The sequence below is a fragment of the Pan troglodytes genome, chromosome 10 (genome assembly GCF_028858775.2).
Source record: "Pan troglodytes isolate AG18354 chromosome 10, NHGRI_mPanTro3-v2.0_pri, whole genome shotgun sequence".
Lineage (NCBI taxonomy): Eukaryota > Metazoa > Chordata > Mammalia > Primates > Hominidae > Pan > Pan troglodytes.
The window spans coordinates 95,303,369-95,447,547 of NC_072408.2; the positions used below are offsets into that span (position 1 = coordinate 95,303,369).

The 144,179-nt window shown below is 36.7% G+C and overlaps 1 protein-coding gene across 4 annotated transcripts; it reads right to left on the reverse strand.

Moving 5' to 3' along the window:
• Positions 1-22,815: 22,815 nt before the first annotated feature.
• On the reverse strand, positions 22,816-110,670 carry KITLG (KIT ligand). 4 transcript variants are annotated; one of them, XM_509255.9, is made up of 10 exons: positions 110,145-110,352; positions 75,658-75,771; positions 62,357-62,419; positions 48,624-48,794; positions 46,265-46,421; positions 45,464-45,547; positions 36,928-37,037; positions 36,211-36,278; positions 35,060-35,136; positions 22,816-27,070 (listed from the first exon to the last, which is right to left on the reverse strand). In XM_509255.9, the coding sequence occupies exons 1-9, from the start codon at positions 110,157-110,159 to the stop codon at positions 35,097-35,099; spliced, it is 822 nt and encodes a 273-aa protein (XP_509255.2). In that variant the 5' UTR covers positions 110,160-110,352; the 3' UTR covers positions 22,816-27,070; positions 35,060-35,096. The 4 variants fall into 4 exon arrangements, with proteins under 4 accessions (XP_509255.2, XP_003313887.1, XP_016779442.1 ...); XM_003313839.7 differs by lacking the exon at positions 45,464-45,547 and having other exon boundaries at positions 110,145-110,670; XM_016923953.4 differs by lacking the exon at positions 36,211-36,278 and having other exon boundaries at positions 24,869-27,070; positions 110,145-110,347.
• Between the last annotated feature and the right edge of the window lie 33,509 nt (positions 110,671-144,179).

A 144,179-nucleotide genomic window follows, 5' to 3' on the forward strand; every position in this document is an offset into this window, starting at 1 on the left:
TATGCTGCAACTCTGAAAAATTGGCCATTTTTCATAGGGTTGTGTCAAACAGCAGCATAGACAAATCACCAAATAAGTATCCCACAGTTAAATAAATGTGTATCCCGAATCTAACTCAAATTATGTGTTTGGGTCTTGTATGTTACTTCCAAATACAAACTGCGACTTCATTGATTTTTCAGACAATTCACAGGTTTCACTGAACTTATTCTTTTGCACCAATTTTCTGGCATTTGAAAGGCTGTATTCATAAGTTTAGCTAGAAAATATTTATAAGCCCTATGGTGCCAGGCACTGGCAAATGTCCTCCCCTGGACATGTACTGAAGGGAACAAGCCACACAACTCCTTTCCCTCCCACATAATCCCTATGATTCACTGGAATTGGATGACCTTCCTGGGAACTCTTTACTGTGGCCTCTATGGGTGCCAAAAGCCCAAGAAAGCTTGCTGAGTTGTTCTCATTCAAATACTGCGCTTGCTGGGTTCTTATTCAGGCCTCTTTAGACACACTTCCTTCTTGCTCAGGAAAACTGCTAATTGGCACAGAAAATATCCTAGCTTTGTCCATTTTCTATAGAAGTTGAAAATGCTTCTACCTGACTGTGCTGACAGAATTATATTTTCAATGGTATGAATACTCCAGACATTTCAATGACAACTTTGGGAACAAAATAATACATATAATACAGTTGGTTGGTCTTAAACAGCCTCATGCCTCAGTATAAGTGACCAGAAGCAAAAATCCTCCAAAATTAGGGGCTAAGACATGAGCGTTTGGGATATAATCATTTACATTTGACAAAGGCTGCACATAGTGCCTTTCTGTTTCTGTGATTTTTACCTTAATTGGTTCATTTTCACTATTATACATTTAATCTGTTTGTCACTAGTAATAAATAAGCAGGACTGTTGTGATTGGTTGCCAATAATTATTTTTCCATCAGCTCAAGAAAGCATGTTGCAATGCCAGGAGTAAAGAAAATTCTCCTTGTATTTGTCATTGGCCAGGAGCCCAAGTCTCATATATGTCTTGGTGAGGGTGCTGTGGGGAGACCCTTTAATTCATATTTTTAGGTCCTGCCTCCTTCTCACGGACTTGTGTAGAGGGAAAAAAGAGCTATAATTACTTGTAAGAGCACTTGGATCAGGTGACAAAATTATTGAAAACCTTTTAAGCCATGATTAGCCATTTGAATGTTTACTTATGTCCACTTCCAAGAACTACCTTAAATTATTTGCATATGTTTGTATGTATGCAACTTGTTTGAATTTATGGAGATGTATGAAGGTTTTGTTGAGTCTTCAGAAGACAGAGGATAATGATGCTCTTTAGCTGTGATATTTTATGCTCGTCAGATATATTGATACATACTGCATTCAGAAATATCATTAAAAACAGGAAAGTATTAATATTTTGCCTTGTATTTCTAATTGCATATTGTTAGGTTTTGGGCTATTCACTGACAAGATTGTAATTCATGACATCATTATCCTTGTGTTTAAAAGATCATGCCAACACAATGACTAACCAGGTAGATGGTTATATACGGAAAAATCCAGTCATTGGTATTCATTTCTGTACTCCATGTAAAAGAAGTTCATTTATTCTGTCCTGTTTTCAGTGCTAGAAGTTATTTGATTCCATGAAATTCTATGTGCTCACAATATGCCCGGAACTGTGGTATAAATACTTGAATGGACAAAAAAGAAGTCTCCCAGAGAACTTTTGTTTAGATCCTGTTTGAATTGTGATTCCTAATTCTTGGCAAGTTGTTTGTTGAAATTAACTTTTAAAGAACAGTTTCAAAGGGTAATAGTTTATTCTCTCCCCAACTTCCCCCAAATTAAAGAACCATTACTTTGTGAAGCAAAATTAAAAACAATTTTCAATAACACAGTGAGTCAAATGGATGGGTGCTTGAGTAGGAAAAAAGTGCCAGATAAAATAGAATTGACAGTTCTAGAAATAAACGCAAAATACACATGGGAATTTAGTGTGTGGCAGATCCGTTATTTCAAGTCAGTGGGGAAAGATCAATTAGTTAACAGGCATTGTTGAGACAGCTGGCTAGTCACTTGGATGAAGAGGAAGCTGGATCTGTATTTTAGAACCCAAATAAATTCCTGGTAAAGCAATGATTTAAAATAATAATAATAACAGTAATAATAATAATGCTAAAAGGAACCATAAAATTAGAAAAAATATTATTATAAAAAGAGCAAGGTCTTTTTAAAAAATATATTACCTATAGGATATAGAAAAAAGAAATGGCACAGTTGACTACAAAACTATTTTAAAATTCCATACAGAAAAATTATACAAAATACAGCAGAAAAATGTCCATATAGCAAAAATTACCAGAAAAATGTCAAAAGAAAAATCAGAAAATATTTGGTGAACATATAATAAGCAAAAGCAATAATTTTCTAGACATACAAAAACTTTCATAGACCTGTAAAAACATACCAGCTGAAAGAAAAATTGGCAAAAATGTAAAACAAAGAGTTCACAGAAAAAGAAGCATAAATAGTTAATAACCACTGATTTTACAAATATACCCTGAAAACCTACATATCCCAGGATTATTGAAGGTGCTTAGCATATATCAGAGAAAAAAACAGATAGAAATTTCTGTGCTTCAATACATTCTATTATAAGGGTGATGGTGGAGAAGACAATAAATAATGTACCTAATAAGTAACTAATTATACAATATGTTAGAACCGTGGTTCCCAAACTGTGTGCCAAAGCACCCTGGGATGTTACAGCAAAATTATAGATTCACTGCAGTTTATTTACATTTTTAAGGGAAACATAGTGCTATGGTCTAAATGTTGGTGTCATCCCAAAACGTATTTTGGAATTTAATCTGCAATGTGATAGTATTAACAGGTGCAGCCTTTTGGGAAGTGATAAAGTCATAAGTGTCCTGCCCTTAAGAATGGGATTAGTACCCTTATAAAAGCAGGTGAAGGGAGTGTGTTTGTCGTCTTCCCTATTTCTTTCTGCCATGTGAGGACAGAGCGAGAAGACATTGTCTACAAGCAATGGGCCTTTAACAGACACCAAATCTGCTGGCATGTTGGTCTTGGACTTCCCACCCACTAGAACAATAAGCAATAGATTTATTTTGTTTACAAGCTACTCAGTCTAAGGTATTTTGTTATAGCAGCAGGGACATACTAAGTCACACAGCAGTATCTGTCAGACAATACACAAATTACTAGCTGAGAAATCTCACATTTTCAACATTAGATTATACTAAATTTCTTTTAGTGACATCATATCTTTTCAAAGCCAGCTTTTTGGTGGTTGTGACAACAAGCAAGTAAATGCACAAAAAGCAATGTGCATTGGGAGATGAGGGCAGTGTTGTCCATTATGACTCCAAGCATTGACAAGCCATTTAGGGTTCAATAGGCATACACATCCCATTAATGAGTAATTGTTGTTATTTTCAAACAGCATATACATATCATTTTCTTTCAATTTATGTATATTATTTTTTTCAAATGACTATTAATTTGTTAGTACATAAATACTTATTGTTTGAACCTATGTAATAAATGAAATTATTAGATGTTTCTTTTGGCCAAAGGTGCTGTGAAAAATTATTGAAGGCATCATGAATTGATAAAGGGCATCATGAATTGATAAACTGGGGACCTCTGTGTTAGAGGGTGATAAGCGCTACCAAAAAAAAAAGCGTGGAACACATTAAATTGGTCTGCGAATGCTGAGGGTAAGAATAGGGTGGGTGGCTATTTTAAATAGGGTGTATAGGTTGTGTTTCACTGAGAAAGAGACATTTAAGCAAAGCCTGGAGGAAAGCGAGAATGTTCCAAGCAGAGGGCACAGCCAGTGTAAGAGCCCAAAGATGACAGTGTGCTTCAAACATCCAAGGAGGCCAGTGTCACTGGAACATAGTTGATATGGTTTGGCTCTGTGTCCCCACCCAATTCTCACCTCAAATTGTAATTCCCATAATCCCCACATGTCAAGGGTGAGACCAGGTGGCAATAATTGGATCATGGGGGCAGTTCCCCCATGTTGTTCTCATGATAGTGAGTGAGTTCTCACTAGATCTGATGGTTTTATGAGCATCTGGCATTTCCCCTGCTTGCACTCACTCCATCCTGCTGCCCTATGCAGAAGGTACCTGCTTCTCCTTTGCCTTTGCCATGATTGCAAGTTTTCCTGAGGCCCTCTAAGCAATGAGGAACTGTGAGTCCATTAAATCTCTTTCCTTTATAAATTACCCAGTCTCAAGTATTTCTTTATAGCACTGTGAGAACGGAATAATACAATAGTGATTCAAAAGGAAAGTGAGAGGAAGTAAAGTCAAGCAGGGGCCAGGGGGGCAAGTCACACATAGGCGAGTAAATAACTTTGGTTTTTGCTCTGGGAGACATACAGAATCATGGCATTTAAAAATAAGCTTTTATGAGGCTAGCATCACCCCAATACCAAAACCTGGCAGAGACACAACAAAAAAAGAAACTTTCAGGCCGATATCCCTGATGAATATTGATGCGAAAACCCTCAATAAAATACTGGCAAACTGAATCCAACAGCACATCAAAAAGCTTATCCACCATGATCAAGTTGGCTTCATCCCTGGGATGGAAGGCTGGTTCAACATACAATAATCAATAAACATAATCCATCACATAAACAGAACCAATGACAAAAATCACATGATTATGTCAATAGATGCAGAAAAGACCTTCAATAAAATTTAACATCCCTTCTTGCTAAAAACGCTCAATAAACTAGGTATTGATGGAACGTATCTCAAAATAGTAAGAGCTATTTATGACAAACCCACAGCCAATATCATACTGAATGGGCAAAAGCTGGAAGCATTCCCTTTGAAAACTGGCACAAGACAAGGATGTCCTCTCTCACCACTACTATTCAACATAGCATTGGAAGTTCTGGCCAGAGCAATCAGGCAAGAGTAAGAAATAAAGGGTATCAAACAGGAAGAGATGAAGTCAAATTGTCTCTGTTTGCAGATGACATGATTGTATATTTAGAAAACCCCATCGTCTCAGCCCGTAATCTTAAGCTGATAGCCACTTCTGCAAAGTCTCAGGATACAAAATCAATGTGCAAAAATCACAAGCATTCCTACACACCAATAACAGAGAGCCAAATCATGAGTGAACTCCCATTCACAATTGCTACAAAGATAATAAAATACCTAGAAATACAACTTACAAGAAATGTGAAGGATCTCTTCAAGGAGAACCACAAACCACTGCTCAAGGAAATAGGAGAGGACACAAACAAATGGAAAAACATTCCATGCTCATGGATAGGAAGAATCAATATCATAAAAATGGCCATACTGCTGAAAGTAATTTATAGATTCAATGTTATCCCCATTAAGCTACCATTGGCTTTCTTCACAGAATTAGAAAAAACTACTTTAAATTTCATATAAAGCCAAAAAAGAGCCCATATAGCCAAGACAATTTTAAGCAAAAAGAACAAAGCTGGAAGTATCATGCTACCTGACTTCACACTATACTACAAGGCTACAGTAACCAAAACAGCATGGTACTTGTACCAAAACAGATATGCAGACCAATGGAACAGAACAGAGGCCCCAGAAATAATGCCACACATCTATAACCATCTGATATTTGAAAAACCTGACAAAAACAAGCAATGGGGAAAGGATTCCCTATTTAATAAATGGTGTTGGAAAAACTGGCTAGCCATAGGCAAAAAACTGAAACAGGACTGCTTCCCTACACGTTATACAAAAATTAACTCAAGATGGATTAAACGCAAGACCTAAAACCATAAAAACCCTAGAAGAAAACCTAGGCAATACCATTCAGGACATAGGCATGGGCAAAGACTTCATGACTAAAATGCCAAAAGCAATTGCAACAAAAGCCAAAATTGACAAATGGGATTTAATTAAACTAAAGAGCTCCTGCACAGCAAAAGAAACTGTCATCAGAGTGAACAGGCAACCTACAGAATGGGAGAAAATTTTTGCAATCTATCCATCTGACAAAGAGCTAATATCCAGAATCTACAAAGAACTTAAACAAATTTACAAGAAAAAAAAACCAAACAACCCCATCAAAAAGTGGGCGAAGGATATGAGCAGACACTTCTCAAAAGAAGACATTTATGCAGCCAACAGACATAAGAAAAAATGCCCATCATCACTGGTCATTAGAGAAATGCAAATCAAAACCACAATGAGATACCATCTCCTGCCAGTTAGAATAGCAATCATTAAAAAGTCAGGAAACAACAGATGATGGAGAGGATGTGGAGAAATAGGAATGCTTTTACACTGTTGATGGGAGTGTGAATTAGTTCAGTCATTGTGGGAGACAGTGTGGTGATTCCTCAAGGATCTAGAACCAGAAATACCATTTGACCCAGTGATCCCATTACTGGGTACATACCCAAAGGATTATAAATCATTCTACCGTAAAGACACATGCACATGTATGTTTATTGCAGCACTGTTCACAATAGCAAAGACTTGGAACCAACCCAAATGCCCATCAACAATAGACTGGATAAAGAAAATGTGTCACATATACACCATGGAATACTATGCAGCCATAAAAAGGATCAGTTCATGTTCTTTGCAGGGACATGGATGAAGCTGGAAACCATCCTTCTTAGCAAACTAACACAGGAACGGGAGACCAAACAATGCATGTTCTTAGTCATAAGTGGGAGTTGAACAATGAGAACACATGGATACAGGGAGGGGAACATCACACACTGGGGCCTGTCTGGGGATGGGGGGCCAGGGGAGGGAAGGCATTAGGAGAAATACCTAATGTAGATGACGAGTTGATGAGTGCAGCAAACCCACCATGGCACGTGTATACCTATGTAACAAACCTGTACGTTCTGCACATGTATCCCAGAACTTAAAGTATATTAAAAAAAGATAACTTAAAAAAATAAGCTTTTTAATATACATAAATTCCAAAATAAATATTTTAGTTTAGTCTAAAAACACACTTATATTTGAATTTTCTCATATTTCAATAAACTCTACACCATGTAGAGTTGAAATACATAAAATTCCAACTACTATTATGTATGTTTCCAAATTCATATATATTTTAAAATAAACAAATGTAGCTATTATCTCAGAAAACAGCTTTCTACCTTAGAAGTGGATCATTTAATGACATCATTGCTTAAGATATAAAGTGGTCATACAGAATATAACAGGCTACAAACAAACGATTTGCTTGCCATTCCATTTTCACCTACAGAAAAAACCCTTCGGGTACTTTAGCAAAGTAGTGCTCAATCTTAAATTTAAAAACAATTGTGTGTATAGAATAGAGGGAGATAATATTATTTTACAATAGTTTTTCACCATCAAACATCTAAAGAATTATAAATAGTGAGCAAATTATTTTTAAACAGTAATCTTTAAGGTTACATTTTCTGAGAACTTTTGGAGGAATGTTATGCTAACACATTTTAAAATATTTTAAATGTCAAATATTCTATATTATATAAATATTCTCAATTACATACATGATCTCCTTTTGCCTGAGATTAAAATTTGATAGTCTTTGTGACCCCACATAAATACTATAACTTGAGTTCATTTCAGAATGAGAACTAGGCAAATTAGTATAGAGACAAATTAGTATTAATTACAGACAAATTAGTATTAAAGTTACTGTTTATATCCTGAAAAGAGCAATATACCATCAGATACACTTAAGTCACAGAACAAGTATTATTTGTGTAAATATTATTTTGTTGAATAATTTTTAATGTAGTAAACAATACTGGTAACTGAACATTTTTCAATTAATAGAAGTAGAGGAGCTGAGTGGAGCAAGATGGCCAAATAAAAACCTTCACCAATCACCTGCCCTGTAGGAACACCAAATTTGACAAGTATCTACACAAAAAGCACCTTCATAAGAAACAAAAATCAAGTGAGCAATCACAGTACCTGGTTTTAACTTCATATCTTTGAAAGACATACTAAACAGGGTAGGAAAGACAGTCTTCAGTTGTTGACGCCATCCTTCCCCCATTTGCTGGTAGCACCCACATGGCATAGAGAGAGAATCTAAGCGCTTGGGGAAAGGAAAATTCAGTGCCTATGGGACTGTGCATTGAATTCAGAGTTGCCTTGTCAGAGCAGAAAGCAAAACTAACCTGGCTGAACTCAGCAGATACCTGCCCACAGAAGGACCATTTAGACTAGCTCTAGCTAGAGGGGAATAACCCATCCCCGTGGTCAGAACTTGAGTTCCAGCAAGCCTCGCAACCACGGGCTAAAGTGATCTGGGGTCCGAAATAAAATTGAAAAGCTATCTGAGCCACAGGGACTGCAATTCTATTTTTTTTTTTTTTTTTTTTTTGACGGAGTCTCGCTCTGTTGCCCAGGCTGGAGTGCAGTGGTGTGGTCTTGGCTCACTGCAAGCTCCACTTCCTGGGTTCACGCCATTCTCCTGCCTCAGCCTCCTGAGTAGCTGGGACTACAGGCACCTGCCACCACACCCGGCTAATTTTTTGTATTTTTAGTAGAGACAGGGTTTCACCATGTTAGCAAGGATGGTCTCGATCTCCTGACCTCGTGATCTGCCTGCCTCGGTCCCCCAAAGTGCTGGGATTACAGGTGTGAGCCACTGCGCCCAGCCAGGGACTGCAATTCTTAGGCAAGTCCTTGTGCTTTGCTGGGCTCCAAGCCAGTGGACATAGGGGACACATGACCTAGTGAGACATCTGCTGGGGTGGCTAAGGGAATGTTTGTGCCACCCCTCCCTCAACCCCAGGCAGTACAACTCACAGCAACAAAAGTAATTCCTTCCTTCTGCTTGAGGAGAGGAGAAAGAAGAGTAAAGAGGATTTTGTCTTGCATCTTGTACCCACAGTAAGACAGGGCTACATCATCAGGCCCCCATTCCAGACTGTAGCTCTTGGACGACGTTTCCAGACACACCTTAGGCCATATGGGAACCCACTGTCTTGAAGGAAAGAACCTATTCCTGGCAGGTTTCATTACCTGCTGACTAAAGAGGCCTCGAGCCCTGAATAACCAGTGGTGATACCCAGGTAGCATGCCGTGGGCCTTGGGTACGACTCTGAGATATGCTGGCTTCAGGTGAGATCCAGCATGTTTGCTGGGGTGGTGGCTGTGGTGAGAGACTCCTTCTGCTTGAGAATAGCAGAGGGAAAAGAAAAAGGGACTTTGTCTTGCACCTTAGGTACGAGCTTGGTCACAGTGGGGTAGAGCACCAAGTAGGCTCTTGGGGATCCACTTTCAAGCCTTGGCTTTTGGATGGCATTTCTAGACCCACTGTGGGCCATAGGGGACCCCATGACCCTGAAAGGTGAGTCTCAGGCCTGGCAGCATTCACCACAAGCTGACTGAAGAGCCCTTGGGACTTAAATGAACACTGACAGTAGCCTGGCAGTACTTCCCTTGGGCCTTTGGTGGTGGTGGTCATGGGAAGAGGCTCCTCTGTCTGTGGAAAAGGGAGGAAAAAGTGGGAAGGACTCTGCCTTGTGATTTAAGCGCCAACTTAGCTTCAGTAGTACAGAGCAGCAAGTAGATTTCTAAGGTTTTTGATTCTAGCCCCTGGCTCCTGAACAACATCTCTGGATCGACCTGGGGCCTCAGAAAACTCACTGCCCTGAAGGAAAAGACACAAGCCTGGCTGGTTTCACTACCTGCAGATTGTAGATTCCTAGCACCTTGAACAAACATAGGCAGTAGCCAGATAGTGGTTATAGTGGACCTTGAACAAGACCTAGTGTTTTGCTGGATTCAGGTATGACCCAGTACAGTCTCAGTGGTGGTGACCACTGAATTGCCTGTGTCATCCCACCCACAGCTCCAGGTGGCTCAGCACAGACAGAGAGGGAGACAGAGAGAGAGAGAGAGAGAGAGAGAGAGAGAGAGACTACATTTGTTTTGGAGAAAGTGAAGAGAGTGAGAGTTTCTGCCTGGTAGTTCAGATAATTCTTCCAGATTTTATCCAAGACCACAAAGGCAATACCTTTACAATGCTGTAAGCACAACAGCATTACTGGGCTTGGGGTAATTAGGGGTGCTCCCTAATGCAGATATATCTTCGATCACAACACCCAAGTTCCTTCAAATACCTGGAAAGCCTTCCCAAGAGAGACAGGTACAAAGAAGCCCACACTGTGAAGACTACAAGAAATACCTGACTCTTCAATCCAGAGACACCAACATATATCCACAAGTATCAAGACTATCCAGGAAAACATGTCCTCACCAAATGAACTAAGCAGGGCACCAGGGATCAATCCTGGAGAAACACAGATACGTGACCTTTCAGACAAGAATGCAAAATAGCTGTTTTGAGGAAACCTAAAGAAATTCAAGATAACACAGAGAAGGAATTTAGTAATCTGTCAGATAAATTTAACAGAGATTTAAATAATCAGAAAGAATCAAGTAGAAATTCTGGAGCTGAAAAATGCAATTGACGTGTTTAAGAATGCATCAAAGTTTCCTAATAGCAGAATTGATCAATCAGAAGGAAGAATTAGTGAGCTGGAAGACAGGCTATTTGAAAATACACAGTCAGAGGAGACAAAATAAAAAACAATGAGAGAGAAAGAGAGAGAGAGGTAGAAAATTTCTTGAAAGAGACAATAACAAAGAACTTCCCAAACATAGAGAAAGATATTAATATCCAAGTACGAGAAGGGTATTGAATATCAAGAAGATTTAACCCAAAGAAGACTTCCTCAAGGCATTTAACAATCAAACTCTCAAAGGTCAAGGATAAAGAAAGGATCCTAAAAGCAGCAAGAGAAAAGAAACAAATAACAAACAACGGGGCTCCAATCTGTCTGGCAGCAGACATTTTAGTGGAAACCTTACAGGCCAGGAGAGAGTGGCAAGACATATTTAAAGTGCTGAAAGAAAAAAAAACTTTTACCCTAGAATAGTCGTTCGGGAAAAATATCCTTCAAACATGAAAAAGAAATAAAGACTTTCCCAGACAAACAAAAGCTGAGGAATTTCATCAACACCAGATCTGCCTTATAAGAAATGCTGAAGAGAATTCTTCAGTCTGAAAGAAAAGGAAGTTAATAAGCAGAAAGAAATCATCTGAAGGTATAAAACTCACTGGTAATAGTAATTACACAGACAAACACAGAATATTACAACACTGTAATTGTGGTGTATAAAATACTCATATCTTAAGTAGAAAGACACAAAGATGAACCAATCAAAAATAACAACTACAACTTTTCAAGAAATAAACAGCACAATAAGATATAAATAGAGACAACAAAAGTTAAAAAGCGCAGAGACCAAGTTAAAGTGTAGATTTTCATTAGTTTTTTTCTTGCTTGTTTGTTTATGAGATCAGTGTTAAATTGTCATCAATTTAAAATCATGGGTTGTAAGATATTATTCGCAAACATCATGATAACATCAAATCTAAAAACATACAATGGATACCCAAAAAATAAAAGGGAAGAAATTAAATTATACCAACAGAGAAAATCACCTTCAACAAAAGGAAGACAGAAAGGAAGTAAAGAAGTAAGAGAAGATCAGAAAACAACAAAATGACAGGAGTAAGTTCTTACTTATCAATAATAACATAGAGTGTAAATGAACTAAATTCTCCAATAATAAAAAATAGAGTGACTGAATAGATTTTAAAAAAATAGAGTGGCTGAATGGATAAAAAAGAAAACAGACCAAATGATCTGTTTCCTACAATAAACACACTCTACCTATAAAGATACATATTGACTGAAATTAAAGGGATGTAAATAGATATTCCATGCCAATGGAAATGGATAAAGGGCAGAAGTAGCTATACTTATATCAGACAAAATGGATTTCAAGACAACAATGGTAAGAAAAGACAAAGAAGGTCATTATAGAATAATAAGGGGGTCAACTCAGCAAGAGGATATGACAGTTGTAAATACATATGCACCCAACACTGGAGCACCCAGATATATAAAGCAAATATTATAAGAGCTAAAGAGAGAGGCCCCAATGCAATAATAGCTGGAGATTTCAACACCCCTCTTTCAGCATTGGATAGATCTCTGAGACAGAAAATCAAGAACACAATGTTGGACTTAATCTGCACTATAGAACAAGTAAACCTAATAGATACTTACAGAAAATTTTATCCAATGGCTGCAGAATACACATTTTTCTTAGCACACGGATCATTCTCAAAAATACACCATATGTTAGGTCACAAAACAAGTCTTAAAAGATTTAAAAAATTGAAATAATATCAAGCATCTTCTATGACCACGCTGGAATAAAACTACAAATCAATAACAAGAGGAATTTTGGAGACTATACAAGCACATGGAAATTAAACAGTGTGCTCCTGAATGACCAGTGGGTCAATGAAGAAATTAAGAAGGAAATAAAAAAAATTTCTTGAAACAAATGATAACAGGAACACAACATACCAAAACCTATGGGATACAGCAAAAGCAGTAGTAAGGGGGAAGTTTATAGCTATAAGTGCTTACATCAAAAAGGAAGAAAAACTTCAAATAAATAATCTAAAAATGCATTTTTAAAGAATTGGAAAAGAAGAGCAAACCAAACCCAAAATAAGTAGAAGAAAAGAAACAATAAAAGTCGGAGCAGAAATAAATGAAATTGAAATGACAAAAACAATACAAAAGATCATCGAAATGAAAAGTGGGGTTTTTTTTGAAAAGATAAACAAAATTGACAAACCTTTAGCCAGATTAAAAAAAAGAGAAGACCTAAATAAATAAAATCATAGACGAAAAAGGAGACATTACTGATATCACAGAAATTCAAAGGATCATTAATGACTACTGTGAGCAACTATATGCCCCAAATTGACAAATCTAGAATAAATGGGTAAATTTCTAGACACAACCTACTAAGATTGAACCATAAAGAAATCCAAAACCTGAACAGACCAATAAAATGTAACAAGATTTAAGCTGTAAAAAAAAAAACCTCCCAGCAAGAGAAACCTGGGACCTGATGGCTTCACTGCTGAATTCTACCAAACATTTAAAGAAAAGCTAATACCAATCCTACTCAAACTATTTTGAAAAATAGAAGAGGAGGAAATAATTCAAAACTCATTCTACAAGGCTGGTATCACCCTTATACCAAAACCAGACAAAGGCACACACACAAAAAGAAAACTACAGACCAATATCCCTAATGAATGATAACGCAAAAATCCTCAACAAAATCTTGCAAACTGAATTTATCAACACATTAAAAAGATCATTCATCATGACCAAGTAGGATTTACCCCAGTGATGCAAGGATGGTTCAAGGTTCAACATACACTTCATCTTCCATTGCTGATACCCTTTCTTCCAGTTGATCGGCTCCTGCACACGTATGTTTATTGCGGCATTATTCACAATAGCAAAGACTTGGAACCAACCCAAATGTCCAACAATGATAGACTGGATTAAGAAAATGTGGCACATATACACCATGGAATACTATGCAGCCATAAAAAATGATGAGTTCATATCCTTTGTAGGGACATGGATGAAATTGGAAACCATCATTCTCAGTAAACTATCGCAAGAACAAAAAACCAAACACCGCATATTCTCCCTCATAGGTGGGAATTGAACAATGAGATCACATGGACACAGGAAGGGGAATATCATACTCTGGGGACTGTGGTGGGGAGGGGGGAGGGGGGAGGGATAGCATTGGGAGATATACCTAATGCTAGATGACGAGTTAGTGGGTGCAGCGCACCAGCATGGCACATGTATACATATGTAACTAACCTGCACAATGTGCACATGTACCCTAAAACTTAAAGTATAATAAAAAAAAAAAAATTTGGCAATAAGTTCTTAAAAAAAAAAAAAAAAAAAAAAAAAAAAGACTGATAGACAAATTATGATTATTCGGATTTGGGTAATTTGGAAGGCATTTTCTTGAAAATGAACAAAGTAAGCCTGACAATCCCATTCAAGAAAAACAACTGATGGTATTTGTGGTCAATGATACAAACTGAGCTTTCTTGTTAAAGTTGGAATTTTGGGAAACTTTTATCATCACTGATAACTTTGAGAGTTTTTTAATTCTTAAAGCTTTTCTGATGATACTGGTGGAAATATTAATGGGTAGGATTTTTTTATACTGTGTAATAAGATGTGTCAACATTTACATGATTTATGTAACTAAGTGAAACAATATTTTCCAAATGACCAATGTATGATGTTACAAAATCATATATGGGTAAAAGATCCATTCAAAGTACAAGACAGACCAATGGATTTTTATGAGTATAAAATGTGTTCTAGACTCCATACTGCAACTAACCTTTAAGAAATAACTTCCTTTTTAATGTGGGTATAGCATCAAAGAAGAATATACAAAATTATCTGAAAAAGCTATTAAAATAGACCTTTCTTTTACAATTGCATATCTGTTTGAGGCCGAGTTTTCCTCAAAAACATCAATGAAGACAACATATTATAAGAGAGGAAATATAGAAGCAAGTATAAGAATTCAGCTGCCTTCTATTAAGCCAGACATTAAAGAGATTTTCAAAAATGCAAAAAAAAAAAAAAAAAAAAAAAAAAAGGTTCAACATACACAAATCAATCAGTGTGATACATCATATCAACATACACAAATCAATCAGTGTGATACATCATATCATATCAGAATGAAGGATAAAAACCATATGATCATTTCAACTGATGCTGGAAGATGCATTTGCTAAAAGTCAACTTCTTTTCATAATAAAATCCTCAAAAAACTGGCTTTAAAAGGAACATGCTTCAACATAAGAAAAGCCATACATGACAGACCCACAGTTAGTATTATACTAAATGATGAAAAACTGAAAGCATTTCTTCTAACATATAGAACACGACAAGGATGCCTACTGTCACCACTGTTACTCAACAGTACTGGAAGTCCTAGCTTGAGCAATCAGAGAAGAGATGGATATAAAGGGCATCCAAATTGGAAAGGAATAAGTAAAATTATCCTTGTTTGCTGATGATATGATCTCATATTTGGAAAATCCTAAGGACTCCACAAGATAACCATTAGAACTAATAAACAAAGTCAATAAAGTTGCAGGATACAAAATCAACATCCAAAAATCAGTGGCATTTCTATAGGCCAACAGTGAACAATCTAAAAAAGAAATTAAGAAAGTAATCCTATTTACAATAGATAAAAATAAAATACAAATCTTAGGAATTAACTAAAGAAGTGAAAGATCTCTACAATAAAAACTATAAAAACATTGATGAAAGAAATTGAAGAAGACACACAAAAATAATGGAAAGATATTTCATATTATGTATTGGAAGAATTGTTATTGTTAAAATGTTCATGCTACCTGAAGCAAGCTACAGAGTCAATGCAATCCCTATGAAAATACCAATGACATTCTCCACAGAAGTAGAAAAAAGAATCCTAAAACTTATAGGGAACCACAAAAGACCCAGAATCGCCAAACCTGTCATGAACACAAAGAACAAAACTGGAGTAATCACATTACCTGACTTCAAATTAAACTACAGAGCTATAGTAACCAAAACAACATGATAATGGCATAGAAACAGACACATAGACCAATGGAACAGAATACAGGACCAAGAAGCAAATCCATACATCTATAGTAAACTCATTTTCAACAAAGCAAGAACATACATTGAGGGAAGGACAGTGTCTCTAAAGGTGCTGGGAAAATGACATCTATATGCAGAACAACGAAACTAGACCCCTATCTCTCATAATATACAAAAATCAAATCAAAATGGATTAAAGACAAATCTAAGACCTCAAACTATGAAACTACTCAAAGAAAATATTGGAGAAACCTTCCAGGATATTGGAGTGCGTAAAGATTTCTTGAGTAATACCCCTTAAGCACAGGAAACCAAAGCAAAAATGAACAAGTGGGATCACGTCAAGTTAAAAAACTTCTGCACAGGAAAAGAAACAGACAATCAACGAAGTGAAGAGACAATCCACAGAATGGGAGAAAATATTTGCAAACTACTTTTCTGACAAGGGATTAAAAAACAGAATATATAAGGCACTCGACAACTCAATAGGAAAATATTTAATAATTTGATTTAAAACTGGGCAAAAGATATGAATGGACATTTCTCGAATGAGGACATAGAAATGGCAAACAGGCATATGAAAAGGTGCTCAATATCATTGATCATCAGAGAAATGCAAATCAAAACTACAGTGAGATATCTATCATCTCCTCCCAGTTAAAATGGCTTGTATCGAAAAGACAGGCAATAACAAATGCTGGTGAGGTTGCAGGGAAAAGGGAACCCTCGTACACTGTTGGTGGGAATGTAAATTAATAAAATATATGATCTAGAAATCACACTGCTAGGTATGTACCCAAAAGAAAGCAAGTCAGTATATTGAAGAGATATCTGTACTCCCATGTTTATTGCAGCACTATTTGCAATAGCCAAGATTTAATAATCCATTTTAGTGGATCCAGTTTTTTGGGGGACTCAAAACTGATACATTTGGTGGATTCTTTAAGAAAAATAATATAGATATTATGACTATAGAAGTAGGTAGGAAAATAAATATTTTAAGAATGAAAGGATATAACAAAAACTGTGTTATAAGAAGTTGACAAATACAAACATTATGATAATTTTAAAAATAGTATTTTGATTAGTTAACTGCCATACATATACCTATAACAATTATTTTCCCTTTTGTGGTTACATACGTTTTTATCACTTCTTCATATGGAAATATGGGAATATGTTTTATAGAAATAAGTTAGTATTCCTACCACTATCACACTACCATGATTGATATGATTGATCAATTTTATTTACTTATTTTTTTACTATTGGTAATGTAGAAGTTTTCTTTCATCTTTACAGCTCATTTTGGCAATATCATGTAAATTTTTAGAATTGTCAAATTTGGTAAAAACTCTGTAAATTTTTTTTCTTATACATGAGCTCTGTAAGATTTGAGGACATTTTACATTTCTCTTTTGGTGTGATTAATTTTTAATGTTTTAGAAATTGATGACATTCATTAACCAGTTTATATCTGATACCCTTGTTGTGAAGATGTATTGTGTTTTAAGTTATTTTCATCAATATAGTATTTTGTATTAAATCAGCAAAAAATTAAAATCATTTGCCATTGTGTTCTAGTGACCCACTTTCTTTATTAATTTGATTGTAAAGCAGTCTAAGGGCCTATTTATAACTCCTATTGGAAAGTTATATTTTCCTGTTAACACATTACTGCTTTTGATGTGATACTGTTTTGTTACAGTTTGCTTCTCAAAATTAGAATAATTTAAATTTATTTTCTAAATTATTTATATTGATTTTTGTTTCATATCAGTTTATTTTGTATTTAAACATTCTCTCAGTTCTTTAACAAAATAAATACAAAGATGTCAGAAAGAGATCCTTTATGTTCATTTTATATGTTCGAATCAGGAGCCCATAATTTCATATTTGTTTTTATAAAACTTTTAAAGCATCTTTTAAAATCGGAGTTAAATGTACATGAATTCCACTAACTTTTTCCTTCTCATGTGTTGGAGCTTTTTAAGTCTTTAAAAATATAGTTCTAGCCTAGGTGACAATGAAACCCGGTCTCTAAAAACATAAGAAATAAAGATGAAAATATATTTTAGAAGTAATTAAAATATTGTTAATTATGTTGCAAGGTCTTATAATAAGAGAGCATTTCACTACACAAAAACTCTTAAAAATCCAAGTTTGCATGTATTTAAAATACTCCGTCAAAAAGAGAAACTTGAAAAGAAAATATGATATGTGCAAAATATCAAAGTAATCAACTTCAGGTACTGTGGAGACTGCTTTTTCTCTGTGATATTAGGGAATAAATCAATCAAGATACATATTCTGTTCTTACATTTTAAAAAAATGCTTGCAGCTGGTCTGTGACAAACAGGAGAATGAAAAGACAAACCATAGACTGGAATAAAATATGTGCAAAACACATACCTAACTTGTATAAAAATATACAAAGAACTCTTAAAACCCAACAATAAGTAAAAGAACAACCCAATTTAAAAATGGACAAAAGATTTGGACAGAAATCTCATCAAACAAGATACACAGATGGCAAATAAGCATATGAAAAGATGCTCAACATCATTTGTCATTAGGGACTTGCAAATTGAAACAATAATGATATAACATTACCCTCCTATTAGAATGGCTAAAATCCAAAAAACTGACAATAGCAATTGCTAGCCAAGATGAAGGACAGCGGGAACTCTCACTTATAGCTGCTGGAAATGCAAAATAGTAAAGTCACTTGGGAAAACAGGTTTGCAATTTCTTATAAATCTAAACATAGTCTTACCATATAATCTGGCAATGGTGCTCCTAGGTAGTTATCAAAATGAATTGAAAACATGTTCACACAAAAGGTTGCACACTAATGTTTACAGTAGCTTTATTAATAATCATCAAAAAGTGAAAGCAACCAAGATGTCTTTTCTTTTAGGTGAATCGATAAACAAACTGTGATACATCCTTACAATGAAACATTATTCATTGACAAAAAGAAATGAGCTATCAAGGCACAAACTACATAGATGAATCTTAAATGCATGTTGTTAAATGACAGAAGCCAGCCTGAAAATGTTCATACTGTAGGATTTTAATTATATGACATTCTGTAAAAGGTAAAAGACATTAAAACACCAGTGGTTCATGGAAGTTCAGGGAGAGGGAAGAATCACTGAATACATGAAGAACGAGGGATTTTTTTAAAGGGTATTTAAATAATTATGTATGATAATATAATGGTGGATACATGACATTATGCATTTGTCAAAATATGTATGTGAGGTCACTTGTTTTATGCTTCCAGTGTACTTTCAGGAGCATAAAACATGTGACCTGATGTACATATTTTTTAGCTTTGTAACTAAAACAGTTTTGTTAAATTCTATTGTGTTTCTTCATTATTAACAACCAAAAAAAGGTTTTTTATGGTTTGTTTATAACTGTATAGTCTACATTACTATTTTCCTGACAGGAGAAAATTTCTGTTTTTGTGAAGCACTAATAAAAGCTGAATTTCTACTTAGAATTTCACCCATCAGGGGACTGTTATGATTGTGAGAATTTTCCACAATGGGCTGCCGGGTCCATTCATTTCAAACCTTGTTTCTCCTCCATTACACACATACTTTTGATGCCAGGTCTATAGGACATGTTCACATCATGATACAGCCTCTGGCCACACACCTTTGGGTCATGATGCCCTGGTGAGCTGTTGCCATGATCAGTAGGAGTGTCGCTGAAAGCCATTCCCACACCAGAACAGCCACTGATAAATAGAAGTCGCTGCAAATTTTACAAAAACGTATTACAATGTGAACACATTCCTAGGTCCCCTCCTGGAACTTATAAATAACCTGGATAAGTAAGAGTTTTTGAAATGTAAGCTTCAGAAAATCAGCCTTTAGCTTCTAGGAGTCTTTGAAAGTTATCTTTTTTTTTTTCTTCAATATTCAAGGTGCCATAGTAGTCAAGATAATAAGCTAAGAGTGAGAATGGGAACAAGGTGCATGCTTTGGAAGAGAAAATAATGTATGAAATAGTCTGTTTTGAGAATAGAAAAGCAAATGGACTAGGGAAATATAGTACCTACTTGAAGTTCATGGGAAGGAATTTACAGAGAGACCAGTAGACCTGAAGGTGCATTGTGCTCTAGCCATGTTAGCCATACAAGTATAGACAAAGAGTGAGTAGAGAATGGGATTTGAGCCGGGCTATGGTTTACCAAACAAATACTAGAAAGTGAGAGGGACCAAGGGTGAAGAAGGTGTATGCAGGAGGACAATGATAATGCCGGACCACAGATTTTAATAACTGCCTAGGAAGGGAAGAGAGGGCATCAGAGATTGACAGTAGTAAAAAATGGTAGACTCAATAGGTTGACAGGCCCAGTGAGTTAAAGGATTGTTAGGATTGGGGTATATGAGGGAGCAAACTGGAAAGATACAAAGTCGTGCTCAGAGATGGAATGAATGCAATTGACATACGAATGGGTTGCAGTTAATGGCAACAGCAAGGTGTGTAGGAAGACCATGAGACCGATCGGTTAGAATAGTGTTGAAGGCAAGTTTCCTAGGAGGACAGAAATTCAATAACCTGAAAGTGAAGAATGTTTAAAGGCCCATTTATGGTTATAGTAACACCCTCAAGAATTAAAGCAATAGTATTATACAAATGAATCCAGTGACAGTTATCCACCTAGGTGCTAAACCCATCAAGAAACCAGGTGTAAAAACCTGGGAGTTAGTACATGAAAGCAGAAATGAGTGGCAGTGGGTATATAATCTGATAGCAGGAGATTCTAATCTACAAGGGTCTAAGGATGAGAAAAGAATGACCCAGAAGCTGCAATGAGGAGCAGGGAACCCACCTCCAGACCCAGTAACACCTGTAGGGGGAATAAAGCCACCAATTGAGAGTGCTGCTGAGGCTGATATGTCCTTGGAAGAGAGCTTCATTTTAATTTTGAGTTAGGTAATTAACAAAAAGTTCTGATAGTATGTTAGATTTTGCTGAGTACTGAAATTCCAAAGGGCACACATTATATTATAATCATAATGCCTATCTATAATTTCCTGGTTATTATGGTGCAGTGGGTAAAGATTTATCTAGGCTGATGTAGTGTTCTGCGTTCTCCTAATAAATGAAAGAGATAAGGTTAGAGACTAGTATTGCATATACATGTATATATAGTTTGTACATGCCAAAAAATTCTAGAAGTTAATGAGGAATAATTAGCAGTGTTTACCTCCAGGGAAACTAACTTTAACGTTCAAGGGGGACTTTTAACTGTATTTTATACCCTACTCTAGTGCAATACTGCAGTGTACAGTGTAAAAGAGTTAAAATGTAAATACTTGTTGGCTCCTTGGTATTAAGAAATTATTAATAACTTTTCTTAGGTATAACAAGGGTATCAGGGTTACGCTTTCTGAAAGTTAACAGAGATATACATAGAAATGTTTCCAGATCAAATACTTTTAAGTACTTTCCTGAAAATGATACAAAATGCGGAGTGGATAGGGAGGTTAGATAAAACAAGATTATTCAGGAGTTGAGTAAGGTTGAAGTAGGGTTATGGTTATATGAATTTATTACACTATCTTATCGACTTTTGCATATATTTCAAATTGTCCATAATAAAAATCTTAAAAAATAACTTCTCAATACAACAGATGATAGCTATTTAGATCACATTTTGTTTCAATTCCACTAATAATTTGCACTAAATTTTAGGACTGCAGTTATATTAGTATTTATGGGCCCAACCTTCATGTTGTTTATGGATTAAAGGCAAAAACAATCAGCAATCCAAAACAAAACAAAACAAAAAAGATGAGATGGCTCAAGTAGAGCCTTGTAGGCTGTGTTGAAGAGTTTGGGCTTTATCTAAAAAATAATGAGAAGCCATCCAAGTGTTTTAGCCAGAAACACACACACACACACCCACACACACACACACCCACACACACACACACCCACACACACACACACACCCACCCACCCACCCACCAGATGTCTCCCTATTATTGACTATAATGTGATGAACTGATTGAAAAAGGGTGAAAGTAGAATCATGTGATCAGTTAGGAGGCTATTCTAGTTATCTAGTCATATATTGGTCGAAGTTGGCAATATAAAAGGTAAACAGAGGAGAGAGAATCAGCAAATTCTGAAAAGAAATGGTGGGTGAATAAGTGTGGTGTCATATAGCAAGGGTATGTGCTTGAGAGTCAAATAGCAACCAGTGGTTAAGCAGGATGATTATCTACTGCCTAAATCACAGGATCCGTAGTGCGTTTTGATCTTGTCATTCCTCTTCTCAGAAACAAGCAAAGGAGTCTAGGCTTCTCAGGGACCCTAAGAATAGTGTCTGCACTCACTGTTACATTGAAGGGTCTGGTCTTATCTCTCTGTGTGTCTTTTTATTTGGTGTATGCTAAGGACATACCTGTTTGATTTGGTAAAATAAGCTTAGAAATTTTATAACTTCTTTCTATGGAAAATGCTGCCCTGACTGGGCATAATTCTCACTATAAAAATTTGTCTCATCCTTCTAAGTATTAGCCCAAACATCAATTCCTCCACAGTCTCCCTTATTCTGTATCCATTTCTCCTTCCTGCATGCCCTAAGCACATTAACTGGACCTCTGTTTTGCATGTAGGTATTTACTTCAGGGACTATACATATTATACTGCTTTTCTATATCTGTATCTATTTTCTGTATCTGTATCTATTATAGTGCTTTTCTATATATCTATTGCATTTCTTTTCTCCAAACAAGTTATAAATCTCTTGAAAGCAAACGTCGTGTTAATTCATTTTTTATTTTCCTTGATTACTTATTTTAGTAATCAATAAATATTTATTGAATTTAAATAATTTCTTATCCCCTTGTGTCCATATTTCAACAAAATCTAGATTAATGACAAAAGTTTCCATAGAAAATTTTGACTGTAGCTTAATAACATCTAGATTAATGACAAAAGTTTCCACAGAAAATTTTGACTGTAGCTTAATAAATGTTCAACCATGTTGTAGACATATGTGATAACCTTAAGATATAAAATGACAGGGTAAATTTATGAGAGTGCATAAAATTCTTTATTTAGAACAATAAAGTATATGTATATATAATGTAATTTTAAATTCAAACCTGTATAAAAAAGGGTTGGGACATACACCTATTTTAAAAAGTACACATACAGTATATACACATACACATCACATTTTACAACCTTTTTTATTTAATTAAATTTCAGTCATAATAGAACTATTTAGAATAGTGTTGACATACATTTACATTATTATATGCGAACTCCAATCTATGACTGAACTAAGGGTATATCTGCGCATCTATCTAAATTAATACTTTTCAAGTCCATTGATTTAAAAAAATGGTGGCAAGTGGACACTATAATCACATATTAACCCTTAGAATATAGAATAGAATATTTTGATTGGAAAATTATATTTAGTGAGTATTGTAGCTCAGAGATCAAGTACTGGAAAATGGTGTGGTTTTTAGTTTAACAGTTGTTTTAATTTTATTGTTAAAAACATCATAAGGATGTAGTTGGAGATGGCAGTTATAAATAAATTTACAATGCTTAGTAAACATTTCAGGATCACAAATATCCATTTTAGCATGGATTATTTCTTGAAAAAAACACCTTGTTATAAAATGAAAGTACCATTATTTTATTTTTACAAACAAAGGCATTTCAAGACTAGTTAATGGAAAGCAGCAACATTATGAATTGTGTGATCAAATTCCACAAATGAACTAATTAGAATTTCAATCTGAATGGTTTTATTTTAAAGCCAATTTCAAAATAATATTGTTTCAAAGATAAGCTGGTTTACTTTAGATTTCTTATCCCACTTTCCAATTTTAAAGTGTAATTAATGAATTACCCCTTTATAAATTGATTCTAAAATATCTTTTGGCATTCAAAACCTTCATGAGCATTTTACATTTTCTGCTCTTAGTTTTCAATAAAATGAGAAGATTTAAACGCCCACTTTGGTGCATTTCCAAATGTTACACACATCTTATAGTTTCTCATCCTGACTAATATGACTAAAACGTACTACTGGTTTTCATTCTTTGGAGGTGATCCAAAATGTTTATTCAAGCAAAGGAAAAAGCCATCTCTTGTGTAAATGGTGATCCAATTCACCCTACTTAAGACTGAATTTCACTTTTACTAATGGACACTATTTACATTAGAAACAAGAACAGCAATGACTTTTTATGGTCAAGATACTTATTCACAGAATCCAGAGTTGGATATTTTGTATGGGTTAGTTTCAATGCTATTTTGTCTTCTTTGTCGGTCATATTGCAATAGGACTCACCCCTAAGGAGTGATCTCTGAGTTTACCATATAGATAAATAAAAAATTGAGACCCAAAGAGGAGAAGTGATTTACCATATCAGTTAATGACAGACTGGAGGCTCCGGATATCTTTTGCAACATCCATCCCACCATGCCAAAATGCATTTTTGAAGAATATATTTTTAAAATATACATAATGCCTAAAAGCTCCAAACTGGAATTACATTTTGAAATGAAAACTTGGCTGCAGTAAAATATTTTTAAAATCCATGATTTCTGAATGAGTTTTTCTCTTTATTTATAACTTTAGTTGAATTAGAGTAGGAAAACGTGCCCCAAGGTTTCTCCAAAGTACTTTAAAGCTCAATGAAATGTATTTAATTCTTACTAAAACCAATACTTCATTAGGTATGCATAATTTTTCATAATTTTCTTTTCACATACTTTTTAGGAGAATAGGCTACTTGTTCTATTATTGTATTGAAGAAAAATCAATTTTTCTCTGACTCATTAAAATGTGGCAGTGTGGTAAGCACATTAAATTACAATACAATATCCAGGAACACTTCATTATCGCTCAGGAGGCAACATTTATCATAAAGCCATTTTCTAAATAGACCTGGTTTCTACCAAAGAGGTGCGAAGCTTTCAGTATCATTGAGAATCTACAGACTTCTGAGATCATTTTAAAAGGTAATTTTGAAACTTTCCAAGATGGAACTGTCAGATACATGGCACCAACTGAAAAGGCGATTTCCTGGTTTACTATCTCAGCAGTGAGTTTTCCATGATTTATGAAGAAGGATATTCAGAACACATCTGGGATAAAATAAGCAAAGATAAATATATATTTTCATCTCAAAGCAGAAATGACACAGTTAATGTCCAAGCAGCTAGCATCCAAAATAATGTTCAGCATTTTTCTATTGTTCATGCATTTTATTCAACTTTAGTGTTTTAAAAATTGGCAATCCATGTAACTTTCAATGGACCAACACATTTAATAAGCAGGACACATCTCCCCTCTCCTACCATGTCAGATTTAATAACTTGCTGAATTTGTTTATTTAACTCTATTGATTAAGACCATGTCCATGAGTGTTAAAACCCAGCTACTAGGTTTGAGGACAAAAGTACACATTTATTATACTCTTAAGCACATTAAGCAGGATTTTCATATGCTCAAGCAAACTGAAACCATTGGTTAAATAAATCAAACTACTAGATTGAGAAGTATCTATCTTCTCAATCTATACACAACCTACACGCATAACTCATATTAATCTGTATCTATTTTCCTGAAAACAGTCAATGCCACACACTGAGACAGGACCTATCAGCAATTTAAATTGATCTCTGGTTTTATTACTCATCAAGTGTACCATGTGATATCTGAGGGCCTGAACACCTTAATGCAGCTTCTCAAAGCACCTGGGTTATATCTTAGAGAAATTACTCATATTTAAGGAACCACAGCATGTTAGAGAAGAAAGGGACTGTAGGAATCATCTGGGCTCTTTGGTACAAAAAAGAGCAAAGGCCACTTACTGGAGTTGCATCTGGATTTGCTTTGAACAGAAGCTAAAATCCAAATATACTAGAAATTCTTGGACTTTTGAAATGAAAGGAAAGCCAGCAGTTAGTTTTTCATGCCCTTTTGTGTCACTACATTGAAAACTGTTATCTTACGGTTGTAGAACATGGCAATAACGTTATCACAAAGATTAAGTTAGAATGGAAAGCTTTGGATTCCTTTATGTGTACATTCAAGACATGTTAAAAGAACTTTCATCAAAATAAACCATAAGAAATCATTCTTTGACTTTAGTCAGATGTTTTCTTGATTATAAAAAAAATTGGCAAGGGATATTCACATAATGTCTTACAAGTTCTAGTTTAAAAGCACAATGTCCATCTTGGGAATTCCTGCCAAATTCACTCTTAATATGACAAACACTGTCACACATTTTAAATAGCAAACTGACATGCATAACTACATAAAGCTTTCTTTTTATTTTTAATTCATAAACCTTAATGAATATAGAGTGCCCGATTTTAACTAAATGGATCCTTTAAATAGATAATGGTGATTATACTATAAATAACTAAAGTTTCCTGATTCCTTGCATTCCAAGTAACCTAGTTTTCAACACCCATATTAGCATGTGGGCGTGGTTTTCTAACCTTAGATACTAAATGTCATAATTTATTTTTAGGCTCTCCCATGGCGGAAATTGAAATGGGACCATCTTACATTCAGCATTTTCTCCTAAGTCCCTTTACATAGCTCTGTAATAGTTTTAGAATATAAACACATCATAACACATTTTGCAAACACGATTTATACACCCTATAGTGGTCAAGGGAAAAGGCGGACTTTCCCAGGATGCCAATGTCCTTCTTGGCAGACTGTTCTGATGTTCGGTGTTCTTAACTTCTTCCTGCGATGACTCTTTTGGAGTCTCCCCTCTGCCAAGGCATAATTCAGTACTGGCTCCCTTGCATAAATGGAACCAGGCAACCATTTGCATTTGTATAGTGGGATATTGGTGAGCATGGTTTACATCAGGAAGAGATCGAAATCAGACCCATATCACTAATCGGCAACTATAAAGCTGACATGTTGCCAAATCCAATCACAGTTCCCACTGCTTTCTACACTGTACAGTGGCTGACACTACTGAGTTTTAAACATTTTTTCTAGATCCCTTTGAGAAAAATTGTTACCCTCACTATCCAAGCTGAAATCTACTTGCAGAGACCAGGATAACTACAGGCTGCAGTTTGTATCTGAAGAATAAAGCTAGGTGTTTTTTCAGCATTTAGACATTTCTGGAGCCATGCAAATGGTACATGCAGTCTGAGACACGTGCTTTCTCTTCCAACATCAGCTGCAAGTTCTAAATGAGACCCAAGTCCCGCAGTCCTTAAAATAGAGTCCTGCTCCATGCAAGTTCTTCTTTATAGATGATTAATTCAGTGCCAGTTTCACAGTAAAACATTCTGTTCCAATTTCTGAATCATCCATATAAAGTCATGGGTAGCAAGAACAGATAAAGATGTGGTCTGTCACTCCAGACAGAATATGAATTTGTTTAAAGCTGCTTCATTTATGAAGCAAACATGAACTGTTACCAGCCTAGAAAGGAAGGAAGAAAAGAGAGATTATGGTGTATCTGCCTTCTGCCTTTTTAAAAATCTCAATAGCTGAAATCATATATGACCACAGAATGAGTAACAGATTTGCAATGTATGCTTCACTTATATAGCAGAAAAGAACTTCATAAATATTTTCTTAGATGCAGTGATCAGTCATTTTCTTCGATCTCCTTGGTAACACATTATCTGAAACAATCTTACTTTTTGTTTATTATCTATGTCCTCCCATTAAAATGTAAGCTCCATGAGGGCAGGGAGCTTCTCTATCTCTTTTACTGCTGTACCTCCACTCTTATAATAATGTCTGGCACTTAATATACACTCAATAAATATTTCACCCTGTGACTTTCATACCTCCTGACATTCTACCAATGATCTCAGTTTGTGATAATATAATTATCAACTTAGTTAGCTTTGAATTTCTCTAGCAAGACTATAAAAGGTAGTAAACAGGGGTGAAGGGAGAAGGATTGACGAACAAAGTGTCTGGAGAGTGGAGATTAGAGAAATGGAGATAGATGGAGTAGCATGAAAGAGATCCCTAAGACAGGTGGAGAAGCTGGTCAATGGCCACCAACAAGTAATAGCCTCACATGGCCACTGAGCCGCTCTAGTATCTTGACTATCTAGTTAGGTTCTAGCAATCATTTCTTCCAGCTGAGGAAATAGCAGCAGAAAGATTTCATTCAATACTTCCAGCCAAAAAAAGAAAGACTGTAATCTTGGCACCGCATCCCAACAAAGTTCTGGGGAAAGTTCGTTTGGCCTCAGCATAGCTTATTGTACTTGTTGAAAGCATGAAAGCCATATTTTGTTTTAGTTATTCAGTACTTGTGTTAATCTACTAGCTTTCAGATGTTTCAACTTTCCAGTAAAGTATTTGTATTTCCTTCTCTACTTAAAAAATATATATATAGATGGTATCATCCCATCTTCAATCCCAGTCTCTAAATAAATGTGTTTTGCATTTCTCGTCTTCTCTGCTCAATCTCTTTCACTACTTTTGTCCTTGTTTATCAAACCAGCATCACAGATCACTGTTTTTAAAGTATTGAGATCATTACACAGATTAGCCATAAAATTCCATAGTGTAATAAGAATTGCAATATTTTTCCAGTCTCTCTAAATGTAATATATTAAAAACTGTCTTATACAACAATTTACCAAGCAGAGAACTCTAGAAGCTAGACAACCTGTATTTAGGAAATCAGAATTAAATCTAGAACAAAAATTAAGAGATACTAAGATAAAACTTCAGAAATCCAAAATATATAGAAGATATTTTAAAAGCATGGTTAGAAAGCAAAAGGGAATCACAAAAAGCAAAAGGATGTATTTTTTAAATGTATAAATAATTGGAAACACAAAGCTTAATGTAGAGAATTAAATGTAGGACAGGCATGGTGGCTCACACCTGTAATCCCAGCACTTTGAGAGGCTGAGGTAGGCGGATCATCTGAAGTCAGGAGTTTGAGACCAGCCTGGCTAACATGGTGAAACCCTGTCTCTACTAAAAATACAAAAATTAGCTGGGTGTGTTAGTGCACATCTGTAGTCCCAGCTACTCTGGGGGTGAGGCACAAAATCCCCTTCAACCCAGGAGGCGGAGGTTGCAGTGAGCTGAGATCACGCCACTGCACTCCAGCTTGGGCTACAGAGCAAGACTCTTAAGAAAGAAAGACTCTCAAGAAAGAAAGAGAGAGAGAGAGAATTAAATGTAGAGAAGATTGGAAATCTATTTTTGATTTTTGTCCCCGGGTCACTTAGCAAAGAAAATAAACGTAAAGACTGGCACCTGTTTTCCCATAGAACAAAACTACAATTTTTATAATGATAACCTGGGTTCTTGCAAGAACCCTTGTGAAATAAGAAGAGTAAATTTATCATTAACCCTCATTACACATGAAAAACCAGGGTTTAAAAGACATGAACTGATAACTGATATAAACTTATCTAGTATTCTACACCAAAGGGTCAAGGCTTGAATCCAAGCCTAATCCTTTCTAATCATCTGCTTTACAATGTATCTGCAGAAACCAAACTCCCAAAGCTTTGAAAGTCTTAGGAAACATCTGGCAAAGAATCACAGGTCTTGCTATTTGGTAACCAACCATTGCCAAGCCTTGAGGCCTAAATTTCCAAGCTTGTCTTCAGCTTGTCCTTTATTCCAATTCTAAGATTTATTTTCTTCCTCCTTAGCTCAGATATACCAAAATTTTGTTTGTATTTCTTTAGTGAACCTCTCCACAATCAAACCCATGCTATTTACTATCAACCACACGGGGCCATTTCTGTGACTAAGCAATTTCTCTTTCAAGGTCTCAAATAAGATTCTTTGCAGATAACTCTCAAATTGCAAATCATTCTTTCCAGGCCTGACTGTTATCTGAAGTTCCAGTCTAACATATTTGGCCACTGGTTAGTTTCAATAATATTTACCAACAGCTTCTTCTCCTGATTTTCCATTTCCTGTTAATGCCACCGCACTCTGGTAAGTCCCATAGTCTCCAAATCATTCTTGAGTTCTGCCTGTGATGCCAAGTCTCACATCCCATTAGTAACTAGGATTTGTTGATTCTTTTACTGCAATGTCTTCAAATGGTCTATGCTTTCTTATTTCCTGGCCCTGATGCTAATTCAGTTGTCATTCTCTCTCACATCTTATTTAAAGACTGGCCTGGTAAGTGGACTCAATTTCTCTAGTTAACCACTCCCGTACATCTTGCCATACCAACACCCGATTAGTTTTCTCACACCTCAGCTTTGATTGTCACCCACATCTTTCCTACACCATTTTCTCCCAATACCTCCTTATGTGACACAAGGCATTTAAGCCCCATTCCTGGAATTCAAACCCTTTCTCAAACCGATGCTCACCCTTTCTTCTCAGCATTTAACTCTTTATATGTGACTTCCACTGGAATCCAACTGTCCAAACTGACCCTTGAACACAGTTTCTACTTTGGGACTATACTGACTTAGTTTACACCATGTGCTCAGTACAGATGCTACCTCCACCACTTACAAAGTGAAGCTTTTCTCCTATTGTTAGTGATTTCTCTCTCCTTTCAAAAATAGGTAACTGTATTTGGGTGTGCTCAATTCTAAGATGTCATTCATTCCAGTATCTAGAACTGTGTTGAATTCACAACTTGTATGAACATATGCAGAGGCCTGGACTTTGATCAAAGTAACTCTGTAAACTTTTAGTTCACTTTTAAAAATTGGTTATTATGTATATGTCTGATTTCCTTTTGTAGGCTATAAACAATTTGAGGACACAACAAAGTTATATTAAGCTTTGCATCCATCAATGCACCTGCTAGAGTTTGTTGGAATCACATTTGTGGGAAGAGTAAAGAGCAAAAGTTTCCTGTAATGTATTAACATAAATAAAGTTTTTAATGTAATCCATCTGTTTTATTTATCTATCTTAATCTTTGCTATCCACAACCCAATATGAAAAAGGTTTTTGTAGGATGCTACTATGGATATTTGGCATAAGCTATGTGACCAAGTAAATTTTTAACTTTTCACATAGCTGTTCTCACGCATGGTGTCAAATAAACACACTTCAGTTAATTTTTTATTTTTATATTTTGAGACCAGGCCTTGCTCCATCACCCAGGTTGGAATGCTGTGATTTGATCATGGCTTATTACAGCCTCAACCTCTCGGGCTCAGGCAATCCTCCTGCCTCAGCCTCCTGAGTAGCTGAGACCACAGGTGCACACCACTATGCCCACCCAATTTTTAAATTATTTGTAGAGATGGGGTCTTCCTATGTTTCCCAGGCTGGTCTCGAACTCCTGGGCTCAAGTGATCCTCCCACCTCAGCCCCCGAAGGTACTGGGATTACAGGAATGAGCTACCACTCCTGGCCTATTTATTCCTAGGTGCAACTTTTTTTGTTGTTGTTTCTAGTTCAATACATTCCTTCCACGTTTGTCCCTTTAGTTAAGATATTAAACCCTCCTTCTTTTCATTTTCCAATTATAGGTTATTTCCTTAAGAGAACTAGCCCATATGTTCTCTATTCTAGTGTTCCAATATTTGTCTTGATTTAATTTGTTTTAGTTGGTGAAACTTCCATTTCAGGGAGAAATCCTTGCCATAAACCTGAGTCATTCCTTGTATTTTTCCCCTTCCTTGTTAACCAAGAAAATGATTATAATCCAAATTATATCTATTTTTTAAATGTATAATTGCAACTCCACATTTTATTTCTGTCTTGGCATTTTTTACTACAGTTATTCTTATTTTTTAGAAGATTTTCTCTCCAACCACATCACAGTTTGTTCTCCCAGACCTTCCCTCTACTACACACCTATCTAGGAACTAGACTTAAGAGTTCCTTGGAGGGTTTTCCATCTCTGCTGGTAGAAGGCCAAATGTAAGGGTTTACTTCATATAATGGGTAGTCAATAGATGATTACAAATGATATACACACATTTTTACTTTGGGGTTTTCAGATTCTGAGGACGAACTGGCCCTTTTCTACCTCTTTTCCTACTTTTCCCTCAGCATTTGAATTCTTATGTACTCATAGACACATACAAGTTTTTTTCTGTTTTTATTTTCATATATTTTATTCTCATCTTATTGTAATTCTGAGATATTCATTCATCTTTCCATTAATTTATTCAACAAATAGTTATTCATCATTTATATGTGCACAGTATAAGTGACATTGTTTAGTGGGGCTCCAAAACTAAATTAAGAAAAAAAAATCCTGCCCTCTAAGAGTTTATGGTTTTGAAAAGGGCACAAAATGTTCATTTAGGTGACTGTGATGTCCTACCAAGTGTCATATGAAATCTATTTAGAGGGCCAGAAATAGAGATTATTTTCATTTGGGAAGTCAGGTTTTTGTAGGTGGCAGTATGTGACCTGAGCCTTGGTGGAGCTTTGCAGAGATGACGAGTAAGGCACTTTGTGAAGGAGAATGAGTCATGTTTTCATTCATTCTGCCATCTATTTCCCATTGACTACGGAATAAGTGAGCTGGGTTTTTTTCTGGATAATTCTGGCTTCTTTAACCTGGCTAATGTGATTCATTTTATACATGAGTAATAATTCATACCTTAAGAAAAATAATTTATTAGTTAATTTCTCATGTGATTATATTCCCTCTTGATATGCATACCTTGCTGTCTCATTAATCCAACCCAATACATTAAATACACACATTCACACAAAAGATAAAAACAAACCCTACTTCAGAAGAACAATCTTCTTTGCCATTTGCTTAAACTTTCATTTAGGGCTGAGTCACTCACTCAGTCTCTCATTCAAGAAACATTTATAGAGAGCCAACAATGCACGGGCAGCAAGTTAGGTGTTGAGGGTACAGCAAGAAACAGAAAGACCTAACTCTTTTCTTGGAATGCTAACTGACTATTCAACACATGCATAAGTTGTTTGACTATGGTTGCTTTAAAATACCATCTTTTTTCCTCCTAAACAAATGGCCTGGGTTTCCGTATCCTAATCCACTCCCAAATGTCATGGGACGAATGTCGTAATTAAAACCACATGATTAAAGACCTGTGTGCCAAAACAGGATCCCAGCAATGCAATCCCAAACCAAACAACAGAGGACATTACTTGAGCATTTGAGCATTTAAGACTCAATTAACCATTTAATGTGTGGTTTGTGAATGCCACTTGAGAGAACTGAAATGGCTGTCAAGAAGAAGAAGAAAAGGAAGGAAAAAAAAAAGAAAACAGTGAATCTCATCTTATGGTTCAAAGGCAAAAAAATGAATTTCTAGGAAAAAGCATGGTTTCAGCTTGGGAAATATTGCTTCGGAAAATAAAAAGTGTCAAGCAAATGGTCTATCCATTTACATTATTTGACAGGAAGAATGAGCCTAGAAAGAAGTGGCAATGGGCAGCAGAAAATAGAGGGTGCTATTCATGCTACGGACATGTTAATCAAGAGTATGATTGAAGGTAAAAGTGACAGAGTGTGTAGAATAAAGTATTACGGTGTTAGAGAAATGTGCAACATAATTATATCATGTTATCTTGAGTTGTTAAAAAAATGTTGTTGTATAACCATAAAAGTAAGCTCATACAGGAGGCAAGATAATTTATGACTCAGTTCCACTGAAGAAGATTAAGTCTAGAGACAAATCTCTGAACCTGGGACAGGAGTTAAAGCTGGAAGGGCAGTGACTTGCAGGGTGAAGAAGGAATCCACCACAGACTATCTAGGTAATAAAGAGGAGAGTAAATAATCCTTTGACAATGAGGGAATGCACAGAAGAAATGAGGAATTTGAAAGAGGAGAGAATATTCGCATGCAACTGTGGTAAATGATCTCAGGATTCCATGCCAGTAACAAAAATAACAGCCAATTAGCAGAAGCAAAAGTGAGGGACAGCATGAATCAATACTGATTAAGTTAATGCAGCTGTGGGTCTTCCCGCAACAGTATCTGCAGCAAGGGAGCAGAGAAAGCAGACGGGACAGGAGATAATGATACCAGTACCTTCTAGCCACGTCTTACTCTCCTTTCTCCCACAATCCCTCCGCAGACCCACACAATCACAGCACCTGTCTGCCATGCATTTATGTTCCGTGCATCCTGGGCTCTGAACTATTATAATGCATAATTATTACTAGTCATGTGGAAGGTGGCAATTGACCTGGAAAATCTTACTCTCCTGACTCTAAGATATTTGGATGTTTTCTCTTTTTCCTGAAAATGGCAGGGAAACATTCTGGTTTTCTCTTGTTTCAGCATCTAACACATGGGATACAGTCATGTTATAGTGGTCACACCTAAATAAAATTGATTCCACATATTTTTATTCTATTAGTAATACTTAATTTTAGTCCTAATTTGCTATATTTCCCTTGTCTAATTAATTTTCTGGTCTCAAAAACAGTCTAAGTAAACATACAACTGTTAATTTTTGTGCATATCCCACACTAGATGAATCCACTAGTCAGGACAAACACTGCTTACCTTTCAAAACTGGAGAATACACAATGAATTAGATATGCACATTTCAATTATGTAACAGCTTCAGCCAACATACTGACATCTGCTTGATAGAAGACTTACTAATGAAGTTTGTTTCTAAATTTTGGCATCTCATATGCTGTATAGTTCTTGCTAAATATTTCAGTTTGAATTAAAATTTTTACAATCTACCCATCTGACAAAGGACTAATATCCAGAATCTGCAAAGAACTTAAACAAATTTACAAGAAAAAATCAAACAACCCCATCAAAAAGTGGGCGAAGGATATGAACAGACACTTCTCAAAAGAAGATATTTATGCAGCCAACAGACATGTGAAAAAATGCTCATCATCACTGGCCATCAGAGAAATGCAAATCAAAACCACAATGAGATAACCATCTCACACCAGTTAGAATGGTGATCATTAAAAAGTCAGGAAACAACAGGTGCTGCAGAGGATGTGGAGAAATAGGAACACTTTTACACTGTTGGTGGGACTGTAAAGTAGTTCAACCATTGTGGAAGTCAGTGTAGTGATTCCTCAGGGATCTAGAACTAGAAACACCATTTGACCCAGGCATCCCATTACTGGGTATATACCCAAAGGATTATAAAATTATAAATCATGCTGCTCTAAAGACACATGCACACGTATGACTGAGGCTGGAAACCATCATTCTGAGCAAACTATCGCAAGGACAGAAAACCAAACACCGCGTGTTCTCACTCATAGGTGGGAATTGAACAATGAGAACACTTGGACACAGGGTAGGGAACACCACACAATGGAGCCTGTCATGGGGTGGGGGGAGGGGGAAGGGATAGCATTAGGAGATATACCTAATGTAAATGACGAGTTAATGGGTGCAGCACACCAACATGGCACATGTAAACATACGTAACAAACCTGCACATTGTGCACATGTACCCTAGAACTTAAAGTATAATAAAAAAAAAAGGAAAAAAAAAAGGAAAGAAGAAAAAAACTTACCAATGTACGAAAGTAACAGTGTTGATACAAGCCACAATTACACTTCTTGAAACTCTCTCTCTTTCTCTTGCAACATACTGAAAAACAATAAGAAAAAATGCTTATTTGCTCTTGGTCAGAGATTCTGAGGTACACCATGATCTGGGCATTGTAAAAGGCAGCTTTTCTGTAAATATAGTAGCAGAAGATTGAAAATTGAATGGGGAGCCTACCTTCTTATTACTATAGGGAAGAGGGAAGACTTCATTTGTCTTAAGGTAGTCTTTCCAAGTAGTTAAAACATTTCTTTCTCTGTATATGCATATACACATACCAAGCATGCCTATATGCATTTCATATGTGTCTGTGTATACATACAGGCATGACACGAGAGAAGGCAACACACCAAATGAAAATTATAATCAAAGGTAAGGGAACATATGAGTGCTGGGCAGTATAGGGTAAGGTGAAAGAATGACAAGAGCCAGCTACAGTGAATGGAAAGTCATCTTACAGCAAATTTTGTATTCAGCTTTAGAGAAAACAACGAGTATGTTGAGAATAGTTAAGGGCTCTGAAAGCCAGAGTAAAATAAAAGATATATAAAATATACAAGAGAAAATCACTGAACGTATTTTGAATAAGAAGTCACACGATGAACCAGGGTTTACAGAAGAGTGTGACTAAAGGTTGAGTTTAGAAGGGCTAAAGAAAACATCAGTGGCAGCAACTCATGAGATCATAAAGATGTCAATGATGATAATGCTTCCTACCGAAAGAACTAAGCTTAGGAAGAGGCTCCAAGAGCTGAATCAGTATGTTTTGATAAATGTGTGGAAAAGACAGAACATGAGCAAATGTGCCTCCAGAGTTCCACAACCAGGAGTCTGAGAAGATTCTGCTGCCTTACTTAAATAAGAAAGCAGAGGTAACCCCTTTATAAACCCTAAGAAGAGTCATGAAGACAATTATGTGAAGGTATTCTGTAGGTGAATGGAGATGCAGCACTGAAGAGAGAGTGAGACATCAGAAACATGGATAGAGTTGGGACTCACTGGTTAGGAGCTACTGTCATGAGTGAAGGACTTCTTAAAGACATTATGGGCAGGTACACAGTGTGTGAAATGGCAATGCCATGCTTGATTGGGCACACATTTAGCAAAACAAAATACCTTATCTCATTATCCTCTTCATTAATTTGTATATTTTCAACTGCCCTTGTAAGACTTGGCTGTCTCTTCTGGAAAAAGAAGAAAGACATATACTGTAAAATAATCAATGAATGGTCTAATATTTAAGAGGTAAGTGGACTCCACTTTTATCTTTTATGTCAATAACTCCAATAATAGTTTTTTCAGCATGTAGCATGCAAAATATCTTTGTAATAAAAAATTATGAAAGCTGCATGGTACTATCAACTCAACATTTTTAGGATGTTGGGGGCTAAAGAGTAATAAAGAAGCTGACACTTAATCAAATTCAAAAGACATTTCAAGAAGCTGAGTCACAATGATTTTTGCACATTTTAAAATTTTAGACAGGCTTCAATAAGAACAGAACAAAAGAGTAGAAATCCAAAATAGCAGATAATACAAATGACATTTCTATTTGTCTTCTAAGTATATCATATGATTTTTGTCAGATCTTCCTCTTCATATTTAGTTCAGGCTATTAACACCAGTTCCTAATTCTTAAGCGTGAATTATCAGCTAGAGGGATTGTCTCCAGACATAATGAGAAACAGGAAACTTTATAAAATTTAAATTTTGTTTAGATTATAAGCTAAGGTAGAATTCACTGTTTTCTTAAAGGATCATTTCTTGAGGAAAAAAAGATAATAATTTATGTAAACATAGCATATTTTTAAAAAAAGGAATGGTACCACTTACCTTCCAGTATAAGGCTCCAAAAGCAAAGCCAATTATAAGAGAAAACAATGCTGGCAATGCCATGGCTGCCCAGTGTAGGCTGGAGTCTCCAGGGGGATTTTTGGCCTTCCCTATAATTTAAAGAACACACTGATGAATACAGCATATCCATTCTAGAAGTTTTGCTCTTATGCTGTGGTTCTTTTTAACTGTTTCTGTAACACATTCTGGACCTATATCTGTTTAAAGTATTCAAAAGATTGATTTTTCTGCTGAATATTGCTTTTGCAAGGCAATATAAATCCATGTAGTCTCCAAAAGATGAATGCATTAAAAAAGAAAGAAATCACAGAGACAGAAAGAGATCTGGCTTGGGTAATTCTGACACATATGGAACACAGACTTAATATATTTCTGGGGGGAAAATGACTTATACTATCAAGCAAATCTATCTCCCATGCCTTTATCTTCTAAAATCTTTTTGCTTTCTCACTCTTGACAGCTTGCTCAGAAATTTTAAACATGACATTTTACAACCTGGATCAAGATCTGTATGCATTCAGCTATGTTTGGACTGTTGAAAATATTAAATAATTGTATGTGCACTGTGGTTATAGTATTTTTAGGTATCTCATGCTTAGAATCATGGCTGTTTCCACATTCATATCTTCAACATATATTTATCGGATGCCACTGTGCAACGGACTAAGAGTTTGGACTTTTAATGTTGGAAAGCTTAAGACTAACACTAAGGGGAATGGTTGAAGGCACTAGTGTTGTCCCATACTACGTCTAAATAAGAAACTCAATGAGAGAGAACACATATGGAATTGGTTTGGGACACCTTTCTTGATCCTGCCTGGCTCTTCCATGAGAAGCAAAATGATTCATGAATTTAGGTTGGATGTGGTGGCTCACCCCTGTAATCCCAGCACTTTGGGAGGCCGAGTCAGGCAGATCACCTGAGATCCAGAGTTCAAGACCAGCCCAGCCAACACGGTAAAACCCCGTCTCTACTAAAAATACAAAAATTAGCTGGGTGTGGTGGCGCATGCCTGTAATCCCAGCTACTCCGGAGGCTGAGGCAGGAGAATCGCATGAACCCGGGAGGTGGAAGTCGTAATGAGCCGAGATCATGTCACTGCACTCCAGCCTGGGCAACAGAGCAAGACTCTGTCTTAAAAAAAAAAAAAAGGAGCAGAATGATTCACGAATTAAATAAACAAAACACATCTCCCACAAGGGTCTCTTCCAACATGAAACTTATTTTGACAGATTTTTCTATATACCTATACCTATTTAACATACAAAGTACCTAGAGTACATAATATAAAATAATAGATCTACTATGTGTGTATCAACATCTTACAGGGAAAAATTAATTCATAGATTTAACTTGATAAGTCAGAAATAGATTTTATCTACTATGGTGAGGACAGGAACAGCCCATTCCTCTACCATATGTGAACTGAGAGCAGGAAATTCCCTCATCCTATAAATGGTATGTTTCCAAGGAGACTCTAATGATGGGATGTATGGATGTGTGCTCACGTGTGTGTGTGTGTGTGTGTGTGTGTGTGTGTGTGTGTGTGTGTGTGTGTGTTGGGGGAGGAGACAGTGAGGGATGAACAATAAGGTGCTGGTGATCCCCACGCAGGGAGTTGTCAGAAATAGGGTCTTCCATTCACATAACCATGAATTTCCTCCTTAGGATTCCTCCTCCTGGCCCACCCCACATCCTATAGCCCCTTGGGAGATATGTTTTACCATCTCAAGTTGGAGCCCAATGTGAATTTTCTCACCAAAATAAATCTGAGTAATAAAATGGGATTTGGTATAATTAAAGTACTATCATTACAATAACAGAGCTATTTTAAGGATTATGTAAGATTACGTGGACTAGTTTGGGATTTAACTACTATCTATAAAAGTGCTCTCTATATGAAATGGATTCAGGGTTACAAACAATTCGCACCATTTGAGGAATTTTAATAATACTATTTGTAAATAAATCATTTGGCTGTTTTGGTTCTCCTTGAAGGCCAATCTGCTGTGGCCCCCATTATCTATTGGGATTGCTGGTATGTAATTACGATAGATTTACTAGGTAACCTCCTTAAGAGGCCATAATCAATGTACACAGAGAGAACAAATAAATTAATTAAGATTTTGTGCTTAAAATCCAATGGAAAACTCTAACAAGCTAGGAAGATGCTATGGAGAACTCCATTATCTACGTTGGGTCAGCCAGATGCCCTGTAATCAAGGTAGCCAAACACCATGTTCTTCTTGTTCTATACAAAGACCAAACCTAAGTCTTGAAATTCACCACTCAGACCAAAGGAAAGACCAGACTCAAAAGCAAAAAGCAGCTTACTAAAGAGTGAGATATTCTGGAATTTGCTACCTAAAACCTTTCTCAGGCAGAAGGATAGCATCTAAGGAAGGGGCTTCCAACAAAGCTGTGTGGGAGACCTCACTAAAGAAAGCTCAGACTTGCTCTCTGAGAGTGCGGTGACTACCATGTTGACACTTCCATCCCTAAGACTGTGAGCCAATACACAATCCTGGAATCTGACTAAGACACAGCAGCAATCTTCCTGCAGGAGACAGGGAGGGAGAGAAACAGCAAAGACTGGATGGCGGGGCAGCAGTGGAGAGGAGGGTTGGGGGAAGCGCCCATAGGTTACTGAGCTTCACCTCCCATAGAGGTCAATGTTACCTCACTTTCTTTATTTCACTTGTTCATGCGTGGGGCTTAAGAACCAGGCCTTTGGTCCATCAGGGATACTACTGTCCCTCTTGCAGGCAGACAAAAAGAACTTTATCAGAAGAGATTTGCTTATACCTCCAGGGAATGACTTTCAATACTTTCCACTGCAGCTATCGAGTAGGAATCAATGAGATTTGAATTGCATGCCTCAAGGCCCAAATGAAGGGTATTTGGGGACAAAACTTAAGCTGACAACAAAGTTTTGATTTTATGCAAAGATAGCCTGCAGAGAATTTATGTGGAGAGGAAGCTCATCTGGGCCGGATTTGAGTAATCCCAAATTCCTGGGTTATTACCATATTAATTATATCTCCTTATTACCAAAACTATTCACTGTCCAGAAATCTTGGGAACTGACTTGTTTCATTTGACTAATAATAACCAACATCTGTAGAAATATAGAACACAAAGAATTGTGCTATAATTTTGCTGAACTTCTTTTTAGAGTGAGCATTTTTAGGAGCACCATGCCTGTGACATGGTTATCTTGGTGCTTATGAAACAAGCAAATGAGTATTCTTCCTTGATTCAGATCCAGAGCTCACTAAAGGTTCAACATAATTACTGATCCAAAGTCTTATTGCATCTCATTGTTCTAGTACTTAATGATGAACTCTTATAAGACATCAGTTATGTCTCCAAGCACATGTGTACTAACTCACTTAAAACTCACAGAAACTCTGTGAAGGAGGTATTATGATCTTCCATTTGACCGAAGAGTCAAAAGAGTTTAACTTGACTGGTATATGAGTCCAGGAAGGTTGGGTCAAGACTATTTCTAGAAAATGTATAAGATAATGTCAAAGTTAGGATTTCTTTCTCTATCATTTATGTACTGTCTGCAAGAATCTCAAACATAAAACATCTTTTAAACATTCTCTTTGCTTATCATAAAGGATATTACTGTTATGCAATAAACATAATTCCCTTTGGATAACTAATAGGTTTGTATGTTATTCCATTCTCCCATGACTTTTCCTTACACACTCACATCTCTGTAATAAGTTTTCATATGCCCTGGTACTCTGACATGGCCAGCTTTTGAGTTATCCCTGAAAACTAGCATGCTTTCTTCAAATTTCCCTAACCCTTCTCCCAAAAAAGTCTTACCCCCTTTGTGCTACACCTAAAAACATTTGCATAATTCTATTATGATACATATTGTATACTGTACTATGAGTATTTTATTTACGTCTGTTTCTCTCTGAATGTTAGCACCACAAAATCTTGTCTTGTGCAGAGGTATCTAAGTGGCATATTCATGAGTGACATCACCTAGCTAAAAGCTGCTGACAATGCAAGACTCAAAATTTTTTAAAAAGGAAGAAAAAAGAAACAGTGAACAAAAAAGAAGGCTGTCCATTCATCTTGCAATTTAAAAAGTAATCTCAGATTCAGAGGCACGGGATTGAATAGGTATTTTATATTTAGTTTGTCTTTTAAAATTAGTAGGAAAGACTTTTGTTTCCAAATACAATGGTAGCAGACTAGCCTTTCCGACCTAAGTAATTATAATTCTAGACAAATTATGAGGCAACTCTTTTCAGAAATTAGTGAACAGCAGTACAAATGTGTAATTCACGAGACAGGGAATCCACACTAAGTGAGGCTCATGTTTGCCCTGGCTTTCTGGCTTTCAGCTCTCCTGTCTGGGGTGCACTTTCAGATTGAGGTGTGGAAGACAGAGTTCAAACAAGGACCAATGGCCTCACTAAGCTAGGGAGTCAGAGATTGAAGTTCAGGGCTGCCGATGCAGCTGGAGTTTCTAGATCTAGGTTATTTGGAAGAAGGGAGCTGTGCAAAGAAGGAGCATCAGAAATCCCTAGATGAATCTCCTTAAGTTACTGGTCCAATAATAAGCTGTATATGCACCAGTAGAGAAGTCACAAAACCTGACCAAAAAATAAAATTATAATAAAAAAAATAACCAAACACCAAACTCATGGGAAGCTATAATCTTAGTAGAGGCCCTAGCAGTCACAGAACAATGGGGACAAAATTGTTAAGACAAGCAATATTGGAGAGATTTTCTGAGCACTTTACAGATATCTCAGATATTCCAGGCCTTAGGAATAAGGCTACTTTCCCTTGTACCTAAGAAAGTTTAAAAACAAGGCTGGGAGAAAAGATAAACCTCATCTGCTACTATTCGAACCTCCTACCAAAACACAATTCAATAGCCTCTAAAGAACCGCTATAGAATCTGAAAGATATTCAACAGCATAGAATTCATAATATCCAGCATATATTAAACAATCACTAACCATTTAAAAGGAAATGTGACCCCTAATCAGAGAGGAAGAAGTCAATAGACATCAACTCTGAGATGACCTATGTGTTGAAATTTGGAGACAAGAACTTTAGAGCAGCTATTATAATTATGTTTAAGTGACAAAAAAGAATTTTTTTTCATAATGAGTATGCAGATGGAAAATTCCAGCAGAGAAATATAAAATTCATTAAACAATTAACTGGACATTCTAGAACAGAAAATATAAATTCATAAATAGAATAATTCACCGGATGAAAAATTCAGCAGATCAGAGATGGCAGAACAAAAGGTCAATGAACTTGAAAGCAGACAAGTAGAAGTTACTCAGAAGAACACAGAGAAAAGAGGATAAATAAATGAACAAAACTTCTGCGACCTATGACACACTAGCAATCTGCTAACATATATGCAAGTAGTATCTCAGAATGAGAGGATAGATAAAATGGATTAAAAAATTTGAAAAATTTATGACTATTTTTTCCCCAAATTTGAGGGAAAACAAATATATAGATCCAAAAGCTTGACAAATCTCAAGAAAGATAAATACAAAGAAAACCACTCATAGGCATATTCTAGCTCAACTGTTAAAAAGGAGAACACTTTGAAAGAACGCAGAGGAAGAAATGACCCTGTACATACAGGGTAAAAATAAGACAAATGGTGGCTACCTTTTTTATTTTTTTCAGAAACAATAACTGCAGGAATACTATAGTGATATTTTTAAAAGACTAAAAGAAAAAAAATCCTGTTTACCCAGACTTCAGTATCTAGTAAAAAGTACCTGCTACATGGAAGACAAAACAAAGATATTTTCCAATTAAAAAGAAAAAAGAATTTGTTGCCAGCAGATCTGTATTATAAGAGATGCTATAGAATGTTTTTCAGCCTGAAGGAAATTAATACCAAATGGAAACCTGGACTGACAAGAGGGAATGAAGGGTACAGGAAATAATAAATATGCAGATTAATATAAAAGACAATATATTTATTCTTCTCTTACTTTAAAATACGTATGACAGTTCAAAGAAATAATTGAACTGCATTGTGTATTGTAGACTGTATTGTGAAATTTATAACTGATGTAGATATGTTAATATATGTCAATGATGACACAAAAGATGGGTATGGGTAAATAAAACTACCCTGTTTCAAGGTTCTTGCATTTTTTTCTCAAGTGCTACAATAGTAACTCTAAGTAGAATATTACAAGTTAAAGTGTATACTTTAATTTCCAAAATAACCACAAAATAATGCAAAAGGGTGCTGTTGAAAATCCAACACTAATTAAACACTAGAAAAAAAAATTAACCAAAAAAAAAAGGGCTAGAAATAAGGAACAGAAGGTCAATACACAAATGGGACAGATAAAAAACAAGTAAGGAAATGGTGGATTAAAATCCAACTATACCAATGATTTATTACATAGAAATGGATGAAGCACTCTAATTAACAATCAGAGATACACTAAATAAAATAGTGAAGCCCAAGTGTATGTTGTCTACCAGAGATGTACTTTAAAAATACAGACAATAGACTGAAAATAAAGGAAAGCCAAACATATACCATGAAAACAGTAAGCATAAGAAAGATTTGCTCTAATATCAGACAAAATAAACTTCAAGACAAAAAGCACTATCAGAGATAATGAGGGATATTTCAGTAAGATTAAAAGGTCAATTAAACAGGGAAGATCTAACAATAATCAATGTATAAGCCCATAATAATAAAGCTTTAAAATATATGAAGCAAAAAACCCAAAACCAAAAGGAAAATCAGACAAATCCACAATCAAAAGTTAATATTTTCAATTCCCTTTTCTCAATAATTAATAAAAATTAGACAAAAAGCTTAATAAGGAAGGGAAGATACAAACAACACTATCAACCATTTTGGCCAAATTTGAGTGCTGCATTCAACAGTTAAATAACATACATAAAATAGTTTCAGTACATTTCAAAAAAATTATAGAGTATGTTTTCTGACAACAAAATTCATAGACTAGTAACAATAAGATATATAGGAAAATCTCAAACTTTTTGACATCAAACAACGCACTTTTATATTATCCATGAATCAAAGAAGAAATCACAGTTAACAAATATTTAGAAAAATAACAAAATCACAACACAAAAATGTGTGAGGTGCAGCTAAAGCAGTGTATTTAAGAAAATTTATACCTTTAAGTGCTTGTAATTAGCAAAAAGTTTAAAATCAATGATCTGATTTTTCCACTTCGAAAAGCTAGAAAAAGCGGAGTAAATGAAACACAAAGCAAATGGAAGGAAATAATAAAGATTAGAAATCAATGAAATATAAGCAGAGAATTTAAGAAGACAAAAGTTGCTCCTTTGAAAATGTTAATAAAATCCATAGTTGGTAAGAAAACCCTTAATTGACTAACACACAAACAGGGCTCTAGTCCCTTTTTGACACATTTTAGAACTGATATGCTACGTAATTTAGAATTTTAGGTTTTAGAAGATTCTGTCCTGCACATAATGTATAACATATACTATCCCCAGTGAATCCTGGGTAGCATTCTGTAATCAAATACATTAATATTTCATTAGTAAAATATATATTCACTTTTAGAAAGATAAATAAAGACTATAAATAGCCTCAAATCACTTCAGGTCAGGTTTTGGTGGCAAAAAATTCCAAAATAAGTAAATTGTATTTTAGAGTTTTTTTTAAATGTTCTGCATTGTAACAAGCTATTATGAATTAGTAATAAATTGATTACTTCTTTTCACAGATAGGTCTTCTAAGTCCCTGAACAAATGACAGTGCCCCATTTATAAATCCTAAGGGATGACTTTTTTAGCCTAGATCACAAGATGGTTTTTTTTCTTCCTGCACCTTCCATGAGGCTAGAGAGTATTTAGTAAATACAATAAACTTTATAATGACCTTTGCCTGGATTTTCAAAGAAAATTGGGTTCTTGGCAAAAGAGGGCAGAAATTTCAGAAAAATAAGCCTATTCTCACCAAGCATATAATTCTGTGGTAAAATAACAAAATCATCAAATTTCCAAATGCGCAATAGTAAATACTGATATACACAAATCTGAAAATATCTTTGGAATTCTATACAACCAGCATTTATAGACTTAAACTTCCGTTTTTGTCAGACACATTCCACACAGAATATATGTTAACAACCAGCATTTATACACTTAATTTTAAACTTCCGTTTTTGTCAGACACATTCCACACAGAATATATGTTAATGATTCAACAAAAGGCATAAATCATATTTCTAAAATTAATTTTATGTCTTATTTAAAATAACCTCAGCAGAAAATTTATTGGCCTAATTCTCTAAACATTATCTCCAGCTCTAGGGAAATTTAATTCTACAAACTTAAGTCTCAGGAAGACCATAAAAGGAATAACAGTAACAGAACAGTATCAATAATAATAAATGTAGAAGTTTCCTTGAAAGCCCATGCAATACTCCTATAGGTGCTAATTGGAGCCATGCATGCATTAAATCAGATATATGTACTTACTATTACTGCTACTGCTGTCATTCCTAAGGGAGCTGGCTGCAACAGGGGGTAACATAAATGGTTTTGTGACACTGACTCTGGAATCTAAATAGAAAGCAATAATGTGTCAGTGTTATATGGTGATTTGTATGAGTTATAGAGTCCCTGAAAGGTGAAGTGCAATACCAGATTACTTGCCAGGTCTGCTTCCCAAATCTAGAGTATTCAGATCCTATTTATTTCATACTGGGTCCTGCTATTCTATTTTACTAAGAAATCCACCATTATCACCTTGTAGAACAAATACTTATTGAATAAATATGTTAATAAATACAAATAATGACACATTGATGGTAATTTCTCATTAAAAAAAGAAAGCAATGAATCCAGGTTTGTATTATAGGGACCCAGTGAAGGGAAAAAAGAGTCTTAATACAGAGTAACTGGGGAGGATCAGAATTTGTGACTTAGAGTTAGATCCTTAAGAAAAAAATTTGAGAAGGAACATTAAGTAGACTGGAGGTACAGAATAATATAATTGTAATTACTGGCAAATATTAGATGAGAAAAGGTATGAGTGGCCATCTCATATATTGTTTACTCACAAACAGCTCACTAATTTGAAACTGATGAATATTGCTTTGGGTTAGAAACCCACAAATCTACAATCATTAGTTTCTTCTGTGCTATTGATATCTGCTTTTTTATTAGACGTACATGCATGTATCTTGCTACAGCTAAACACAGAGGTAGATTCTTACTACATAGGGAAGATTTAAGTTTGTTGTTTACATTTGAACTGGAAATGCTTACATGTCTTACCTTTCTCAGGACTTAATGTTGAAGAAACCACACAATCACTAGTTTCAGATGCCACTACAAAGTCCTTGAAGGCATCAATGGATCTATTAAAAATTCTAAAGAATTCTTCAGGAGTAAAGAGCCTGGGTTCTGGGCTCTTGAATGATTTTTTTAGATCCTAGAAGAAAAAATAGGATTACATTTTTCAAATAGTCTTTAGACTTAACTGAGGTGAAGATAATGGACTATAAATATGTCTCTCAAAGATTCAAGTATTTAGACTCTTACAACTAGCACTTTTAGATGGCTGTTTTAACGTATGTAATTCAGATTGGTAATGCAGGGTAGTGATCCCAGTGGGATCACAAGTTGAATCTGGGGCAGTGAACACAATGTCATGGCAAAAAATAAAATAAAATAAATAACCTTAAAAACAAGCTGGGGATATTTTTCTTTAGAGACGCTCATTAAAAACATGAGGGTTTATTTTAAAAAGACCCCTCCATTACAAGAACTTCCAGTCTTTAGAAAAAAAAAAAACCTCACCATAATGCATGCTCTAATATCCAAAAATTAGAAAGACAGATGATACTAAATATTGGCAAGGGAACTCTTACATACTGCTGAGATAATGTAAGTTGGTACATTTGATATTATCCAGTAAAGTTAGACATGTGACCATCCTGTGACTCAGAAATTCCATTCTCAGGTAAATAACCTACTGAAACTATTGCACATATATACCATCAGACATATAAAAAAGTTTTTTTGCAGCAATATCTGTATCACTTATGTCAATCCAGACAGAGTGGCTTAATAACTAGTGATACATTGAATTAGTGGAGTTCAATTCAAGAGAAGGTTAACTACAGCTATATGCTTTAAAGTGGATACATCTTCTAAACCTAAAGCTGAGTGAAAGAGGCAAGTCCCAAAATAATAAAAATGGTATGATTAATTGATATAAAATTAATATAAAATTCCCCAAAGCAAATCAAAGCTATGTTGTAGGGATACATAATGGATTATAAAGAAAAGTAGGTAACCAAAATAAACAACTATCTGTTACTTACTATGGACTATTCTAAGTGCTTTATATACATTAACTCAATCTCCAAAACAACTGAGAAATATAATTGGTAATCTCCTGGGTTCCCACCAAAGTGCCATGATTAGTAAATGCACATTCTTTGTTGTTTGCAGTGTTCTTCCCAACATCACCATTGACCTAACTCATTTACCTAACTCATCTTTAAGGCTCTAATGCACATGTTATTTCCTTTGTGACACCTTGTGTGATGCACTCTACTTTTTGTGATCTCTACTTCTTTTGAATGCCATTGGCACACTATATGCAGTAGTAATATGAAAGAGTGGTTAACACCACATTCTGACTTTGGAAATTAGAAAATAATACAAAGATTAAAGGTAGTGATTGGATTATTAGTATGGTAAGAATTATAAGATAGGATAGCACAAATGGGATTGAAGTTGGGTCTTACAGAATAGCTGGAATTTAGATGGGACACAGGAAAAAGCATTTAGGTATTAAGGTACAGAATCCTGCTTAAAACTTTGAATTTAAACTTACATAAGTCTCCTAAGCTAATCTTTGGCCATTTGAACTGTATACCAAATCAGGTGTCCTAAGCATGATTTTGCTATAGACACAGTGTGATGAAAAAACATCAAATTTTATTAATATTTATTTTGCTAGGTAGGGTGTTAAAGTACTCATGGCAAATAACCTAACGTCGACCCTGTTAGATGAATTCTGGCATTGCCCCCATTTTAAAGATAAAGAAAGTGAGGTACAAAGAAGTTACGCTCACAGAACTCATTAGCGACAGAGCCAGAATTTAAACTCCAATATCTCACTCTTATTTTCTGGAGTACATTGCCTATTCCATATGTCATGCCCATATCCTGAAGTTGGTGATGATCAGTTATCCAATGACTTTGAGGAGCCAAAATGTATTCCTTTGCTGTGACCTATGGGGTGATTACATTATGGATAAAAGGATATGTGTTTATTACAGACAATTTTCCATTTAAATGAACACTTGTAACTTAATAGAAAGGTTTCAAGGACTTCACTTATGAAAAATAAAGATAAAGGCAGGACTGATTTTGCATTGTAATGTAAATAAGTTTTATTTTTGTATTAGATGACAACATTTAAGTTTGAATGTGCACTTCAGTATTGCAGTATAACTGCAAATACTTGTTTTCTTTGCTCATCTGAACAAGATTTTTAAATTTGAAGTTTATACAATCAAAATATCATAAATAAAGGTGCCTCATTTTCCCCAACAGCACCAAGAAGCATGGGTTTTTAGAGAAGCGTAATGAAAAATAATCCCAATGAACACAAAGTTACCTTAGATGAGTTTTCTTTCACGCACTCCACAAGGTCATCCACTATATTCACAAGTTTGTCTATGATGGAATAATTACTCAAGCCTTCAGAAATATTTGAAAACTTGTCCAGAAGATCAGTCAAGCTGTCTGACAATTGTACTACCATCTCGCTTATCCAACAATGACTTGGCTGCAAGATATGAAAAAAGAGACAAAACAGCTATTTTAATAAGTGCCATAAAACTCGGAGTACTCTTCAAAGCTATCGTTTTAGTTACTCAAGTGATTCTCCTGCCTCAGCCTCTCGAGTAGCTCAGATTACAAGTGCCTGCCACCACGCCTGGCTACTTTTTTATTTTTAGTAGAGAGGAAGTTTCACCATGTTGGCCAGGCTGTCTCAAACTTCCTGACCTCAAATGATCCACCCGTCTCAGCTTCCCAATGTGCTGGGATTACAAGCATGAACCACCGTGCCTGGCCAGATTTTTAAAATTAATATTACATTACTTAAAATGTTGTAATAGGAGGACAGGGGTTATTGTAACAGGAAGAGAAGGGACTAGTGTGACAGGAGGAGGAGGGACTATTGTAATAGGAGGAGGGACTCGTAACAGGAGGAGGAGGTTGTAAGTTTGCAGGCTTTATATGATTTTAACGTGTTATCTTTTCTCTTATAAAGATCTTTTAAGTGGAAACTCTCATGTATTTTGAACTCTGCTGAAATGCTGCAGTGACAAAAATAACATTGTTTTTAAGAATAACATTGAATTGGCTCATTAAAAGCACAAATAATTTAATAAAACTTGTAACAAAAATATTGTACTCAGAGTAACTGATGTCATGGAAAATAAATCAAACTACTAAGCTTTATTTCTCTATTTACCAGCAGAATATCTCTGTGGGAAAAGTCAAGCCTTTTATTTGTTTATTTATGCTTTAATTTTTTACAGAGACAGGCTCTCTCTCTGAGTCCTGGGCTGTAGTACAGGCGTGCAATCATGGTTCACTGCAATGTTGAATTCCTGGGCCCAAGTGATCTTCCCACTTCAGCCTCCCAAGTAGCTGGCACTACAAGTCGCATGCTACCAAGTGTGGCTAATTTTTAATTTTTTTATATAAATAGGGTCTTGCTTTGTTGCTCAGGCTGCTCTTGAACTCCTGGCCTCAAGCAATCCTCCCTCCTCAGCATTCTAAAGTGCTGGGATTAGAGGCGTGAGTCACTGCATCTGGCTCAAGTCATTTATTTATTCTAAAGTATAGAAGGGACCACTTTATATTCATTTAACAGAACTGTTTTACTTAATATAATACAGCCAAAAAGGAAACAGGTTTATCTGCAGATAGGTAAGCCCCAATTCCTGGAACCATTAAATGTCACTCAAAACTTTTAGGATTGTTGGCTCTGGCTTCAGATAAGAAGGATAAACAAATCTCAACATGGGAATTTAGTTCAAGTGGCCATTTCAACTCGTCATAACCAAGTTCTCAAAGAATATGTGTTTCCAAAGTATGTGCAGAACAGAGTCCTTGTTTTGTTAAATCAGTGCTTACTTCAAGCACATGCAAGTTCCTACTTGCATCATTATCAGGTCTCTTTCAAAGCTGTCAGTCTTTCCTTGGATGCTGAATTGCTCTGCAAGTTTCTTTCCTTTTAGGGAGTGATAATTCCTTATAGACCGTCAGCCCTATCAACAATGAACAGATTTCCTAGGATATGGAACACAGCATACACTGTAAATTGCTATTTGAATAGTATTTATGTGATAGAGTAGCTTTCACCAATTCATTCCGTTGAAATTGTGCAAATTTTTCTAACAATGAAATTCCAGGTATTAATCTCTTAGGACTCTATTTCCTCACTTTATGAATATGCTTGCCTAGGATCTCTGGCAAGTAAGAACCAAAATCAAATTCCTTGTTTTGAATTAAGACATTCCTTTAGTTTCTGTGGTAGTTGTCTTATATGAATGGGTACTTTGTTCATTTTGCTTTTTTTTTTTGTGGTTAAAGTAGAAAATGTTTTGTTGATTTGTTTCTTACTTTTAAGCTGGGGAATTCTGGGGTACTTACTGCCACTTCTGTTGATCACTATTTTCAACTGAACTCTATATTTACATTTTATATTCTAGTTCCTATTTAGCTATTACCCTACCTCCTCCCATTTTCACATACCTAAATCAACAGTCTAAACAATCAACTCTTTCCAGTAAAATTTCCAACCCCAATCCTGTGTTTTCTTAGAGTTAAACCATGGAAATTCCACAATCTAATCCTACTCTAATGTTTGCCCTTCTAAAGTCATGAACAATTTGTTGATAGTTGATATAAACTACGTGCCTACACAGCTGAAAAATCGTGATTTCTAAAACCCTTGTAATCATGTTTCACTCATTTTTTATTTTTGCTTGTGCTATTGTTTCTTTGGAAAAGGCTGAATCATAAATTCAAAGTTCTATTTTTCAGTAATTTGTTTAACCATGTATATATTGGCTTTTTAAGATTCTTGAGTTTATTAAAGATAAAATGAAGGTAAACAAATAATATTAAGCAGTCAGTTTTGATCTGCCTGCTTGTAAGAGAGGAAACTAGTTTTGACTGGAATGTCTAGCAGTTTTGTAATTTTTAATTAAATATCGTCAATGATTTGCAAGGAGAATAAAACACAATGAACTAAGTATTTCATTTGTGAGGTGATAGCAGGTCTTTCTGTTTTTCAATTCCTCCACGATTATGATTATGAAATAAATGATTAAAGATTGTCAAATTTACAAACGTACTTTTTGTTTGCCTTAATAAATGATATTATCACTGTTTCTTATTTTTCAGAGATATTTTAAACTTAAATAGTTTTATATAAATATTTACTCAATGATATTCATTAGAAGAAAGTAAGATATAATGTTCTCTCTTTCACTAGAAAATATAAAGGATTAAGAAAATTGACAGTCATACAGGATGTCAAAGGTGACACAAATGATTGCTTTTAAATTCCTGATGTGCGTGGAATTTGATGCTTTATTCGCCTGTATGTATAGTTTCCAAAAGAAGAAACATATAGATTCTGCTTTGAGTGTAAAAACTTTTTTTTGACTCCATGCTCTCAATTTCTTACCTTCTTTCTTGATAGCTTCTGTCTTATGTTTTCTTGGTTAATTATAGCAGCTCTAGCTAGGAATACTAAAAACATGTGCTTTCTATCCCTATGTACTTATAACATGTATTATTCTAGAATCCAAACTGACTCAATGATATCGAATCAATATCCTTGGACTGCTAGCATCTCACTACCACTGACAATTCAGTTAAAAACTGTGAACTTCCTTAGGAATTTTAAAGTACCATGAACACCAGATCATGATCTCACTAAATGATTAAATGAAATATATAATTTAAAATGAATAAAATTAAAAGTATTCTAAACATAACTAGGAATATGACTGTTTCCAAAGACCAACAACAGAAATATATGCACATTCTAAGACTAAGCATAAATTTTTAAAAGGTAATATATTAATTCCACAGAATATGTGACACAGAATCTCTGTAGTTCCAGAGCCAGTAAATTTGAGAAACTGGCTGAAATAAACCATGTGTTTTAAAATCATCCTGAGGACTTGCTAATTCTGGCATGCTTTCTCCTCTCCATCTCCTGCCTCATTCAAGAAACTGTGGGGGTTTATTAGGTGAAGTAATTTGACACATTATTCCACATTGGTATTAGATGCACAGTCTTTTTTTTTTTTTTTTTTTTTTTTTTGAGACAGTCTTGCTCTTCTCGCCCATGCTGGAGTGCAATGGCGTGGTCTCAGCTCACTGCAACCTCTGCCTCCTGGGTTCAAGCGATTCTCCTGCTTCAGCCTCCCGAGTAGTTGGGATTACGGGCATCTGCCACCACGCCCAGCTAACTTTTGTTTTTTTAGTAGAGATGGGATTTCACCATGTTGGCTAGGCTAATCTTGAAGTCCTGACCCCAGGTGATCCACCCATCTCGGTCTCCCAAAGTGCTGGGATTACAGGAGTGAGCCACCGCGCCCACCCCACAGACAGTCTTTAAGAGCAGTCACGGTAAGATTTACGGATTAAGAAGCTGAAAGTAGACAAAATAATACTGTAACACTTCTTCACTGAGGCACTTTACTTTCCATTTGGTAGCTATTCACAGAGAGATATCTATGTTCTTTCTTACAGGGCCTAAAGCTAGTATCTACCCAGTGAGAATGTTCTTTTCACAGGAGTTGGTGAAATACCAATTAGAGATTCTCAGAGAGAAAAGCCTGGCTCATGAACTATGAGGTTTCTAAGAATATTCATAAGGAGTATTCACCCAGCCTTCTAATCTGATTAATCTAAATACCAGCATTACCACCCAGTTTGTTTTTGTTTTACTTTCTTTAATTCGTGTCAAACTTCAGTCTTGCTGGAATTAGACGTATGCAAGCCTAGGGCACCTTTCTGTTTGTGCTTTCAGCATCTACCTCTGGGATGTGCAATCAAAATCTAGAGCCATGTCATCAGAATCACCAGAATTCCAGACCTAGAAGGAATACTGAGGACCAGTCTCACCAATTGCATAAGCGGGAAAATCAAGGCTTAGAGTAGTGAAGTGTCTCGTTCCAGGTTACATAACAAATTTACACAGAAACGCGAGAAACCAGGACTCTCGATCACTCATTTTGTTCTAGTAGCCATGAGAATAGTGAAAGCACATAAAACTGAAGTGTTTTTTTCTGCTGAATTCACTATGACCCATGTGGTCTCACGTCTGGACCAGACACGATTCTTAGGCTCAATTAAGAAATCTCTTTGGAATAGAAATGGTTCTTTCTGTTTCATTTCAATTAATCCAGAGTCATACCAATGAAGGTAAATTTCTCCGAGGAATTGTGACAATTGCCATTTGTGGACTTTATTTACTGTTCTTTTGGTTTTTTTCGTTGTGGCTAGAAAGCTGACATTCTACTCTCAAACATTCCATGGGCAGGCAAATTTAAATGTTTCCTATAAAAGCACTTTGCAAAATATTGCATGTTCATGTTGCCAGTGTAGTCTCCGAAATCTTAACTTCTCTTCGGATTAGCTGGGTTTTGTAATGATTTATTTTAGTCCTCTCCCTAAACAATTAATTTGGGTCTTCAGTGTTCACTTTAGGCATCTAACTTTACATTTCTTGTTTGAATTAAAGTGCCGTACAAATCTCAATCTGATTAAGATGGTAATCAACCAAAGCACTCTAAATATGTGTTATTTCCCAGGGCAGACCTATAAATGGCCCCTAGGCCAGCCCTAAAATAGAACAGTGAAGGAACAGCACAGGGGTTTGGGGAGTGAGGGCAGCAACGATGAAGTAGAGGCCTAGTTTTTAGTCCCAACTCTGTCAATTCACTTTGTGATTTCAGGCAAGTCATTTAATCTATTCAGGGCTTCAGTTTCTCCATCTATAAAATAAATTCTAATCGATGCTGGCCAATATGGGAATCCCACTATCCATCTGCAGCTCCTCTCACTCAAAATGCATTGAATGTGACTACAGAGCTAAAATTTTCATTTTACTTAATTATAATTTCTTTAAATTGAAAAGTCAATAATATCACCCTATTTAGAGGCTGAAACTTTTAAGTATGTTTGGAAAACACAGAAATGTGACTATCTTCTCAATGGTAAATTTTATTAAAAAATCTAAATATGGAATAACTATTTCTAATGAAAATTTAGTGTATGAACTGTAATATGTTGCAGATGTAAAACACACTGTGGATTTTGAATAATATGAAACATATAAAACATTTCATTAATAATTTTTATATTGATTTTAAGGTGGAATGACAATATTTTGGATACATGGGGCTAAATAAATTTCATTATACTTAATTTCAGCTGCTCGTTTTTATTTATTTATTTTTTTAGTGTTGCTACCAGACAATTAAGATTATGAACGTGGCTTCCATTGTATTTCTATCAGACAATAATGGCCTAGATAATCTGAAAAGCATCTTAATATAATCACTTATTAGGAAGACGGGCCCCTGTGCTGTAGTACAGTATACAAAAGAACTACTTAAAATAGCATTTAATGTCATATTTTATTCATTCAACTAACATTTTACACTTATTCCTTTTAAATAAATACTTTCTTATTACATGGGAGATCGAGGCAGATAAATAGTTGACTACAAGTGTCTATTTGGCTGACGTCTATTTTTATAGAGAGAATGCCGCATCATAGGAGTGGAGCCTCAGAATCCATGCTTACAAACAGTGAACTTTCCCTGTAGCCACAGTTGGTTGGATGATGGTAGACACCTGACTTGGATAGGCCAACCAGAACGTTCCTCCCCAAAATTGGTATTGATCATTAGAAACTGATAATTAGTCTCTGAATAGGGCTGAAATTGAAATATGGAAACCTGGCAGCTCTTGGGCAGTTACATTCTACCAAGTGACTGGAACAAAGGAGAAAATATCTGCACAAATAGAATGAGGCGGAGAAACAGAGATTCAGAGATGGAGAAGGAAAAACTGATAGTTTCCAATCCTGGTTCCAGTCTTTTCATGAGGCCTGTTGCACCCATGCCCTTAGGTGACATGCTATTCTCTAGTGTCCTTATAATAATGGGACTTTTACTATTAGTGAAAACCACAGGAATCTAAACTAATAAGATGGGCTCCTTCAAGATTTGGAAATCTAGCATTTTTGCCAAGAGTTAAATGTTTATTCATAACTATTTTTTGAGGAGCGACTATATGCATTGGATTGTCTAAAGAATGGTGAGGAGATACACAGGAGTAAAAGATTTCAACCTTGCTCTGTAGATAGTCAAAATATAGTAAAAAGAGAACACAACAACAAAATAATAATGATGGTATCTGATGTTATTATATGCACACCACCACAACTCATATTTTTTGTATTTTAATTATTTCTCACAATAATACTTTGAGACAAATATATAACACTTAAAATATTAAGCTCTATGTAAGCAATATATGATCATGTACCCAAGATGAATAGCTTCTGGACAAATTCCATAGAAATCACAAGATAATAAACTAAAAGATAGGTTCCACATAGCAGGTGCAATGTTAGTATTGCTGACCACCAAGCCCCAGCATCAAGCAAAACACTCAGCACAGAGTAGATGTGATGCCAATTTCACCTGATCAAATGATACAAGGGAGAGAAAATGTGGGCTGAAAGAGCAGAAAATGTCCTTGTGTGAAAGAGAAATCTTAAACTGACCTTGGAGGAGATGACCACTAAGATGGGTTAAGCCCCAAGATATTGCATGATTCTGTGGGTAGAATTTGGATAAGTGGATGGGAGAAGAAAGGGCATCCTTTGAGAACAGGAGCATTATTTTAGGAGGCAGTGATGCATGTGGCTGAGGTGGCAAGTTTGTGTTGGGGAATAATGGGTATTCAGATGAGTTGGTTAGGGCAGGGAAGGATTACAGAGAGTCATGAACATTAGGTTCAGGAATTTGGCTCTCAGCCTTTAGTAAATGGGAACAATAAGCAGGTTCTTGAATGCAAAAATAACTCAATTAAAGCAGTAGAACAGAAGGCTTAAAGAAGCTGTGATTCCCCAAAATTGCATAATACAATTCTTACACCTAAAATATTTCAAAAAATTCACACGTATCTAAAAGAAGATAATAACGTTGCAGTGCAGATACTGTGTGATGAGTTATAGGCACTCACCTCATCATTATAACCTTGTGAACTAAGTTCAAATCTGTGCCTCAAGGAAATTACAAATGATTATATGGTAGGGAACTTTTCTTCTTCCTTCCTTTCTTCACTTTCTTTCAGCAAATATTCATTAAATGCATATGAGCATCCATGAGGCACTGAGAATCTAATGCAGAGCAAAAATAATATAGTTCCTACCTTCGTGAAGTTTACATGTTGGTGGAAGATTATCTATTAAATCATCCCACAAATACATCCAAAACTGCTACTCTGAGGAGTGCGATGAGAAGAGTTTCCAGTAGAACAATTTGGTTTCATCAAAAATCGAAACCGAAATCTAAAAGAATCAGGTGTTAGCTAGACAAAAGAACCAATCAGGATTCCAGGAATAGAGAAAGCCAGGTAAGAAGCTATGTGGCAGCAAGGAACTGGTAACGATAAAGGACTGAAAAAGGATGTGGAAAGGTGCCAGATCAGTATAGTCTTTTTTTTTTTTTTTTGAGACGGAGTCTCGCTCTGTCGCCCAGGCTGGAGTGCAGTGGAGTGATCTTGGCTCACTGCAAACTCCACCTCCCAGGTTCACGCCATTCTCCTGCCTCAGCCTCCTGAGTAGCTAGGACTACAGGCGCCCGCCACCACGCCCAGCTAATTTTCTGTATTTTTAGTATAGACGGGGTTTCACAGTGTTAACCAGGATGGTCTCGATCTCCTGACCTCATGATCCACCTGTCTCAGCCTCCCAAAATGCTGAGATTACAGGCGTGAGCCACTGTGCCCAGCTAGATCACTATAGTCTTGGAGGCCTTGTTGAAGCAGCTCCTTTTCCTGTTTCCTAAGAGCAACAAAAAGCCATTCAATGAATATAAAGAAACAGGAATGAAATGATTGGATGTATTTCTTTTTAAATCACTCTGTCTATTCAGGAAGAATCAAAACATCAAATAATAAATCCTGAGGTATCAAAGAAAATGGAAAGAGCCCAGAGGTAAGTAACAGGGCCAGGCAAAAAAAGATGAGAATAGCCAAGAAGTGAAATTATGCATACCTGAGGAAGGGTACTGAAGAGGGAAGAAGGTTGGAAGGCTTATTGTTAGAGTGGCATCACATGCTGCCAATCACTTCCATATTTAGCTGTGCCTTTAAAAAGTCTGAATGAAAAACTGACAATGATAGCAAAGATTGGTTCAGGCAAGTATCATCAATAGATGCTAAATCTGTGGGAGAAACTTTGATAAGGAGAAGGATTGCTTATATGGCCTTAAAGTGTCTCTCCCCAAATTGTGAATGAGTAAATATACATAAATAGTTGAACATCTTAACCAGATGATCAAAACAAACAGCACCATGAGGAGAGGATGGACTCTGTGTGCCTCTGGATGTGGTTACCTGAGCACAAATCATCACTTACGTAGCATTGTCACTTGAATTGCATAAGCTCCACAGAAGCATTAAGAAACATCAATCAAATGTTGCAAAGAGAAACACTTTTCTTAAAGGGGAGGACTGTCTCATTCAAAAATATCAGTGCCATAAAGACAAAGAAAGCCTGAGGAAATCTTAAAGGAGACTAGAGAGACAGGATGTAGTAGCTTATTATTGCTGCTATAACAAAGTACTACAAACTTGGTGGCTTAAAGCAGCACAAATTTGTTATTTTACAGTTCTGGAGGTCAGAAGTTTAAAATAGGTCTGAATAGGCTAATACCAAGGTATTCATTAGGGCTGTGTTTCTTTTGGATGCTCTAAAGGAAAAATCATTTTCTTTGCCTTTTCCAGCTTTCAGAGGCCATGTGCGTTCCTTGGCTTGTGAATCCCTCTTCCATCTTTGAAGCCAGCAGTGTAATATTTTCAAATCTCCCTCTCTGGCTCTGACACTCCTGCCTCCCTTTTATAAGAACTCATGTAAATCAGAGTGGGACCACCTGGATAATCCAAAATAACTTTTCCATCTATAAATCCTCAATTTAATTACATCTGCAAAGTCCTTTTTGCCATGTCAGGTAATATATTCCCCAAAACAAGGTATTTTTGGGAGTCATTATTTACATGGTATCAAAATGAAAATTCCAATCCTAGATAGGATCTTATACTGAAGGAAAAGAAATGCAAAAAAAAAAAAAAAAAAAAAAAAAAAAAAAAAAGCTAAATTGAAATGCAGACCTAGATTAAAGTACTATAATTATTGTAAAATTTGTTGAAGTTGCAAATGTACTGTGTTTAGGTAAGAAAATATCCTTCACATAGGAAATACACACTGAAGTATTTAAGAGTAAATGGACATGTATGCATCAGTATACAACTTATTCAAGAAGTTCAGAAACATAATAAAACACACATGCATACATAGAAAGAAAGCAACTGATAAGGCAAATGAGGCAGAATGTTAAAAATACTTGAAATAGCTGAATCTGGATTAAACGGCACATGGGTGTTCTTTAAATATTCTTGCAACTTTTTTGTAAATTTAAAATTATTTGCAAATAAAAAACTAAAAGAAAACTGATGAATATATACTTTAAGTAAAAATTGAAAAACGAATAAGATCCAGTGTTCAGTAGCAAAATAGGTGGCACAGTTAATAAAAATGTCTGTTTCAAAATAACTAAAAGTGGAATTGGAATGTTCCTAACACAAAGAAATTGTGAAGTTGAGCTGATGAATATTCCAGTTACTCTGATTTGATCATTACACACTGTATGCTTGTATCAAAATATCACGTGTACCCCATAAATATACACAACTCTTATGTATCCATAATAGCTAAAAATAAAAAAAATTTTTTTTAAATGAAGATTTTTAAACTCAAATTTTACAAGCAACCCACAGTTTATGTAATGCTATGGAAGTTCAAGTGAATGAAGGTGTGTGGCAACAATTCAGCAATGCCATTTTTATTCTTTCTACAATAACATTACCAGTAAATGTAAAAGACCAGAAATATCCAGGTATTCTTTAAGGTTAGGAAGTTAAAGGAAATTTTAACAGTCCGGCAATATAATAGTTTCAAGGAGTTTAAAATAGCATTGGTGATTATCGTTAGATTTAAATACTAAGTGGTTGATCACACCCTGCTATTTGTGAGACAGAATCTGCTAGGTAATTTTCTAAGAAGGACCTTGGAAAAGTGAACTCCCTTTTCTAGGAGAATTTAGCTGTTTTTTAAAATGAAGGCAAAATAAAAATAAAAATAAAAGTGTATTCTATTCTAGAGCTTTCTTCTGCCCAGTGCCCATGGGCAGAATTTTATTGCTTTGGCACCAGAGAATCTTTTTGGCACCCATTCCCACTCCACCCTCTATTGTTTAAAGACAAAAGATAAGGCAGCTGGGACTCTGACCACTCGCAAATAATCAGAGGCCTCCCCACTGGGAAACTCCTCTGGTCTTCGCAGAAACGAACATGTCAAAATGAAGGTAAAACAAAGGGTGAGACCCCTGGTTCTGTCCAATGCTCTAAACATGGCCTTGTTTTTCTTGCCCATGGTGGTGGCCAAGAAGAACAGTGTTTCTCCAGTTGTGCCCGTATAGCATGCCAGAATCAATAGTAGATTTTTCTCAATTACAGAAACAAGCACAAAATATGTGGCAGTGAATCAGCTTTATTTTCACAAGCTTGGCTCTTGCTATCACAAGCCGACATTGAAATCTATGATTTAGCATATTCTATGATTATACCAGCACAAAAAATTCTATTTAGTTGTTTTCAGTTTAGCATTTGTTTTTCAAAGAGCAGCAGGTTATCTTTGGGTGCTTGGCAATCACAATCCTAAATGCTGCTGCAGTCAGGAAGGATCTGGGGTGGGTCTTTATTACCTAGAGGCTTCCCTTCAAACACTTTCCCTAAGTGTTGTAATTATTTAGATCCTCACTTTCCGTAACCCAGGGTTAAGAGTCTGATGACCTAGGGGTTTCTTTTTAAGACTCTGTCACGTTCTAATTGTATAGCCTTGGGCAAAATACTTTTGAGCTGTAAAGCTCAATGTATCATTTGTAAAATAGGAATCATAATAGCTATTTTACCTTCCTCAGAGTTTTTCTAATCAGCCAAGGAAATTAATATGTGAAATCATTTTGCAAATGGAAAAGTGTTATAAAAAGGCCACATAATCCCCCCTGCCTGCCTTCCCAATTACTAAACTTTTTGAACTAAAGATCATTGCCTAATTGGTGTGTGTTTGTTTCTTCAAGTGTCTGCCAAAGTGCTGGCTCCTGGTTAGTTTTTCCTAACTAAATACTTGCTTAGTAATCAAATAATAAAATTAATTAACTTTCAGGCTGCTAATAATTTTCCATTTCTATTTCCAGAGAACTCCCCCTAACTCAATAGGATAGACATTGACATAGGCTTGAGGATAAATGGTTCGACATGAAGATACATGTTCTAAGGAATTCTAAAAAAAACTTTAGGTAGTTCATGCTAAAATGCTTACTAATAAAAAGAAATGTAGCTTTGACATTCTCTTGAAATGACAGCCTTGTAGTCTTTGAAATGCATTTTAAGCACAAGCACATAATGATGTGTTTAAATTGGTAACAACTTTGATGGACTGATCCACAAAAATTGGTCAAAACCTAAAACAACTTGCACAAAGTAGATGTATAATAAGTTTTGGTAGATTATGGAAAGATGAGAGTTGTAGAGAAGAGAGTAACTCAAATGGTTTTAAATTTACTCAAGAAACACAGTACAGTAGTTGAAATGAGTCAACATAAAACAACTTGTCAAAGCATGTTGAAAGATATAAGCGAACTTCAAAGTATAGAAGCTTAACATAAAATTATTAAATATTCAAAAAGTTCCATGTCTTATGTATGGGTGCATACACTGCAGTAAACATATAAGAGAATGCTCCTCCTGCTCTACATAACACTAGTGAATGCTGTCCACATTACAAGCCCTGAAAGCACACATTGGAATGAAAAAGTCCAGCTCAGAATAAGTGTTACCACTAAGAGACAAACTGGGGATTAATGAAGACAGAGAAGGAGCATACATGGGGCATTAGTTACATTTGTAATGTTTCATTATTAAAAATATATTTGAAGCAAATATTGCACAATGGTAAGGTTTGATAAGCTCTGTGATAGGTATACAGATATTACATTATTCTCTATGCTTGAAATATTTCTTAATGTATGAATTCTGATACTGTGTAATGAGAAAAATAATTAAAATTTCTTGGTTTCAGCAACAGAGTAGTACTTATAATAGTAAACACATACACTTGTTGTAAGGTTCTAAGAATCTATTGCACTGCTAGTAAATCAAATTGTGCTTTCAAATTAAACAAGTGAGATAGGTCAGCTGTGAAAAAGAATTTACATAAACTTACACTGAAGTCCTTTTTAGGGGGATGCTTAAGGAAAATGAGAAAATCTGTGGCTAGGTCTAAAGAAGATAATCGTATTTACTTTGGAAGTACAGATGGCCCTCTGTATCCATGGATTCAACCAACCAAAGATGGAAAATATTCAAACAATAAGAAAACATAAAGCAAATTTTAAAAGCAGAGTATAACAATGATTTATGTAATATAGGCATTATATTCAGTATTAGAATTAATTTAGAATTAATTTAGAAATAATTTAATTTAGTTCCAAATTCCTGGAACTAAACTCCTGGAACACACAGGAGTTCCAGTGTGCCTTCCATGGTGAAAAATAAAAATTTAAAAATAAAGTATACAGAAGAATGTGCATAGGTTATATGCAAATACTATGCCATTCATAGAAATGACTTGAGCATCCTAGGATTTGGGTATCCTGATGGTGGAGTGAGTGGGGAGGATGGAGGGTCGGAAGGTGTCCTGGAACCAATCCCCTAAGGATAGTGAAGAACAACTATACAGGTCTAGGATATATGTGCTGAAATGATCACTGATAAAGTTTAACAGTTGCTTAAGAGGGGGAAAAAAAAGCCTGCAAGTCAAATTCCAAAGATAAATTCTTCAAATCCTGACAATAAGCAAGCTCCTAAATAGCAGCTAGTGTACTATCTCAATATGAATGATCCCATTTCTTCTATGAGCTACTAAAATGAAACTCAGAAATGTAGTTTACATACCAAAACATCCATCCCGGGGACATATTTGAGGGTTATCATATAGTCTTTTGGAAGATTTGCCACCTACAGAGACAAAAAAAAAATTCCATAAGAAAATTCTTATACATCAATTAATCATATTTGTAGAACTTTGGAGAAAAGCAGACAAAACTGTTGTGCTTTTTAAAGTTACCAATGAATTTCAATATTTACATGTATATTGATTTTTAATCCTTGATTTCTCTCTGTAATCAAAGGCATCCTTCAAAATAAAAAATGATAATACAGATCTTTTAGACTCCAAATTCAGTTATGCCTGGCTAGGTATAACCTACTGAGTTTTGGAAACATGATCTGAATTTCAGCTTCCACCTGTGATCTTGGAATTCCCCTCAAGGACTATTTTCCTACTTGTTCCTCCATAGGATTAATCATAAAATACATGCTTTTTATGTCAGTGGTTCTCAAAATGTGGACCTCAAAGTGATGTGCCAGCAATAGGGAATCTGTCAGAAATGCATATTCTCAGGCCATACCAGAGCTACTGAATCTTACTTAACAAGTCATCCAGGTGATTCCGATGTGCACCCAAATTTGAGAACTATTTTATGTTGAACCTAAAAAATGATCAGTGAAACTTCAAAAAAAAAATGCTACTTATGAGATGCAAATGCTTTATAAGAAATAATTTAGAAAGATTCATTTTGTGATGTAACTTAATTCTCTTACCTTCGGCTGAACATTTGAGAAGTCTCAAATATTTGCCTAGGTTCTTTTGAAGCCTTTAAATAACGTCTGACTTACTTACATCAGTCATTCTAGCATAAGTGAATAAGCAATAGGTTTGGGACAAAGGAATCTGGGACAAATCTAAACTCTGTATGTTGGTTCCTCTCATTTATACAATGAAGATCAAGATACCTATGTCAAATGGTCATTTAGAATTAAGATAGATGAATGTGCCAAACACATTATAAACACTCAATCCATGTTCTTTACTGAGAGCTATACCGGCAACTGACTTTGGAGGCATATAACCCTAGTAAGTTACAGAGTTCTAGGTTCTCTTCCTTCCTACACACTGTACCAACTTTGCTGTCCGCAACCTTCTCTTATGTCACCATTAAAATTCCCAGATGAATAATTTAGCCAACAACTGACTTAGACCATTGGGTATTAAGATAACATATATTAAAAAGTAGTTTTGCACCATTACATCTTCAAGGGTCTATCTTGCTTTGTAGACTTATTTTTTCCTTCACCTTGTCTCTAAAAACTTTATCTTCCTTATAGAAAGCTAAGATCATGTGCATGTTTGCTAGACTAGGTCATCTCGCACAAGTTTACCATAACATTTTCTGTATGATTCTGCTTGGTCTTGTCAATAGCTTCTAGAATCTGAGAACAATTTATTGATAAATGAATTTAGGCATGGGCATAAGTAGTCACATGGGAGCTAAGATAGTAACTGATCTCATGGTGCTTACTACCATCCTACTTCCAGTAATGCCACCTGACACTCATTTCAGCTCTGAACTGAGGCACTTAGTATGGTTCCTTTTCCCAAAGTTCACATAATCATAAAATAGTAACAGTGTCTAACACGTATCAAATATTTACTATGTGCTAGGCACTGTGCTCACTATGGGCTTGGGCTGCATTATTACAATTTATCCTCAGATCCTGCTGACATATTACCTCTATTTAACAGATGAAGAAACTGAGGCTAGAAGGGGTCAAGTGCCTTGACTAAGGTCACACAGCCATCACATGTTAAGTCTAGACTAGAACTCAGGTCCCTGGAGAGAAGAGCCTCCCTTGTCTCTTAGCTCCACTACATATTTTCACACTCTACACCCTCTGGGCACTTGTTCTGGGTATTTTCCACTTGTGAATCTTCACCATCAACCTTCTTCATACCACCCTAAATAAAATATTAGAATCATTGCTGCTTTTTTTTTTCTTTTTTTGGTACAGAGTCTCACTCTGTCACCCAGGCTGGAGTGCAGTAGCACAATCCTGGCTTACTCCAACCTCCACCTCCTGGGCTTAAGGAATCCTCGCATGTGTCAGCCTCTGGGATTACAGGCACGCACCACTACACCTGGCTAATTTTTGTATTTTTAGCAGAGACGGGGTTTTGCTATGTTGGCCAGTCTGGTCTCAAACTCCTGGCCTCAAGTGATCTGCCTGCCTTGGCCTCCCAAAATGCTGGGATTACAGTCATGAGCCACCGTGTCCATTCCATTGCTGCTTATTGAAAACACACCTGAGCTGCCAGACATGACGGCATTTTTGTTCATTTATTTTTGGCGTTAACTCCCTTATTCTTTACACTTAACTTTCTTCCTCTCAAACTTTCCACCAAGCTTCCATAATTTCTTTTCTCTTCTTAATCTTCATCCTCATCTTTGAAAGGAAAAAGCGTCTAGTCATTTTATGTAAACCCTAGTGACAAAGACAGAGCAGACCTGCTGCAGATGTGAAAGCGATAAGTAAGCAGCAATATTCTATCTCATTTTGAATAAATCAGGTAAATTAAAGGCATTCCAGATAGAAAAATGCAGCAAGAAGTGGCAGGTATTCTGAACACAAGCTGCTTAACAATCCAGCCCTTTCTTAAGCATAATTTATATTATTTTAAAAATACAAAAATACAATCAACTAGATTAGTATTTACAAAGTGTGGGATCTGAGTATATGTCTAAAAAGCAAAGAAAATGTAAAGAGTATGGTGACCAATTCCATTTCATGAATAATTTATATACAAATATTGGTTCAAAGAAGGCTTATAGGAAGTTCCCTGATAAAAACACTGAAATCTACACTCTACCACTGGTGGTAGGGCAGTGTATAATAATAAAGTAATTTATTCGTTAAGCTGATTTACTGATATTCAATTTCTGGTGAGACTGAAAAATAATACTGTTTTTGAAACGTGCTTTATAATTTAAAACAAGTTTTCATATACAGTCTCTACCACAACCCCATGAGAGATTATATTAAGCTTATTTTACAAATGAGGTCATGGAAACTCAGAGAGGTTAACCGGTATCCCCAAGGTACACGCATTAGGAGTAACTGGTGCAGGTAGGATGAAAACCCTGGCTTTGTGTGCTGGGGCTCAGCACATCTACCTATAGCGCAGTCTCCCATTATTACGTCCTTGGTTTTCATTGGTTTCCTTCTAATTACATTTGGAAGAGAAATTAGAAAGTCAAGTTGTAGATATTTGTGGTCGCTTAATAAATTATTGTGTTAATATTACTTTCTAAGCATTTATACAGATTGAACATCTCTAATCTGAAATCTAAAATAAAGCTACATGCATACAAGCCATGTGATCTTTGACAGAGTCAACAAACATACACAATAGGGAAAGGACTCCCTATTCAATAAATGGTGCTGGGATAACTGGCTAGCTATATGCAGAAGAATGGAACTAGACCCCTACTATTCAACACATACAAAAATTAACTCAAAAGGAATTAAAGATTAAAATGTAAGGCCCCACACTGTAAAAATCCTGGAAGAAAACTTAGTAAACACCATTCTGGACATTGGCCTTGGGGAATAATTTATGACTAAGTCCTCAAAAGCAATTCCAACAGAAACAAAAAATGACAATTGGGAGCTAATTAAACTAAAGAGCTACTACACAGCAAAAGAAACTACTAACAGAGTAAATAGACAACCTACAGAATGGGGGAAAATATTTGTAAACTATGCATCCAACAAAGATCTAATATCCAGAATCTATAAGGAACTTAAACAATTCAACAAGCAAAAAATAACCCCATAAACAACAAGTAAGCAAAAGACACAGACATTTCTCAAAAGAAGATATGCAAGGGGCCAAGAAACATATGAAAAATTGCTCAACCTCACTAATCAACAGAGAAATGCAAATCAAAACCACAATAAGACACCATCTCATATGGGTTAGAATGGCTGTCATGTTGGTGGGAGTGTAAATTAGTTCAACCATTGTGGAAGATAGTGTAGCGATTCCTCAAGGATCTAGAACCAGAAATACCATTTGACCCAGCGATCCCATTACTGGGTATATACACAAAGGATTATAAATCATTCTACTATAAAGACACATTCACACGTATGTTTATTGCGGCACTATTCACAATAGCAAAGACTTGGAACCAACCCAAATGTCCATCAGTGATAGACTGGATAAAGAAAATGTGACACATATACAGCATGGAATAATATGCAGCCATAAAAAGGATGAGTTCATGTCCTTTGCAGAGACATGGATGAAGCTGGAAACAATCATTCTCAGTAAACTAACACAACAACAGAAAACCAAACACCACATATTCTCACTCATAAGTGGGAGTTGAACAATGAGAACACATGGACACAGGGAGGGAAACATCACACACCAGAGCCTGTTGGGTATTGGGGGGCTAGGGGAAGGATAGCACTAGGAGAAATACCTAATGTAGGTGACGGGTTGATGGCTGCAGCAAACCACCATGGCACGTGTATACCTATGTAACAAACTGCACGTTCTGCACTTGTACCCCAGAACTTAAAGTATAATTTTAAAAAATGTCAAAAAACAACAGATGCTGGTGTGGCTGCAGAGAAAAGGGAATGCATATACACTGTTCAGCCACTGTGGAAAGAAATTTGGGGATTTCTCAAAGAATTCAGAACTACCATTCAACCCAGCAATCCCATTGCTGGGTGTATATCCAAAATAAGTCCTTCTACCAAATAAACCCATGCATTTGTACGTTCATCACAGTACTATTCGCAATAGAAAGACATGGAATCGACCTATGTGCCTATCAACAATGGACTGAATAAAGACAATGTGATACATATACACCATGGAATACTATGCAGCCACAAAAAAAAAAACAATGAAATCATGTCTTTCGCAGGAATATGGATGCAGCTGGAGGCCATCATTGTCAGTGAATTAACACAGGAATAGAAAACCAAATATTGCATGTTCTCACTTACAAGTGGGGACTAAACACTGCATACTCATGGAAATAAAGATGGCAACAATAGATACCAGGGACAACTAGATAGGAAGCAGGAAGACAGGGTTAAAAAAACTACCTATTGGGTACCATGTTCACTACCTGGGTGATGGGATCAATCATACCCCAAACCTCAGCATCATACAATATACCCAAGTAATAAACCTTCAAATGTAGCTGCTGAATCAAAAATAATAGTTGAAAGTATATTAAAAAGAAAAAAACACAAATATTCTAAAATCTGAAAAAAAAAAAAGAAATCTGAAACACTTTTGGTCCCAAGCATTTTGGGTAGGAAATATTCAACCCCGTAGTATATTGACTCACCTTCCAGAAAGCACAGATAACCATGAAATAAATTCTGCTTCTCTGATATATATCACTGTGGAAAGTTTCACAGAGTAGAGGGAGCCTATGGCCTGCAACTTGGAAAATACTCCTTAGAGGCAGTGAATTTAATGTATGGATTAATAGCACAGGTTCTGGAGACAGACCACTCAGGTTGGATCCTGGCCCTGAAACCTACTAACTCAGAAGTCTTGGGCAAGTCACTTCATCTACTTCAGCCTAAATTTTTACATGTGTCACATGGGAATCATGTAGAATCTAGCTGATGGATTTATAAGGATTAAATAACTCATATAAAATACTAAGTGCTTAGTTAGGCATGGTATGTGAATGAGTATGAATTTCTATTAATACTAAATGCGAGGGAGTGGGACAGTCTAGATAGAGGAAGGGTCTTATGCAAAGGCAAAGAAATGGGAAAGCTCATAATGTGTTAGGGAGACCAGTTAAGAGATAAGAAATATTCCAGGAAAACTGCATTTGAGAGGGACCCTCCAAATGTTGAGCTAAGGAGGTCAAATGGCAGGTAGTAAGGTACAGTAGGAACAGTTCTACCATCAGAACTCCACAGCAAGTTGCTTCTGCTTAGACACATAGCATCATCTCTGTGGAAGTTCTACTCCTTGTCTGTAAGATAAAGAGGGCAAACTAGATAATTTCTATAAATTCAGTCTGGTTTGACTTACTTATGTAAGTGGTGATGCAACACTGAACGTGTTTCAGCAGAGAAGGAACCTGGTAGTAAAATACCAAGATTAGTATGGTAAGACAGTTTGGAGCAAAGAGAAAACAGAGACAGACAAAAGATTAGAAGACCACTAGGAATCTGAATATACATTAAATGTTTACATGCAAACTGGAAACTAGAAAAGCAGGAACCAGGTCTAGAGTCCAGGGAGGTATTCCCTATTGGTAGGGTTAAGTGGATAAGTAACCAAGGCTATGTATTTTAAAAAACAAATCTGTTCTACTAAAGAAATTCATGGCAAAAAAAAAATTAATTGACGGAAAATTTTACCAAAGGCCAACTCATTCTAATGAGCTCTGGTTTGGAGTGCAAGGATGTCAATACTATGCCAGATTGTAAAATAAAAAACTGCAAAAACAAGTTACTGGATGATGAGCTAACTGTGCTAGGTGGGAACCATTTACTGTCTTCTTTGGATGTCCTAACGATTGACCATGTCCAGTGACACTGGAAAAACATCCATGGGAGAACAGCATTTGGAAATGCTGGAGACTTGGCCAAGAAGAAGTCTTTGCAAGCCAAACTGGCACTGGCTGCATACCACACCCTGCAGGTATTTGGACTCAGAAGAAAAATAACTCAAAGTCAGAACACTTAACTTCCTCTCTAGATCACTGATCTAAAAACCTTTGGATCTCATGGTTCAAGGGTCACTGAGGTCCCTAAATCTCATGAGATCAGTGGCCACCTTGGACATCTTTGCAAGACCCTTACTTGTTATGCTGTCTCTCCCAAGTCCAAGGCAGGAATCAAAATTCAGTAGTTATCTATGACTCCCTTGACACTTTTATAAAATGCTGTGCATATGTCAACTTTTCTGGGGAAAGAGTCTATGATTTTCAGACCTAGCAAAGTTTAATAATCATGGCTGTAGAGGAAAAAAGCTCTACACTTCTATCATCGTTCACTCAGGTACAGTAGCTTACTATGTTAGTTGTTCAACCTTCAGAAATAACACCCACCAAAAAAGCTTTTTGCTTCTTTGTTTCTCCTAAAAAATTATCTACCACTAATATTGACTAAAAATCTAACCAACCAGGTGTATTACCTATAGTTTTCAAATGTAACTGGACTTTTTTAAAATGGTAACTCAATTAGTGATTAAAAATAAATTGGCAGGGCACAGTGGTTCATACCTGTAATCCTACTGCTTTAAGAAGCCAAGGTGAGAGGATTGCTTAAAGCCAGGAGTTTGAGATCAGACTTGGCAACAAAGTGAGAGTCCATCTCAAGAAAAAAATTTAAAAAATTAGTCAGGTATGGTGGCAACTACTCTGGAGTCCCAGCTACTAGAGAGGCTGAGGCAGGAGGATCACTTGAGCCCAGGAGTTTGAGGCTCCCGTGAGCCATGACTGCACCACTGTAACCCAGACTGGGTAATAGACACCCTGTCTCAAAAAAAAATTAAGATGACAACTTCAGGAGGCTTTTCAAGGTCATCTTTCCTCAGTAAAGAATATCTAAATAAAGATAGATAACAATTTTTTCTTTCAAATAGAAGAGATTATAAACTACAATATTTAGGGAGAGTATAATACCTCATGATGATGACATACCTTATGATGATGACACACCTTATGATGATGATTCCAATTAAGTAACTAACTGAGCTTCTACAATATGATAGCTTCCTAATCACAGTAAGATAAGGTGACTACTATTCAGGAAATAAAATTCAGTAGGTTACAATGATAATTCATTAATTGTAGTTGAAACTTACATCTTAAACTACTGGGAAGGCATTATAAATTATGAACTGCATTACTGTGCCTCAATGATAGGTAGTTAAGGGGTCAAACCTCTACTCAACTATTTCCCAAGTGATGATAATCAGATTACTAAATACCACTAGATCTCAGCTTTCTAACCAATATACTGGGCTAAAAATAGTTATCTTGTAAGGTTATGAAAAGTAAAGGAGACAATCCATGCAAAGTGTTTCTGCATGGTGTCTATGTACTCATAACTATTGTTCTAAAAAACCAAGGAGCAGGCTGCACATGGTGGCTTACACCTGTAATCCCAGAATTTTGGGAGGCAGAGGTGGGAGGATCTCTTGGGGCCAGGAGTTTGAGACCAGCCTGGGCAACATAATGGGACCCACATCTCTACAAAAGATAAAAATAAAAATTCAACGAGCAGAAGACATATTATCCAAGTAGTTTATTCTATAAAGGAAGAACATTGTTTTCCTAACAATAAGACTCATGCTTGATAATATAGCAATCTATCTAGAGTTTTAATAAATATTATTTCTAATAGTCCTTTTTTTAAAATACAAAATGTCCTAAATTTAGCTTTAAATAGAGAAAGAATTTTCTGCTGACCACAGAAGCAGAAATTAAAATGCTAAATATTGCAACCTAATAAAATAAAATTTGAAAACTATCTTTCAAACTATTATTTTTTGAAGGTCAAACAAAATTATGTGAAATCTTCACTATTAATGATATACCTAGGTCATCTGAAGAAAAGCTTAGAATTCATCCAGAAATGGGGACATTCAGAGACTCCAATTCTTCACTTTAATGCAGTGGTAATTCTACTTGAGGGACATAATATTTGAAGAAGAAAAATAATCAGAATTAATCAAAACTGTCTATTCAAAGTGTGAAAATGTGTTATCTGAGGATATTTTTATAATCTCTCATTACGATAATCTCCATGAATCATGTATAAATATAGCCAACTTGAAATAAGTGCCTATCACAAGACCAGGAAGACAATAGATTCCTTTGTTCTAATGCTATCTTACTAATTTGTAGACTGACCTTGAAAAGACAGAGTAATTTCACCTTTACGAGATGGAGATGGGACCTTAAGAAACATTTTGAGGAAGACAAGTTATTACCCAATAGAAAGTTAAAGACAAAACATTTTTTCTCTTTAGCAACAAAATCATATTGAGTTAAATTGCCTCAAATGAAGAAACAAAGTTGTCACAAACAAAGAGAAGAGTAGGGAGAATACACAGAGAAAACTAGTTTGAACTTTTTCAATATCTGGATTTCCTTCCTATATGAACAATTACAACTACTAAAATCTGCAACCTAACTATCCCATAGATACAAGTTATAAAAGCTTGATTCATCCTCTTCCCAGATACTTGACCCTTTCTTTAGGTAAGTCTGAGTTTGCCATTTAAAACAAATGTTGCAACATTTTTTTAGAAACAAAGCAAAATGTTCTGTAAATAGATGAACTATTATGCTTAGTAAACAGGCCAGAAGCATTTCGAATAAAAACCACGGGGACTGTAGGGGCAGTACAAAGTGTTCAAGAAGAAATTAAAAAAAAAAAAATTTGACATTAAAGTCATAAATCATGTGCTTCTGTGACATGAGAATCACTTCAAGCAAAAAAACTTCAAGTGTGTGGGCACAGTGCAGGTTGCCACCTAATGCAAAGATGAAACTGGTAGGGGCTGCAAAGGAATGATTTCCATTGAAGGAATAACTGTGAGCACAGGCAAAAATGGACTGTCAGGCCACTTTCTTTCCCTCACATAAAATGTAGCAAGGTTATGTCTGCAAAGCAAATTCCTCTTATCCTATATAACCTCCTTCAGTCGAGTCATTATTGAATTATTCCAAGAGGTGCAACCTGAAAAAACATCATTATGGAATAAAATAATTTCAAAGCTGAAAAGGGCCTCCAAGTTTCTCTAATTTAGTAGTTCTTATCTTCTTTGGTGTCTTAGATTTCTCTGAGAAATGATAAAAGCTACACACTCTCCTCAGAAATGAACATAAGGCATATGAAGGCAGCACAATTCTGAGCCTCATGTGTAAGCATTTGAAGTTTGTCAGCCCTAGATTAATAACTATTGATCATGTCCATGTTCCTCAATTGAAAAATTAGGAAATTGAATGCCAGAAAGATTCAGTGATTTGTCCAAGGCCACACAGCCAGGTAATAGTGGAGCTGGTATTAAAAAAACCTAGCATTCCCGACTTCCTTCAAGATGCTCTGCCCCACCATGTATAGAGAAAGGCTGTGATTATCTACATACATAAATCTCAACAGTCCCTCATGTTGCTGTTTGAATAAATGAAATTACTAAGTTAGGATAGGAACACTCCACTTCTTTTCAAACATTAAAATACACACACACACATGCACACACACACACACACACTCTATAAACATTACGGCCTAAGCAGTCCTGATACTTCTACATAAATAACTTTTATGTAGATGCTAGTTGGAAACATTAGGGTTCTTACACCCCATCTCCACAAGTTGAGATTCGGTATAGTGATGCCCTTAGAGCTGTACCTTAAATAAGTCCCTGAGAGACTACCAGTAGTGACCTACTTTAAACATATTTTGAAGATTTGTATTAATCTGGCATCCTTATAAGTCTATACAACACAGATGATAACTAGTCATAATAGGAATTGAGATTAAATAAGAGTCAAGACATTTTGGTTTCTAAACAATGACAGAAGAGACCATCGAGAGCAATTGCTCTTAAGCCTCCTTTCAGAATTTTGTTAAAAATATAGATGTTTGGATCCCTCTTTCAGACTTACCAAAGTAGTTTCTTGGTGTAGTCCCAGGCACCTGTAATTTTTATTATTATTATTATACTTTAAGTTCTAGGGTACATGTGCACAACGTGCAGGTTTGTTACATAGGTATACACATATCATGTTGCTTTGCTGCACCCATCAGCTCGTCATTTACATTAGGTATTTCTCCAAACGCTATCCCTCCTCCAGGCCCCCACCCCCCAACAGGCCCCAGTGTGTAATGTTCCCCTCCCTGTGTCCCTGTGTTCTCATTGTTCAACTCCCACTTATGAGTGAGAACATGCGGTGTTTGGTTTTCTGTTCTTGTGATATTTTGCTGAGAATAATTGTTTCCAGCTTCATCCATGTCCCTTCAAAGGACATGAACTCATCTTTTTTTATGGCTGCATAGTATTCCATGGTGTATATTTGTGAAATTTTCTTTATCCAGTCTTCTATTATTGATGGACATTTGGGTTGGTTCCAAGTCTTTGCTATTGTGAATAGAGGTACCCATAATTTTCATCAGCATGACAGGTGATTGTGATGCTCACTAAAGTAAAGTACATCATTTCCTCTTCTTCACTCACCCAGCAAACATTTAATGAACATCATCTACTTTGCTTTCCCCGCCCTTCTCATATCACCATTAAAATTCCCAGATGAAAAATTTAGCCAACAACTGACTTAGACCATTGGGTATTAAGATAACATACATTAAAAAGTAGTTTTGCACCATTACATCTTCAAGGGTCTATCTTGCTTTGTAGACTTATTTTTTTCCTTCATCTTGTCTCTAAAAACTTTATCTTCCTTATAGAAAGCTAAGATCATGTGCAGGTTTGCTAGACTAGGTCATCTCGCACAAGTTTACTATAACATTTTCTGTATGATTCTGCTTGGTCTTGTCAATAGCTTCTAGAATCTGAGAACAATTTATTGATAAATGAATTTAGGCATGGGCATAAGTAGTCAGATGGGAGCTAAGATAGTGACTGATCTCATGGTGCTTACTACCATCCTACTTCCAGTAATGCCACCTGACACTCATTTCAGCTCTGAACTGAGGCACTTAGTATGGTTCCTCTTCCCTAAGTTCACATAATCATAAAATAGTAACAGTGTCTAACACTATTTACTATGTGCTATGTGTCAAATATTTACTATGTGCTAGGCACTGTGCTCACTATGGGCTTAGGCTGCATTATTACAATTTATCCTCAGATCCCGCTGACATATTATCTCTATTTAACAGATGAAGAAACTGAGGCTAGAAGGGATCAAGTGCCTTGACTAAGATCACACAGCCATCACATGTTAAGTCTAGACTAGAATCCAGGTCATTCACAAAAGTTAGATTTTAAACACATACTGTCCTTTTAGTATTGTTTCTTGGGTCACAAACTAACAAGCAACTCAAGGAAAAAAAACATGATCTATTTTTAAACAGTATGTTTTTTTTAAAAAAAAAAGTACTCCCCCCTCACCCCCATCCCTATACACAATAGCTAACTGGGTATATAGCAGACAACTCTTGCATGGCTTTGCTCACAGTTCCCTCAAGTAAGACATACTGATACATCTGCTGCTGCTGCATGGAAGAATGCTTTTAAACCTGAACTCTCTGGGTCCTAAGGAATTTGTATAAATTGTGTCTGTGTGTTTCTAATTCTATATTGAGGCTAAGCCAGCAAGACTTCAACAGTGGCCTTAAACTTCTGTTTTGAAGTTCTATTATAAACCCAAAATAAGACATATACACCAGAAAATATATATCAAGAGGAGGGAAGATAAATAGAGCCCCTTCTACTCCTTATCCCAGTACCTCAAAAAATAAACTTTTCATCCTTTTCTCCATATCACAACCCTCATTTCTTACCTATTCTCGCATCACCTCGGTTCTCTAGTCAGTATTTAAATAACTAGGAATTTAAAAATTGCTTCTCAAGCTTTGTTCATCCTGAAATCATACATGGTTCAAAAAAGCATTAAGATCTCCCCTAGATCATGACGGTTGGGAAGGATGCATTCCAGATGTGTTATGCCCTCTCTGTGGCTTGATCTTGAGAGAAAGCATCTGGAGAAGCATAGCATGGAGCTGGCAGTGACTTGGGGAAGCAATGCAAATGCTTTCGCTGAGGGAAGAGTTCAATGTGACAAACCAGGGAGATGAGTCCCTTCAACATGTGGGCAATGAATCACCTCTCTATGTTCCCTGAAGGAGCAAACACCCACTGACATGTGACAGGGTCTTCCTGCTGATTGAATTAGGAGAATAGCCATTTCAGATTTCCTTTCATTAGGCTTTTTAAAGAAGAGTAGGAAGACATGTGAAGGGGAAATAGAACATGCTGGGAAACCCACTGGAGAGATTATGGGGAACAAGCTGGGGCAAGCCCATCAGCACACAGCGAACTCTCCAAGGTCCTTCACTGCCTATGAAGGATGGGGAGAAGACCAGCAAAGAAGCAGTCACAGCAGTGGTGTGCAACTAGCCAGTTTTACCAACAAATTATCCATGACCCTAAATATCTCACTACCTGCTTTCTATAAACCCTTTATTGTAACCCAGTGATTACTTTCCCCACTTTAGGAAAACATTACTTTGGGGCAAGAAAAATCTAAATCTTTTATCAACAAGCACAGGAAAAAGAGCCACAGCTCTTTTTTACACAGCACGGTAAAGCATTCCTTACTTACCAATTTAGTGACGTCTTTTACATTATTAGTCACACGATTCCTGCAGATCCCTTCAGTTTTGACGAGAGGATTAAATAGGAGCAGCTGAAGATAAATGCAAGTGAGAATCCAAGTCTAAATGAAAACAGAAAAATTGCTTGGTGATCATCAGTTAAAATCTGTAATCATTCAAACTTTTAACATCTAATGCCTTGATGCACAAAAAGATCAGTCTAATATATGATTGGCTTAAATGCAATTAAATATTACGCATTCAAGCTATGCTCACCAAAGTTTTTAAAAGCTTTTAGTTAAAATCCATTTTGAATTATTCTCTCAATGACAATATTGTTAACTTTTGTTAAAAACTTTCTTCAGCCAATTTCCCAATGGCAATTAGGAATAAACTTGTAGCAGCATGTTAAAGACTTAGCCCTTAGGGTATCTTCTAAAAACCAGAGAATGCATAAAATGTATACCTTATGGCACCAAAAGAAACATCTTATTTCTACTTTAAATGTAGACTGCTTGGCAAGAAGCAGCATAATCCCTGAGCAGTGCTTTAATCCAATAATCTACAATAGCACACCAAGTTAAAGTGAGAGAGATGTATATTTTTAGACCTAAGAGATTTCCACTGAATTTGTGAGACATCAAAAGAATATTTTGAAACACAGCTTTTTAGCCACTTAAGGAAAATATTTCCTAAGCCAATAGGAAGGCATTCTTGAACCCTAGCAGAAAGTAATCTGTCTTCTCTCTCTCTCTCTTGAACACACATAACCTACACATCGGCTTGAAAATAACATTTTCTATTATGTATTATAGTTGCTTTTATGCATGACTTATTTTTCCTTATTACACTGTAGAGTTTCAAGAACTTGTGCAACTGATTTATCTTTGTAGTATCTTCACAACACATAACACAGTGTCTTGCATATAAAAAGTCCTTAATAAATATTTGCTGGGTCAATCAGTGGTCAAGGTAAAAATATATCCTGATGCTCAAATTCAATAACCATTTATTGAATATATATTATGCAACAGGAACAACGCCAGTCACTAGGGTAACAAAGATGTTGAAGATGCCCTTGAAACTCAGAGGCAGGTAAATAAATAACACTCACATCTTGTGATAAACACTTTCGGAACACAGAAGAGGAAGCAATTAATCAATTAACCTTAAGGGGGAGAACCAGTTGCAGGAAGACAGTGCCAAGAAAAGCCAGAAAGAAAATGTGACTGTGGCTGGATTTAGGAGGACAAGGAGGATTTGCAAGGGCTGACAAAGAAAAGATGAACGTTCCAGGAAAAATAAACAGCATGACAAAACCATGCAGATGTGAAGACATCTTAAAATATGTGCACATTCTTTTATGAGATACCATTCTTCTGTAAAATCTTAAAATTACACAAGAGTCCAGATGCACATGGCTAGAAATCTTCTCTATTTACATAGCTAGCCATATTAAAAAGGAACTGGATTATTATTTTCAATTAATATCTGCATGCTAACTAGATATTATACTAGAACAAATAATGATTATTATTTGCTAAAATTTCTAAAACTACAATGCTAATTACATGGATATAGTGGTTTGTATTCAAGATTGAAATCCTTTTATTCCCTTACCACCATGGTCTATTTTAGCAGTAATCCTGCATAATTTTATTTAAGGCTACTTCTAGCATTGTGGGGTCACACTCTTCATAGTATCATCTTTCTTGGACCACAGTGAAGACTAAGTTGTATAAATTATTTCTGTTTGAGGATTCTTCTTTTTGGACAGACAACCCCTACATACAAACTGTCCCTTAATAACAGTCTTCCTTCACATGTGTAAATATAATTTATTAAAGTCAGCTTTCTTTTATATTGTCATTGCTAAGATGTAACCTCCCTGGAAATATATTTCTCTAAACCCCTCTTTCTGATGTGATTTGGGAACTTTCTCTAAGGATCTCTGTAATGGACCAATCTCAGAAATGACCATAATCATATCCTTTGCTCAAAGAAATGTAATGGCAGAAATTCTGTTACTGGTCTTCGCAATCCTTTACGCCTGGCTTTGAATAAATACTAAAGAAACATTTGTTTTCTCATTCATCTAGCAAGTATTTATTGAGTATCTGGTGTATACCAGGCATTGTCCTAGGTGCTAGGCCTATATAATGAACAAAATTCCTGCCCTCATAAGGCTTAATCAACAAACATAAGTAACTAGGTTATACAGTATGTCAAAAGGTGTCAAAAGCTATGGGAAAAATAAGATTAGAGCAAGGTAAAGGGGATCGGGATCATAATGTCTACTCTGCCTTACTGGTGATCTTGGGTTCAGAGTGACAATCACAGTCATGAGTCACAGGAGGCTTTGCCCAGCACCAAGTGTACTGCTGAGTTTTAAGAAAGGTTAGGTTGGCCGGGCGTGGTGGCTCATGCCTGTAATCCCAGCACTTTAGGAGGCCGAGGTGGGTGGATCATGAGGTCAGGAGATCGAGACCAGCCTGGCCAACATGGTGAATCCCCATCTCTACTAAAAATACAAAAATTAGCTGGGTGTGGCACTGCATGCCTGTAATCCCAGGTACTCAGGAGGCTGAGGCAGGAGAATCGTTTGAACCCGTGAGGCGGAGGTTGCAGTGAGCCAAGATTGCGCCACTGCACTCTAGCCTGGCGACAAAAGCTAGACTCCATCACCAAAAAAAAAAAAAAAAAAAAAAAGTTAGATAACAAAAGAGTACATACAGCACAAGCAGAGCAGACTCCCAGGCCATCTCTGATATCAGAAAGTCACTGAACACTCAAGATACGTGTGGCAATGATAGGTGATGTTGGGTAGGTAGAATCATTCCTTCTGCTTATACCTTGCTAGCTGAGCAGCTTTTTAGGGATATGGCATGAACTTCTATTCATTTTCTAGAGCAGCTACCCCCACCAGTACCAGTCTCAACAATAAAATATTAATACATATCAGTGCATGACATATGCTTGTAATAAAGCACACATCAGTGCCTGCTACCTAGTAACTTCAGCTGAATTCCCTTGGAGGAAGTATAGATGTACACCTAAAAGTTTCTTGAGTCCTTGTTGAAAGAAGACTTATAGGGAGGGTCAAATCACCAGGCATCTCTGAGTCTCGAGAAGAGCCATAGAACTAACTGTACTCTTTTCTTTCCAGAGATTGCAGTATGGGTGGAAACAGCTTGAAATTTTTAACAGGGTAATATTGATAAGTGTCTCATTAAGAAGATAAAATTTCACCAAAGATTGGACAAAGCTAAGGCAGTAATCCACGCAGACATCTGTGTGAAGAGTACTGCATACAGAGAGAAAAGCTGGTGCCAAGGTCCTAAGGTCTATTTAAGGCGTCTGTTATTTAAGACATAGCAAGAGTAAATTAGGGAGCAGTAGAAGATGATGATGTCAGAGAGACAATGGAGAGGACAGCTCATGTAGGGCGTTGAAGCCTATTGCCCAGACATTGACTCTTACTTGAATAAAATAGGATTTATTGCAAGATTTTGAGCAGAGGAGGGATATATACTTCAGAATAAAAATAAATTAATTAAATAAGATCAGTCTGATTGCTATAATAAAAATAGACTTTAGGGTGACAACAGGTAGAAAATGAAACCGACAAGTTGGGAGGTTGCTGCCGTAATCCAATCAAGAAAGGGTTATAGTAATACATTGACTGAAAGTGGTTAGATTCTGGACATCTTCTGAAGGCTGAACCATGAGAATTTCCTGATAGAGTACAATTTGAGAGAAAGAGTCAAAGATGACTATAAGAACTTTGGTATGAACAACTGGAAAGATGGTGTTGCCATCAACTGATATGGGGAAGACTGGGGGTAGAGAAGGTTTGGAGGGCAGATCAGGAGTTAAATTTTGAGTATGTTAAGTTTAAGATGTCTTTGAGATATTCTAGTGATAATGCCAGGTCAAGAGATTTAAATCTGGACTTAGGAGGGAAACTTGGGGTGCAGATATAAATATGATAGCCTTCCATATATAAGCAAGTGAGTGGATGAGATCACCAAGGGAGTGAGTAAAAGTATAAAAAAGAACAAAGAACTGAGCATGCTATGGTGTTCTAACCTTAAGGGATCTGACAGAAGAGTGAGAACCCACAAAAGAGTCCAAGAGAGCAAAGCAAAAAGATCATGGAAGGAAGCCAAGACTTTAAAAAAGTACTTTAAGGAAAATAGGGTCAAACTATGTCAAATGCCAGTTATAGGCCGAGTAAGACAAGGACTGATAACTGACCACTGGTTTGGCAACATTAAGGTCACTGGTAATATTAACAAGAGCAGTTTTATTGAAGTGGTATGGGAAAAAGCCAGTCTACAGTGGGTTTTAGAAAGCAGGAGACGAGATTAACCAGAAACAGTGAGTATGAACAGCTGTTTTGAAGAGTTTTCCTTCAAAGGAGAGCAACTGGATAAACAAACACATAAATAAATAAAACCAAGATGGGGAAGTAGCTGGCAAGAAATTGGGGGTGAAGAGAGTTTTATTTGTAAGAAGGTTGAAATGCCAGAATGAGTGTATGCCTATGGGAATGATCCAGTAGGAGGAAGCAATTGGCAATATAGGTCAGAAGAGAGGGGACTGCTTGGGCAACAGCCTTGAGCAGGAAAGAAGGGGTGAGATTCAGTTCTCAAGTAGAAATTGTGGCTTTAAATAGGAGTACAGGTAGTTCAATGCTATCAGGCAGAGCGCTGGAATGTGAATGCAGATGCTGGTGGTGTTTTGGGAACAATTCCATGAATAGAGCTAAAAGTTACTGAACATTTACTATATACCAAGCATCTTGGATATCTAATAAGGAAAAAAATAACTTTCGTATATCCTAATTTTAAAGATGAAGGAGTTGAGGTACAGGGTGGTTTGGTGACTTCTGAGTGGTGAAATCAGTAAGCCCAGGTCTGTCCAATTCTAACTCCTGTCCTTTTAGCCCCTCTACACTGTCCCAGAACTCCTGCAAATCTGTTAGATGATTTGTGAGAACTGTGATGCGATAGCAGATCTCTAAAACTTTAATACTTTTGCAAATATCAAGCATATGGAGACAAGTCTGTTCCATATTCCATGCCACAGCTGAATAGTCTACATTATTCAAGTCATCATAATTTTTAATATATGTCCTTTGATAGTTCCTTAAAATATATCAACACAGACTGCTATAATAATTGAAGAATGATTTGATCAGGGCAACATAAATTTTTTTTGCATCAGTTAAATTCAAATATCTTACAAAGACACGGTTTTGTTCATTTTATAAAAATCCACTGGGTCAATGCTAAAATTAAATCTATGTTAGCTTATGAACATTCAAATATCTCTGAAAAACCTATATTTCTTAAAGCCCTTTATTTTAAAGCCATTATAAATAAATTCATATTGTAATTTAATTTTGCATATACTTTGCATTAAAAATATCCACCTTTCATAAAATTAAAGAATTCATTCTGGCATAGCTAAACATTAGGACAGGGAGATAATCAAGTTAAAAATATTGAGATTTTTGCCAAGCAGTAATGACATCTCCTTCATCAGTATACTCAGGAGAGAGCTGAAATGCAGAGCTTACTTCTTTATATAAAAAAGAAATTTTTCAGTATTAACTTTTCTACACAGAAGTCTTTCTAATATTGTACACACACTTTGATTTCTTAAACAGTGAATTGAAATATTAAACTTTGCTTTTCTGTGACGGTTCAGGTTCATCAAATAAAAGGAAGACTTTCAAAGTATCTCAGTTATGTAGTTGTAGCTTCCCTTCTCCAAGTGGTTCCAAATTACTATACTTGTTTGTATAACTTTTAAAAATTTATTTTAGGTTTCATTTGTTTGTTCCTTAGTTTTCCTGTTTCCCCCAGATTGTCAGGTCATTACTTGCAACATATTGTTACTGCTAACATGCCTATTTCTAGTCTCCTGCACTCTTGATGATGAACACAACACATGTCCCATATGGGAGCTTACAGCAGGAAGTATAATGGCCCCAAAGATGTCCATGTCCTAATTCTTGGAACTTGTGAATATATCACCACACATGGCAAAATGGACTTTCCAGACATGATTACGTTAAGAACTAGAGATGAAGAGACTATCCTAGATTCCCTGGGTCCAATCTAATCCCCACGGTCCTTAAAAATGGAGACTATTTTCCAGCTCTGTTCAGAGAGAGGTGCAATGATGGAAGAAGGGTCGGGGAAATGTGACCTGAAAAGGACTCAACACGTCCTTGCTGGCATTGAAAATAGAGAGAAGGGACCAAGAGTCAAGAAATGTAGGCAGCTTCTAGAAGCTGCAAAAGAGAAAGAAATAGATTCTCCCCTAGAGCCTTTGGAAAGCAACATAGTCCAGCTGATACTTTGATGTAAGTGAGCCCTATTTTGAACATTTGATCTTCAAAATTATGATAATTTTTTTTTTTTTTTTTTTGACAGAGTCTCTCTCTGTTGCTCAGGCTGGGATGCAGTGGTGCAATCTCGGCTCACTGCAACCTCCGCCTCCCAGATTCAAGTGATTCTCCTGCCTCAGCCTCCCAAGTAGCTGGGATTATAGGTGCCTGCCACCATGGCTGGCCTTTTTCTTTTCTTTTTTTTTGTATTTTTGGTAGAGACGGAGTTTCACCATGTTGGCCAGGCTGGTCTTGAACTCCTGAGCTCAGGTAATCCACCCGCTTCAGCCTCCCAAAATGCTGAGATTACAGGCATGAGCCACCGCACCCAGCCAGTCACTAAATTTTTGGTAATTTATTACAGCAGCAATAGAAAAATAAAACACAGCTCAATTGAAATACTTTTGGAATGAATGAATGAATGAATGAATGAAAGGTGTAGTGTAGTGATGGTCAAGCTATTCCAAATGAGGAAAGTGAATTGCCTCTGCCAGAATTATTGGCCTGCACCCTTTATTTTAAGCAGAGCAGCTCAGCTTTTTTTGTTGTTTTATTTGTTCATGCCTCTGAGTAAGATTCTGTTTAAACAAAGGTTTCCAAGGGCAAGAAGAAATTTAAAAAAAAAAAAAAAAAAAAAACGCTTTTGGAAACCATGGGCAGAACATGGATCCAGAAAACCTCTCAGTCCCTTCCCATGTGACTTCAAACAAGTCAGCTAATCTCCCTGAGTATCCATTTATCAGCCTATAAAATGATAGTAAAAATAATTTTTGCCTTACCCATCTCATGAACTAGTAGTAAGAATCAAATGAGAAACTATTCAAACTATGGGTGTTATGCAATTATTTGTTGTGTGGTTTATGGGCTTTGCATTGGCTAGGAAACCAGGAGACAAGTACTTCAAAAATGTTTGAGTAAAACTTTCTGAGAAAAGACTTTATAGGGTAGATCTCCCATGTACAAAGAGTATGACCTTTAGCACATGAATATTTTGACACTGACTTTGAGTTCACACACCTTTTTCATTTATTTCTTAGTTCTGAACTGTGTTTAGAGTAGCTTCAGTTAACAGACAACTGACTTCCAATTAAATGACATGTTCCAATATATCAACAAAATATTTATCTTTGTTTTCTCTTCCTCTTCTTCCAATTTCTGGAAACTGAGGGAATACGGTGCCTAAATATGTGGGTGTGCACACACGCTCACACACACCCTAATGGAGATACACTGAAGCAAAATGTCCCTGTGTTTGTGACTTCTGCTCTAAAATGTATCTTTTCAGTTTGGGTAATCATCTATTTTTTTTTCTGTTAACATTCTCTGCAGCTGTATATGACATTTTTCTTTGGCTACTTTGTTTTATCATTGTACAACTTTTCTCTCTAGGTCAAGCTCTTTGTGTGATAACCCCTCATATCTGGATAGTCTTTCATTGTATAGACACATATCGTCCTGGGTAGTTCTCGATTTTTGTTTTTAGAAACATGCATCAAAAGTGTCCCCCGTGTATTCCCCACAACACACAATATTCCAATAATCCTTTCATTGCTAAATGTTGCCTTCAAATTATTTACATGATTAGGAAAAAAAATAATGAGAAATCTGTGCACACTGTTACAACCAAGGCATGCAGTAGAAACAGTTCTGGTAGAGGGAAGTAATACTGACTAAAATTTGTTAACATCAGTGACAGATGTGGCTGGTCCTTTTCTGGGAGCAGACAGTAGCAGACAGTACTAGAAAAGTACTTTAAAGAAGTCTAGGGTGGGAGGAATTTACAAGAAGATGAGGTTGAAGACCTCAAAGGCAAAGGTCTTGCTTAATTTTCATTTTTATTGAGAACAAACATCAGCAGACTCCAGTGGACTATTCACTCAATAACCAATCCCTCCTGAACACAGAGCTTTCCTTACAGTAAAAGGCCACATGCCAGGAAAAGGAGCTACAAACACCCAAAACAAACCACGGACTTAATCTGAACGTGTGTTGCAACACATAAGTCACACTGCAGATTCCTTTCCTTCAGTAGAAATTAAAATGCATGCAGCCTAAGAACATCAGGGAGACATATGCTGTTCAAGAAACCAGAAGATACCAATCCTCTAAACTTGGAAAAACAAAAAAATAAAATACAGAAAAAAAGCCTTTTTTTCTCTATGAATATGAGAAGTGATTTTAAAATATGCATTGTCAGGGTCCATATTACAGACGTCACAAAGTCAAAAAGAAAGTTAAGTGTTTGTGTAGCTCATTTTCTTTATGCACAGACCTACGAAATGGTATTAGAGCTGCCCTGAACAAAACAGCAGCTGCTGCCAAAAACAACATTCATCTTCTCTTTAATCCTGCATACCAGCTATTGAAGCAGGCAGTTCCCTTGTAGCCCAAATGTATTTTGGAAGAGAGCCAACTGGCTCAACTACCCAAAGACAGGAAAGCAAGTTACCAAGATACAGGTATGGTAACTGGTCCTGAGTTCAGGTCTTCTTAACTCATATGAACCATATCTTCCAAAAATAATCTATGTAAACCAACAACAGGATCCTCATTTGGTGAATAACCATTCAGTTCTATATGACTTCTTTTTTCAGATCTTTTTAATTGCTTAAAAATTTACCATTAAACATTATAAGGAAAATACCTAATCATCTTACACAGACTAAAATTCTTCTCTAAGCACTGTTAAGTAATCTCAAAGGGACAAATGAAACATTTAGGAGATTTGTTAGTTTTTGAAACTTAACTACTATCAATAAAACAGATGTTACCAGAGTAACTAATTGAAACTCAGACCAACTTGGAGTCCAAATTGGTGGGTGCCAAAATCTTGTAAAGATACTCTTCTAACTTCCCTTTTGTGAAGAAGTAAGCTAAAAATGTTTTAAAATATGGGTGATCATTAAAATATGTAATGAATATGCTCTTATAACAAAAAAAACTAGAAAGAAATTGCTTAATATGAAAAGGCAGACAATGTAATATAATAAGGGAATTTAATGTAACAGGGGAATTTAAAGATTTCAAGGTATTCAATGCATGAGAAAAATTTGGGGAAATTCACCCTTTAATAATCAGTCCTCGTTCTATATGTAAATACTACTTAAAGCGGAAATAACTCAAAATATATCGACTTCTAAGGGGCTGTGCATAGGACAAGCAGTTTGCAGATATTATTTCCTGTAATCCTCCCATCAACCAGGTAGATATTATTACCCTACTCTGCAGGTGAGCAAAACACAATTCGGGAGAGATTAGGTAACTTCCTTATGGCCACTTTGCTAGGAAATTGCTGGATTGGATATAAACCAAAACCTACACTATCTATGCTGGAAAGAAAAATACTAGGCCAGTTAGATAATAAAACTGACTTCATTTATATTTAATGAACTACTAAATTTTATTTAAAAGGGTCATGTTACAGAAGGCATATAGGTCTCTTTAACTCAATCAGTTTCAAATTGAAACTACATGTCAAGTTATTACCAGGTTGAATAAATGAGTCGCGCAGGTAAATCAAGTTACACTTAGCTATAGCTTAAACAAAAATTTACATAGCTAGAGGGAGGGGAGAAACCCAAAAAATAAAGCGATAAGTTGTTTCTTCTTATAAAAACAAAATTGGGTGCTTTCAGACTTCTAGTAACATTATCCCAGGGGCCACTTCTTCATTTAACAGACATGTATGGAGTATCTAATAAATACATAAGATAAAGACAGAAAGACTATGATCACTGGCCTCAGGAAGCTCAAGCTACTAGAGAACACAGCACAGTGGTGGGAGTCAGAGAGAAAAGGCCCAGCCCCTCCCTCAACTGCCCCCTGCCCCAAGTACAGCTAAACCTGACTTGGGGAGGGGGGCATTTGGGGGACAGGGGCATTTGAGGGAGGGGCTGATAGTTTCTGGGGGGAGAAGCTTCTCCAAAGGTGATCGGGGGCAGCCAACTCAAAGTTAGTGAGGGAGAAGACCCCTGACAGAGGAAGTAGCAGGTGCCCACAGAAGTGTGGAAACAAGGCATGTTCTTAGAATTCTGTGATTTTTTTACTCCATTGGAAAATAAGTTTCAAAGAATAAGCAAAAAAAAAAAAGGCAAGGCTAGAGAGATATGTAGAGGCCCTCCTTGCTAATTGATTTAGATTTCATTTTAAAAGCACTGGGGAGACCTGGAATGATTTCAAGCAAGGGAGTGTCAAGATCTGATTTATTGTTAAAAGGTTTATCAGGCATCAGAATGAAGGATGGACTGGGGGAGAGAGGGCAACAAACCTGGGGGCATGAGGCCCATTAGGAGGTCACTGAAGTAATCCAAAGCTGAGATGATAAGGGCCTTAACTAGGGCAGTGGCAGTGAGAATGGAGAGAAATGAACACGTTCAACAGGATATGGAAGTAGAACGGAAGATCTTGGTGACTAATGAAAAGAGGGTAGGGTCAAAAGGGGAAGAGGCACAAATGACTTCCAGGTTCCAGTTTGGGTGACTGTGTAAAAAGTGGTGCTATCTGCTGATCCAGATATGTAGGAAGAGAAGAGGCAGCAGGAGTCTGGGAGTTTATCACCAAAAACCTTAGTGAATACTACCATACCATAGATAGATACCATTCTATCATGAACTATCTGTGTAGGAGATGAGAGAATGTGAAGCCAAATACATGAGAGGGAAATCAGTTGATTGTGGAGTACAGCAGCCAATGGAAAAAAAAATACCAAAGGGAGAAGGCAATGAATAAAACAAGCACTAAAAGATGTCAATATGATGTTTACTAAAGAGTACTTAATGGAGCTGACCTTAATGAGGGCAGTTGCCATTGAGTTGATGGAATTAAAAGTCAATCACAGTGGATGGACTACAGGAGTGAATGAGTATGAGGGAATTTCAAGGGTATATTACTACAGTTTGCCAAAAAAGAAAGAAGAGAGTGAGTGATCATGGAAAGGGCTAGAAAAGTTCACTTCGGTCTTGGTAGAAGGGAACACACAGCCCTGAAAGAGTGGGACTAAAATAATAAACTCAGCATTTCTCTTTTTTAAATGGCCTAGGAATAGGGAACAACTCACCTGGGGTTAACAGAGCCAGGTGAGCTCAGAAGTTTTGACCCTGTGTAAAAATCCCTGATAAAAGACTGGTACCTCAGGCAAGAATATAGGGCCTGAGTGTTCAGGTTTTTACTGTGACTAATTTTAATAAAGATGTACATAATAGAGTAAGCATTTGTGACAGCAGTATAGACTATCTAATTAGTAACAATGGTTTAAAAAGTAGATCATTAGCTATTCATAAAGCTCTTTAGCAGTTATACAAAGCAGAGGGGAAAAAAATCCCCTACACAGTATAATCCACTTAATTTTAAGGAGATGCGAGCTAATGACTAATTCTAATTTCTGTGAGGATAATGATGTGTAACAGACTGAGCTAGTCTAGAAAACTGATGGGTACTAGTTTAATTCTCAACTATCACGTCTGGAAAGCTAAAAACGCCATTTCTCAGATGCCCTTTAAGTTAGCTAGGTTTATATATCTACTGCCAACTCTCTGCAATAAGTGTGTATTTTCAAAGAAATAAGACGAGCAGACCTCCCCCAACACCGGCCAAAATATGGAAACATAATTTTAAAAATTCATGAAGGTTCTGAAATCTGCATCTTCAGCACTCCATGGACACGGGCACCGTTTACTCTTATGCCAACTAGCTGCTCTTAAAATTGAACTACCCTGATGTACAAGAATCTGAGGGTTGTACATCACCCTGATGTACAAGAATCTGAGGGCTGTAGCTCTCTAAAAACAGCTACAGAAACATAAATCATAATTTATACTCTTTCAAATACATGACTTGCTTCTGAAAGTGAGATCTCATGTAAATCAAAAATTATGTAATTATTTAAAATCTCTAAAATATTTTGAACTCCAAACCATTTAGTGATGTGAAATGAGCATAGGCTTCAGTTGCCATCTGATCCCAAGTGCCCAATCTGAGACCGAATGCCTGAATTTCCTAGAACCTTTTTGTGTTTTTTTCCACTATGGATGTAATTAATGTGCTCATATGTATTTTCACATCTGCTACTGAAAATCTGACAAGTTTAGTCTCACAAGACCTTTTAAATAAATAAATAAATAAATAAAAATCTGAGGAAGCAGCTCAGAAAATTTTCAACAAAGTTCCCCCCACCCCCCACGACCCGCCACTCACCAACCTGGATATTTTACTACATGAGAATAAACTAAATCTTTATACTCTACTTTAACTGCTTCCAAATATCATCAAAATGAGTGGAGCTAGAGACATGAGCTCAAAGAACGTTCACAATCTTGATCGTTTTCTCTGTCACATCAGATGACAAGCTTGATTGGCAAAGGTCACAAACTGGCTTTGCGAATTATGCAATGTGTGCGAGACATACCAACTGCCTTTTTAGTGGGATGGAATAAACTGTTAAAATGTTCCTTCTTTCACTGAAGGTGTTCCAACTGAAACCAAGGGAGTCAGCTGTGTTATGTTTAGATGAAAGTGTAATCATCTGGGGTGTTTACTTAAAATACAGATTCCTGCATGTCAGAGGGAATCCAAATTTCTGAGGGTGCATCTCAGGAAAGCACATCTTTTAATAAGCCCTCTATGTGATTATTAGGTACTCTATAAAGTCTGAGATATAATATTTTAGATAGTTCATGAGTGTTATATTGTTAAAGAAAACAAACAAAACAAAAATGTCTTAAAAGGTATACAACGTTGTATTTGATTGAAGGGCTACATACTAGGTGCTCTTGATTTAGAGTAACTTGAGGGGGTGAGGGATAAAAGATGACAAATTGGGTACAGTGTATACTACTTGGGTGATGGGTGCACCAAAATCTCACAAATCACCACTAAAGAACTTACTCATGTAACCAAACACCCCCTGTTCCCCAATAACCTATGGAAATTAAAAACAAAAAAGATAAGAAAAGTTAAGTGTATTGAGTGCACAGAATACTGTTGATTGTCTCTTTCAATTGCCATTCCAATATTCTCCTAGCATATCCCTCTAAACTATCATGGCTGGAAAGCTAAAAACTCCATTTATCAGACGCCCTTTAAGTTATCCAGGGTTGTAGATGGGACTTCGGTTCTGCCAATTAGGCGTGACTGCAAGATCTGATATGGGAAGGAAATACTCGAGAAGACAGGCTGGCTGTGGGCATGCATTTTGTTGGCTTAGTTGGTACTGCGGGCAGCAAGACCCTCCAGTCAGCAGCAGTAACAGCTTTCTGCACTGGCCGCAACATATTTACAGACTGTAGTGGACTTAAGTTCTGAGTGCTGGGAGTGTTCTGGAAGCTCAGCTTGCAGTCTGCTCCTACGGCCCTTCCAAAAATTCCACAGGCCATCAAATGCACTTCAATATACTCTTTGAAGTATATTCCAGGTTTCAATCAGGCAGAGTAGATTATATTGTCCAAAATTAAATCCTAAGCAAAACAAGGGGAAAAAGCCAAGTAATTAAGCATTTATTTCTCCTAAGGGTGGTCAAAATTTTCCTTAGAAATTTCCCATTAGTATTTCACAATTCAAGTTGAAAAATAAGGATTATTTTAAATTTTAAAAAAGACCAATTTTTTATAGGCAATCCATGAGAGTTTTATACAATTCTACCAGCTGAAACACAGCAAAGCATTTACAGTTGGCATGCCTGGGACAAGTTCCTCTGGTAACAATAAACTTCAATTGCAGATTCATTGACACGCCTGAGACACGTTTCTCTGGTAACAATACTCTACAACTCCAGGTTCAATGACATGCCCAGGACTTGTTCTTCTGATAACAATATATGTCAATTGCAGGTTCACTGTTTATGAAGATGATGACATTTAAAACAGAGAACGTTATCAAAGTAAGATATGAATTCAAATCCTGGTGCTGTCACGTGTTGTAATCCAGAGCAAATTATGTAACCTCTCTGAGACTCAGTTTTCTTGTGATGATAACATGTTTTTGCAGTTTTGAAAAGATTACATAAGACAATGTTATGTAAAGCACTCACAAGCCAATTGGCAGATCTATGAGAACATTACATGACTATTAATGCTCTAATTATTATTTTGTTAATTACAGTTAATAGTTAACTATAGCTAGTTCAGTTAGCTACAGTTAAACCACAGTTGATGCTACAGTTATAATTTTATCTTTATTGATCCCTTAAATATTCTAAAAGCTGTGCTAACAGTAAATGACTATACAATCATTCACAATACAACCCATTTTAAAAAAATGTATTTTCTTTTTAATTGCACATAATAATTGTAAACAATCTCATTTATCCTCTGCCTCCCCATAGATTAAAGATCAGCCCTGGAAAGTGAAATAAAGAGGTTGTGAAACTGCCCCCTGAGCTTGGATTTGGATCCGCTCTTCTAAGCAGGCAGGCTCTTTTCTACCTAGTATAAAAGTGAGGCAAAAATTGTTTGGGCAACAGGTGAATGTTAACCTAAATAGCAAAGTTTCAAAAGTCAACTTCAGCTTCACTAATATATCCAAAACAGCTTTAGAAAACAGTGTGTTGGCCGGGCGCTGTGGCTCACGCCTGTAATCCCAGCACTTTGGGAGGCTGAGGCGGGCGGATCACAAGGTCAGGAGTTCGAGACCAGCCTGGCCAACACAGTGAAACCCCGTCTCTACTAAAAATAAAAAAATTAGCCCGGCATGGTGGCATGCGCCTGTAGTCCCAGCTACTTGGGGGGCTGAGGCAGGAGAATCGCTTGAACCTGGGAGGTGGAGGTTGCGGTGAGCCGAGATTGCACCACTGCACTCAAGCCTGGGTAACAAAGCGAGACTCTGTCTCAAAAAAAAAAAAAAAAAAAAAAGAAAGAAAGAAAACAGTGTGTTTACTCATGCACAGAGAAGTGGTATAGAGGAGGGGGTTGGAAAACATCAACCTTAGAATCAGACTGCCCATATTTTAATTTCTACTTTGACACAATCCTTATGGCCGTTGGAAAGTTATTTTATCATTCTGGGCCTCAGTTTCCTCATCTGTAAATGGGTGTAATAACAGAAATGACTTTATAGGTTTGCTGAGGATTAAATATAGTTATGTAAGTGAGCATTTAGTATAGTACCTGTCAAATAATGCACCTTTATAAATGTTTGCTATGGCTATTGTCGTTGCTGTCTAGAATAAGCATTCCCAGTAACATCATGCCCAAACTTGAAGAATGGTGGTTTAAGCCAAAAATCTGGGCACCATCCTTGATTCTTCCCAGTCCCCTATTTCCACATCTGATCATATTTTCTACCAGCAAAATAAATCTCAAAACTCATTTCTCTCCATTTCATCTTGTACAACTTTAGCTTGTGCTAAGTTCTTAGCACACTCTTACTGGAAGATTACAGGGATCCTCTAAATAGCCTTCTTTGCTTTCAGACTTATTACTCACAATAGTATCTTCTTCTGGGAATATATAAAACATGATCACTACCTGCTTAAAATCTCCCAATGCCTTCCCATTACATTTACAGTAAGACTCGAACTCCTAATCAAGGCCTACAGAGACCTTCGGAAGACAGACTTGTCCAACTCCATGTTTACGCCTTAGTAACCTTTATCTTCCCACCATGCTCTAGCCACACTGGCCTCCTTTATGTTCCTGAAATACCTGGAAGGTAATTCCTGCCTCAAGCCCTTTGTACTTGCTGCTGCCAGTTTTCTCCTTTTTGGGCTTTGCCAATGGCAAGTTGTTCTCATCATTCAGGACTCAGTTCAAATATCACCTTCTCAGAGAAGCCTTCCCAGGTAACCTGTCCTAAGGAGCACCTCTTATCACATCACATCACAGTTTTGCTTTCCCTTAAGCACTTTTCATTCTCAGAAATTATTTTGATTACCCAATTAGTTTACTCTTACCATCTGTTCCTCCCAACAAGAATATACATGGTATAAGAATGAGGATTATATTATTCTTATCCGTCGTTCTTACCTCTAGCACCTTGATTTGGTCCTTTCTCATAGTACATAATCCTCCATATTTGTGGATTGTATGTATTGCTAACTGCTACTGAATTGCTCATAAAAGTTCTCCTTCAATAAAATTCTCTTTTATATGGTACAGACCAAGGTACTGGCACTATCTAAATTGTGTTACTAGAGAATAAACCCAGGTACATATAATGGGGCAGAGAGGAAGGCTGGACAATGTACAATTCAATCCTCAGCAGCTGGTTTCCATATTTACACAATAGAATTGCAACATCGCCAACCAGTTTTGCTTATTATCTGTTTCTTACACTTGACTGTGAGCACCATAAGGTGCCATATGGACTTTCAGTCCCTCCCTGTTTTGTCAGACTGACTAAGGCAATGGCAGGTGTGAAGAAGCCCCTCGTAAATATATTTAGAATGAATGAGTGAAGGATAAACAGAAGGGCTTTGTTCATCAGTTGGGTATAAACCATTGTCATCCTTCTCACTCTTAGGCTCAATAACTGCTAAATTCAAATAGTGACGATTAGCTAAATGCTTCTCAGTTTGAACTTTTAACCATTTTCTTTGTACCTTTAATACTTCCCTAGGTCCATGTAAGTGGAAAACTAGGCTATAAAACCATGAGTAGACTACAAGCTCCAAGAAGGGCAGGGACAACGTAAATAGACAATTTTAATGAATGAACAATCATTGAAAAATGCTTCTCCTGGTAGATGCGGCCCAAAATCGAAGGGCTGACCTGGCTATAAAATCCCCAGAGCTCCCTTTCTGAAGAAACTACATAAGTATAAAGTGGAGTTTCTTTCCTTTATTGACAAAAAGGGGCATATTAAAAAAGCGAAAACACTGAAAGTATCACACAGAGCTGAAATGTAGACACTGTCCTGCAGTAAGTTCACTGGAAGTCTCTGAGAAGTCAACAATTCCATATACTGCTTTATTTAGAATTTATTGTAATACGCAACCATAAATTTTTTATTTCCCCAGTGAGTTGCAATCCATTAACATTTCCAAAGTAGCCATTCATAAAAATCATTCATGGTGATTCAGCATTCAAAATGCATGCAAAGAATAAGATTTCACTCAGGGAAGACATACCCAGAAGTGATGACATGGGTTAAGCTTTTAAATGCTAATCTTATCTCTTCCCAAAGCATTGGTTGACTCTTATCTATCTGTCATCTTTTCTAAAGCAGGCAAAACAATGTTCATAAAACTGAATCCCTTTCCAGACTCATTCCTACTTTGACCAAAACAAAACCAGCTACCTTTTCTTCAGGGACACACTGGCATAGTGTTGATGTTCCCCTATCATGCAACTTGTTTGCAAGGAACAGAAAGTCGCATGCCAGACTACTCATGAGCTGATTCAATGACACTTCATCCCTCCCCCAAAATAGGCTGCATCATCACATTTTCATGCTAATAATCATGACTAAGTGGCAAGCTCTTTTATTCCAATTGTTTATCATGAGATCCATGGAATTATCCTTAGCATTCTCTCTAATACCATTTTGATGTAGGAGGAGACTCTAAATTCATTAAGAAAGGAAGATGTGGCCGGGCGCAGTGGCTCACGCCTGTAATCCCAGCACTTTGGGAGACCAAGGTGGGCAGATCACCTAAGGTCAGGAGTTCGAGACCAGCCTGGCCAACATGGGGAAACCCCACCTCTACTAAAAATACAAAAAATTAGCTGGGCATGGTGGTGGGCACCTGTAATCCCAGCTACTAGGGAGGCTGAGGCAGGAGAATTGCTTGAACCCGGGAGGCAGAGGTTACAGTAAGCCAAGATTGCACCATTGCACTCCAGCCGGGGCAACAAGAGCAAAACTCCATCTCAAAAAAAAAAAGAAAAGAAGAAAGGATGTAGGACACAGTAAGGAAAGAGATGATTTTTTACAATGTATCAGGATAGGAGTATTGGCATCACACTTGTTATTGTTATCTCTATTTTAGAAGATTCTGACTTAACAGTTTTCTCGGTAAATGTAAGTTATTGTGCATTCTGAAATTCATCCTCATGGTAGACTTGGGAAGATTATTTTGCTTTCAAGTTTAAAACAAAAGAAGAATATAGGAAATGTACCTTAAGGCCTCAAGTCTTGACTCTTAATAATGCTGGGAAAATACAGAAAGAAACTTTCTTCTTGGAGCAGAAAAGGGGGAGAGTGGGTAACCATTTCAAGGTAATCCTTTGAGCTTCTTTTCAAAGCAGCTGCTTTGCTGAGGAATCAGAAGGGGATGGAAGAACAAATGTAAACAGGGAAACTGTTTGGATAGCAAAGAGATTTTCTCACCATATGGGAGAGAATAGGGATCTACTTCCTCAGGAAATGAAGAGAGGGACTCGTGAGCAATATATTCACTAAATGAAATTTAAGATGTACTTCAGCTGCTGTATGTTTTAAGTGCCAAATCTGCACAAACCATTTTGTACATCTACTTCATTGCTCACTATTTGTGTGTTATCTCCTCTTCTTTATGGTCCTTTTTGGAGCTTTTCTTTGCAAATCAAGGCAGAAGGTAGACTTTGTGATATAATTATATAAAACTGGAAACATTTTATTGGTTCAAGAAATGTTAACTTTTCAGATCTGCACCCAAAACCAAGAAGCTTATCTGATTAAAAAAAAAAAAGGAACACAGATCATGCTCTAAGTTTGTATCATTTTAAACACTTCAGAATTTCTTAACTTGGCATCAAAGAGTATCCCCAAAATGATATATGCTTTTAAAAGTACATGCAATATCTGTAACATTATTTTAGAGCACTGAATTGTAAAGCAGTAGTATTACTGCCTTGAGTCACTAAGATGATGGCTTCTAACCACACATGAAATTTGAAAACATCACTTCTTGTTAATCCTTCTCCAACTTTCTTCCTCCACGCTTAATCTCTGATCTTATGTATTGAGACATTATTTTTGCTAAACTCCTTAACCATATCTGTTTTAAATACATAAATATCATTCTAATAGAATCATCTAAACCCTCTCATATTGTCATATTTCTGTCTTTCAACTCCTTTTAGACAAAGACTATACATCTCAGTATCCAAAACTACACAACATCCTTTACTTGAGTATTGCACTAGCTACCTATTAACCAGCACAAATTGTTAACAGAATTTTAAAGGAAGCATCTTGAGTGTGGGTGAGCTGGGAAGGAAGAATCCATTTACCATATTTGTAATAGTCTCATGAATTATTATGTATCAAAAAAAAATCTCGGCTGGGCACGGTGGCTCAGGCCTGTAATCCCAGCACTCTGGGAGGTTGAGGCAGGCAGATCACGAGATCAAGAGATCGAGACCATCCTGGCCAACATGGTGAAACCACATCTCTACTAAAAATACAAAAATTAGCCGGGAGTGGTGGCACGTGCCTGTAATCCCAGCTACTCAGGAGGCTGAGGCAGGAGAATCACTTAAACCTGGGAGGCGGAAGTTGCAGTGAGCTGAGATTGCACCACTGCACTCCAGCCTGGTGACAGAGCGAGACTCCATTTAAACAAACAAACAAACAAACAAACAAAATCTCTAGGTGAGAAAATGTCAACAGTACTAATACTAAGCAAGAAATTAGGAACAAACAGATCAGGTTTGATGACTGAGAGTTGTAAGATGCTGAGAAATTTGCTCAACCTCTGTGAGCTGATTCCTCCTCTTGTATCAAATGGAATAATCACACTACCACCACCCTCACAGGTGGGGAGAATCAGGAGACATAAAGTATGTAACACATTTAGCTCAGGACCTGGCACAGAGAATAAGCATCGGAAATCAACATTTTTCCTCTTCACCATCATCAACAATATTCTGCCCTAAAATCCTTTCTGGTTCTTAAGTCTTCATATATCTGGCATTAGCGAGTTTTAACTGGCCCTTGTCATTCAGCCTATTGTGTCATTTCCTTAAGAATGGCAAGCAATGGCCTCACCTTCTCCTTTATTTATTTATTTATTTATTTTTAATTTACTGTCTCCATTCTCTTCTACCACCCAAAGTGGCTCATTTATCATTTCTCTCTCTGAGGAAAATTCTGTTTGAACAATGTATGTATGTTTATACAGGACAGTGTTACATGCAGTTTCATGTGTCTGCTGAGGTCAGCAGGCACAAAATTGTCAAATGTCTGGATCCATTCTTAGAATGCTGACAGGTGGATGTTGTCCCTCAAAGAGACATTTGGCATTAAATTCATAGTTTAGTTCAGAAAATCTTTATCAATATTTTGGCACTAGCTAGGGATACCAGTGTTAGACAACTTAGCTAGGTAAGTAAAAAAATAACTTCAATATAATGTGATAAGTGATATGATTGTTTTTTTAAATGCTACAGGAGCTCAGGGTAAGATCACTAAACAACATAGCAGGGAGAGGGGCTGAGGAAAAAGAGCAAACAAAAGTCAGGGAGGACTTCCTGGAGTAGAAACCATCAAAGCTACCCAAATGCGAGGCCCTCAGGGCCTTGGAAACCAAGTGCAGCAATATAGGTATGTCATTGTACATAGTTAGGTGACGCTGGAATGAAACTTACCACTCGGGAGTGGTGGAGATAAGCAACAGCCAAACCACAGAGGACCTTGTATAGTGTGCTGAGGGTTTGGACTTTATCCTGAGGGTAATGTAAAGTCGGTAGAGGATTTTAGCCAGGGTAATGACACAGTCAGACTTCTGTTAATAACTCTAGATTGTGTGCATTAGAAAGAACCTTTAAAATTAAAGGATCTACCCCTACATTTTGATGGACAATAAAATGGACATCCTGAAAGCTGCATAGCAACACAGTACCACATACATGAATTTAGGACATGGATCTCCTGTGCTGTCAGCAAGTTCTTGTTCTGACTTTCCTGTATTACTCCTCAAATGCTAGGACACAAATCTTCAGGGAAAAGTGCAAAAGGAATTCCTTTTTAAATCTAATTCTGTTCCTAAGCAATTCACAAAAATTACACATGTCAGTGTTTCTACTACATTCTCCTTTAGGCCTTAAAAGCAGGGACTTTAATATATATATATTTGTTTTTCTTTTTCAATATCTAAAAGAGATTTCTGCATTTTAATATTGGTTCAAAGTGTTGTGTTAGATCCCACTCTGAACTGAACCCAAAATTACTTCCCACATTTTCCGGCTTGGTAAATTAATCACTGTGGTATCCACAATCAAAGATTCAATCAAGAAACTTCCAGAAAACCTTTGGAAACAAACTTTGTATTACAAAAGAGTTATAAAACAGGAGCTGTTTTCTCTCTTTCACAAGTGTTTTGAACAAATCAGCACTCCATCAAAAAGAACATAACAGTTTAATGTTCTGTCAAAGAATGGAATGCTTGTTTACCTGAAGTAATGGACTGATAAAAGTAACTTGCATCTGTCTTGATTGATACAAAACTTACTCAAAGATGAATCTGGACAACCAAGCCCTTAAACTAAACAGAGTCACTGACAAGAAAATAAAACCTGAATTCATAATGGAAACATTTCCAAACTGTTGATTCTATAAAGTTATTAAATTCAACACATGCAAAAAAAATAAAAACAACAAACGAACAACCTTTGAATGCAAAACTGCATTTTATTTGAAAGGAGCTAACATTTACCGAGGTTTTCTGGTACCTGTCCTAATGCCCTTCTTATGCATTAGCTTATTTAATCCTCACAGTCACCTTAGGACTTAGACACTATTATAAACCTCATTTTACAAGTGAGAAAATCAGAATGTTATCAGAAGAATCAAGTGACTCAAAGTCATACAGTTTGAAGAGATGATTCCAGATTTATGAGTCTCCAAAGCTATTCATGATCATACTATACAAAAACTAATTTGAGGCTCATTTTAGAAGACATTAATAAACTAAAGTTTTCATGTACTTGGAAAATTTATATTTTTTATTGCTCAAGTCTGAGAACAATACAACAACACTAGGCCTCTGAATGGACAGTATAGTATGTAGAGCACTGCTCAGTTAATTACTCTCTTGACTTTCACAACTTGTGAGGTCGCCAACATGTGTCAACATCCTTACAGACACAGAGCAGACAGTCTAATACATACTGATGTGTCTGCTGGCATAATCCATTCCCTAAAGCTTACAGATACAATTTATTGAGCATCACTTCTGGGTCAGACAATTTCCACATATTATCTCATTTATTTATTTATTTATTTATTTATTTATTTATTTATTTATTTATTTAATTTAGAATATTTTTGTAGAGACAAGGTCTCACTATGTTGCCCAGGCTGTTCTCAAACTCCTGGGCTCAAGCAATCCTCCTGCCTCTGTCTTACAAAGTGTTTGGATTGCAGACATAAACCACCATGCCCAGACTATAATCTCATTTAATTCTTGTGTTCTTCCAACTATGTACTATTACCCCTACAACCCCATTACACCAATGAGGATATTGGGGCCTAGAGGAAGGAAATAAATATCATGTTGTAATCATAATAGTAGAGCTAAGATTTAACTCTCATTCTGTCTAACTCCAAACCCCATGCTTCTTCCAGTCTACACAAGGCCAATGAGCCAAACACTTTGAGAAATATAATTTACTTCTTAAAAGCAGAGCAGGAAACCGTGTTAATTCTGAAAAACATTGTTTTCTAATAGTACAATTATTTGAGTGATTGTGATTCGTGATTACAAATTAGGTATATAACATTATTTCCAGGTTTTTAAGAAAAAGAAGGGAAAGAACAAGGAAAGAAGGGAGAGAAAAAAGTGAGGAAACAAGAGAAGGAAGCTGCAAAGTATTATTCTTCCATTTTACAGAAGTTTAAGAGAAGGTTAAGGAAAGATAAATAAATTGCCTAAGGTCCCATGTCAAGCTAGAGTCAAGAGCCAGAGGTAAAATCTATATGCTTTTGACACAAAAGCCATGTTCTTTCCATTTTCTTTTGACAAGTGGCTATATTTCTATGGATGCTGAAAATGACTTCACTCATATAGGGAAAAGTAGGCAATCACTCACTATTTCAAAATGGGAATGACTCATGTTCTGTCCCCCTAATTCCAGGTAAAGCAAAGAGCTTGGGAATGTGAGCTCTGAATCCAAATCTGTTTCATAAGCAGCCACCACATATTGGTGCCGCGATCTTGGGCACATGATAGAAAGAAGTAACTTTGCTCTAGGTAAACTCTTTTGTGATTCTAATTATACACATTTTTCTTTTTCAGTTTTTGTTTAAAAAAAGAATAAAAACAACTACATTACTCAGGACAAAAGTGAATTTGAGGCTGGAGTTACTTGGATAAATTGCTTCAACTTTCCCTTTCACTCTGGTAGTGGAGATTTTGCAGTTAAAGTCACTTTCTTTAAGAAAGGAACCATCACTATTGATAAGCATTACATTACCATTTGTTTAATGGTAATAGCAAGAGTAAATGTTTATTTAGTATTTTCTTGGTGTCCAGCACTGGACTAAGTGCTTTTTTGTGGATTATTTCATTTTATCCTTATAACTACCTATGATAAATGTACCATTGTTCATTCTGTTTGGCAGATGGGGAAATTGAGGCTAAGAGGTTTTCGTTCTTAGGCAACCAAAGCAGACCATCTGACTGCAGAGTTTGGTTAAGCACATCTCTGTTCTGTTGTCTCCTTTACCTGTGTTGAGATGATGCCAGGACTTTTTAGCCAACATTTTCATTTGTACTAAACTGCTATTGAGTATGTTACAAGGTGAGGCTGCTGATAAGGTTGTGCTGACAATCACCCATTTAAAATCTTGCGATATTAATGCAGAAAATATTTTTTTTAATATTAATGCAGTTGGATTGATAAGAAATGAACAAAACAAAGGCCACAATATAAATGGCTGGTAGCTTTAAAACCCAGACATAAACGACATTATTATCAAATAGTTTCCTAATATGATCACAGACATTTAAAACCATCTTCCAAAACAGCATGTAAAGAGGATCAGAGCAAATTGATAAAAGTAATTTCTGAAGTATCTTTCTATTTCCAAGAAGTTATTTTGAAACATAACTTTAAAATATTTTAAAATCTGCCCTCTGCCAACAACGTACCACTTTATTTGAAAGACAGAAAGCTTTTTGGCAATGAAGTAATTCCTAATTCCATAAAGTAAGACGACATCTTTAGAGTTTACAATGAGATTCCCTCACAACAGTCAGATGAGTCAGGCAAGGGGTTTCCATTTGACTGCTGGGGAGATGGGTGGGAAAGCCTGATGAGGAAACCCAGGCTCCCTGACCTGTGGGAGTGTTGCTCACATACAGCCATTTACACTTCTGGTAAGTACTGAGGAGTGTGGGGTCAGATGCAACTCATCACTCAACCGGAGGACTCAGCTTTGCCTGCTCTCAGTCTTTCTGGTGTAAAGTTAAAATGCATCTTCTTCTCCACAAATAAATTAGAAACAACAACAACAACAACAAAAAAAAAACAAAGAAGTTCAAGCCTTACAGTTTGTATGTGTATGCATGCGTGTCTATATTGGTGCATTATATTGTAGTGATTAGAAGGAATCTGGCCTTTAGATTTAAATAGGTTTGGCTTCAAATACAAGCTCTTCCACTTACTTGCACTTTTTAAATTCTCATTTTGGGCAAGTTTTCTTAATCTCTCTGAACTTCAGGGTTTTTTATTTTTCTTTGTTAAAAAAATGATGCCAAATAATAATATGTACTTTACAACATTTTGCTACAATCGAATGAGATACACTTGTGCAGTTTGTGGCATGGTGTTTCACCCATGGGGAGTAATTCACAGTTATTAACTTATTAATTTGTCTTATATTTCCTTATTCAGTAATCTGCTCTTTTACTTCTTAAACAGCTTGTCTTTGGCCTACTTTGTTATTTCTTTTCAACAGAAAGGGGAGAAAAGTAAAGAAGACAAAATTGGGAAAATTTTCTAAAAATTTGCTAAGGGTGTTTATGAGTGTCAAATAAGATAGATAATGTATAAATAAGAGAGTTAAGCTATTAGTCTCTAAGGATTGGTTTTAATTTTTTTATTTATGAAAGCCCTATAGCCAAAGCCAGGAATTACTAACACTGAAGTTATTTCTTACAGCATACAGATTTGTATAATGTTCTGTGTGATTTACTATTCTTTTAGAGAAGGAAATGATGCTCTATTAAGTAAGTGCCAGTTGCTGTGATGTTAGACAGTCTATCTCTTTTAATTATCACATCAATACTACTACTAGGTGGTTACTTCTGTGCCCATTTTAAATATTGAGAAAGTGAAGTTCAAAGAGAAAAACTTACTGGGGTTGGTAAGTGGCAGAACCAATACTACATTTGATCTATACCCATTCAAACCTTTGCTATTCTCTCACATTGTCTCCAGTTTCACTAAGTAAATGATGTTATGCATTCACTGAAAATTAATGCTGTAAAATAGTAAACAAAGTAGCCTTGCCAGTCATGCACCAAACACATTTGTGTGTATAACAGACCTAGCACAATTGTTAAAATTTTGCCATTAGAAAAAAGGCTTATAAAAAATGTATCAGTATCTAACAACCTGAATTAGGTCTCCATTCATTTCACAACATTCCAAGTGTATTTACTGAGCAGTTGGCAGGAGCCACTCTTTGAGGCAACTGCAATCACGAAATTTTTGTTGTCCAAATTCTATTACTGGCAGCTTTTTTGAACATCTGAGTTGCATTTGTTTTTGATTCAATGTTCACGTAAACAGAATGCATATCTTTGAAGTATTAAATAAGCCACACTAATGCGCTGTGGTTAATGCCAGCTGAGTCTCTTTTGCAATAAACACCTGGGATTGGCAGGAGAAAGACCTTGTCTTAGTTTTCCTATCTGTGAAATGGGGTTTAAAAAAATAATAACTACCTCTCAGCGGAAAAGTGTTGTGAATTAATTAATCTTGGAACTGTTTTCTACTAAGTGCCATTTTGGGATGATCTATTATCAGGATGGTTTGATTTTATAATATAATGATAGAAGCTATTTAAAATGGCTACACATTTAAATGCCAAACACTTGACACATAGTACAGTAAATTTCATCTCTTCAAGTTGAATCATTATGTGTGACATTTGTACAGAAGTGCAAACAATAAATGGTCAAATCAGTCTTGGATTTAAAAGTCTCATTATTGAAAAATATAAATAAATAAATGCAAACGGCTTAGAACAGGTCCTGACATTGTAAGCATTATATAAGGATTTGCTAGCATTATTAGAAGCTACTTATAATTTTAAATTAAAATTAGCTACAGTCATATGTGTATCTATATATGAAATAAATCAAGCAAGCTTAATAAATGCCTAAATACATTTTTTTCTTAAAGACCCTAGTTTCAAATTAAAAAAAAAGGTACATTATTTTTAAAGTATTATTAAAGCATAGAGTACTGTGGCTTCAGTACATTACAAACAGGAAGTAAAGTTTTAAAAACACTTTTCTGGGCAGGGGCTAAGAATAAATATAAATATGTACATTATATATATATTATATATATATATATAATTTGGTACAAAGATAGTGGAAGAATTATGTAAGCCCTATTTTGTAGTTCAGTGCTTTTCTACATAGAATTAATGTCATCCAAATAGTAAAAACATTATGCTAATAATTTCCTCTTAATTTTTCATGAATGTTGCCTAATCCCTTTATTATCCCCTCATTTTGTTTAGTTCCCACTTTGGACCACCTGGAAGTAGAAAGCACCAGCCATTCTCCTATACTGTGATAATGTATCTTTCAAACAGCAGAATGACAAATGTGCTAAGGTCAGTCCTCTGACTAACAGAGCACATCAAAGATTTATGAGTAGGGCCCACGGAATACAGCAGTTTTCTAAAGTTGCCAGAAATCCAAACTAAAGCAATCACAGAGCTTTTGGTTGTTCATCAAAAAAGGAAATCCCTAATGTGTTTACTATTTCAGAAGCGTTAAATTGTACATTTACACAGAACCATAAATAATGATGTATGACTGCTGAGGTCTGTGTTGCAATCCTTGGGTTTTCTAGATCACATTAGAAACAATTTTATATGAAAACATCTCTACCCTCCCTTCTTCCCACTCCTCCATCTAAAGTTCTGCAGTGAACATGAATTTTAACAGCCAGTACATCGATATGGATAACACATCCAGGAGGGTGACAAAGCCTTTATAACAAAGCACACTTTCTCCGTCACACTCTTCTTGGAAGCCAAAGAATCTGTGTGTTTTCCCAAGGCAGTTGTTTGGGAAGGCACTGAGAAAAGAACTCCAAGTAAACAGTAGAAAACTCAGCACTGTAGGGCCCTAAGAGGTTCCTTCGCAATAGACCACCACTATTCAGTTGTATTCCTTAGAGGCAACCTGGTTCACTGCCACTCAAATACTCACATTTAGGTGAAACAAGCCAATAATGAGATGCGATTCAGCCCTGGAGCAGAGTGAAGACACTGAAAGGGAAAGGTCCTCAGCTTTAGGGATTTTATGTCAAGGTGAAAAAGAGGGAAAAGTTCTAAGCACTCACAGGGCTTATGTTCAGCAGATGAACTTCTGCTCCTGAAAAGGCAACACAGTATGGGCATACAAGACAAACACAACGCCCCCCTCCAAGCTGTGCTCTTTCTTCCCAGGTTTGCACAGGGATGCAATTATGCAGTGGGGATGCCCTTTCTGCAAAGGTGAACAAGGCTTGCTTTTTCAAGTGAGCACCGATGAGTTTGCGGTGGTCCTTTCATGTCCTTTTACATGGTCACCCTAAAGAGCAAAGGCATTCTCTGTGAGCAACAGACAAAGTTTGAGCTGCTGTCTGTGTACCCGGAACACAGAAAAGGCTACCTTATTGCCCCGCTCCCTCCCAATTTACCCATGTTCTAATCAGCAGCATTCAAGAGCCCCAGGGCAACAGCTACAGGCACAAAGTCAAGTGCTGAATTTCTGCATCCAAATATCCCAATAATAGCCATTGCTACTTTTTTTTTTTTTTTAATTTTCTAGACTATTGCCTCAATTCTAAACTTTGTTTTAGTGGATAGCTCAGTGGGCAATGCCAGTGATTAGAGAAGAACATTATCGTCATGGTTGTGGCCCTGTTTTCTGAGAAATGTGTGTTCTCCTAGCTTGAGGAGGGTCCAGCTGATCTTGGAATATTCTCATGTCAACAAGAAAAGACTGCCATAGCTTCTGACTGCTAAAAAAAAAAAAAAAAGAAGAAAAAAAAGAAAAAAAGAAAAGGGCTACGGCTAGCTGCTGGGTTTGCTCCAGCTCTCAGCTAAGGAAAGGAGGTAAGCAAGCACTGTTCCAAGGATGGTACTGGACCCAGACAAAAGCCAGCCAAGGAGAGATTTGGCATAGTATCATCTGCAGGAACTGCCTTTCCCTGAGGGTCCCTCCTCTTTCCACCTCTGTGTCTCCAGCTGCAGCCTCTCATCTTCACTATCTTCTCAGGATTAACTATCTTGGGCATGATTCAGAGATACTAAGACTGGGAGACTAGTCCAAGTTCACACATCTTGAGGCAGAGCAAAGGGTAGGATCAGTTCCTCTGATTCTCCCCTCAGTGCTCTTTCTACTACATCATCAGATCCCTTCTTGGTTTTCTTTCTCCGTTTCAACTCCATGCACACACTTACTGGAAGTTAAAGGGACAGAAAAAAACAGGCAAATACAGGGAAGCATTACCTTTTGTAAGCTTATCTCCTCTGGTTAGCTGACTTTATCTTAGAATTCTTTTTCATAGAACTTAAAAATTTAGAACAGAGAAAGTAAAGATCCTCTTTAACTATGGATTTTGCTAAAACAGGAAAGTGTAAATACCATTCTTTTTACACAGAAATATCAAGCAGTAGGTGAAATGCATAAAAGTAGAACAGTCTAGATTTAAATCTCCTACATTTCTCCCCATTGGCTTATTCATAATCATAAAACAATGGTTATAATGTGTATTCACACTGAAGCAATGGCTGCATAAATCTGAGAACTGAAGGAAGCTTAAATACCATCTGGTTCAAATATCTATTTTACTAGTACTTTAGAAATAGAGAATTTTAGAACCAGAAGGCACTTAGAAATCACCTAGTCTCACTTACTCATTTTACAGTTGAGCAAACTAAGATCTGGAGTTCAAATAATTTCCCAAATTACTACTACTTATTATCCAGGTTAATAAAAGAAATCAGCCTCCTAATATCCAAGCCAAAGTGGCAGCCTACAAAAATAGTAAAATGTAGCCAAAGGACAAAGACAGGTACATAAAGAACAGTCTTCCTTTAGATGACACGCATTATGATTTTAAAGAAAGAACCATGAGCCCCAGCTATGAGAAAATCACTCCCCCACCTCTTTTTTCTATAGAGAAAGAAATAGGTAGAGATGAGATCATGACAATTCTCTTAAACTCGCAGCCCCTGTAAACAGTTTTTAGTATACCCATAATTAAGTGAAAAGGCAAACACATCTTGCTGCATCTATAAATCAGAAAGGCTGCAGTCAATTGTCTCTATGAAACAGAGCCTATACAAAACAACCCTGAAAGCAGCATATATTATAAAAATATCTTGGTGTTCCCTCAACTTGTTTTGTAAATTGTTCTGGCTACACACGTGACTAAGACCAAGAACAGTGTGTAGACCAAGAACAGTTTCTTGCAGCTGCTCATGATTTATGTGCTAGAAAGAAAGATAAAAGATCACTCCTCAGAGATTTATATCCAAATGCCTTGCCCTAATTTACAAAAGGGAATAAAATTTACAAAAGGGAATAAAAATAATTTACAAAAGGGAACATTAAGATAATCCAGAAAAGAAAAATAAAAGTCTCAAACTAGCATAATGAAAAAAAAATGTCACTGCACGTTGCCTGGTAAAGACAACAAAGACACCCCACAGAAATGAATGCATGGCCTCACTCAGAAAAGCAAGTGCGAGAACATTAGGGATGGGAAACTGACCAAGTCTCTTTAGTCCAAAATAAAATAAAATAAAATAAAATAATTCCTTAGAATCATACAAGGAGAACTTAGCAAGAGTGTGGAAATATGAAACTGAGTCAGCGATAAAGATAATATTTCCATTTTCCATTTCTATTTTCTATTCTAATTATCTCATTCATTTGTACTTTAAAAGAAAAACCTTCAAAAACGTAGCACCTCTTATGCCCACATATCACCTTTGTCTTCACATATTCCTGGATTGATGTGTCTTAATTATAGTCTATAAACAGATATTAGCCTATCATGGGAGTCACCAAATCAACAGATGTAGATTTAGGAAAACTTGGTCTCTGTGCTTGGTTCATTAGGCATAATTTACCTGCAATAAGTCAGTTTTTCTCTGGCTTGTAAAAGTAGGCCAGCAGGCACTCTCTTCTCAGGAACAATAAATTCAAACTGTACATATAGTAAGCTACTATGCTGGTATAAAGACACATATAAAATTTCATTTAGTCCTTAAAACCACCATGCGAGAAAAATCTTTATAACTTTTATAATCATCATACAGATTACAAAAAACAGAAATCCCAAAAAGTTTAACAATATTTGCCTAAGGTCATCTGTCTCATGAGTAGTAAAACAGGAATTAGAATCTAAGTCTTCAGAAGCTAGAAACTAGAATCCTTCTACCAACCATATTTTAGGTGTTTCTCATATATGCTCAGATATGCTTTATTCTCAGATATAAAGCGAAGGCCACATGTAGTGGAATTTGCCAATCCATGTAAAAAACCTCCAATACCCACACTTGCTATTTGAGTGAGAAATTTTTATGTGATTTATGGTGATGGAAACATTTCAGTCACCTATTATTAAAAAACAAATGTGACCCAGAATTTGCTATCTTCAAATCAGCAGTTAGACGTAAATAAAATTTAGCAATTTTAATTGGTTTGGCCCAGACTTTCAGATTTCCATATGGTTATTTTCCTTGTTTTATGTTAAATGTAATCAACTTAGCACTTGGGTTTTAAAGTCTTGGCAGAATGTATCAATTAAAAGCTACATAAATTAGAATTATTCAAAGCATACATTCCAAATTGAGTGATCTTAAGGACAAGACTAAAAAAATGCTCTTTTCATAAATATGTTAATTTTCTTCTACAAAGTAAACTTGCATCATCACCCACATGACAAACTTCATACAGACATAAAAGAGATATTTTCTTTGGAGTAGTGAAAATTAGCACTCTATTTGCTTATTCTCTGAGAGTTAGTATGCCTAAAATGGCCTTTTTTACATTGTTTGCAAGATCAATCTTTCTTATCTCAGTATTTCTGAAATTGACAGGAGTTATGACACTTCTCACAAACCATCCCCAAACTAAAATGTAAGCACAACATTGATAAATGTAACACCAGGCACATTAAGCTAATGGCACTTTTAACCAAATCTTAATCAGTGTTGCAAAATATGGTGCCTTGATTGTTATCCAATATGGTGTATCAGAATATTATGTTTAAAAAATAGTTACACATTGAAAGAGATGTTTTTTCTAAGCCCAAGCCACAAACACCTCTAGAAAACTGTAAAACCACACAATCTGAATAAAATAAAATCAAACAGAAATCTGAAAAATTCAAAAGACATTCATTTCTGTAGAACTGTGATTAAATTTATTGCCTGTGTCATTATATTGGAAATACTGAAGTGTACCACACATGCTAAATGAATGAATCATTCATCAAACCCCAAGTGGTTGTTGATGGAATTTTCACACTTATTTAGCTTGACGGAAAGGCTAGAATACCTGGAGTCCCCATGATTCTTGGAGAGCTGTGTAATTCAAATCAAACCCCATTTTAAAATATTACTATTAATTTTTTTTATATGTGGGGTAGTAGGAGAGTACAGAACAAGTTGCTTTATAATAGAACCATGGTATTGATGCCATGTTTATAAATGACTATTTAAACTACTAAATATTAATAGATATTCTTCCCTGGTGAGGATAACATTAGAATCAGAACAATCGATCCTATTTCTTAATGTCCAATTTACATAGGCTACCTTCCATCCATGCAGCATTGCACAGAAAATGTCTTTGTAATTTTTGGATTAGAAAATTTAACAATATGAAAGATCTAATCCCCTCCTCCATTTCTGCAGATTATTTTATTGATTTTGGGCTATTTCCAGTGTCCCCTTTTTCAGTGACTGTGGAATCGCTAGAAGTATTCTTAAAAAAAAACCTTGAAGGTCATTAGATCCTAGGCAATGAATGCCTTCATTCAACAAGGGTACTGCCCTCCTTTGCCTACAAGCCGTTTAACATCAGCAAGTTCCCCCAAAGGGCCTGCACTTTAACTTGTGTGATGTGTGACCAAACAGGTCACATATCTAAAATACTTAGCTTTCTCAAATTTCTCTGGTCGGCAGCACTGAGTCACTAATGCCACAGTCACAATGTTTCAGACTAGATTGACCTCTTTCTAGTTTTCAATGGAATTATTCCATGTAATCCGATTTACACAGCCATTTAATCAAAGCGAGAAAGGAGATTACAGAGCTCACATTTGTTTTGCAAAGCAAGGGTGCAAGGATAATCAATCCTACTGCCTCTCAAAGTGACTTGATAGTACATCCCCTGGCTTTGGAGTGTTGGACATTAACCTTATCTGTCTCCTGTGTTCTTGTTTAAATAGGAAGGTTTAGGCTCTTTTCCTGAACTAGAAGGTAGCAGCTTCTTCCCCCAGATCTCACCACGATTCATGGGAGCAGATGCTACTATAAGAAGGAATAGGTCTCTACCCTTCTTATAATTTCGCAGAAAGCTTGTCTAAATCAAGAGATTACAATAAAACTTTTCTTTTGTTGCAAGAATCTTTAACATTTGCATTTCGACAGCACGCTGTGGTGATTCCAGGTGCGGTGCTCAATGCCTTGCCTGAAAGCTAACCTGCTCGTAAGAGAGGGGAGAGGCACATCGCGTCTTTTCTCTTAGAGAGTGCTCTAGACACTATGCAAGCCTCTTTTAGCCAGGCAATGTCCCTTTCCCCTGCCTTTTACCACACCGGTACAAGGGGCTAGAGTCTTGCAACTTTTTGCAGGCCTAGATATCTGTTTAAAATATGATGCTAAGCAGGTCATTTGATAAAGCATTTTGAGCACATTGATGCCTTCATTCTACACCAACGATGTGTACAAACACCCCGATTTCCTTTTTCCCCACCACTTCCACCCCTTCCACACGTTTCAGGAACTGCAATCTCCAACAGAACCTCTGGGGGGTGAAAGGGCAACCCTTAGCCAACCGCGGCAGATAACACATAACAATTTCTAAGGGGGAAAGTGAGAGGAGGTAACAATCAACAATGGTGAAGAGAACTGTGGATAGGGGCACCGTGGCGGCCCTTTCTAAACGAAGAACCAGGTATTTTCTTCAAGGGAAAAAAAAATCTAATTGTCCCCCCAGGCAGCGCTTTACCCACAGTGCTTTATGTATAATGCAGAATTTAGCAGCACTGGGAATTATCTCAATCACTATCATTCAGAGGTGCCTATTTTATAAAAAGCCTTTATCCCTTTTGAAATGGAAAAAGGTGCATGCATCGTGGAGGTACCAGAGCTCTTTAGAGCCCACACAGAGCCGCAAACTAGGCAGACACCGCCGAGAGCCAAGTTTCCCGGGCAGGCGGGCAGGTTCCCGCCCCGCCGAGAGCTGCCGCTTAGGAGCTCCGCGTTGGCTTCGCTCCCGCGGCTGCACCCGCGTTCGCGCCGCTCCTGGTGCCCGGCGCCCACCTCGGGGCTACACAAATAAATCTGAGTGGGAAAGCTAGTGAGGGTGGCGCGTGGGGTGCTGTTTCATAATCTCCCGGAATCCACGGGAAAACCGTCTCCTATGCAAAGACATGCCTTCCCGTGATAACTTAACATTCCATGGCCCAAAAGCCAATCTTTCCACCAGACGGGAATTACGGTTTCCGACTGACAGCTCAAAACTTAACTGCTGAGGCTCCAAACTTGACACCGGCTCCCTCTCAGCACTCCCACTCCTTTTCTCCCTGGCTCACCCGGCTCGGCTCGGGATCACACACCACGCCGGCCTCCCCCGCATCCTCTTGGCTCACCCGGCAGGCACAGCCCTGCACTCCCCAGCTGCAAGTCCCAGGGAGCGCCGGCTTCCCCGGGGCACCGGGCGCGATTTTTCTTGGAGAGCCTGGGAGCTCCCGGGCGCGCCCTACTCACTTGTGTCTTCTTCATAAGGAAAGGCAGCGCTGCGATCCAGCACAAACAGTGGTGTGGCGACTCCGTTTAGCTGTTCTGGAGCTCCAGCATATTGCACGAACAGCGGCGGCAGATAGTCCACGCATTGGGTAGCCCGAGCGCAGCGCCCTCTCCACTGTCCCTGCTTCCCGCAGCGCTTCTAGTCTCGGCGCGAGGCGGCGAGCGAAGCCCGGCTGCTGAGCCGCCGGCGCTTTTATACAGTTCCCGCCCGCCTGCTCCGGACACGCCTCCTTCCCTTCCGGAGCCCGGGGTAGGCGAGAAGCAGGCAAGGGCGCGGAGGTTGTCCGCTCGCCTGGGGGCCCCGGACCTGCACTGGCGGGAGACCGCGAAGGCGCGGGGACGCAGAGGGCGAAGCTTGGTACCCTGCAGCTACTGCTCGCGAGGAGTCCCAGCTTACCCTCCCGGATCCACTGGGGCTCACCTGGCACCCCCGGGGACAGACGAAATACCTCGCGCGCCAGAGAGGGCTCGGAGCTCCCTCTGTTATACAAAGTCGGAGAGGGAGAGGAGTCCGGGAGGTTCGGAGCAAAGAATTCACCCTGCCTGCCTTAGAGAAATAAAGTTTAATTGCGATCTGTAGTTAGGCCATTGTCCTATCACCTCTATTTTTTTAAAAAAAACAATTACTTTAGTGAATGAATATTTAATAATTACAAGAATTGTTGACTCAAGCTTAAGTATTGCAAGGGGAGACGCTTCATTTGGAATGGTTTGTTACTGTGTCTTTAGAAATTAAGATTGAAAGAGAAGCGATAGATTATTAAACTACAGGTCGCCAACACAGCAAGGCTTTGAAAGTTGTACTTTTTTGAACGGAAAGATAATGCAACCACAATAATAATAGCTAACATCATTATGTGATGCACTTATTCATGTGCCAGGTGCCAGACTAAGAACTTCGCATAGATTATCTCATTAAATTCTTTCATCAAATCTATTAGTGTAGATCTTATTATTTTATTCCCATTTTATGGACGATGAAATACAAGGTTAATTTTCTTGACCAACCATATCTAGTAAATGGCAGAGCTCTAATTTAAACCTGGAGCTCCAGCTGTACAGTCTTAAAAAATACTTCAAATATTTTATTGATTCTCCAGAATGTGTCTGTTTTTGTTTGTATAACTGGAGAACATTCCAAAGCATTTCATTAATTTTTTAAAAGAAAATATTAGCTGAACATTAACATCAGTGATCTTTAAAAGAAAGAATAATGTATGAGTTTAGGAATTAGTTATTTTAATAATAGAGTAGGATTCCAAATTTGCTTTAATTAGTTCCGGTGCGTTTGTTAAACATGAATATGCCAAACCTGTAATCAGGGCGAAGCTTGTTTATTTCACTCCAGATGTGCTGACTTCTGTGATTTCCCCAAATGTGGGAAACTCGACTGCATAATTTAGTGGGGGACTGCGTTCTCACTTTCTCATGTTAGAAAAAATATGTATAGACAGCACATCAATCATGATTCCAAGTTGATAGTTGCTTAGAAAGATTTTTATACATTAGGTACTCTTAGTACAAATATATCGAACATCAAATATCAAAATGAGCTTAATTTGGATACTGGAGGCATAGCAAATGATTGTTTTTTTTTTTCTTCAAGATTTATTTTTATTTTTTATTTTTTAGATGGAATCTCGCTCTGTCTCCCAGGCTGAAGTGCAATGACGCAATCTCGGCTCAATGCAGCCTCCGCCTCCCAGGTTTAAGCGATTATCCCGCCTCAGTCTCACAAGTAGCTGGGATTACAGGTGCCCACCACCACGCCCAGGTATTTTTGTTGTTGTTGTTGTTGTTTTAGTAGAGACGGGGTTTCACCATTTTGGCCAGGCTGGTCTCGAACTCCTGACCTCAGGTGATCCGCCTGCCTCAGCCTTCCAAAGTGCTGGGATTACAGGCGTGAGCCACTGCACCCGGCCCCTTTAAGGCTTTTTTGAAGTGGAGAATTTTATTTTTTTTCTCCAGCTTTATTAAGTTATATTTGACAAAAATAGTATCTATTTACCACGTACAATGTGATGTTCTGCTTATGTATACATTGTGAAATTATTAAATCAGGCTAAATAATATATCCATCACCTCACATACTCATCATTTTTGGGAGCTGAGAGTATTTAACATCTACTCTTTGTAGTTTTGGAGTACCTCAGTATATTCAGGTGATTGATTCCTAGACCTTTCAGGTATACCAAAATCTACATATATTCAAGTCCCACAGTCAACCCTGCAGAACGTGCAGACACAAAAGTCAGCCCTGCTTATACATGGGTTTTACATCTCTAGAACACTGTATTTTCCATCTGAGTTTGAAAAAAAATTGCATATAAGTAGACCCATACAGTTCAAACCTGTGTTGTTCAAGGGTTAACTGTATACAGTACATTAACTGTAGTTATCATGCTGTACAATAAATCTCCAGAACTTATTCATCTTGTCTAACTAAAACTTTGTACCCCTTTACCACCATTTTCCCCCCAAGAAAAGAAATATTTAGTGTCAATATAAACTCACTTTCATGTATAACATTAAGTAAATAACAAGTAGTACTAAAGGAGGACAGATACGACAAAAATAATCAAAATGGTATGAGAGTTACTGAAGCCTGGGAATCATAAATCTAACCATACGGATTTTATGAGACCAATAGAAAGGAATGGCCTAATTTGTTGTACCAGGTTTAAAGAAACAAGGCAGTGTTCCTAACAGAAATTCAGTTCAATTTCTTTTCATTCAACTCAATAATACATGCTGCGTTCATCTCCTACAATGGATTCTCATTCTCCTCTCTCTTTCTCCCTCTTTCCATTTTTTTCCCTCTCAGTTCTGTCTCCTCCTCCCACCTCCACCATTCCCTGGTTCTAGCTTTGTTAATATCACTGACTTTCTCATACGTAACTGTATCTTTTGTTTCCCTCATACTGCTGCATTACAGTTTTGTTGTGTAATAATGTTACTTGAATCAAGAGAATGTCGAAGCAACTATCCAAGGGATTAGAAAGAGCTAATATGCAAATGAAAGATTTTGGGTAGGCTTATATGGAAGTCACAAATGGGTCAGAATGACTGAGATCTCTCCTTAAGACTGGCTTTTGATAGGGGATGCAGGCCAGCATTCAGTTGATTCGCAGAAGAAAAACCAAGGAGTTCCTTTAAACTGAACAAGAGGCAGGGCTATGTCCCAGGTGGACAGGAGGGATGGGGGATGTTTTCTTATGGAAATAGCAGGCTACCATTATACAACTCAGGGAGTTCAACATTTAACACACTGGGTAGAAAGTTATTTCATGATTATCTAATTTTTACTTGAATACTTTCAATACTATTCGTCACTCATGCTATTATTGATTAATCCAATTTTGAAAAGCTTTTTTCCTGAGCTTTATCGTTTTTGTTGTTAAGAGGCAGGTGTAATTTACCAAATAAGTCTTATCTTGCTTTGTGCATGTGAAATATCTCTTGTTCATTCACTATTTTGTGGATATCTTCTTTTAGACACACATATTGTTTTCAATATTTTTCTTTTAAAAAATGTCTCTCACAAACTGAAACTTATTGCCTGACCAAGCCAGACCGGAGACAGACTGTCTATATCTGTCTTTGAGTGACTAGAGGAGGGGGAAAAGGAGAAGAATGCCTCTTTGATCATGAAATTTCCTCTGCTGAAAGCTCTTTGGTGGCTTGCCATTGCTCTTGGAATAAAGAAATTAGCACCTTAGCAAAGCCTTCGAGGCCTCCAGGATCTCGCCTCTCCCTCCTTCTCCAAGGTCAATTCATTATGTGCTCCCTTTTTTCCAGGGCCAAGGCCCTTCTGTCTTCATAATTCTCACCTCAGACCATTTGCAAATACCCTCCTTTCTGCCTCTGTTTGGACCACTTTGTTTCACCCTATCATTGTGCCCAGTAAGTATGCATTTATCATGTAGATCTCAACTCAGTATTCCCTATATTTTCTTCCTCGGGGAGGTTTTCCCTGATCTCTTTGCTTTGTTCAATTCTCCTCTTACTATAAAGTCGAGCATGAATTACCTATTTTTTACAAAACAACTGCAGTTTTGTATTTGTTTGTTTGACTATTTGGTTAAAGTAATTATGACTGCCCTTGCTCATTATTTTATTGTCAATATCTGTCACAGGGAAAAGAACAGAGCGAATCCCTTAAATAGTCAATTAGGTTGCTGTTGCCCATATAAGCCAGGAATTGGTCTAAGCCCTTAGTTTATATTCTGTCAATAACTTCTTATGACAATCATGTAAGAGAGGTAATTTTTAACTTTTCTACTTAATAAATAAGGAAACTGAGGATCAAAGAAGTATGGTGATTTGCTCAAGATCCCTCAATTGATAAATGGGAAAACCATGATCTAACCTAGACATATGGACTGTGGTTAGGAATTTTTTTTTTGTGGGGGGGACAGAGCTTCACTCTTGTTGCCCAATCTGGAGTGCAATGGCATGATCTTGGCTCACGCAACCTCTGCCTCCCAGGTTCAAGCGATTCTCCTGCCTCAGCCTCCCGAGTAGCTGGGATTACAGACATGCGCCACCATGCCTGACTAAGTTTTGTATTTTTAGTAGAGACGGGGTTTCTCCATGTTGCTCAGGCTGGTCTCGAACTGCTGACCTCAGGTGATCTGCCCACCTTGGCCTCCCAAAGTGCTGGAATTACATGCGTGAGCCACCATGCCCGGCTTAGATTTTTTTTTTTTTTATTTGCCTAGCACACTTTCCTGTCACTCTTCTTCCATTATTAGCACTCACTTTCACTTAGAGAATTCAGACTATTCCTTATCTTTCAAGAGAGACTGTCATTCACATGGTTCTGTTTTCCCACCTCCCTCCACTATGGGAGATAGGCTTAGTACCCTGATCTGTCCAGTCTTGATTGGTGGAGGAATGGGTACATCACATGAGATGGGCCAATCAGAATCCACTGTGGGACTTTTGTGCTCGAGCTAATGGGAAACAGTATCTCCTTCCTATAGAGTTTCCAAACTACAAGAATGTGAAGTTCTCTTTGCCTATGTGAAGGCGTGTGATTTTACCAGCCTTGAAAATGATGAAATACATAATAAGTTCACAGAGTATTCTTTGAATAATATAATTTTTCTAGTATTCAGAAAACTACATCAAACTCATTTGTCTAGTTCAGGGTTTTTCTTGATTATGTAATAAGGGTTAGCAATATTGTGAAGGATAGTGTATTAGTCCACTTCCATTACTATAAAGGGATGCCTAAGACTGGGTAATTTTTAAGAAAAGAGGTTTATTTGGTTCACAGTTCTGCAGGATGTACAGGAAGGATGGTGCTGACATTTGCTTCTGGTGAGGCCTTAGGAAGCTTACAATCCTGGAGGAGGGTAAAGCAGAAGCAGGTGTGTCAGATGGCAGGAGAGAGCACAACAGAGTGAGTGGGGGAGGAAGTCCCAGATCTTAAACAACCAGATCTTTCAGGAACTACCTGAGCAAGAACTCACTCATTACCAAAGGCATGGTGCTAAACCATTCATGAGGGGACCACCCCCATGATCCAATCACCTCCTATCAGGCCCCACCTCCAACAATGGGAATTACATTTCAACATGAGATTTGGAGGGAGATTATGAGAAACCATATAATTCTGCTTTCGGCCACCCAAATCTCATGTCCTTCTCTCATTTCAAAACACAATCATGCTTTCACAATAGTCCCCCAAGGTTGTAAACTCATAAGTTCCAAGTCCCAAGTCCAACGTCTCATCTGGAGATGAGTTCCTTCCACCTATCAGCCTGTAAGATAAAAAATAAGTAATTTACTCCCAAGATGTAACAATAAATAATACAGGCATTGGGTATATGTTCCCATTCCAACAGGGAGAAATTGGCCAAAAGAAAGGAGCTACAGGCCCAATGCAAGTTTGAAACCCAGCAGGGCAGTAATTCAATCTGAAGGCTCCAAATGATCTTCTTTGACTCCTTAGGACCCACATCCAGGGCACACTGGTGCAAGGGCTCCCAAGGTCTTGGGCAGTTCTGCCCTTGTAGCTTTGTGGATGCAGCCCCTGTGCATGCTCTCATGGGTTGGAGTTGAGTGCCTGAGGCTTTGCAGGTTCAGGATGCAAGCTGCTTTTAGATCTACCATTCTTGGGTCTGAAGGATGGTGGCCTCCTTCCCACAGCTCCACTAGGCAGTGACCTAGTGGGGGATCTGTTTACGGTCTTCAACCCTACATTTTTACTCTACACTGTCCTAGTAAAGGCTTCCTGTGAGGGCTCCACCCTTGCAGGAGGCTTCTGCCTGGTCACCCAGGCTTTCTTGCATGTTCTCTGAAATCTGGGAGGGAGCTGCCAAGCCTCCTTCACTCTTGCATTCCATGCACCTTCAGGTTTAACACCATGTGGAAGCAACCAAGGCTTACGGTGCCTTATGGTCTCCAAAGCAATATCTGGGGCCCTTTGAGCTGATTCCAGAGCCAGAGCAACCAGAATGTGGGGAGCAGTGACCTAAGGCTGCACAGGACAGTGGGGCCCTTGGCTTGGCCTCCAAATCCACTTGTTTTTCTTAGGCTTCTGGGCTTATGATGGGAGGGAGTTCCTCACAGACTTCTGAAATGACTTTGAGGCTTTTTTCTCATTATCTTGGATATTAGCTCTTGGCTCCTTTTTAGTTATGCTAATCTCTCTAGCAAGTGGCCACTCCAAAGCCTGCTTGTATTGTGTCCTGAAAATGACTTTTCGTGTTCTATCAATGGACAAGCTGCAAAATATCCAAACTTTTTTGACTCTGCTTCCCTTTTAAATGTAAGTTCTAACTTTAAGTTCTTTCTTTGCTCCTGCATCTGAGTATAGATTGTTAGAAGCAGCCAGGCCACATCTTGAACACTTGCTGCTTAGAAATTTCTTCCACTATATATCCTAAGTCATGACTCTTCAATTCAAAATTCTACAAATCTCTAGGGCATGAACACAAAGCAGCCAAGTTCTTTGATAGGGCATAACACGGGTGACCTTCACTCCAGTTCCCAATAATTTCCTCATTTCCACCTGAGACCTCCTCAGCCTAGCCTTCACTATTCATATTTCTATCAGCGTTTTGGTCACTACTGTTTAACCATTCTCAAAGAAGTTCCATATTTTCCCTTATCTTCTTGTCTTCTTCTGAGTGCTCCAAATTCATCCAGCCTCTGCCTGTTACCAGTTCCAAAGCTACTTCCACATTTTCAAGTACCTTTATAGCAAAATCCCACTCCCTAGTACAAATTTTCTGTGTTAGTCTGTGTTACTATAAAGGAATACCTGATACTGGTTAGCTTATATAAATAAAAAGAGGTTTAATTGGCTCCGAGTTCTACAGAATGTACAGGAAGTGTGGTACTGAAATCTGCTTCTGGTGAGGACCCAAGAAGCTTACAATCATGGTGAATGGTTAAGGGAAACAGATGTATCACATAGCAAGAGGGAGCAACCAAGCAAGTAGAAGGAGGTTCCAGACTTTTAAACAACCAGATCTTGCATGAATTAATTGAGCAAGAACTCACTCATCACCAAGGAGTTGGTGCTAAAAATCTTAATATGATTTTTAAGCTGGGATCCACCCAGATCATTTGGGATCCACCCAGATGATCCAATCACCTCCCACCAGACCCCACCTCCAACACTGGGAATCATAGTTCAACATGAGATTTACAAGGGACAAAACATCCAAACCACATCAGATAGTAAATACTTACATTGTTGGTGGTTGGCTTTTTTCCCCCTTTATTCTATGCCTAAAAATTAATTGTATGATCAATTTAAAAATCAACAGTAAATAATTACATTCCTGAAAAAAGTTGAGCTTGTATAATAACTCATCTTAGAAATTTTTATTTTTTTATCCCCTTGTGAACCTCTAGAAATATTCATATTAACTCAGAATGTTCTGTTTAGTCTTATCAATAAACATTAATTACATATTAAATGGAATTTGTTTGACAAAAAATAAAAAAATCATGAGTGTCCCTGGAGATAATTATGATATGGATAAGTAATTATAGTTCATATCTATCAAATAATCAAGAAGCAAGCTCAGCTACTCACTGCTTGTAACAAGCATTAAGTGCAGTGGAAGGAAAATTACTTTATTCCAGGGCTTGCAGTGAGGAAATGACCAAGGCTAGTGCCTTAAAGAAACCATTTCAAACTTTAGGGTGGGGAGAGGGGCTTATAAAGGGAACTTGGAATGGGAGGCATGCTGGAGTGGCACTGGGTACAAGGTCTGTGTGTTTTGTACTAGTAGCTATCTTGAGTTATGGTTCGCCTAGAGTACGGGCTGGCATCATCTCAACAATGGTGGGGTTGTTGACTAACTACCTTGAGGTAATCTCTGGAATTTCGTGTCTGGGTCTTCATGCCTGGTCTCTCTCAAAATTAGCTTCTGGAACTTCTAAGTAAGCACAACTTCTAAGTGTGCATGGTGTAAGTTTAACAAGTATACAGTTAGATAAATGTTCATAGGATCAAGGAAGTGTGTGGTGAGAGAGGGACATAGCATTCCAAAGAACACTTAAAGGCTATAATTTAAGACTAAGGAGAAAAAAAGAAGGTTTCTGCAGTTTGCTTCAAGGTTACATGTGGAGAGTAGGGGGAAAGGAGAAAAAGGAAAGAAGAAAAAGACAATTCTCAAAAGAAGAGATACAAATTGCCAACAAACATGAAAAATGCTCAACATCACTAATTAACATGGAAATGAAAATTAAAGCCACAATGAGATATCACCTTACTCCTGCAAGAATGACCATAGTTAAAAAAATCAAAACATAATAGACATTGGTGTGAATGTGTAAAAGGGAACACCACACTGCTGGTGGAAATGTAAAGTAGTACAACCGCTATGGAAAACAGTATGGAATTTCCTTAAAGAAGGAAGAGCAGAATTACCATTTGATCCAGCAATCTCACTACTGGGTATCTACCCACAGGGCACTTGCATATGCATGTTTATAGCAGCACAATTAGCAATTGCAAAAATATGGAACCAGCCTAAATGCCCATCAACCAATAAGTAGATAAAGAAAATGTGTTATATATACATCATGGAATACTGCTCAGCCCTAAAAAAATGAAATAATGGCATTTGCAGCAACCTGGATAGAGTTGGAGACCATTATTCTAAGTGAAGTAACTCAAGAATGGAAAACCAAGTATTGTATGTTCTCACTTACAAGTGTGATCTAAGCTGTAAGAATGCAAAGGCACAGAATGATATAATAAACTTTGGGGACTTGAAGACAAGAGTGGGAGGGGGTGAGAAAAGACCACACGTTGGGTATAGTGTACACTGCTCGGGGACAGGTGCAACAAAATCTCAGAAATTACCACCAAAGAACTTATCCATGTAACCAAAAAACACTTGTTCCCCTAAAACTATTGAAATTTAAAAAGAAAAGAAAAGAAAATGTTTAATGTATTTTGAAGCTAAAGTGCTCATTACAGTATTGGCTATCACGATCCAATGAGAGAACGAGATTGCCAAGAACATCTAAAGGAATAAACTTATTTACACATTCTAGTAGCAACTTGAGGGAAAATAAATCCAGTGGATCTTAGAGATAGGATTTCCTGGTATATTTCAAAAGTACAAATTCAGCTTTGCAGAGAGAACTTCAATCATTTATTCATTAGTCCCCTTGTTCGGCAAATATTTGTTAATACTTCCAGATGATACTATTTCCTTCAAAGCACATGATTAATAATTAATATTTAAATAATAACTGATTTTCTCTAACTTATTTTATTGTTTAATAATTTCATCCAAAACATATTATTTATTTATTTTGTCACTGCCCTACTTTAGAGTCTCCTGAATCTCACCTAAACCATTCACCGATGGTCTTCCTATCCTTGGTCTTCTATTACTACAGTCCATTTCAACATTGCTGCAAATTTACAGCTGCACATGTAAAAATCTGGTCATGCCACTCTTCTGTCTGTCATAGTATTTTTACCCTTGGTACCTAGAGAATAAAATCTAGGGCTCCTTACAATTTGGCCACAATATTTATCATTCTCTATGTTCATCTGTTATCTACCTCCTTCCAAATAACCATATTGAACTTCTCAACATTTTCTCTTTGACACCTTTATTCCTCTGCTACATTGTTCCTTTAACATGGAGTAGCTTTTCCTCCATTTTCTGCCCGAAATCTCCTTTTCATCATTCAAAGCCTGGTTCAAATATCACTGTCTCTTTGAAGCAGAGTGGTTGCTCATTCCTTACAATCTTAGGTTTACTGTTAACAGGAAAATTGATTTGTAGTACATGAGCCTCCACTCAGTGAAAGAGAAGCTGTTGCTCAAAACGTGCTGAGTAAAAGAGTAAAACGAGTTGTAGAAATGTGATGGGAACATTCTAGAGAGAGAATACACATATAGGACTTTTATCAATAAAACTTTTGCAATTAGAAGTTTTATTAACATAAATATTTGCGACTCAAATTTAGAAACTAGAGAAAATTTAGAGATTTTTAGGAACTATGAGTTTGTGAGTTATTTCATGAACACAGGTTTTAAGACTAGAAGAAAATTTTCCAAAAAGTAGTTTACACAATTAATCTGCAGATGATGAAATTGAGGTTACAGAGAGGCTAATTTATGATAGAATGAGGAGTAGAACCCACATCTTCAGACTTGACTTACGCAAAACCTTCTGGTTAGTCCAGAAGCAGTACTTCCAAGGAATCAAGATCAAAGAGTAAATATTCTAGTGCTGTTTATAGTAAAGAGTGACTTATTGTTAAGGAGACAGTGGTTTTAAGATTATTCAGAAAGGAATTTCTAGAGAAGAAGAAAAGGTGGAATTGATTTTCTAAATGATATGTATTTCTATGAATATACTTTTTTATATTCCATATTACCAGCATATAGGAGACTGTTGAATACATACATTTTAGATGCTCAAATATAATGTAATACCACAATTTTGATAAATTTTACCACAGGTCCCTCTTCTTCATAACCACTTAAAAATCTATCATATAATCGTACATTTCGGCATCATTTCAGTTTATGGCTTTTTCTATGTCTCATAACTTTTATTTGTACTAGATAAATTAGTTTAGGTTGGTGGTTTTGGCAGCAATGTTATTCTTTTTGGTTATTTGATCTTAAAAAAGATTTGTGGCTTCAACTGTGGCAATGTTGTTTTTCATATTCTACTTTTGAAACATGTGTCCTCCAGTGAATCATTTAAATGAGAAGTTCCTAGAGTATGGCTTATTTCTTAACTGACAAGTTTGTTTTGCATCACTCTTGAAATGACAAAGTTAATAAAGGGTGTAGGTATATAGACAAAAGCAATGTTTTGGAAAGTTTTGTCACAAGATGCAATGCAATTCCCATGGTGTATTTTCCTGTGAAAACTATAAACAGGGAATACTGAGAAGCTATCAAACATTTGGGACTTTCTTCTTTCTGTCTTTTTAGGGGTTGGGGTGGATAGGGAATGAATTTGACATGAAGTCAACTAGGTAACAGATAACTTTTACCATTTTGGGTTCCACAGTCCGAAACAGGCATTGTAATATTTCTTTTCTTTTTTCTTTTTGTGGATGTGCAACTTAGACAAGTTGTAGATTTTTCATGTCTCCTTTCAACATCATCAGACCACTTATCAAGTTTGCATAAAATACATTTGTTAACAATGTACCTCATTGTCTGAGTTTTCTCTCAGCTAGAAACTGACTGCAGTGACCCCCATCTTCACAGGTTATGGGGATCTTAATCAGTTTTCAACCTATTTCCCAGAGGCCTTGAGGGTAGAGATGGCTTTTGGAATTTAGAGTTCCAAACTTAGACTGGTTAGTAAGCCCCAGGCATTGTCATCATTGGCCACATACACTACCCGCCCTCACCTATTTGTTTTTTTCTTTATTTTTGTTGGCAAATGCCAGACACTAATTTTCTTACTCTGAAAACTATACCCAAGGTGAGACACAGATTAAAGAAGATGCTTATTTTCATAACCTCTGAATTTTTAAATATGTTTCCTTTATTGTTTATTAAAAAATGCATTCTTGGCCAGGCACGGTGTCTCATGCCTGTAATCTCAGCACTTTGGGAGGCCAAGGCAGGTGGATCATGAGGTCAGGAGATCGAGACCATCCTGGCTAACATGGTGAAACCCCGTCTCTACTAAAAATACAAAAAAAAAAAAAAAAAATTAGCCGGGAGTGGTGGCATGCCCCTGTAGTCCCAGCTACTCAGGAGGCTGAGGCAGGAAAATCACTTGAACCTGGGAGGTGGAGGTTGCAGTGAGCCGAGACTGTGCCACTGCACTCCAGCCTGGGTGACAGAGCAAGACTCCATCTCAAAAAAAGAAAAAAAAAAAAAAAAAGCAAAAATGCATTCTTAAATTGGATTGATTAATGCCATGATAGCTTTCATTTACCTTAAAATATGCAGTGTGGTATTGTGTGTTTGCTATTTGAGTGAGGCTACATCCCACATGCTAAGAGCATTCTATTCAAGAATTTGAGTCCACAGCTGACCAGCAGGCTTTCTTTCTTTTTTTTATTATACTTTAAGTTTTAGGGTACATGTGCACAATGTGCAGGTTTGTTACATATGTATACGTGCCATGTTGGTGTGCTGCACCCATTAACTCGTCATTTAACATTAGGTATATCTCCTAATGCTATCCCTCCCCTCTCCCCCTACCCCACAACAGGCCCCGGTGTGTGATGTTCCCCTCCCTGTGTCCATGGGTTCTCATTATTCAATTCCCACCTATGAGTGAGAACATGCCGTGTTTGGTTTTTTGTCCTTGTGATAGTTTCCTGAGAATGATGGTTTCCAGCTTCATCCATGTCCCTACAAAGGACGTGAACTCATCTTTTTTTATGGCTGCATAGTATTCCATGGTGTATATGTGCCACATTTTCTTAATCCAGTCTATCATTGTTGGATATTTGGGTTGGTTCCAAGTCTTTGCTATTGTGAATAGTGCCGCAATAAACATACGTGTGCATGTGTCTTTATAGCAGCATGATTTATAATCTTTTGGGTATATACCCAGTAATGGGATAGCTGACCAGCAGGCTTTCTAATGAGGAGTTCCATGCTTGATATGGTTTGGCTGTGTTCCCACTCAAATCTCATGTTGAATTGTAGTTCCCATAAACCTCACGTGTTGTGGGAGGGACCCAGTGGGAGGTAATTGAGCCATGGGGTCAGTTACCCCCATGCTGCTATTATCGTGATAGTGAGTGACTTCTCATGAGATGGTTTTATTAGGGGCTTTTTCCCTTTTGCTGGGCACTTCTCCTTGCTGCCATCATGTGAAGAATGACATGTTTGCTTCCCCTCCCACCATGATTGTAAGTTTCCTGAAGCCTCCCCAGCCATGCTGAACTGTGAGTCAATTAAACCTCTTTCCTTTATAAATTGCCAGTCTCGGGTATATCTTTATTAGCAGCATAAGAAAGGGTTATGGAATTTAGAGATCCAAACTTTAGCAGGTACTGATACAAGCACTTGTATTACCCATATGTAGCTTATCCATAGATGTTGGAAATATGTTCAAAATAAGAATGTTATTAATAGATATTATTCATGAATAGCATACTATATGGAAAAATGGTTTTTTAGAGGTGAAAATAGTGGCTGACTGATCAGCATCATTAATGTAAAAAGAGAGCTCTAATTGGTAAGATTAAAGTTCTTAAGAACATGTGGATTGGTTAAACTTCTTTTAGAGACATAAACATGATCAGGGTATAAGAATCCAAGGAGGCCTGAAGCTTGTAGCAGTAGAAATGATGCTAAGGACGTGAGCCCTAAACAAACTGGTTCTAGCCATTGACTGAGAGAAATACAAACTCTAATGATATGTTTGTATTCAGTGAATTTTTCACTTAAGATGTTAAAGGGAGCACTTAACTGTACCAAGAACTAGGACTTACTCAAGCTTTAAATAATATTTTGTGTGACCTGACTTGTGTCCACTTGTCAATGTGTTGGTTAGTCATATCTACATTTGTGAGAGAATTTGATCTGTGATTTACTTTCTCTGTGGTCTGGTAGCCAAATAATCTACTGTAAATAACCTAAGAATTATGCATACTAAATAGACTTAAGATCAGTTCATAATTGTTTAGGGAGCATTTACCAAGCACTAAGTACTTTCCATATATTGTTTAATCTTTACTATGTTCTCTACAATAGTCCTCACAACACTCCTAAGAATGCTATTGTTGTTTGTTTTGGTTTTGGTTTTTGGTAAGCTCACTGTGAATAATCTGGTGCTTATCATTGTCATTATTTAGAGAAAGGGAAAAAAGACGATCAAATCCATCTATGAGATGGGTATAATTACCCTGTTTTGCAGATGAGGAAACTAAGTCACAGGGGTAGTTAAGTGACTACTCTAGGTCACAGAGCTAGAAAGTGGCCAATTTTGGATTCAACTGGTGTTTGAGTAACTCTAAAAATCCACTCTTTTAACCATGATATTTTAGTGTATCCCTTAATAATACTTTGTTGTTAAATAGGAACATTTATGGGCTAGGAAGTGAGTTAAACATTTCTGATAATACAGTGTAGTATTTACATTGCAGAGTTTCCTTATGTAGTCAAAAGGTAAAAAAGTAACTTGTCTCATCCTAGGGCATGCTGGATAGCTACCCGGACTACTGGATAATTAGACAGCTTTCAAAGGAGTACTCACAGCTTGGAAAATGTCCTTAAGGATTTTGATTCAATGACTGATTTCATGACAATGAAGGGCTCCGAAAGCGGAACAAGGTTCCTTTATATAGAGTAAAGGAAATAGTTAGGCTAGCACTAGACCTTTTTGGTGCAGACATTGGAAGCTGAAGATTATCTGTACTGATTTTCCCCCTAATCCCCATTATTGGGTTTCTGGTTACCAACCTTAGTATAGCTTGTACAATATCATCTCTGTAACCTTTGTGTTGGTTTATCTTGATCAACTGTCAGTGCAAAGTGAGAAGCTGCCTTTCATCTGGTTTCCAATGGTGTTAACTAGAAAAAGAGAAACTAAAAAGTTTGCGTTGAGCAGAAATATGTAGTCAAGGTATTAAAGCACTAACAGTGAACCTAAAAAAGGTATTTGAAGAAAGAAGGATTCCTGGAGAGAAGTTTCACTAAAAAATAGCCTACACCGTAGGACATTGTGAACAAAGAGAGTTGGCTAAAATCTGGATTATTTGCAATGGTACAAAGTTTTTCTATTTGAACTTCAATGAAAAGTTTTTTGTCAATTTATCCTTGCACTGAAACTGTCTGCTTAAATCTAATGCATCAAAGATCTGGCATTGTTAAGGAAGAAATCCTTGAACTCTAAGCAGGCCTGGCAAAAAAAAAAAAAAAAAAAGATAATGGTACATCAATCTTCCTCTCTGGAAAAAATGAATAACTAAAGCCAGTTTGACTTTTGGAGTCCAGTTAAATCAGTTAGAAGAATAGAGAAAGAGCTTTCTAGCCAAGGAGGGAGGAGAAAGTGAACAAGGAAGTTGTAAAACACAGTATGATTATTTTACAATGGTTTATTAAATGAAAGGAGGTAGCACTTTTCTTATCTAACATAGATCATTTTACACTGTGCCATAGTAGAAATAACATCAGCTTTGTGATACACAGACCTCAGTTTAAGGCCTGGCTCCACCACTTTCTGCCTGGGAAATTCATAGCTGCTTCTTAACTCCCAGTACTTGCCTCACAGTAGTATTGGGGCCTGTGTGTGACAGTAACCTTCTGTTTGACTTTGGCCAACTTAACCCCAATGCCTCAGAGGCTTCATCTCTTAAATGGGAATAATAATGCTTCATCACTCCATTCTAGAACTTTTTCCTGCGCATGGGGACAAAACATACAGAACTAATGTTCCTAGTGGTTTTTGTTCTCTCAAATGAGGATAATAATGATGACTACCAATAGTGGCATTTTGAAGGTTAAGCATTAGTGTATTGAAGCGTTAGTGTCTGCTAATTCTTAAGCAGACAATAAATGCTGCATAATAAGCATGCAGTAAATATTAGAGCTACATTATTAAATTCATACAAGATCTATTGGTGGCATTAACTTAGTACTTACTTTTATAGAGAAAAACATATGCCACAGCAGACAACATACAGGAATATCATCTCATATCTGAATTGTGCTCATTATTGTTCAAAGCATAATCACATTCTAATGGAGAAGGGCATGCATACCTCATAATTCTCACCTTCCAGAAAAGGAGGATGAGATCCAAAGAACTTTAGTGATATTAACCAGAGATGATGTAACTTTAAATAGGGAAGTCAGGGCTGGAATCTGAATTCCTGAACCCTGTCTTAGTGATCTTTCCATTACTCCATTTATTTTTATTTTTATTTTTATTTATTTATTTATTTTGCTGTTCTATAGGTCTGGCATACTTTTCTAGAAATCCTTTGTTAGAGTAAACTATAAGAAGAAGAAATATGCAATCAAATGGCCTTTCATCTTATGAGTTTACGATGCATTGCTATCCTGAGTTTATTGTTTCAGTTTTTTGAATGTGAAAAAAGATAAATTCTCTGTAACATTCAGAAAGGAACAGAGAAAACACACTTGTGCTAAATTGAGTGGACTCGTGCCATTATCAGTTTTGAGCTTTGAACTGATTTCAGACGCATGAAAGTTGAAAATTAACAAAATGTTTTGCTTTTTTCAAAAAAAGACTGAAATTTTAAAAAATAACAAATCAAATTTATCCACTCTAAGTAACTACAGAAAGATAAATATTTTGATCAATAAAACAAATTGGAATATCAACAAAATTATTAAATATTCTGTGAAACATGTCTATTTAGAATAGAGTAGTTGGTTACTGACTCTATATTGTTTAAAAGTGTTGGGTTTATAGAATTAAGCCTGAACTGACTTTGATTCCTCAATATAGTCTATTTTACCTACCCAGTTAAGTACTTTAATATTTGAGAAACTTTTTTTCTTTGCAATATCAAAATACTTTTAGAAAGTCACAGGAATTTACAGCATTGTGTAAATGTAATATTTATCTATTTTATTTCAGTCCAGCTGAATTTAACCTACACGATCATTAAGAGTCTACACCACCAGGCATGATGCTTTCCCCAGATAACTACAGTCTCTGCCTTTGAGGAATCCAATGTCTGAGCTTTATGGCAATAAAAGCTTATAGTTGCTATCATCCATTAACCTCTTGCAATGTATGAGCCACTCTGCCAAGAGTTTTGTACATGTTTTCTGATTTAATCCCATTGTCCAAGGTTCTGGAGACAGTGTTTTATTAACCTAGTTTATAGATGAGGGAACTGTGGCTTAGAATAAGGAACTTATCCTGAGATACTCACCTCATCAATGGTTTAATCTATCTGATATGGTTTGGCTGTGTCTCCACTCAAATCTCAAATTGAATTGTAGCTGTCAGAATTCCCACGTGTTGTGAGAGGGACCCAGAGGGAGGTAATTGAATCATGGGGGCTGGTCTTTCTCATGCTTTTCTTGTGATAGTGAATAAGTCTCACGAGATCTGATGAGCTTATCAGGGGTTTCTGCTCTTTCTTCCTCCTTGTTTTTTCGTGCTGCCACCATGTAAGAAGTGCATTTCGCCTCCCGCCATGATTCTGAGGCCTCCCCAGCCCTGTGAAACCGTAAGTCCAATTAAACCTCTTTTTCTTCCCAGTCTCAGGTATGTCTTTATCAGCATCATGAAAACGGACTAATACACTATTCTTAATTGATATGCCAACACAAATATAGAGACACATAGCAACATATATACACAAAATGCAAACAAAATTACTTGCAGCTTTAAGTAGATCTAAGTATACTTTTCCTTCTTCAGTGGGAACAAAGGTGTTGTAATTGTTGTTTCTGCCTACAGGTAATGCTTCAACATTGATTACGTGATAGTAGCATTGCCGTTGTGCAGAGAAGGCAATGCATTAATAATCATAGAGGGCTACAAAAGTCCATCATGGCTAGTAACTCAAATCTCAAATGCTCTGACCTTGACCCTATAGCCTCGATTTTTCTTAAAAAAAGATTATAACCAAAATTATATTTAAACTTTAGGTTGACTTAAAGGTCTTTAATTATTTTTAATGTTTTAAGATCATTAAAGATCTTTAAGTCAATCTAAAGTATATTAAAGATAATAAAACTTCTCATCTTAACTCTATCTTGTGCTTTTTCTAGGAAACTGAAGTAATAAGAAATGCTTTGAATATACTCAGAACTGTATCTTATAAAAGGATCACAAACACACAATGCCAGAAGACCTTAGACAAGAGTGTATGAAGGGCACAAATGTAGGAGAGAAATTAGTGAAGACATAGTACTTTAAAAATAATAGACTTTCCCCCTTTTTATTTAAATTTTTGAGAGCGAAAACTTATGATAGAATATTTAGAATCATATTAGAGATACATAATTTCATCCTTATTTATTTATTCATTTATTTTTAAGACAGAGTCTTGCTCTGTCACCCAGGCTGGAGTGCAATGGCCTGATCATGGCTCACTGCAACCTCTACATCCTGGTCTCAAATGATTCTCATGCCTCAACCTCCCAAGTAGCTGGGGCTACAGGCATGTGCCACCATGTCTGACTAACTTTTTATTTCTTTGTAGAGATGGGGTTTTGCCAGGCTGGTCTCAAACTCCTGGACTCAAATGATCTGCATGACTTTTCCTCCCAAAGGGCTGAGATTACAGGTGAAAGCCACCATGCTAGGCCTCATTCATGCATTTAAATAGTAAATGGACTGATTGTATTCTAAATTTGCTAGGGCTTCTATAACAAAGTAATGCAGACTGGGTGGCTTGAGTAACAGAAATTTATTTTCTCACATTCTGGAGGATGGAAGTCCAAGATCAAGGTGCCAGCAGAGTGGTTTTGTCTTCCTTGGTTTGTAGATGGCCATCCTCTTGCTGCCTCATCACACTGTGTCTGTGCACACCTGGTGGCTCTCCGTGTATCTAAATTTCCACTTCTTATAAGAAAACCAGTCAGAATGGAATAAAGTCTTCCTCTATGACCATTTTAACTTATTACCTCATGCCCTATCTCCAAATACAGTCACATTCTGAGTTACTGGGTGTTAGGGTTTAAACACATGAACCTGGATGAGGGGACACAATTCAACCTATAGAAGTGACTTTAATTGCGAAGAGCTTAGAGTTTCTTTAAATCTAGAATCTAGTGCAACTTCTTCAAAATTTTCACTCTATATAAATTAACCATGATCTAATTTGCTAATAAAATGCATTTATTTATTAAAATGACATTCCTGAATTAGCTTTATAGGACAATATACACACGTGTGTACATATTTGAGTATATATACATGCATACATACACTAAACATATATGTTAGAGTATTGGAGAGACAGCAAGGCAGGTATGGTTATGACTACGTGTTATTCACCCACACATTTACAACCAAAAGTATAGGTTTATTTATTGACCAATTAGATATGGCCAAATGAATAACCAAAATAGTACATTTTCATCATGCTGAAATCTTTCCTTTTAAAAATGCACTTGACTAAGTTTCTCTTTTAGATTAACCTACAATTGTATTTCTACATTCAGCTTCATTTTTGGAAACATTTGAATAGACTAAAATAAATTATTTGCAGTTGTACTGTGAGTTCAAAGTAATCTCAAGTACGTTAAGACCTCCCATTGTTGTGGATCATATTTTCCAAAAATGGCTACAATATTCCTAGTCCGACAGACCCTTGTAACTTTCCAGCCAAGAGTAGTTTATCTCTCCTCTAGACACAGTTTTTAAAACTTGATGGACCTTTGTGAATGCTTGAACAAATAGAATGCAGCAGAAGTGATATTATGGGACTTTGGAGAACATGTCATAAAAAAATATACAGTCTCTCTCTCTCGCTTTCTTTTTCTCTATCTCTCATTCTGGAACCCTGAGCAACTATGTAAGAAGTCTGGCTGCCATGATGCCACCATGCTGGAGGGACCACATGGACGTACCATGAAGATATATAGAGAAATGCTTTAGAAACCTTAGCTGTTCCGTCTTTCAGCTATTTGAGTCTTCCTAGGCCAAGGGCCAGATATATAAACAAAGAAGACTTGATGGTGACTCCAGCCTTAGTCAACGTCTAACTGCAACCACGTGAGAGACTTTCAACCAGAACTATGCAGTGGAGCTGCTTCTGAACTCCTGACCCATAGAAACCATGAATGATAATAAATGATTGCTGTTTTCCTTAAATGTTTGATCGCATTTCTCAGTGAAATCATCTGTGCCTAGAATTTTCTTTCTGGAAAAGTTTCAAACCCTAAATTCAATTCTTAATTGAATTTTATATCTATATATCTGTAGACATATACAAATATCTGTATATCAACAAGATAATTCGGATAATTCAGGTTATCTACTTCTTTTAGAATATGCATTGGGAGTTTGTGTTTGTTAAGGAATGTGTCTGGTTCATTCAAATTGTCGAATTTATAGGCGTAAGTTTCTTCTCAATATTTCTTCACTAGTCTCTAGATATCTACAAGATCTGTAGTGATGTTATTACTCTCATTCCTGATACTAGTAATTTGTGTCTTCTCTTTTCTCTTGGTAGCTCTGGCTGGTGGTTTATTAATTTTACTGATCTTTTCAAAGAATCCAGATTTTGATGTTAATGCTTTTTTTCTACTATTGTTTGTTGTCTTTTTCATTGATGTCTGTTCTTGTCTTTATTACTTCCTTTTTTGGCTTCCTTTGGGTTTAGTTTTTTTTATTTTTACTGCTTCTTAAGGTGGAAACAGATAATCAATCTGAGATATTTCTTCCTTTCTAATGTGAGCATTCAATGCTACAGTTTATCTTCTAAGCACTGCTTTAACTGCCTCCTACATATTTTGATATGCTATGTTTTTATATTTATTTACTCAAAATATTTACTAACTTCCCTTTTGACTTCCTTTTCAACATAGGGGATATTAAGAAATGTGCATTATGACCAGCAGTATCTGAGAGTTCCTGTTGCTTTGCATCAGCATTAGCCATACTAAGCATTAACACTTGGTATTGTATTTTTTTCTCAGCCATTCTAATAGTTGTCCAGTGGCATCTCAATATGATTTTAGTTACATTTCCTAAGGGATTAATGTGATGGCTAATTTTATGTATCAGCTTCACTAGGCTATAGTACCCAGTTACTTGATCAAACAATAATCTTACCATATGACCCAGCCGTGCCACATCTTTGTGTTTATTCTAGAGAAATACCAACTCCTCTTTCCTAGTTACTCTTTATTTCCTTACTTTCTTAATTTTTTTCAAAATATTTTTTATTGTTAATTTAACTATATTAGTTATTTACTTATTTACTTTTTCTGATGATGACATATACCATTTAGAAACTTCTGCTTGTCCATGGCCCTACCTGTAGCATCCAGAGGAGTGCAGAGCACATAGTGGATATGGCATGAAATGTATTGCTTTATAGATGAACAATAACAATGGACATTGTTTGGGAAGAGATAAGGACTAAGAGTATGTAGGATGACTAGGACAAGAACAAATGGCATGTGATGGTAAATGCAGAATGTCTTTGTCTTTACAAAAGTGCAATATTGTCTATACTTAGACGAAGATGCTGGGATGGAGAGTGGGGGCTGCCCGGACAGAGCTACAATCAGGGAATTCAAGGCCTGCCACTGTCAGTGACTTACATTGTTTCCTTGGAGTTTTTCACAAATAAATTCAAGTTTATGTTATTATTTAAAAAATCCCAAGGCATACAAGTATTTTTGGATAAAATAAATATATCTGTGAATCTATTGAGAATAAAGGTAGCATGTGAAAACTCCCATCAACATTCTGTTTCTTCCCACTTCTATTTTAACAGTTTTTATTGCACATGCTTATATAGATACAATCAGCTTTATTGAAGCATAATTTATGTATAAAAATTTACCAATTTTAAGTACATGCTTCAGTGCAGTTTGAAAAAATGTATAATTTAACCGCAACCTCTGAACCTGACCAAAACATTTTTGTTACCTCAGAAAGTTTTACTATGTCTCCTTGCAGTCAGTGTCCTCCCCTAACCCTTAGGACCTGTCAACCATAGTTTTCTAGCACAATATCTTTACTTTTTTCTAGAATTTTATGTAAATTGACTGATATGATTCTATATAGTGTTTGGTTTCTCTCACTTATGTTTTCAAGATTCATGTAATTTGTTTCACGAATCAATTTATTTCCTTTTATTTATTATTTCCTTTCCATGAATCAATTTTATTCCTTTTTATTGCAGAGTAGTTACAATGGACTGAATGTTCATGCACTCCAAAATTTGTATGTTGAAATTCTAACCCCCAATGTGATGGTATTAGGAGGTGGGAATATTGGAAGGTAATTAATTTGAGGCTGGAACCCTCATGAATGGGACAAGCACTCTTCTTTTTTATTATTATTATTTTTTTTATTTTTCTTTAAGTTCTAGGGTACATGTGCACAACGTGCAGGTTTGTTACATATCTATACATGTGCCATGTTGGTGTGCTGCACCCGTTAAATTGTCATTTACATTGGGTATATCTCCTAATGCTATCCCTTCCCCCTCCCCGCACCCCCCTGCAGGCCCCGGTGTGTGATGTTCCCCACCCTGTGTCCATGTGTTCTTATTGTTCAGTTCACACCTATGAGTGAGAACATGCAGTGTTTGGTTTTCTGTTCTTGCTATAGTTTGTTCAGAATGATGGTTTCCAGCTTCATCCATGTCCCTATAAAGGACATGAACGCATCCTTTTTTATGGCTACATAGTATTCCATGGTGTATATGTGCCACATTTTCTTAATCCAGTCTATTATTGATGGACATTTGGGTTGGTGCCAAGTCTTTGCTATTGTGAATAGTGCCGCAATAAACATACATGTGCATGTGTCTTTATAGCAGCATGATTTATAATCCTTTGGGTATATGCCCAGTAATGGGATGCCTGGGTCAAATGGTATTTCTAGTTCTAGATCCTTGAGGAATCGCCACACTGTCTTCCACAATGGTTGAACTAGTTTACCGTCCCACCAACGTGTAAAAGCGTTCCTATTTCTCCACATCCTCTCTGGCACCTGTTGTTTCCTGACGTTTTAATGATCACCATTCTAACTGGTGTGAGATGGTATCTCACTGTGGTTTTGATTTGCATTTCTCTGATGGCCAGTGATGATGAGCATTTTTTCATGCATCTGTTGGCTGCATAAATGTCTTCTTTTGAGAAGTGTCTGTTCATATCCTTCACCTATTTTTTGACGGGGTTGTTTGATTTTTTCTTGTAAATTTGTTTAAGTTCTTTGTAGATTCTGGATATTAGCCCATTGTCAGATGGGTAGATTGTAAAAATTTTCTCCCATTCTGTAGGTTTAAGTTCTTTGTAGATTCTGGATATTAGCCCATTGTCAGACGGGTAGATTGTAAGAGTTTTCTCCCATTCTGTAGGTTTCCTGTTCACTTCAATGGTAGTTTCTTTTGCTGTGCAGAAGCTCTTTCGTTTAATTAGATCCCATTTGTCAATTTTGGCTTTTTTTAATGCTATGTTTTAAAATACATATTTGTTGTAACTTATAGGGTGTTATGCCTTACATAAATATAAAACATCATTGTTAACGAATTTCATCCTCACAATAGCCCTATGTCGTATTTATTGTTATTATCTTTCTTTTGTAGATGAGCAAGATTTAGGAAGGTTAAATATTAATACCTTGTCCAAGAGCAAATGGTTAGCACAGCAGAGCATAAAATTGTGCCCAAGTAGTTCCAGATTTCAAGCTTCTTAACCACTTATAATGCTTCCCTCTAGAAATGAGATTGTTTATAGTGTTTACCCTTGTTCAGTTGATACAAGTTTACTCTATCAGGTTTATGCTAATTTTACAAATTAATTATATGTATTTTCAAATATTTCTATACTGTTAAAGAGCTAATCCATTAAAATAGCTAAGCGTGAAGGTTTCTAAAAAATTTATTAATTTTTTTCTATTTCTCTCTTAATAATTGTTTTTTTGTTTGTTTGTTTTTACTTTTTCCTAACTCAGTTTTAGTAATTCATTTATGTCACCAAAATCAACTATATGAAATGGATTTACATGTTTATTAGTGTTCTATTGTACATTTTATTCATATAACATTTTAATTTTCCTTGAATATCCATATTTAATTTCTGATGTTTTGCTGGAACTTTATTTGATTTTTGCTTTTATTTTCTTTTATTGTTTTATATTTTAGAGACAGAGTCTCACTATATTGCATAGGCTGGTCTCAAACTCCAAGCCTCAAGCACTCTGTCCTTTATAGCCCCCCAAGTAGATGGACTACAGGTGTGAAACTTTTCCTAAAAGTTTGCCTGTTTTGTTCACTCCCAGTCAGAGTACTTGATAGTAGTTAATTTGTCATTGTTTTAAAATGCTCAACCATTTATTTAAATTTCTTTTAGTTTATTCCTTTCTACTTTCCTTAGCTACACATTGCTTTTATTTTTTCTTAAGTTCTTAATTCATCTATTTTCTCTATTTCTTTTAAATATCAAAACTATATAAGACTATGAAGTTGCTTTGGTGTTCTGCTTTGATATATCTCACAGATTTTGATATGAAATGCGATTTCTTTCTAAGTAATCTGCTATTTCACTTACTGTTTCTTCTTAGACCCAGTAGCTGTTTAGGAGAAGTTTTATGTTTGTTTTGTTTTGTTTTTTCTTCTAAGTATTTTAGAGTAGGAGTGGACTTAGTTACTTTGAAAATGAGGAGAGAAAAGAATCAGAGAATTAAAATCAATTACAAAGCTGAGCCAGTGAAGTCAGTATGATAAAAATCTGAGAATAATAGCTGATCTGAGAGGAATAATTTGCACCAGGAGTTAAACTTACTGAGGAAAATTTTTAAAGATGTTGCTGTGTACTACATATTTCTACATCTTTTGATATGGAAACACTTGGTATTTGGTGTGAGGACCAATATAATAATATAAGGTTAAACACATTTATTATGTAAAATAACTTTATTTTATAATCTTATTATAGTATTATATTACATGACTTCATGTACTTATAGAGTAGAAAACATTTGTATAGTTATTTTTCTTTTGCTTAGTTGACTACTTTTAGGTATGTTCTACAAACATATGTTACCTTTATGCTGTCTGTAGTTTATAATTTTCTTCCTGAAAATGATACATACAATAAATATTTGGTATTCTCATGCAATACATCTATTTGCCATTCTGTAAAGAATAGCCATCTGTTATTATTTTGAAGATGATATCTTACAAATCTTAAACTGCTCTATTTTCTTAAACTATAGCAGAAGCCAACATAATATAGTGAAAACTTTATTAACAGTCTCTGTTTTAGCCATGTATATTTCACTCCTAGATAAATTTCCTTATTTTTTTTAACAAAAAGGAGAGGTTATTCCAAATCACATTTTCCAGGCTAAGTGGCCATGAAATTACCTAAAATGGTACGTTGTAAGCCTTAAGTCCCTCTTTGTGGAGTTCCTGAATCAGTAGGTTTGGAGAAGTGCTCAGGAGTCTTTTTTTTTTTTTTTTTTAAAGAATCTGATAGGACTCCTATGGTTAAGCAAGTTTTGGAGTAATTTCTTGTGCAATTGTTTAAAACTGGAAGATTAAAGACTAAGAATTACAGTTAATTCAGAAACATCATCAATAATGAGAACAGGATGTTAACTCAAAAAAATGAATAAATCCCAGATGTTACATTTTTGGATTCCAAATGGGTTTTACATTATTTTGTCTATAGTCATATGTTCCAAATTAGAAAACAAATAATCCTTTTTCATGCAGATATAATAATTAGATTTAATTGCAAAATCTTTATCAATTATATATAGTTACACCATTACCCTTGGTGCTGTAATTAAGCAGGGGTTGACAGACACCTCGTACAGGAGAGCTCCAGCTGGTACTTGGTGGATGCCCCTGTGGGACGTCCAGAGGAAGAAACAGGCAGCAATTATTACTGATCTGCAGCCTCTGCTGGTGATACCCAGGCAAACAGGGTCTGGAGTGGCCCTTCAGCAAAATCCAGCAGACCAGCAGCAGAGGGGCCTGACTGTTAGAGGGAAAACTAATAAACAGAAAGGAAATAACATCAACATCAACAACAAGGACGTCCACACAAAATCCCCATCTGAACGTCACCAACGGCAAAGAACAAAGGTACATAAATCCACGATGATGAGGAAAAACCAGCGCAAAAAGGCTGAAAATTCCAAAAACCAGAAGGCTTGTTCTCCTCCAAAGTATCACAACTCCTCGCCAGCATGGGAACAAAACTGGAGGGAGAATGAGTTAGATGAATTGACAGAAGTAGGCTTCAGAAGGTGGATAATAACAAACTCCTCTGAGCTAAAGAAGCATGTTCTAACCCAATGCAAGGGAGCTAAGAACCTTGAAAAAAGGGTTAGAGGAATTGCTAACTAGAATAACCATTATAGAGAAGAACATAAATGACCTGATGGAGCTGAAAAACATAGCACGAGAACTTCGTGACGCATACACAAGTATCAATAGCCGGATTGATCAAGCTGAAAAAAGGATATCAGAGATTGAAGATTAACTTAATGAAATAAAGGGTGAAAACAAGATTAGAGAAAAAAGAATGAAAAGGAAAGAACAAAGCCTCCAAGAAATATTAGACTATGTGAAAAGACCAAACCTACATTTGATTGGGGTACCTGAAAGTGACAGGGAGAGTGGAACCAAGTTGGAAAACACTCTTCAGGATATTATCCAGGAGAACTTCTCAAACCTAGCAAGACATTCAAATTACGGAAACACAGAAACACCACAAAGATACTCTTTGAGAAGAGCAACCTGAAGACACATAATTGTCAGATTCACCATGGTTGAAGTAAAGGAAAAAATGTTAAGGGCAGCCAGAGAGAAAGGTCCAGTTACACCCAAAGGGAAGCCCAAGAGACTAACAGCGGATTTATCTGCAGAAACCCTAGAGGCCAGAAGAAAGTTGGTGCAAATATTCAACATTCTTGAAAAAAAGAATTTTCAACCCAGAATTTCATATCCAGCCAAACTAAGCTTCATAAGTGAAGGAGAAATAAAGTCCTTTACAGACAAGCAAATGCTGAGACATTTTGTCACCACCAGGCCTGCCTTACAAGACCTCCTGAAGGAAGCACTAAACATGGAAATGAACAACCAGTACCAGCCCCTGCAAAAACATACCAAATTGTAACGACTATCGATGCTATGAAGAAACTGCATCAACTAACGGGCAAAATAACCAGCTAGCATCATAATGACAGGATAAATTTCATATATCACAATATTAACCTTAAATGTAAATGGGCTAAATGCCCCAATTAAAAGACACAGACTGGAAAATTGGATAAAGAGTCAAGACCCATCAGTGTGCTGTATTCAGGAGACCCATCTCACGTGCAAAGACACACATAGGCTCAAAATAAAGGTATGGAGGAATATTTACCAAGCAAATGGAAAGCAAAAAAAAAAAAAAAAAAAAAAAAGCAGGGGTTGCAATCCTAGTCTCTGATAAAACAACCTTTAAACCAGCAAAAATAGAAAAAGACAAAGAAGGGCATTACATAATGGTAAAGGTTTCAATGCAACAAGAAGAGCTAAATATCCTAAATATATATGCACCCAATATAGGAGCATCCAGATTCATAAAGCACGTTCTTAGAGACCTACAAAGAGACTTAGACTCCCATGCAATAATAGTGGGAGACTTTAACACCCCACTGTCAATATTAGACAGATCATGGAGACAGAAAATTAACAAGGACATTCAGGGCTTGAACTCAGCTCTGGACTAAGCAGACCTAATAAACATCTACAGAACCCTCCACCCCAAATCAACAGAATATACATTCTTCTCAGCACCACATAACACTTATTCTAAAACTGACCACATAATTGGATGTAAAACACTCCTCAGCAAACGTAAAAGAACAGAAATCATAACAAACAGTCTCTCAGACCAAAGTGTAATCAAATTAGAAGTCAGGATTAAGAACCTCCCTCAAAACTGCCCAACTACATGGAAACTGAACAACCTGCTCCTGAATGACTACTGGGTAAATAACGAAATTAAGGCAGAAATAAGTAAGTTCATTGAAAACAATGAGAACAAGGACACAATATACCAGAATCTCTGGGACACACCTGAAGCCATGTTTAGAGGGAAATTTGTAGCACTAAATGCCCACAGGAGAAAGCAGGAAACATCTAAAATTGATACCCTGACATCACAATTAAAAGAACTAGAGGAGCAGGAGCAAACAAATTCAAAAACTGGAAGACAAGAAATAATTAAGATCAGAGCAGAACTGAAGGAGATAGAGACATGAAAATCCCTTCAAAAAATTAATGAATCTAAGAGCTGGTTTTTTGAAAAGATTAACAAAATAGATCAACCACTAGCCAGACTAATAAAGAAGAAAAGAGAGAAGAATCACACAGACACAATGAAAAATGACAAAGGAGATATCACCACTGATCCCACAGAAATACAAATTACCATCAGAGAATACTGTAAACACCTCACGCAAATAAACTAGAAAATCTAGAAGAAATGAATAAATTCCTGGACACATACACCCTCGCAAGACTAAACCAGGAAGAAGTCAAATCCTTGAATAGACCAATAACAGGTTTTGAAATTGAGAAAGGAATTAATAGCCTACCAACCAAAATAAGCACAGGACCAGACAGATTCACAGCCAAATTCTACCAGAGGTATAAAGAGGAGCTGGTACCATTCCTTCTGAAACTATTCCAAACAATAAAAAAGAGGGACTCCTCCCTAACTCATTTTATGACAAAAACCACGTGATTATCTCAATAGATGCAGAAAAGGCCTTCAATAAAATTCAACACCTGTTCATGCTAAAAACTCTCAATAAACTAGGTATTGATGGAACATATCTCAAAACAATAATGGTTATTTATGACAAACCCACAGCCAATACCATAATGGGCAAAAGCTGAAAGCATTCCCTTTGAAAACCAGCACTAGACAGGGATGCCCTCTCTTACCACTTCTATTCAACATAGTATTGGAAGTTCTAGCCAGGACAATCAGGCAAGGCAAAGAAATAAAGGGTATTCAGATAGGAAGAGAGGAAGTCAAATTGTCTCGGTTTGCAGATGACATGATTGTATATTTAGAAAACCCCATCATCTCAGCCCCAAATCTCCTTAAGCTGATAAGCAACTTCAGCAAAGTCTCAGGATACAAAATCAATGTGCAAAAATCACAGGCATTCCTATACAACAATAATAGACAAACAGAGAGCCAAATCATGAGTGAATTCCCATTCACCGTTGCTACAAAAGGGAATTAAGTACCTAGGAATACAACTTACAAGGGATGTGAAGGACTTCTTCAAGGAGAACTACAAACCACTGCTCAAGAAATAAGAGAGGACAAAAACAAATGGAAAAACATTTTATGCTCATGGATAGGAAGAATCAGTATCTTGAAAACGGCCATAGTGCCCAAAGTAATTTATAGATTCAATGCTATTCCCATCAAGCTACTGTTGACTTTCTTCACAGAATTAGAAAAAAAACTACTTTAAATTTTATATGGAACCAAAAAAGAGCCTGTATAGACAAGACAATTCTAAGCAAAAAGAACAAAGCTGGAGGCATTGCACTACTTGACTTCAAACTATACTACAAAGCTACAGTAACCAAAACAGCATGGTACTGCTACCAAAACAGATATGTAGACCAATGGTACAGAAGAGAGGGCTCAGAAATAATGCCACACATCTACAACCATCTGATCTTTGACAAACCTGACAAAAACAAGCAATGGGGAAAGGAATTTCTATTTAATTAATGGTGTTGGAAAACTGGCTAGCCATATGCAGAAAACTGAAACTGGACCCCTTCCTTACACTTTATACAAAAATTAACTCAAGATGGATTAAAGACTTAAATGTAACACCTAAAATCATAAAAACCCAAGAAGAAAACCTAGGTAGTGCCATTCAGGACAAAGGCATCGGCAAAGACTTCATGACTAAAACACCAAAAGCACTGGCAACAAAAGCCAAAATTGACAAATGGAATCTAATTAAATTAAAGAGCCTCTGCACAGCAAAAGAAACTATCATCAGAGTCAACAGGCAACCTATGGAATGGGAGAAAAATTTTGCAACCTATCCATCTGACAAAGGGCTAATATCCAGAATCTACAAGGAACTTAAACAAATTTACAAGAAAAAAAAACAAACAACCTCATCAAAAAAATAGGTGAGGCCGGGCACGGTGGCTCATGCCTGTAATCCTAGCACTTTGGGAGACAGGCAGATCACGAGGTCAGGAGATCGAGACCATCCTGGCTAACATGGTGAAACCCCGTCTCTACTAAAAATACAAAAAAAAAATTAGCCAGCCATGGTAGTGGGTGCCTGTAGTCCCAGCTACTCAGGAGGCTGAGGCAGGAGAATGGCATGAACTCAGGAGGCAGAGCTTGCAGTGAGCCGAAATCACGCCACTGCACTGCAGCCTGGGCGAGAGCGAGACTCCGTCTCAAAAAAAAATTGGTGAAGGATATAAACAGACACTTCTCAAAAGGAGACATTTATGTGGCCAACAAACATATGAAAAAAAAGTTCATTGTTACTGGTCATTAGAGAAATGCAATTCAAAACCACAATGAGATACCACCTCACACCATTTAGAATGGTGATCAGTAGAAAGTCAGGAAACAACAGATGCTGGAGAGGATGTGGGGAAATAGGAACGGTTTTACACTGTTGGTGGAAGTGTAAATTAGTTCGAGCACTGTGGAAGACAGTGTTGCAATTCCTCAAGGATCTAGAACTAGAATACCATTTGACTCAGCAATCCCATACTGGATATATACCCAAAGGATTATAAATTATTCTACTATAAAGACACATGCACATGTATGTTTATTGCAGCAATGTTCACAATAGCAAAGACTTGGAACCAACCCAAATGCCCATAATGATAGACTGCATAAAGAAAATGTGGCACATACATACCATGGAATACTATGCAGTCATAAAAAATGATGAGTTTATGACCTTTGCTGGGACATGGATGAAGCTGGAAACCATCATTCTCAGCAAACTAATACAGGAACAGAAAACCAAACACCACATGTTCTCACTCATAAGTGGGAGTTGAACAATGAGAACATATGGACACAGGGGAGGGGAATATCACACCCCAGGGTCTGTCAGGTGTTGGGGGGCTAGGGGAGGGATAGCATTAGGAGAAGCATCTAATGTAGATGATGGGTTGATGGTTACAGCAAACCACCATGGAACGTGTATACCTGTGGAACAAACCTTCATGTTCTGCACATGTATCCCAGAACTTAAAGTATAATAATAATAAAAAATTCCTAGGATAAAAAATTTTAAAAAAGAAAAAAAAATGTGTGTGGCATCCCCACCCCCTGTCTCTCTTTGTCCTGTTCATGCCATGTAAGCGGGAACAGGCTTGTTCCCACTTTGCCTTCCTGCATGAGTAAAAGCTCTTGAGGTCTCCCCAGAAACAGATGCTGCCGTGCTTTCTTTATTGCCCACAGAGGCTAATTAAACCTCTTTTCTTTATAAAAGAAAAACATTCTCAACAACACTGATTATTAGATAAATGCTAATTAAAACCACAGTGATGTATTGTATTAGTTCATTTTGAGTGGCTGTAAAGGAATATTCAAGGCTGGATAATTTATAGAGAAAAGAGGTTTATTTGGCTCACAGTTCTGCAGGCTATACATACTTAGTAACAGCACCTGCTCAGCTTTTGGTGAGACCTCAGAAAGATTTTACTTATGGCAGAAAGCAAAGGGGGAACAAGCATGTTATATGGTGAGAGAGGGAATAAGAGAGAAAGGAGAAGATTCCAGAATTTTTTAAACCACTGGTTCCTGTGTGAACTAATAGAGTGAAAACTCATTCATGCCCTAAGGAGGGCACCAAAGCATTCATAAGGGATCCACCCCTATGATCTAAACGCCTCCCACCAGGCCCACCACCAATACTGGGGATGATATTTATTTGTTTGTTTGTTTGTTTTGAGACAGAGTCTTGCTCTATTGCCCAGGCTAGAGCACAGTGGCGTGATCTTGGCTCACCACAACCTCTGCCTCCCAGGTTCACATGATTCTCCTGCCTCAGCCTCCCGAGTAGCTGGGACTACAAGCACACACCACCACGCCCAGCTAATTTTTGCATTTTTAGGAGAGATGGGGTTTCACTATGTTGGACAGGCTTGTCTCGAACTCCTGACCTTGTGATCTGCCTACCTTGTCCTCCCAAAGTGCTGGGATTACAGGCATGAGCCACTGCACCCAGCCTTGGGATGATATTTCAGTATGAGATTTGGAAAGGACAAACATCCAAACTATATCAGATACCATTTCACACCAGTCAGAATGACCATTATTAAAAAGTCAAAAAATAATAGATGTTGGTGAGGTTGCAGAGAAAAGGGAATGCTTCTACACTCTTGGTGGGAATGTAAATTAGTTCATTCCCTGTGCAAAGCAGTTTGGAGTTTTCTCCAAAAACAAAAAACAGAATTACCATGCCTAAATTATTGATTTATGAGAATTCATTTAACTTTTTTTTTGGCTCAGCTGGGGAACACTCATGTATTAATCAGTCTTCTCCAGAGAAACAGAACCAATAGGATAGATAGATAGAAAGATAGATAGATAATGAAGAATTGGCACACACAATTGTAGATGCCAAGAAGTTACATGATCTACAAGCTGGAGACCCAAAAAAAAAGCTGGTGATGTAATTTCAGTTCAAGTCCAAAGGCCTGAGAACCAGGGGAGCCAACGGTATACATTCCAGTCTAAGCAAACCAGAAGACAGATGTCCCAGCTCAAGCAGGCAGAAAGGAGGGGGATGAATTATTCTTCCCTCTGCTTTTTATTCTATTCAGGCTCTCATTGGATTGGATGATGACCAATGACATGGTTTGGATCTGTGTCCTCACCAAGTCTCATGTAGAATTGAAATCCCTAGTGTTGGAGGTGGGGCCTGGTGGGAGGTGATTGGATCGTGGGAGCAGAGTTCTCATGGATGGTTTAGCACCATCCCCCCTTGGTATTGTATAGTGACAGAGTTCTCATGAGATCTGGTCATTTAAATGTGTGTAGCACCTCCCTCCTCTCGCTCTTGCTCTTTCTGTGGCCATGTGACATGCCTGCATCCCCTTTGCCTTCCACCGTGATTGTAAGTTTCCTAGGCCTCTCCAAAAGCAGAATCTGCTATGCTTCCTGAACAGCTTACAGAACCATGAGTCAATTAAAGCTCTTTTCTTCATAAATTACCTAGTCTCAGGTATTTATTTATAGCAATGTGAGAACGGACTAATATACCCACCAACATTGGAGAGGGCAATCTATTTTACTGAGTCTGCTGACTCAATGCTAATCTCACCTGGGAACCCCCTCGCAGACATACCCCAAAGTTTTTAATTTAAGCACCCCATCTCCCAGCCAAACTGACACATAAAATTAACTGCTACATCACATATGATCATAAAGGAACCCATTGGGTTTCATATGGATTCTGCAGTACATACCCCACTGACTGTCACTGAAAATTGTGACCAATATAAAAACAAAACCACAACAATCATTTTTTAAGATAGTGTGTATATTTCACTCATGACCATAACAGATCCTCTGTTATCTTATATATGGCCCCTTTTCTCCTTTCATCCTAGTACCTTACCTAAAGTTTTAATTTTACTTCATTATTTTTGCCTATTAGGTAAATATGAATTTTGTGTCTTAATGATACTTGCAAATGCTTTGATTATTATTCTTAAAGACTTTTTACTCTATAGACCCAGGAATTTTGCTTGCAAAATTTGATAAGCAGAAATTCATACATTAATAATATCTACAAAAACAAAACCCAATACCGTACTCATAAATTCTGAGCCCTAACTGGTGATGGGATTTAAAAAATTAAT

Excerpts from the sequence above, each read along its gene's own strand:
- KITLG (XM_016923953.4), bottom strand. Across the intron at positions 45,548-46,264 it reads AACATTAAGTCCTGAGAAAG|ATTCCAGAGTCAGTGTCACA; the intron begins GTAAGACATGTA and ends CTTTCTATTTAG. Across the intron at positions 35,137-36,927 it reads TTGGAGCCTTATACTGGAAG|TATGTTGCAAGAGAAAGAGA; the intron begins GTAAGTGGTACC and ends ATTGTTTTTCAG.